The 144,179-nt window shown below is 38.1% G+C and overlaps 2 protein-coding genes across 4 annotated transcripts in view; one reads left to right on the top strand and one right to left on the bottom strand.

Moving 5' to 3' along the window:
- Positions 1 to 17,491, top strand: part of RGMB (repulsive guidance molecule BMP co-receptor b) — a 21,792-nt gene extending 4,301 nt beyond the window's left edge. The window contains exon 3 of the mRNA XM_062599311.1: positions 10,671 to 17,491. Coding sequence (XP_062455295.1) covers positions 10,671 to 11,339 — 669 coding nt within the window. The 3' untranslated portion in view covers positions 11,340 to 17,491. The remainder of the gene's footprint in view (positions 1 to 10,670) is intronic.
- An 18,260-nt stretch (positions 17,492 to 35,751) lies between these two features.
- CHD1 (chromodomain helicase DNA binding protein 1) lies at positions 35,752 to 85,981 on the bottom strand. Of its 3 annotated transcripts, XM_062599030.1 has the most exons (37): positions 85,902 to 85,981; positions 84,222 to 84,427; positions 72,139 to 72,343; positions 71,038 to 71,145; positions 69,654 to 69,721; positions 67,010 to 67,159; positions 66,429 to 66,706; positions 64,687 to 64,912; positions 63,690 to 63,790; positions 63,261 to 63,439; positions 62,658 to 62,785; positions 62,115 to 62,331; positions 61,530 to 61,619; positions 60,541 to 60,731; positions 59,253 to 59,441; positions 58,760 to 58,922; positions 56,741 to 56,893; positions 56,308 to 56,379; positions 54,371 to 54,520; positions 53,532 to 53,680; positions 53,180 to 53,276; positions 52,991 to 53,086; positions 51,871 to 52,047; positions 51,533 to 51,693; positions 50,220 to 50,261; positions 49,324 to 49,451; positions 48,761 to 48,899; positions 47,849 to 47,999; positions 46,701 to 46,823; positions 46,194 to 46,331; positions 43,752 to 44,015; positions 43,184 to 43,324; positions 40,928 to 41,106; positions 38,945 to 39,041; positions 38,662 to 38,719; positions 37,558 to 37,768; positions 35,752 to 37,335 (listed from the first exon to the last, which is right to left on the bottom strand). In XM_062599030.1, exons 2-37 carry the CDS (start codon positions 84,272 to 84,274, stop codon positions 36,972 to 36,974), a joined length of 5,436 nt encoding a protein of 1,811 aa, XP_062455014.1. In that variant the 5' UTR covers positions 84,275 to 84,427; positions 85,902 to 85,981; the 3' UTR covers positions 35,752 to 36,971. The 3 variants fall into 3 exon arrangements, with proteins under 3 accessions (XP_062455014.1, XP_062455016.1, XP_062455015.1); XM_062599032.1 differs by lacking the exon at positions 43,752 to 44,015; XM_062599031.1 differs by lacking the exon at positions 50,220 to 50,261.
- Positions 85,982 to 144,179: the final 58,198 nt, after the last annotated feature.

The raw sequence follows: 144,179 nt of genomic DNA, 5'->3' as shown, positions 1-144,179 counted from the left end.
TTGATGCTTGTATGCGTGAGAGAACACTTTTTGCTTGGGTAATAAATCAAGATATTTCGATTTACAGGAGGCCGAATGTTGGGTTGATATATCAGTGAAACCCAAAATCTCCTTGTGTTACTTGTGCTTGTGCCAAACACAGTGCCCAAATGAGCTTGGAGGGAGTATGAAATGAGGGAATGAGGCTATCCTAAATAAGCTTTGCAAAAGAGATTTGAGTCTCTTGAGAAATCTGTTCCAGTGACTTTTCTTTTTTTTTTTTTTTTTTCTCTCAAGGCTCTAAAATAAGGAATACAAGAGAAAGTTAAGTTGCATAATCTCAAAAAGTTGTTATCCTCGGTTTTGCTGAAGTCTTACGGAGTAGTCTTTGTTTCCTTGTTTCTGGTGGTACTGGAGAAAAAAGTGTGGAGAGTCATCTTGTGCACAAATTGCATGGGTGGCAAGGGTGTGATGGTAGTAGTAAATAGGTGCTTATCTTTTAACTGGCCATATTCTAAAAATGATTGACTACAGTTGCATGTTATGCAGGAGCAGGTATTTTCAAACAGATAACCAAGAGGATTTGAGGAGGTAAATGTCTGTGCGTAGTGGAGGGAAAAAATATGTTTTTAAGGGAGTACCTTTTGCCTTTATTTCTAACTCTGTTTCTAATCCCCGTGCATCTGAGGGTTTTTTGTTTGTTTTCTCTCTTCTCTTGATTGGCATTCTGGAAAAAGCAGCAATACATTTTTCACTTTTGCAATGCTGGTATTGGATTTTACGTCCCTGCAGTTGCACAAGTATAGTTAAGGGTGCAAAAGCAATTAAATGAAATAACACATAAGCTTTAAGATACTAGAAATCTCTAGCACCAGTATCTGTTAAATGCGTACAGTGCTTGTTTTCTTTCTTGGCAGGTAATCAAACTTTTGTTGTACACCTTTTTGTGGGAAAATGAAGGTTGTGTTTTGCATGCATAAGTAACTTTTCAAGATAAGTTTTAATATCTCTAATGCATCCTTTTGATTTCTTTATGGAGCAGGCTGCTATAAAAGATACGGAAAAAGCCTATTAAACTACACTGCTACTGCTGGATTGATTCATGTATTTTTTTATTTATTTTTTTTCCAAACAAGTGTTTCATCTTGGTTGTGATGTGCTGCTGGATTTGCTTATATTATTTTGGGCATAGGGTAGCTTAAGATACAGCTTAAAGAGACAACAAAAAAATAGTTACTGATTCTATCATTCTGTGATTCTATGAATTTTGGTGGTTCAGTGGTTTTCTTTATCTAGGCAGTATTTTTTCCTAACTTCTGCAAGTAAGCTATTTACCTTCTCAGTAAGAAAACTTTTCAGAACCTTATGCATCATCAGTCTTGCTGTTTTTTTATTGCAAATGTTTGAGATAGATGTTTAATTTTAACAGGAAATAATAACAAAGGTTTATGTTGAATGTGAGTTGGGGAGAAGCCAAAGCAGTATCAGATTGCTAACTATCCTGCTTAGTCCTCTCTAAAGTGGACCTAATAAAAGCAATGACCAAAATTGTGGAAGCTTTCATTTATTTTGAATGCCATTTTTTTTTAGAGGAAGTGATTTAAGGAGTTGTAGGAACAGAATATTGAATCTATATCCCACATGCAGTGATCCAACTTCTTCTGACTTCTGAAATAGCTGTTTCAAGAGGCGTATCATCACTTAGCCTTGTAGGTGGTTATTAGCTTCAAATTTATCATACCTTATGGTGTTCAGAGTGGCTTTTAAGGGAATCAGCAATGAAGGGAGCGTTCTGTGTAAAATAGAATTGTTTTCTCACTCCAAAACCCATGTGACTTGAATAATCCCAGCAGTGTGAGGGCTATCCAGCAAGTTTGTAAAGAACAAGAGAATGCCAGGAGGAGGTTTTTAACAAGAATATGAAGAATAAAGATGTAGTTTTCTGCCTTCATTACGCGTCTGGCAGGAAAGAACAGAAAGCAGGAAAACTCTTCCTTTAATTCCTTAATTGGAAAGGTATGTCCTCCTGTGGGAGATGTGTATTCATTCACAAAATGCTCTTGGCAATTTGTTTATAGGTGTTTTGCATATTTGTGATGCCGATAGTAAGGACATCTGTTTCTGCAGAGTGAACAAAGCTATTGTATATTCTGTGGTCTAGTTGAAACTTGCAACTCCACTTTCTTCTGAGCTTGTTTGATCTGTTTATGCCCCTTAGCATAGGATCCCAGGGCCTTTCAGATGGAAAATGAAGGATCACCAAGTAGCTGGGAAGCAGATTTTCAATATAAGCTTTGTGCAGGTCACTGACTTTTTTTTTTTTAATCTGATTTCTGCAACTATGGAAGTAGAGTTTCCCAATCTTTTGGGGAGCTCCTGAGGATAAATAGCTATTTCAGTGGGCTGTGGTGTGAGTAGCTAGGAAGGATATCATGTAATGCCTTAAATAAAACAGAAAAAAAAATCTTATCATGGGTTTTTATTTGGAGGGGAACAAAATCTTTGTTGTCTTCGACCAGTGTGACAGATGTTCTGGATATCTCTAGCAGAGTTAGCTGTGAGTAGCAAGTGAGACAGAGGTGCCTGCACTTCCCTATGGAGATTTGGCCTTCTTGTTTGCAGTGATCGGAAATGGACAAGGAGCTTTTCCTTTCCAGATGTTTTGTAGCAGATAGCTTGAGGGTGAGACAAGGAGAACAGATGTAGGGAGGGCGGAGGGAAAAACAAACAGGCAGTGGAAAATCCAGAGCTTTTAGTGTAGCAGGTTTACTGGGCATAAAGCTTTGAATCTGGGAATAGACTGCATTAGCAGTGTAATGAAACATTGGGTAAGTGTTCTTTTTCCCAGAGTCAAAACACTTAGGTATCTCTCTTGCAGTCTGGTTTCTATTTTTGCAAGAGGAAATCATTGGACTGAACACCCTGTACTTATTCTCCTTTAAATAATTAATATTAAAACAGTTGTCTTCCAGTTCAGTTGTGCTTCTGAGTGGGAGCAGCAGATCACTGACCACGTGTGATTAATTTTCTCATCCTTAGAGGCTTCCTGCCCGAGATAAAGATGATCTTTAGCTTATTTCTCAGAGGAGGGGCATACTACCTTTTTGCTGAAGGACTTCAGTCAAAAGCTGCATTGTTCATGAGGTGGAGTGGATAACACATCTCATTAACTTACAAAGCAATGTTTTATTTTTCTTACTGAAGAACAAGGAAGATTGCAAGCAGAAGGAGAGAATGAAGGACCTGGGGTCCTTCAGCCTGTGTAAGGTAGTGCTGTGTTTGGGCATACAGCTGGGCACAAAGTGGTTCAGCAGGTAGCTGTGAACAGTGTGAGAACATAGGTGCCAGAGCACTTTCTGTGGATCTGGGATGTTTCTAAAAGGCTCAGGCTTTCTCGTGCCTTCAAGACAGGCTATCAAAAGCTACCCAGCTGAGCCTAAACAAGATGACCTGTGGGTGACTCTGCAAACAGCTGGTTGCTGAATCTCCCTTGTGAGCAGCATTAGTGACTCCGTGTTAGAGGAGACTCAAAACTCTTCTCATGGTTAAACATGAAAGGTTTTGTCTTAGGATCTCTTCAGTATATTTCAACTTTAAAATCTACCTCTGTTGATGTATTTTATCTATTATATGTTTGGGTTTTTTTTCCCCTCATCATTTGTCATCTTGAAAAGATGAGGGTGGGAGAAATAATATGCTTTTTAAAGAACCCAGAGTGGTCAGGGACCAACTGGTACCTAAAACTTAATTGAAAGTTGTTAATTGTCTTTTGGTCATGGCCAACTGATGGCTAGTTCATAGCATGCTGAAAACAAGTAGGCTTTCTATTAGGAGTGAAACCAGGTGATACAGAAGCTCTGGAGAAGCTCTGGTTGGAAGATAGGAGGTAATGTAGTCTTGAGGCCAGCTTCTTGGGCAGAGGCTGAAGCAGAAGAAACTGTCTACCAGAAGCTCTGTTTTCTCTGCTAGTGGGGTTTCTGTGTATTGGGCAGAAAATGCAAATAAGTTCTCTTTTGGTTTTTGTGTTTGTTCTTGGAACTCAGAGTTACCTAAAATTAAGGTCTGCATTTCTCCCAGATGTGACCTCTCAGGTCTTTGGCCTCCACTATGTGTTTTTTGCTTTTAACACTTTCACAGTGATCTCCTCCTCCATAAAGAAAGCTCGTTTAATTCTGTTATAGGCAAGTTTAGAATGTGCAGAGCCGTCCTTGGTCACACCAGTGTGCTGCATTGGTTTGGTCGGACTCATAAGAACAGCAGGACACACAGCAAAAATACCACAGTTTTCCTGGGCACAGGCAATTTACTGACTTTGGTGATTTGCCAACTTCATCAATATAAAGATAAACAATCCTGTTTCCTGGTGTTCAGGACAGCGTGGCCTTGCCAGAGGTTGTTTTCTAGGACAAACTATAGCAGTTTGTCAGGTGCTGAACTGTTTTTCTTTCTCTGTTTCTGGGACTGCTGGAGAGCTGTTGCTGAAGTTTGATGTCTTGAACCCTTTGTTCAGGGAGCAGGAGAGGAGGAGAGATCATGCACACATATATCTCAGCAGTATCTGTCTTCATAGCTCTGGGGTTTCTTAGAGGCAGAAGGAAGGCGAATAAAGTGGTGGATAGAGATGGCAGGTTTTTCTTGGACGTGGAGATACGAGGTAAATGTTAATGCTGTGCACTTAAACAGGCTGTGTTTGCTTGTTACTATATATGCTTTACAAATTCACGGCAGAAGGGAAGAGCCCTTCTCCTTGAATCAGGAAAATAAAAGATGGAATATTTTAGCTACTCTTCTCATTGATTAAAGGACATTTAACTATGATCAAGTTCTGGGTAGTTTTGAAACTAATCAATAGCAAATGCTAGATGTTTCTAGAGTTATTTATAAACAATGACCTTTTTGTTCAATCACATCTGAGAAATCCTTTTCCTGAGTGATGTTGGGTTTCTTTTTGGAAGTCTTCTCATGCTGAACTCTCTCTCTCTCTTTTTTTTTTCTTTTTTTTTTTCCCCAGATTGACTTCCTTTTTACTTCTGTTCTGCATGGGATCCCCATGCCTTCCTTTCCCATTTTCTTCCTGACATAATATGGTATCATGTCAGGGTGAAAGGTGGGATGCTTCTGTAAGTGACCAGTGGGCAGAAGAGCGGTTGGTGTATTAACTTCTGTAATGCACCCAACAACTCTTTTCTGAGAACTTGGCCCCAGCAACATCACTGAGGCAGTCTCCTCTGAATTCTTTTTCCTCCAAACAGTTTTTTCCCTGCACCCCTTCCAGCATGCCTGAAAGGAGCAAAATGTCTTCCAGGCAAATGCCTCTAGTTTGCGTTCTTGAGCTGTATCTACTTTACCAAGTAGTGAGCCGCAAAAGAGTGGATGCGTGCAGTGAAACAGTTTGTGCTGAGAATTACGTATTTGCGTATAGGTATTTCAGGGGAAGAGGTCCTACTTTGGATGAGCTGTAGTGCTATCGGATGACTTGAGCGGTCATTAGCATTTGGAGCACATCTTTTGGTTTTGCTTCATACAAAAAGATTTGCTATGAGTATAAAAAGGAACTACTGTGTGTTCAGCCTTTAAGTGAGGCTGAATGAATCCACATTTTCAAACTAGTCCTTATGTTTTTCCTTTATTAAATCTCTAGTTCCACCCTTCAGCATTGCATTATTATTTAAGTGGTGTCCTCTGGATAGTACTTGTTTTTTAAGATAAACTTTTTACATGCTTTGCACCTGTTGCAGGTCTCTGGAAAGGGAAGGTATGAACATTTCAGTTAGAGATTGGGAGGTCATTTAATACCTTGTACTTTCAGCTTTCCTGTATGTATATATGAACTTAAAAGCTTTTTGATAGACTTTTAGAAATTCAGTACATGCTCTACAATTGTCTACCTATGGATGTTTTTAATAGCTGTTTCTCACAGATTACTGAAGTCATTCGCCTGGCCAGGCCCAGGCATCTTTGAAGACCAGTGGTCTAATATCATAGCTTTTTACTGCTTTTTCTTCAGTGCTTGATGAAATCGTTACTAATCCATTGGGAATATGTTTCTCTTCAAACACAATCCTTCCTCATCTTTTCCCATAGACTGAAATGACATGTAATGAAAGCATCTGAATGCTTTCTTCTGATGCCAGTATGGCATGTGCTTTAAACTGCAGACCTATACTGAAGGGAAAATATAAGCAGCAAAGCTTTTTTTCTGCTGCATCAGAGTGTCTTCTCGACAACCTGCGTGTCCCGCTGTACCTTGCTCAGATGTCTAAGGGTGTCACTAGATAGGTCCATGATGGGATCTCCTCTGTTTCCATGCTGCTCTGTCTGAGCCACAGAAATTCTCAGTGGCAAAATCTCATGCCTATAAGAAACATTGTAGGGGCTGTGTTTCGGTGTGCGTATCCACTTTCTGAGTATGTGGTTTACAGTTGTTAAATACTTGCATAAAGTTACGATCAGTGCTCCCTGCCTATCTAACTAGCTTCTCTTGTTATGTCCCTGCATGCTGACGGTAACCTCTCTGAGACAGTTGTGTGGTCTTATATGCTGAGAATAGTAATTGGGAAGGAGGGGGTGGTTCTGTGAGTTTCAGCAACGTCGTGAGTCTTCGGCGGTGTTGAGGTAGGCTCTGCATGAGCACATGGTGATGCAGGCCCCTGTCTGAAAGCACAGCCCAGTCAAAAGAAACGTAGGTGGGCCTGGGGACTATCCCGCAAAAATCAAGAGTGAAACTGGGCAAGATCAAAATCTTTCCAAATCTGATAGAAACTGTCTGTCCTTCTATGTTTTTAAAAAAATAAAAGTCAGGCTTTTCCAGCCTCGTTGCCTGTTCAGTAAGTAGTGCAGCCTTCTTGCGTGTGGTGCCGTCATGTCTCTGTTCTGACGCCTGGCCTGATTCTAGGCAGGCTTTGTCTGAACTCTCTCCTCAGGAATTGAAAATGTTTTGCATTGAAAAATGCACTCCTCGTGCTTAAGAACAGCATATTAAGTCTGTTGGGTCTTGTGGCACTTTTCAGCTATCAGTATTTGAGCATATATTTATACTGATAACAGGAATGTTAATGAAACTACTAAGAAATGTAGTTACCAATAATCTGATTAAAATTTTTGTTTTAAGAATACTATCCCACATGTACTGCAAATGTGGGAAATTCAAGGATACAAAGCTGTAAAATTAATAAGAAAATAGGAAGATAGGCACACCTACTAAATACAGCGTTGTAATTGCATTACAGCGCTCACGTAACGTAGTGTGAGGAGTCAACGTGTTGTGTTTGTTTAAGGCGTGCTAGCCAGGTGCCTTCCAGAGATGTTTGGAGGTCTTCTAGAAACATCGCTTGGGCAGCTCCAGAAGTTAGGCTTTCCATAACGCGGTCCTGGAAAGGCATTGTGCACGTGGTGGCCGTCACGCGGCCTTCATGTTCAGCACGCTCCGGGAGAATGATGTTACCAGCATCCTCCTCTCAGTAGGAATGAAAAAGTGTGGGCCAAAATTAAATATGTATATGCAGATTGAGGGGGGGAAAAAAGGTATCTTTTGGTTTTAGTAATCTTAATGTGATGGAGATTTGTATTACGTAGCCTCAATTCAGCCTTTGGAAAAGGCTTGCTTTGATCCTTCAGTCCTTTCGTCCTCATTGATGAGGCTCGATGGTGATAATTTCAAAAAAGCTCTTCCTTCCTCTGAAGGTTCAAACATTTGGATTTTTTTTCTAGGTGTAGAAAGGGTAACTGTAACTTCTAGTCTGTAAACAGTGACACATGAGCAGCTGTGTGGGGGCGTTTTTACAACCAGCCAGAGCATAGAAAGTGTTGTATGTGTGTGTACATGTATAGCACGTGGTCTTCTTGTTTGGAGTGGCATAAAGCGTTGGATAGTGAGAAAGGTTACCTTGAAAACCTTAAAAAGAGAAAGGTGGGCAGTGAAATCTGCTTTTGGGGGGCAGGTTTAGCTCAGTTGGTTAAAGCATGGTGCTGCTAATGCCAAGGTCATGGGTTCAATCCCCGTACGGGGCTATGCTGAGCGTTGGACTAGATGATCTCCAGAGGTCCCTTCCAACCTTACCATTCGATGAGTCCCTGCCTTTGTAACAAGCTCTTGTAGCAAGCCAGCAAGGGTGTTGGGCTGAGGCAGGAGCAGCCAATGAGAGGAGGACTTCACACATCTCTGGTTTTACTGGTCTGGCTTGTGGATTAGACAGGGGTGGCAGGAGAGAAAATGCAACATCCAAACTGAGTGCTTTGAGCCACAATGTTTAAATATGGGTCTGTGTCCTTAGCAAGCCTTAATGGTCTTTTTTGCTGAGTCTGTGTCGGGAGCATCCTTGCAGGAACATCCTTGCAGCCCTCGCTCCGCGTGCGGCGTTATCGCAAGCCTTGGCCAAGCGAAAGGCTCTGTCCTTCCTCGCTCTCCCTCGCGCTGCGTGCCTTCCCTCTTGCAGATGGAGGTGTGCTGGAGAGCGGCGTCTCGTGGCTGTTCTTATTGCTTCCTCTTAAATCTCGCCAGCTCCCTTGCTTAGCTGTTGCAGCAAGTGGCCGGTTCTGCGTCCCATTAAAACCACGTGTAGTGTTAACTCCGGGCTTGCTCGGGTGCTGAGCAGCCTGAGAGGGCTTCGCCTCCGCCGGCGGGTCGATGGCTGAGCCCTGGCGGAGCAGCACAAGCGTGCCGGGGGAGGCAGGAGCGCTTCGTTGCCCGAGCAGCCCGAGGCGGAGGTCCGTTTCGTCAAAACTGTGTTACGCGAAACGCAAGGCCTGGCTGGGGGAGCGAGGCCCTGGACGATACGCAGAGCGCGCGTCAGCCGAAGCTCGGGTCTGTCTCCTCTCTGGGTTGCTGGCGTTACTTTGCAAAACGTAATGATGTTAGGTGGTCTCTACAGCACGAAAGGCACTGACGTTTTGAGGAAAAATACTTGTACGCTATCTAGATTTTGGGCAAAGACCTTAAAGCTCAAGCTGTGGCCCACAGATATGAGTTTACCAGATTGCTTGACTACAGCTGGTCTCAAAGTAGCTATATAACTGATTAAAGCAAAGAAAAACCGTTGGAAAATTCCAGTCAGACAGCACCAGTGGGAACATACGGAATTAAAATAGCAAGTACTCTGTGTGCATGTGTGCACATGTAAGAGAGAGAGACTGACAGTGTGTCAACTAACCGGGACAAACCAAACATTAAAAACTAATGCAGTACTTCTTAGTGTGTGCCTGCATATTTGGAGGTGTTGTTGGGACAGGAGAAGGGAGGAAGACGTGCTAGAAGGGAAGACTCCTGTCTTTTACAGCTGGTATGGAGAGGTGAGGCTAAGGAGGGTAGAGGTTTTTTTTTTTTTGAATTGTCTGTAACCCAGCTGTTTGCTTAACCTCCAGCTCTTACTTCAAAGCGGAGGGACAAGAAACTGAAGCTGTTATGCAGAAGTGTGCTGGTTAACTGGAATTAAAACATGCGAGGTTGCCATAAATTTCAAGGAAAATGCTAATGTTAATTAAAAATGTTTTCTAACATGTTTTGGAGTACTCTGAATCTTATAGCAATGTGTTTAAATGATAGCCTGTAAATAGATTTGATGTAGTCAGTCAACGGCAAAAATAATGATTAAAATCACTATTTCTAGTGCCAAATATCCTTCAACCTTTTCAAGAATTTACTATTTCCTCCTCTCAGAGATGCTTCTTCCTTTACAGCTTCAATTTCTAATATTTATATTGTCCCTTCAATATACGTTTTATTTTTTCAGAAAGTCACTAGATACCTCAGTTTGCCAAATAGCGTAATTATCTCTTTCAAGTAAGACCAGAGGACCTACTGTTTCTATTGTGGTTTACTCAAGTAAGTGTTAAGCTTTAGAAAGCAAGTCATAATCTTAAAAGAACAGGTAATTGGTTTATGCTCCTGGTCTGTGTTGCAGGTCACTCTTCAAAGGCATGTCTTTGGGTATCTTTGTGTCGGGCTTTGTTTCTCCGTTGGCACGTTCTCTAGCAGCAGTGGACTGGAAGAGTCAAGTCTCCCAGTTCCTTGGACTAAGAGTGCCAAGAGCTGTAACCAGTTACCTGACTAGTTGTATTTCCTGGTGCTGCATCTCATCTTGCTGCCTGTTGTATTATAGCAGTGGATAGATCAGTGCTTTAACAGTACTCTAGTGCAGCTAATCTTGGCAAAATGTCTAAGAAGTGTGAAGCATTCTGACAAGGGTCAGTCATGCAGTCGCTGTCAGAGGCAAGAGGAGAATATTGGGAGTGAGGGAAACGAAATTCTGCAGTTCCTTTCTGTGCTTTCACACAGTCTCGTTCCACAGTTTTGCCGTAGCAGCCAGCTGTGTGGGAATTATTTGGCACATAAACGTCCCTGCGATTGCAGGATGCATTCCTAAGTGTTAAGAAACCATCAGACAGGAGGGAATTGTGATGCTTAATTAAATATACAGCCTTTTCCTTTCCTGACCCTGTTGCAGTTGCCACATGCTAATAGTCTTGCTTTCAGGCCAAGTTAAGAACAAATTTAATAATTGCCATCTGGTAAAATGTTGCTTTCTGAGCATGTTTGCAGACTGTTCTGTGCTTTAGGCATAAGTGGGGACAAGCATCAAGCTCTGCGCTTAGTGGGCAGTCCAGATGATCACAGCTGCAAAATGGAAAAGGGATTGAAATGCGTATTTTTTTTCTGTGCTCACTAACTACTTTTCTTTTTCCTCTCCTTCCAGATAACTATTATCTTTAAATCATACCAAGACTGTACAGATCAGAAAGTATATCAGGCAGTGACTGATGACCTACCTGCAGCCTTTGTGGATGGCACAACAAGCGGAGGTGATGGGAACACCAAGAGCCTGCGAATTGTGGAGAAAATCAGCGGCAAATACGTCGAAATGCATGCCAGGTACATGGGGACTACAGTGTATATACGCCAGCTTGGGCGTTACTTAACACTGGCCATCCGCATGCCTCAAGAGTTAGCTATGGCCTATGAGGAGAGTCAGGACCTGCAGCTGTGTGTGAATGGTTGCCCATCAAGCGAGCGTATTGATGACAGCGGCCACTTGCCACTGCCTGTGATGGGGCAATCGCTCCCCCAGGCCGGCACTGCTCATCCCCGCTCAGTGTACACACTGGAAACTGCCACCACAAAATGCCATGAGAAGATGCTGGTGAAGGACATCTATTTTTACTCATGCGTGTTTGACCTACTCACCACTGGTGATGCTAACTTCACGGCTGCTGCTCACAGTGCCTTGCAGGATGTGGAGGCATTGCACCCCAGAAAAGAGCGCTGGCACATCTTTCCCAGCAACAGAGGTGGTGGCATGAGCAAGGGTGGCGAATTGTTTGTCAGTTTTGGACTTGTGTGCTTGATTCTTGTTGAGTTTTTGTAGGATTTTTTTTGTCTATAACAAAGTTTTGAAATATATATTGTCATAATATATTGAGTAAAGATAAGTATATATGTATATACCATGTATATGAAGGGATGTTTTGTCTTGAGACGCCCACCAGACTGTACATATTCTGTTACTGTTTTCATGTATGTTGGATGTAGTATTCTTTGTATCTATTTGTTTTGCAGTTGGTGAAATGTTTTATAATGTCCCTGCATTGGGACCTGATAGAAAGCACTTTATTTTTTATATATTAAATATTTATGTGTGTATCTGAGTAATTATGTATTATACATATACACATGTACATACAATACCCAGTGCTCCCTCTAAGTATTACTTTGTTTAAAAAATTTTTTTCATCATATTGTTTTTTTTTCCCTACTCTTTCTCTTACTGTAGAGGTTAGCACCTCTCTCTTCCTACAGTCACACTGGTGATTTGTTGCATTCTCTAGTTTAAGCCGGTTAAGAATGGAATCTTATTCTGTCCCTTGAATGCGCCTTCCTTCTTTGGCGGGAACTCAAAAGACCATCTTGTATAACTCTGCTTCTGCTATGCACAGCATTTATGCTGTAGAGACTTGAAATACAAAACCACCTTTATAATCCTGACGTCTTCTAATTCCATAGCATGATTTTCAAATGAAGGAAAGTATGTACACCATCCCTCTGTGAATGCAGTGGAGTGAGACTTACGTAGCCTGTAGAAGCACTGGAGAATTGACTTCTAAAGCTATTTAAATCGTCTAGTTCTTGTAACTTTAGAAAGAGTTAGGTAACTTTCTCATATCCTCTTCAAAATACTTACTTATTGCAGCAGTTCCTACCTGGAAGGTCAGTTAAGTTATTTTGCAGCTTGGACTGGAGAAATCACATGCCTTTGTTTAGATTTTAATGCTATCTATACATTAAAGGGGAAGGTGAGCTGCCAGGCTCTGACATGCTCTTGCTGAGGGACTAGGAGAAGATTGCTTCAGTGGTCTAAAGGTTGGTTCTACCTAGTGCCTTAATGTGCAGCAAGAAATGGGAGCTTTAATACATGCTAAGATAACCTTCCTTCCCCCAGTTCCAAGATGGCCTTATTCCACCCTTAAAAGTGTTCATCTGAGACTGACTGACTGGTCTTTGATGTGTTAGGTCTGCTTTCTGAATGAGACTAAAATTGTACTTGCTTTTGTTAGACCAACTTGAGCTAGTGTTTGCTGTGGTGGAGAGACATGGAGTGTATTTTTACAAAGACTATTTTGGCTGGATTCAGGACCATTGACTGGTAAGGACAGCAGTAGTCTTTTCTCAGAAAACTAATTAATTGCCCATTTGGATGGGTAATTGCATAATATGTTGTTTTGGAAAAACATTAGAAGAAAATAGCCTGAGATGAGTTAATGTTGAAGATAGCATTTTATTCTAGGCTAGATCGTAGGTATCTCTTTAGGCAGCTTGTTCTGTCTGTGCCGTCTGATCGTGCTGTTTCAGGTGAGTTAGACTTGTGGGTTTATGCTCTGTATGGTGATGTGGTTCCTGCTGTTTCACCTGGTGTGGTGAGGAGATTTCCCCCTACTCTTCATGTGGCTGGACTTCCTCATTGGTGTACTGAATTTAAAGGTCTCATGGCTGAAAGCTGGTAGAGATGCCTAGCATTGCAGCACTGATGCACACACTTAATACATAGGCATCAATTACTAGTTAATTATTTCCTCTGTCTGTGGATCCCATGAATATATATATATATAATATGTACTTATATATATGTATACTAGTATTGAATTGTGAGCCCCTCAGATAAGTAATATTTCAGAGATGCAGTACTTCCTCTAAAAAAGTTTTCATTTTCTTGTTCCTGCTGTGGGACTTCTTGAGAAAATGTTATTTGCACATGTTCGTTCTTGAAATCTACCATAGCCAAGAGAGCTTTAGTTAATGCCAAACATGTGGATATTTTGAAGCTAGTGAATGGTCTCTGGGGAGAACTTAAGCTTGGAGGCAACGCTGGTTTTCACAGACACTCCGAATGGCTGTCTTTTAGAAGGCTGCAGATTTTATTTTCATGCTTGGAAACCCCACAATGTGTCAGTCTTTGCAAAACCTTTTAGATGTGGTTCATGAATATACCAGTAAGTATATGTTTGTGTAAAAGAGTGACTGTGCAGTGTGTAAATACTTTAAATTATTACGGTAGAAGAATAAAGTTGCCTGCCCTGCTGAGGAACGTCTGTAACGTGGTGTTAGTGACCCCTGGTGGGGTGCTGAGAAATTGGGGATGGGGGCTGCGCACCGGGTGGGCAATCCATTTATTGCATGGCCCCTATTTATTTTCTAGCCATCACTTGCTGTGTAGGAATGTGCTGAATACGATCACCATACTTCCTTGCAGATGCTTGCTTCCCTCCTCTAAACTAGCTGTGTAGTGAAATTTATGGTCAGCAGCTGCAAAGCAGGCCTCTTTCTTTATCGAGGAGACAGCGTGTGGGAAAGCAGCGGCCGGAAGCGTCCACTCCAGATCCCACTTGTACGCTCTTCCTTGCAGTGTTTGCAGAGATATTTAGAAGAGCTTAGACACAGCAGTCTGATTTTGCTGTGACTATCTTGAAAAAGGTTATGAAAATCCTGTTTTCAGGTTAGTGGGTAACTCTCAAACCGGAAGGACCTTGGGAGAGAAAATTAATTGCTGTAAAAATGAAGAGGAAATTGAGGGATTGAAAGAATAAATGGTACAGAAGAGTCTATAAATAGACTACAGAAGTTCATATAACAAAATGATCTGTTAAGCATGCATGGGAACTTTAGTATTTGAGCTGCAAGGCTAATCACATGGTATGAAGGTAAAATGAAAATGCCAGTGCTTAAAACAGGTTATATCGCACATGTACCAAGAAAGACAGACCTAATAGATACAATTTTGAATGTCTTGCTTTTTATCTACAGCTAGAATTAGGGGTGGAACAATCTGAGTGAGTGAGTGAGCAGTTGGTGCAGCGCTGAAACACTGTGGGGAAGCAAATGGCTGCAGGAAGCTAAAGGGAGCTTTCAATGATGTATGTTTAATGTGTACAGGAGGAGACATTCATTTCTGTAAGAGTTTATTTTCAGATGTGTTGATTTACCACTGCAAGCTCCGTGGAAGGCAATATAGCATGATCATTGGTGTTTTGATGCAACAACTACTAAATTATTGCTGAAGATACCTGTTGTTGGCCTTGGTCAGTCAGTGCCTTGGATGTTACTGGCTTATTCAAAAGATTATTTTAAGTCTCTTCTGTAGCATTTCTAACCAGAGTATCCTCTAACCCTGTATTAATATAGCCTGTTTGTTAAAAGCGGCTGAGGATAAGTCTCTGTGTTTATAGCTGTGGAGACGAATGACGTCCCCAGGATACAGGCAGCATGTCACTGCGCCGTGCAAAGAGCCTGGCACTCGGGCCTTCATCTTCGATGCATGTGCAGCGCCTCAGTCCTGGAAATAGTGCACGCAACGGACTGTCAAACCAATGTTGCTTTTCTCTCTCTGTCGCACTCCACTTTGGAAAAACTCGTCTGGTAGAAGGAGCTGTATAGAGCAAATGGAGCGGGGGGGAAAGGCAGCGGGGCACTACCTGAAGGTGAGGAAAAGCAGGGGCTGAACGCAACCTGCTGCTGTGCAGTGGGGTTAATTTAGGGACCTTCAATATGCAAGCACAGCAGTGCATCTTGTTTCAAACAGCTGCTATCTTGCAAGCAAATAAGTCCCCGACCATTTATGTTTGCATACATAAAAATTATGGATACTGTGCATTTGTTTCCTGGTTTTTGAGGCTATGGGAGTGGCTACTTACTTATTACACTCCTACATTAAGCAGTTTTGCAAGCTCAGTAACACCTAATGACTGCTTCATTAGGGCACACATTTAGAAAAGTCTCATTGTGGCTTGTGGGTTTCCTCTCTTTTGTCACACCTGTAGTAGCGTTTCAAATCTTGTGCTCATTTTGTTCATGTAAGTACTGCTGGGGTGTTGTACACTGAGGTTTTCATGCTTTGGGTTATTTTAATTCCCATCTGTGTCTTTCTTACTGCTAAACAGTATTTCTTTCTCTCTTTCCAAATTCTAGGCATTAAAGAATGCTTCTCTATAATTCCTAGACTTGGCTAGTAATGACTTGATTTTTTTTTTTTTTTAAAAAAAGTTATTCAGTGCTGTTTACAAGATAAACTCTCTGTGTCGTGATGTTAGTTCTCTCCATCTATACTCAAAAGAAGTGAGGGCTGTACGTGTCAATGATGTTCATTAGATTTTATCATTCTTATTAATTAGCTTGTTTTGGAAAGAAACATAGCCACAGAATAAAAACAAGTATGCAGGTAAATTTATTGTAATGCTGATGGAAAATGATTGCATCTGATCTGGTTCAGAATTATTTTAATCTGTCTGTGTTTGTAAATTATACTTCATTGAAATTAAAAGCTGTTGATTAGTAAATCAACTGTGAAAAGTAAGATTGATTACAGGGTCAGATATGTATGGGGTAAGACTCAGAAGTAACAAATAAGTATAAAAACATTGTAATGTGTAGCATATGCAGTGCCAATACTACTTATAGGAATTATTTTCATGAATACTGTAGTTTTAAAGCTTAATTTCTTTATATATACCGTAACAGTAGGAAAGTAACCCCTTAAAAATATGATGTACATACTTTAAGTTGATTTTAGTATGTACTGAAGGCTGAGATTGCAAAGGATTTTATATGCTCCGGTGTGTGAAGTGTTTAAATCCCAAACTGAGATTCATAGTACAGGATCCAGGACTGCAGGATCCCAGTCTCACTCTCCAGTGAGACTCACCACTTAATCCAGTGGTGTCCCCCAAGGAATCTTTAGTTTTGCTGCTGAGCGAAGGAAAGAGAGACTTGAGGGTGATGCCTTCACCCCAGCCAGATTCACAGGTCAGTCGTTCAGCTGCCCGGTCTATTTGCAGGGCACTTTTGGTATTCCACCTGATTACTCCGCATGCCTGGCCCAGAGGAGGGTAAGAATTACGTATAGCGCAGCAGTTTAAGCATTCTGCCCCAGCTTGGGAGAGGCGAGTTAAAATTCCTCCGCTGCCTGAGCAGAGATTTGATTTTCACATCTTGGGGAAGTGCCAAATCCCTAACAACTGGGAGGTATTCTCAAATAAATGCCATTCTGCTTTGTTAGATAGTGATAGCTTTATCTAAATTAGGTCTTAGGTGCCGTGAAAGAAGCTGGAGGCATACTTCAGATTTATTTCATCTATGTTCAGTAAACAAAACATGTAATCCCTCTCTATACTCAGTGGAGTCAGAGGCACTATTTTAGGCTGGGTGAGTTGTCTTCTGGAGGTGCCTAGTGATGACCTTAGAGAGGAAACCCAGGTATCTAACTTTTAGGTAACTAAAGTCAGATGAAGGGAATCTAGGCCCAATGGCTAGATCAAAATTTCCAAGCTAGGCTCCCCCTCAGGGACTACCTGCACTTACTGGAGACCAGCTAGCTGATCCTGGTGCTTCCCATACAGCACCACACGTATCTCCTGCTCAAGCCTGGCTGAGGTGCATCACTTGGCCTTTGAAAGCCCCACAGTGGATGCTTTCAGTGGCTTTCAAACCCAGCCTGCCTCTGAAATCATTGCAGGGGCCTGTAACATCCTCATTATAGATAGCTCAGCACCTGGCTTACAGCTATAGCTGATAAAAATCCTCTAATTTAGCATCCCTTTTGTAAGACTCCCACAGGCCTGTCTTTTCCCAGAAGTACCACCCAGCTCTTCCATACCAGTCTTGGTGGGAGAGCATGAGAATGGGCGTCAAAGATCTCTGCGAGATTTAAACACATTGCTCCTACTTTGTGTAGCCGGGGTAGCAGCTCCTGTCACAGCAGCGGTTTGTCTCTCCAACAGTTGCTCTCTCCATCAGGCTAGCCTTGTAGTGGCAAACCTTTTCGGTAATGAGGACAAGTTAAAGAAGAGTAACACACATCACTGTCTTTGCTGCCCCTGCCAGGCTGTTGGTCCTGACCTTGATGTAAGTGCCAATGAGCTACGAGAGATAGATGGTACCAGAATAAATGATTTTTTTTTCCACATTTAGCAATTGTATAAGACTTTTTATCAATCAATTATAAATTGTATTAAAAGACCATAGATAATTAAATTGTGGCTTGCAAGAATCATGCTTATGAACCTTTTTGGAAAGCCACCATTTTGTAAGTAAGTTTTCTTCTTTGTTTTGTACACATTTATAGTCACAAGTCTCACCTCTTCCTACAAATGACATGGCCTTTGGGTATGATAAAGGGATTAATAAACATTCCAGTTGGGAAACTAGATGCAGCTATGCCTTAGGTGAACAATAATTTCAGGTGCACGTACCTTTATGGCAATCACAGCCTTCTGCCCTTCCACACCTCCTTCCCACTCCCAATCATTTGGTTTCTGCACCACTCTCTGTTCGCATTACAGGGAATCTCACATCTTTGGACAAGGCCAAAGTGTCCCTCAGTGTCCGGACCTCATGGGTTTCTCAGGTTGGTCAAAAGTTTTAGGTAGCATTACTGTAAATCAAATAAAAATAAATGCTTAGTGCCATCCAGCTTTGCTCAGAGAATATTTCTTCTAGAGATTTAAATTGCCCGCAGTAAACTGGCAAGATACTGGCCTCTGGTGGGATACATGCCATAAACGTGCAATTGCTAATTATAGATAATAAGGGTTATCTGACAAGCAGGAATGAAATTTCCCGAGATAACAATTAAGGTTTCTTTTGGGGTAATTTACCCTCAGTGGGGTTCTTAGCAATTCAGTGTGCATATGGATCAGTATGTAAATAGAGTATCTATCATCTGCTTGATTTCTAGGCTCAAGGTATCAGTTGCAAATGTGCCAAAAAGTGCCTTGTGTTGGTGGCTTAGGCCCCTAGAACAACTAGGCATTTCTCAGCCTTGACTAAAGAGTACATCCCCTGCCGACCCTTTCCACCTCTGCTCCTTACCACAGAGTCAGCATTCAGTGAGTCCAGCCCATAAGGGAGGAATACAATTCTTCTGTTCTTCATTTATTTCACCCTCGCATGTAACTTTGAATATAGGGATTAGAGTATCGTGTATCAGCTTTGGCTGGAGCAGCTACCCGTGGCACGGCATCCCTGAGCCTCAGCAGAGCTCTCCCCCGTTGCCTGCCGCCTCCATCGTAGCTGCAGCAGCTTTGGTTTGAGCTCACAGAACGTGCCGTTATTGAATTTTTTAAATATATGGGATCAAAACCCTCCTAACTACTTCCTTACCCCAAATCCCTTCTCCTCCCCAGGAACTGGTGGAGCTCCTGCACTTACAGATTTTCTACCTGGACCGTTAGCAATTCACAGCAGTAAACGATAGCTTTCCGTACACTGATGATGCTTGTCCCGTTTCTGGTGAAGGGGTATAAAACATCAGACTTGAGCTCCAGCACTTGTAGTGGCAAATGAAAATGCCTGCGAGATTGAGCCCTGAAGGAGGACAGGTGGAGGAATGCGTGTTCGTGGATGTGGGCAGGAGGCAGCACTGAGCCTGCGCAGCTCTTTGAAGCCAGGGGATTGTGCGGGCGTGTGATCAGGAGCGGAAACTTAGGAAAGCAATGAATTTCAATATAGAAAATTGAGGTACTTCAGGTACTGCTGGATAGACAACAGCTGTGCAAGGGCTCTGAGGACTGCAGCATTGGCTTTAGGTGTCTAGATTCTTCAGCTGTAAAAGGCTTGTAGTCAACTATCTCTTATTTTTGCAGATAGGGCTTGATTTTGCCACTTGATATTCAATGCGTGCCATTAGCTGACTGGTAAAATTAGTTATTGGGTATTTTTGACTACATAATTTCAGAGGAATTTTATATTGATTGCAGGATTCAATTAGAACCAAAATGAAAACAATGTGAGTTCAATAGATTCTCTCTAAAATATGAAAAGTTATCACTAAAAACTTTACCATTTTGAAAGAAACAATCCAAATATTTATTTTAATAAGGTATGTAAACACATATACCTTAAATAAAGTCAGTCAAATAATGAATATCTTATAGTACTAGATGATTAATTAGACTCTGTTAAATATGAATGAGATACCACAAGCTAAATATGTTAAATCCACAGGCTAATATGAAAAACTATTTTCTTTTTCTCACATATCCATTTCACAAACTCTGAGCCAGTTTAAACCAGTGTAATCTCTTTTCTTGTCCTAAAATTAAAGCCTCAATTTAAATCATATTTTCCAGCATTTAGCTTGTTCATTTTGTTCTATGTTTCCTTATTTCCCCTACCTGCACCTCTTTCACTCATCTACTAAAGCCATCTTTTGAAAATATAAGCCAAACAACACACAGTGAAGCAAAGATATTCAAGACTGTGGTTCTGAGAGTCTAATTCTTGGTGGTATATTTAATAGCTCTGGATTATGGCACACATTAGAAGCTTGGAATATCTATATGAAACAGAGTTAAATACAGGTTGGCAACCTTCCACCTGAATTTCCTTGCTTTTGACAGTCTATTAGATCTGTACAGTATGTGCTTGGCAGTCTTCTAAAGCAATCCCCAGGCTAGCAATCAAAATCAATATATCCATAGCTCTTTTAAGCTGGCTTTTCAAACATGAGGCAAAACACTGTACATGGAAATTGAGAGAGAAGCAAATTGTTTTTCCCATGAAACAGTTAATTCACCATAATAATTGTCATTGCACAACTCCTAAATCACTACCTAAGCATGTTCCATTTCATTGCTCTTTGCAGTATATTTATTCAACTGCTTAACCATTTTCAGGATTCAGGCCCAATAATGTAATTAGCAGACACTTTTGGGGGGAAAAAAATGGAAAAATACCTTCTGAAGAGCAGCCTCTTTAGCCTCATCACACTCCCAAAGCTCCCTGGCCTGTCTTTCAGCAGTACAATGTAATCAACAGAGTGATTGAAACGGACTGTTTGGCAGCTGTCAGGTGGTCCAGGAAGAAAGGTGTTTGGTTTTCGATGCTAGAAAATAACCAGTCTGATTTTTTGCCCTGATTGCTAACTACTCTTTTGTTCCCAATAAAGGTCCACAAATTCTTCCGAGAAGTGGTGGCAAATGAGCTGTAATAAATGACTCTTCCTGATGGCATGAATCTGATTTTATTAGGTTATTACTATGTCAGGCTTGTTAATTTAATTCCTTTTGGGACTCTGCAAAACTTGCAACCATAAATAAAACTGTTTAAATTGGGATCAGGAAGAGCCAAAGGTTGTGACCTCATCTGCTGAACCACCTGAGACCCACACCTCCTATCTTCGCCTACCTGTAGGTACAATCAGACCAAAGCACCCTCCAGCGAAGTGTTGCATACTTTTCTCAGCATCCTTGACATCAGGACAGAGAGACAGAGAGCTGGCCTTCTTGGCACTTCTTCCTCTATAGAAAACATTTTGGCATAATATTCAGGTGGCAGGTGGATTTGGAAAGCTCTAGACACATGCACCTTTGTGCCAAAACAAATTCTGTCTCTGGGGTTTCCCTATAGGGAACAGACTTACCCAGGCAGAGGACAGTGACAGCAGGGAAGCTGGAAGTAGTGGTTCAGGAGGAGCCCAGATCAACAGTGATTAGGAGGGCCAACAAGAAATCACTCACGGTATGTGTTGGAAACCCCTGGTGACTAAAGTTGCAATGTTCATGATGCAGGGGAGTCCTCCCTCGTCAGCCTGGAGTTGCCCTGGCAGAAGGCTCAGCAGACACCTGCACATCAGGTACACTTGCGAGGAAAAGCATGTGCCAGTCTAGGACACAGAGAAGCCACTGCTGCACAACTGGAAAAAGGTAGCCAGAAGAAAAGCTCCTTTCTGGGAGACAACCTGACATAACAACGAACAAAAAATCTGACATATCCTTGGTGATAAAACAACAAAAGCTCTTGGTGTGTAGTGCTCTGAGACCTAATGCACATATTAATTGGTAAGAAACAAGAAGACAAAACATGGAGGAGACCAAGAAGATTGCAAAAGAGGGTTTGAAAAAGTCTTCATCATAGGAAGCTATCAGGTCAGTCAAGCATGATTTCTTTTTCATGAAGCCACACTGACTCCAGCTAATCACCTTGCCCTTAGTATATTTGGGAATGGTTTCCAGGAGAATTTGCTCCATTAACCTTCCCAGGGATTGAAGTAAGTCTGTCTGGTCTGTAGTTCTCTGGATCCTCCTCTCTGTCTTTCTTGGACATACAAATGACATTTGCTTTCTACTAGTCCTCAGGAACTTGCCTGGAGCACCACGACTTTTCAAAGAAAATTGAGAACAGCCTTGCAATGACATCAGCCGGCTCTCTCAGTGCTCATAGGTGCGTGCCATTGGGTCCAATGGACTTGTGTGAGTCCCTATTGTTTAAATGTTCCCTAATCTGATCCTCCTCCGCTAAGGGTAGGTCTTCCTTGCTCCAGACTTTCCCACTGGTCTTTGGGCCAGGGATTGCTGAAGGGAAGTCTTGCCAGTAAAGACCAGGGCAAATAAAGTATTGAGTACCTTGGCCTTTTCCACGTCCTTCCCCATTCAGCTCCCCTTCCCCATTCAGCAGTGGGCTCTCATTTTCACTAGCTTTCTTTTGCTGCTGGTACACCTGTAGAAGCCCTTCTTGCTGCCCTTCACATCTCTTGCCACCTCCAGGTAGGCTTCAGCCCATCCCTGCATGCTCATATCTGTTTCTATATTCCTCCCAGATCACCTGTCCCTGCTTCCACCTCTTGTATACTTCCTTTTTATGTTTGAGTTTTGTCAGGCTCTCCTTGATTACCCATGCAAGCCTCCTGCTACCTTTGATTGATTTCCTGACCATCATAGTGGATGAATCTTGAGCATGCTGATCCTTGAAAATCAACCGTCTTTCCTGGACTCTTCTTCTCGCCAGGGCTATATTGTATGGGATTGTTCCAGGCAGATTCCTGTACAGGTGAAAGTCTGATCTCCTGAAGTCCAGGGTTGTGATCCCACTATTTGCCTTGCTTCTGCCTTGCAGGATCCTAAATTCCACCATCTTATGGTCACTGTAGGGGCAGCCTCCATCTTCACATTTCCAAATAGTTCTTCCTTCCTTATAAGCATGAGCTCCAGCACAGCATCACCCCTTATCAGCTCCTCCATCATTTGTGTCATCAATGCACTTCAGAAACCTCCTGGATTGCTTCTGTCCTGCTATGTTATCCCTCCAGCAGAAACTGGGGTGGTTCAAGGTAACAACAGCCTACAACTGTGAAATTTCTTCCATTTGTATGAAGAAAGCCTCAACTGTGGCTTCTTAATCAGGTGGTCTATAGCAGACACCCCCAACAATGTTATGTGCATTGGTCTACCCTCTAATCCTCACCCATGAGCATTCAGCTGGCTCTCAGTTGGCTCCCATGGCAAGAGACAATTTATTTGCAAATGTAAGTTTGCATTTTAAATCCTTTTTATTATTTAGCAGGAAGGAAATCTTTCACGTTTATATCAGATCAAAATCAAAGCTTTCACTTTGCTTTCTAAAGACATACAGTATTTCAATTAGTATTTTCTCATTCCTAACCAAGAGAAGACAAGAGCATGAAATAAATCTTGTTTACTGCTAAGCTTTTTCAATGATGCAGAGAAATACCCATCATATTTCTGCTAGCTATATCTCCTAAGTAAACCACAGCATTCTTCTGAGGAGCCCAAGTTTGAATCTCCCTCTGCCAAGATATCCACCCTTAGGCAGAGCTCCATGGAGCTTACACATCCTGGATGGCTATGGGGATGCCTGATCATCAGCAGTCCTTCCATTTTCCACAGGTAGCAAAGACTTGCTGAGTGGAGGGAGGTGGGGAACCTGACAGGCCCAGAACTGCTAAGTACACATCCTATGCACCCCTGACTTCAGACCTGCAATCCTTACCTGCTCCATCCTTAAACACCACCTGTACACAGTTTCCATATGTCCTGTAAGCCCAACATCTCTTAGTTTCCCTCTGAACACATGAAAGTCTAGCTGCTCTTGGACCATTCATGTTCGCTACCTCCTGTCCTGTCCTGTGAAAGAGCGGAGCTGCCTTGGGGCTACCAATACTCCTCTCGCTCAAGCCCCAATGCAGAGGCTGCAAGGAAGCTCCAACACTCTTGATGAACTGAAGTGAAGCACAGGCTAGCAAGGCTGAGAAGCACTGCCCTAGCCTTCACGATTAGCAGATTGTTGAAAAAACTTACCTTCTTTCTCCTCTTTGTTCATTTTCATATACCTTATGGGTTGCACAACACTGCCATGATGTTCTCCAAATCCACAGTAAAAGTTTCATTTTCTTAATCCGTGAGCTGCGACATCCGCTTCAGAGGTTTTCTCCTGGATTCTATGACTCTGCCATGAGATGAGATTCTGCCAGATTTCCTGTTTCCCTGATGTCATAACGTTTCCTAGAAAAACACATTTCAAATAATAAACGAAATCAGAAATGGCTGCAATGACATCCTCTTATTTGTACAATGATGTTCTTCTAGTGGGAAAGTAATACAGGGCTTGCTTTACAGCCTAGAAAAATCTAAAATTAATTGAACTGTCTCATTCTCTGCCTTGCAGTACTGGAGCTGAGAAGACGGCTCCATTGTAGAACCCAAAGCACAGCTAACATGTATTTCACATATGAATTGAATTTGAGAGAAACACACAGATCAGAGGAAACACAAAAATCACCTGTTGAACTATCCACAAAGCTCATAACAAATGCAAAAAATCATATGACTAATCTCCAAATGATTTGCCTTTTAGTAAATAATTGAATATTCCCAATGCTTCATGGAAAAAGGAAAAGACATCCCTGTTACAACTATTCAGAGTAGCATATTCTTCAAAACCACTGACCATTACTAGCAATTTTTTAAAAAATCAGTATTTACTAATTACACGTGATTGTCTATGCAAACATTTTTCAGGCGTTTTCTTTTAATCATTTAGGCATTAAACTTCCGCGGCAATGCAGTCTTAAAATGGACACTGCTCTGAATTTTCCATTGGAAGCATTTTAGTTCATCTGTTGTCTAAGGTAACTGAAAGTGCACCTCCCTCTAGCGGCTCAGGCTAGTCCTTTAAACACTGGGGAAGAGAATGAAGATTTTCCCCTCCATCTTCTACCATATATTACTCATAACAAGATATTAAACCCTAATTATACAAATGCATCTTTATCATATCAGAAGATTTAAAAGGAAAAATAAGGGGCCAAAGAAAGGATGCACTGTTACAGAGACTAAATGATTTAAAGTCAATTTACTAAGTAAATGAAGCTTAATAAACAAAAAAGCTATTACTTCAAGCAATGCTTTCAGACTAAGAAATAGGTCAGCGGCTCACTCATACAAACACTTCCTCTTTCCACTTTCTAAAGTCATGTTAAAAGACAAAAACAATAGAGCACTTAGCCTAAGAAACGTTCTTAGAAATAATGGCGCATTTGAAAGACGTGAAGCACAGAAGGCAAGCAACTACAGCTGATGCCCTAGGGCTGTGTCTTGGTCATTATAGTAGGAGGAGAAATAATCACAAAGAAGAAACGAGGATAATCCATAAGAATCTGTCTTTTCAGACACATTCCACTTAATCAACAGGCTTGGCGGCAGAGACTTAAATTAACATCCAACATCTGTGCTTAATAAGTACGGTAAATTATGCTGTCTAACCATTTTTATTGAAACGACAGAACAAAGCAATTGTTTTTAATATAATGCAGAATACTCGGTACAAATGGTGTCCAAAGAGAATAACTCAGTAACTCATTGAAATACTTCAGCGATAAGCTGCAAACTGTGAGCTCCTAACACAGGCACCGCTGAAGCAGACCTTTGCTAATTCGTGCAGCTGCGTGGGAGACGCAGCGCGGGGAGGAGAGCTCGGGAAACAGCGTAAACAGCACCCGAGGGACAGCCATGACATCTCCACATCTGCTGTGAAGCACCAGCCTCAGGAGACCTGCCTTGGAACAGGGGGAAAAATGGGGTAAAAGCCTCTCGGGTAGCTTAGCGACCTCTCACTGCCTTCCTTTTGGGGGCAGAAAGGCTGTGTCCGCGTTAGCGTGCAGCAACGCTCTCATGGAGCCAGGGCTTACCTGAGTCAAGCGTCAGCGTGGTCCTCTGGCTGGATGCTCACTCTGGCTGGAGCACATCAGGTGCTGTCCCAGAGCGCCTCTTCCCATACAGCATCACCCGAATTAAATCTGTGCGGAGGGAGACTGCTCCAGGGCAAATCACGTTGTGGTAAGTGGAGGGAATCAGGAGACCACTTCAAAGACGCACTCCGTACCCAAACTAAGATCATGTTGTAGATAGAGGGGGTGTTTGCTAGGTATTTCACATTTTCTTAAAGTTTCTGCACCTTCTCAAAGAAAACATCTGGTACCTGTCTCAAAAGAGTCTGAGGACAGTTCAGGACTCAAATTTTTTAAGCCAACGTTATAAAAGTTTTGAGCTTCTAAAAACAGCAAGCCAGAAATGACAGCAGGTATTTCCGGACAATACGATCTGAAAAATATAACAAAACAAATCAAGGTGTTTTTTCCTTGCTAGACTTCCAAGAAAAGATTATTTCCATTAATAATACAGAATTTCCTTTGATATTTTACTAATTTGCTATTCTATTGTCCAAAATATCAGATTCCTTAGTATCTAGACTCTCCAGCTCGAGGTGGCCATGTAGGTATTACTCAGCCAAGTGTAATGATTGACTCCTGGATGCGGAGGATACTTATTCACAAATCTGCTGTTTTGGGGGGAAGGACGTTTTTTGTTTTGTTTAAAGAGTCATAACAACACATCTGTGTCTAAATTCCCTGTCTCCTCTCCAGGTTGCCAGTGGAGAACAGAAAGATCCAAAAGCTCCTGAGAAGCCTGACTGGAGGGGCAGGCCACGGGGGCCAGGAGGCTTCCGGCTGCCACGGGCAACCCCCAGCTGCGTGTTGAGCTCCTAGCAGGTGACTTCGGAGCGACTTTATACAAAAACGGCAGGAAATTAGATTTTTCAGCTGTGTCTGTAAAACAGCAGTTTTAGGGCCAGTCTCCCAAATTTGGTATCTGCCTTGCAACTAGGTTTAGCATTTGGCAAAGATCAAAAGATTTGCTGTTTTACAGATTTACTAGGTTGTTACACTCGTAAAGCAGGTGCTAGATACACTGGAGCCACCAGCCCCAGTGTCTGGTGAGACAGTAGCTAACCAATTCAAGTAACTACTTTGCACAGGCGATGCCAACTAAATAGCCCAAAGGTTGCTTACTCTGTCGTTCTGTGTAATTTTAGCAGCCAAGAATACAAGTGTATTTACGTGTGGGACACCAACAAGGCCAATAACTAGACTTGTGCTGTGTTTAGTTGTAAGATTACATTCAGCCACTCTCCATCTCTACAACAGATGGGAAGAGAGAACCAGGGGAGGTGGTGGCTGTTCTGCGTTTGTTCTCTTGCAGAAACACAGGCAGAAGTCGCACTCGTGAGGCTCGTGGCCACATCCACTAAAAAAGGTTACAACAGCAGCAATTTTGTCAGAACAGCCCTGGTGCACTGGCACTGTTAGGCTGAACTATAAAAAATTAATTCAACAAAGTGCTCCAGTTTTGAGGCATGGGGTAAAAGGGGATGAGCATTGCACTCAAGTTTCTATCCCAGAGGACTAGGACCACTTTTACCTGCTGCCCATTTCTGACATTTGCAAACTGAGGCGCAATCCAAACAGGTCTCCGTTAATATGTCTGCTTTTAACTTCCTTGTTTGGTTGCTCACAGCTACTGAGTATTTTATTTTTAAGGGAAGAGCCAACGAAGAGCCTCAGTTTAGTAATCAGAATTCCCACAGACTAACTCTTTTTCTGACAAGCGAAGGAGCCGCTCCCCATCTCCCGGCTTGCCCAGGCAGGAGTGCTGGCACAGGCAGTGTTTGCTGCTCAGCTGCAACCCAAGGTCATTCCTGTAAAGCTCAGCAGAGAGCTAGGAAAAGGAATCAGAAAGGCCAAGAGAGCTGAATCAGCCCTGATGTTTGAAAAACGATATTAAGGAATAAAGAAACACCAAATTAATTATGATGTTTGGAAGCATCAGCTGGGGATAAAGACATACAAGAAATAAAATACCCTAATTAAAATATTCTGGTGTTAAAAAACAACAGCTGTTAAGGACATTACTATTAACTGATGTGTGTCTCAGGTCCCCCAGTGTTATGCTGGAATAATATCAACTTACCTCATGAAAGAGAGGTTTTATAGTGCTTGTGATACAAAACGGAGTGCATCACAGTGCGCCCAAGAAGAAATGATTAGTTTTGTATTCTATATAGAACTTAGAGTACATCTTGTGATCGTACACTGAATAACAACAAAAGTAGTACTGAGTAACTATATACTTAGTGCTTACCATCTACTTTCTACAGTGAATGGAGTTCCCTGGGACCTAGAACTCTGTCATTACAGTTCTATCATGAGGATGGCATACAAGGGTCTGAATTAAGATTCTGCAAGCAAACTTGATTTGGGAGTGCCCTAACTTTTGAGTGATTCACATGCAAACGTGAAGTTACTGTTACGTTCATGTAAGACATTTTGAAAATATTCTGACATCTAAAAACATTCTTGCCTCAGTTTTGAATATTTACTGTGCACTGATTGAAAGCACTTCTTTTGCTAATGGTAAGCACTTAGTCCACCTGTTTATTCTGTATGTTATTACACTACAAACCCATATATTAAGCCTTTAGGTTATGAACTAAAAAAGAACTTGACTCATTGTTAATAAGCAAAATTAAAATAATAATTCCAAGGTATTTTTTTAATTATGGAAGCATTGCTTGTGGTTCTAGTAGTAAGGTCTGAGCTGAGTTTTATGCTTAAATAACATTTTGATCATCCTATTATGTATTAAGAATAAATTTTCACTAAATTACAAGAGTGGAATTGCAGATGGAATATTCAAAAGTAAATTGGATAATTTACAAGTAAATTGATGCTTTAAGATACATACTGCTTCCTTGTTTTCAAGACTGCAGTTTAAAATAACACAGACTCTTTAAACTTGACACATTCTCCCATCATCTCTTAAGCTATGGCAGAGCAACTAGTTTTGGGGGGTTTTATTTTTTTTTCCACCTGCAGTCAAGATTATGGAACTTATATAGAATTTAGAACTGAAGAAGAGCAGACTGTGATCTTTTGAGGCTATGATGTTGGATTTCACAACGGTAACATTATTTCAAGACATAAATAGTTGCAGACTGCAATAATTTGGCATACTGTCCTTTTCAGATAATTTCTTATTCGTTTGTTCTAGTAGTCTTGTCATATTCTTGTCTAAGTGTAAATATCATCCATCTTATAATGGACTCATTTAATTGAGACAGAGTGAGGAAGTTTATCAAAGATTCTATAGTAACACACTAGATAAAATGGAAATTTTTACATTAAAAACTTGACCTGAATTCGACAGAATAGTGGAGGACCCACAGTGTAAACTGTTCCATTTCAAGGGGTCTGCTAGCTATGGATATACACTTGAGCATCTCTCCCTCTTCAGTTCCTGGTTAGAGGTTGTCCCAATACAATGCCTTCAAATGGAAGAATACAGTTTTAAAGCACCAAAAACAGAGAATGCAGCACTTCAAGCATTTTTTTTCTCCATTAAAAGCTGATAATGAAATATCTCTTTCCTGAATGTATTCTCTCTTTAATGCCAAGGTTAACGAATAACTGGATCCTAACTCTTCAGATATAATTATTTGGAATTTGTAATGATTTAGGGAACACTTAGGACCTTGGGAGATAGGAGTAATGTTCCAATCTAGTTTACCTTCATATCAGGAAAAAGAGACAGGATTAAACCATATCCTTCTAGATCTTATAGTTTTCATTGATTTCCGTGAAATAGAATTAGACTATTTTGTATTGCAGGTCTTTTAAAACTGATCTCTTACTTATTCCATTCTGGAAAGATAATCTGTTCCCAGATATCATTATACCAAGAGAATCATCAGCCCCTCTCTCCCGACCCTGCCCACTCTAATTTTTACTTTAAAATGTAAAATAGGAAATTGTCATATTAACAACTTCTTTGCAAATAGTGCCAAAAAAAAAAAAAAAAAAAAAAAAAGAAAGAAAAAAAAGAAAAAAGATGGTTCTAGAAAAGAGAACTGAAAGGCATTTAAGGCCATGGATTTTTGATAATCTTCTTATGGATTCTGCATGCTACAGTAGCTGTGTGTGCAGTTCAGCGATCCACTGCATTTCATGGTTCCAAGATGCACAAGATACAGCATGTATTTAGGCTGCTGATAGGCACAGATAGTTTCACAGAATCTATTCTGAAGTATCTCGGAAACTTCTGCTGAAAGATTAAATCAAGCCTCACTCAAAAGAAAGATGGTTCAATAAGCTCCAATATACCGCAACTTCAAAGATCTCTTTGTGCCTCTGCGGTTTACAAGCAATGCCGAGGAACCTTTTGTTCACGTCAGTTCTGTACACCACAGATACAGTCAATTATCAGTGCTAGGGTTAATGCAAACCAAAAGCAGTAGCTATTTTTAAGTGAGGAGTGAGAAGATTCATTTCCAAATGTTCCAATTACTTCAGCAAACATTAAATTTATTGCAATTAAAAGTCAGCTGAGGTAGAGTACAGGAGGAATAAAAGCTGCTCTGATTCATTTCTTACATGTGATCAGTGGTATGTGATTTTCTGACATCATTTCAGGATGTTTATTTTCAGAGAAGACAGACTCAAAACTGGGCTTGTTGAAACACCTGTGACAAATAAAATATTTAACTTTAGCAAATAAATAATAATAATATTACTTCAAGCATAACGAAACACATATGTTCTTTGGGCTTCAGCCTTAGTGTATGAACTCAACCCAGATCTATATTCAAGCTGACTGGACCAGAAGTTTGTATTTTAAAAATGCAAGACTCAAAGTCCTGCTTCAGAGATTTCCGTAATTCTTCGAGTTATGTATTCTTCATCTCACTTTCAATAAAGTCCACTACGCGTACTATAACAGTAGCTGCTCTTACAGTGACCACGTTTCCATTTGAGCATTTCACCCACCACTAAACAACTTTGACAAGCTGTGGAACTGTCAGAAATAGGGCGATTGCAACATTAAGCAGCATCTACCTTAAACACTTCCAGGGGTTGTAAAGCTTAAGCTGCAGGGTAACATCTCCCCCACATTCTGGTTTAACCAGTTCTAGCGGTTTTGCCAGCTCCTTGCTAACAGCTTAAGAACAGACTTGCAGCATACCTCACCCTCTCTTGCTCACCTTCATTCCTCTACATGTTTTTTAGTCTGATTGTTATTATATTAAGCCAGTCAGATGTGGACTGTCCATTAATCACTTCCCAAGAACACATCTGGCTCCACAGAATTTCAGATATGATGTATAAATAACTTTTCCCTCCAGATGTCCCATTTTTCTCTTCTCTGCATGCTCTCTGGGTGGATTTTGGGGGAGGAGCAGCCTGCCTGGATTTCCAAAACCCTCACCAAAATGAGAAGTTGAGCTTTGATTTTACAGGGCTGCACCGGCTTTGCCAAGCGCAGCAGTCAGCCAGGAGCAAGGATGGGTGTTGGCAGGCAACAGAAGCAGCAGCACGTTCAAAAATGAAACTACAGAGCAGCTGCAGGCTACAAGTGCACTGAGTTAGAGACCTTGGAGAAAAGGAATTGAAAAGTGCAATTAAAACGGGGTTGGTAGAAAACTAGGGTAGGGCTGGGCAGACAGATTAAGTAGAGTGGTGAGGAAGAGAAGAAGTTATGAGAGAGAAGTGGAGAGAAGGTCTCTGCTCCACCTCCTCCTCACCTCTGGAGCAGGTTGACCAAAATGCTCAGCGAGGAGCTGGGAGGGGGAAGCTGTGGGGTGGAAATTTGGGCTAGGAAACTTGGCGTGTCAGTGCCAGCTTGGGCTGGGGCACTTCAGGTTGGGGCTGTAGGGGTCAGGGTTAACCCTGAGGCATCAGCTACCTCAGTCCTTAATCTGAAGGTCACTTAACCAGCACCCTAAAGAAAGAGACACTCACCAGGCTCCTCTTCCCCACAGAGCGTTGCCAGGCTCCCCATACAAAGGTACATTGCTGTCCTGTTAGCAAGACCCTCCTTTCTGTTGATGCAAACACAGTACCTCAAACTATGAGAGATCAGCTGTGCTAATTCCCGGATCCTACAATTAGTTTCACTAATTTCCTTCATTCTGGGATTAATATTTCTGGCAGGAAACCCTAAACAGAAAAATATTTCACGTGGGTTTAAGTCATTATTATGTATTTTCACTGGCTTTCATTTGTAACCTCCATACAAAAAGGTACTATGCTGTAGTGGAAGTTTGCAAATCAGTTCCAGAATAGAGCTAGTACAGCTGGATTAATTTTCTTAATAGGAATGTGCCCATTCGGTGGTTTCCCAACTAGCTCTGGCCCATGGCCCGTTCCTTGCAGACCTCTTCACCAGAGGCCCTTCAGACGTGGCCCTAGGTTGACCTGGGCAACGTGTGAATTGTTCTGGCAGCCTGTGTCCTGCCACCCTTTTTCCAAAGTGCTCCGCAGTGCTTTGCAGCCGTGTGGCTGGGAGCAAAGGATCAGTATCTTCTACATGGTCAGTCAGGTTACAGAGCACACGTGCTGCCGACACGCACATTTGGAGGGTAGGGTAAAATAGATAACGCACTGCCTGACTGCTGATGGGCCATCATACCGGCAAAGGATACTTTGTTCTTTAGTCTCACCACAGCAGAGGTCTAGCTGTACAGAAACTTGCATGGGAGGCCACATTACCTACCGTGGCCAAAGGTTGTGGGACTCTTGTTAAAGAAAGACTAAGCATTTAATCAAGGTTCAGACAGCAGCTACCTTAGATATAATTTATAGATATTAACATAGAACACTACATGGCTACATTTTTCCTTACAGCTAGAATAAAAGGAGTGCAACAAAGTGACCTTTGATTAAATAGATTGGGTTACAGTTAGGTCTCAGGTGTTGGGTAACCATAGAATTATTATTAATCACTTACCTTTCAAGTTTCTTCATAAAACCCAGATAGCATTACATACCTCAAAGGACTGTTGTTCAGCTTACTTTCTGTGACTTGGAGATTCATGGAGAGAAGCGTATTATGTAATAGAAGATGACAAATTAGAAATACAATCTTGATAATTCACAATAAATGCCTGCAGATTTTCTAATTAATTCAGTTTATGTAAATGATTTCTGAAGTAAACTGAAAAGTAGGCACTTAATCAAGACTTACCCCTTTTCTTTAAAGCAATGTCCTCCCTCCAATTTTTTCTACAGAACATATCATATAGAATATTAGCACATATCTGATATTTTAAATTTATCCTGTTCTCATAAGTGGGCATTGTATTGATACATACATTAAAAGCCTAGTGCTTTCTCAACATTAGATTGTAAAACAAAGTAAGTAGCTTCCACAATTGGTTTATGAAAAGATTCTACAAATAACAATTTTAAAAATTGTTAACTAGTGTATGTTAACTATTTCCAAACTTACCTTTTTTTTTTTTTTGAGCAGGACAATATCACTTCTTTCTTTTTTATGTAAATTAACCATCATCCTTATATGTCATTTGCCCCAGAGCAATTTTTCACTTGTTTATAACTGAAAATAATAAAGTGATAGTAAGCAATTAATAACTTACTTAGAGTCACAGTAGTGGGCAAGCGGATGCTTTTTTTAGTATTAGCCATATCCAAAGGGAACTCATTTACCGACCTCACACAACACGCTGCCACTGGGATGGCTAGATCAGAGTGTTCTCCCCTACACTCAGCCACTCTCAACTTAGTATCTCAAAAAGAACAACTGGACTACAGAGAAAAAAGAAAAGGAGGGTAAGAAATAAATCATGAACTCCAGAATCTCTTTCTTTTTCCTGCTCGTAGCAGTGTCTCACACAACCGTATTTCTCAGATAGAGCTTTCGGAGTCCTTCACACTAATAAAAGCTTCAGCATAAAGTTTTAAGAACATAGTATAACTTTCAAGCGCAACTACAATTTGTGCACTGCTTGCTGGAAGAATGAACAGAGCTGCAAGTAACAGCCTTACATGTTCTGTCCCAACAGAGTTTAGAGTAAAGCAAACTCGTCTCAGTACAGGTGGACAAATCCTAACAGGCGTCTGTTACCCACCTGAATAGTCTTGGTATAGAGGCAGCTACTCTTTGAGATTTTGACAGTGAAGATGTACATTGTCTACAGGATTTATTTCTACGAAGGTAAAAATAAGAGCACCACGCTTCACCAACAGAACACAAAAGAAGCAAGGATTCAATTAGTTTTCTATTCAAATAAAACTTGACCTGGCAGAAACTTGTAATATAATGCCCCATTAGGAAAAAAAGCTGCATAAGGATGATTCCCATTTAGTGATTTTAATCTTCCCACCTTCTCAGGTAAGGGTATGGTCCAAAAAAGCCACTGAACACTGAGAACCTAACACTAAACATGGACTAAACACTTAACAGTCCACTGGAGACAGTACTCCTCAAAAATACATCACAACTACAATACCCCATAGGGATTTTTCTTAACTCAAAAAGCTCTTCAGCAAAACAGTAAGGGCTGTAGAAGTAACAAGCAGCAGTGAGCTATAATATCTACACTCATTAGTTGGTGATGAAACAAGCTGATTAAATTCCAAAGGCATCATCCAAGCCATCGAGCCTAGGCAGGCTCCTGTGCTCTGGCAATGCACTGCCCCTGTCTCATACAGCAGTTGTACATCACTTTTTACGGGTTGACAGTTTTCTAAAGAAAAGGCCATCCTGCTGCTGTTTGCGCTTGAATCCTCTGCAAGGCCTGTACTTGAAGCACGGAGCATCCCTCAGAACGCCTCAGAGGCTGTCTGAGCACAGCTTTGACCCACACTGAAGATCAAAATGGGGAAGGTAAATAGTAGTGCTAACACAATGGCAGATGAGCTAATGGTAATCAGTCAGCAAATATACTTTTGTCCTTAAAACTCAGGGCAGCAATATTTTTTCTTTTTTTTTTTTTAATATGCCTTTTCAGATAGACCATCAAAATACTTGTTTTAAGTAGTTCTAGGGATGGCAGATTAGAAATATTTAACATAATTCAGATGGAAATCTCAATACTTCCATGTATGGTAGATGAAACAACTGAATCTATCACAAGCATGAGGTCTCTTGAAGCCACCAGATTTCTTACTTCCTAAAACATCTTGTAGACAGCAGCATTAAGATTTGAAGCAAGAGGCTGTTGTCAAACAGATGCTTCAGAGACACAGTCCTCATGGACTTTCCATTACTAAAGAGATCAAATCTGCATGCATACAAAATGAATAAATGGCTTTTTATGGAGGATATTGGATTCTCCTGCAGAATTTTATATATATATATATGTGTGTGTGTGTATATATATATATATATATATATATATCTCATAATAGTCAGCCTCATAAGCTGTGGAGACAGCAAAGCTGAAAGACTATCTTCCACCATCAAATTTCCTATTTAAGACCCAACTGAAATTAAAGGGGAAAAATTTAAACAGCTGCAATGCAGTTAAATAAAAATCAACACAATCTAAATACACTAATTGCCACAGGTCCTGACCAAAGTCACCAGATCAGCATATTCTGTCTTGCTTATGTCAGAGATGTGAGGTGCCTTTAACAAAAACGGATGCAGCCTAACCATGTCATATCATGTCACGTCCTGCTTAGCCACAATGCCATGCCAGCGTAGCTGCACTGATGGTAAAACAGACTTGGGGGACTGCTCTATTGATATGTTACCATGACGGATCTAAGACGCCAGCTCACTACCAAAAAGTAAGAACAAGACAGCCGTTAGTGATGCTCTTCTAGATTTCCACCACTGGGAGAGGAAGATGCACAGCACACATGCACCACCTCGCTAGGCACCACCAGTTAAACACTGCTTCAGCAATTAAGCGCAAAAGCAGAACAACGCAAACTCCTCCCAGTCCTGAGAATATGAAGAGCTAATAACTGAACAAGCACTAGTTAACTGAGTCCCAGCTTACACTAAATTAAGTGTACTTGACTAAATGATATTAACTTAAAATGAGCCACAACTGTGCCTACAATAAGACCTTAGCAGACAGATACTCCGTGAAAAGATTTTCCTTTGATTTTAATGCTTTTATATATACTTGATTAATTGGGGAAAAAAAAAAGTTCAACACCACAAGACAAGAGGAAAAAATGGAGCAACAGATATGGCTCCACCCACATGATGCTAGGCTAGAAGTTTATCTTCCCTGATTTTCGTGTCATGTATTAAAATTTAGTATTTACAGAATTCTAATATTTTTATACTTAAATATGAGAAAGGTACACTGTAGAAAAACATCAGCAGAAAACTACAAGAGCCCACATATCCTTTTAGTTTAAATTTAATTTGTCAGATAGAAGTTATCTATGTACAATCAGTGTGCATTGTAACAATTCTATTAATAAAGTCATTCGGATCTGCTAAAATATTAACTGGCTGCATAGCACATTTGACATTATTGCCCATGTTAAAGAGGGAAAACAAATGGATTTACAATAAATTTTGGCTGATTTGGATTCTGAAGTGTTCAGATATTGAACACTCCTTCATTAAAACCAATGCACCTGAAAAACTTTCCAGAGCACAGTTTAGCTGAATATTTCTCACCATTTCATTACAACAATCACAACACTGACAGTTTAATAGAAAAAAAAATAAACAAAAAAAAAAAAAAAACCAAAAACATGTATCTAAAGTATCCAATAAAAAAAGAGCACTAAATGGAATAAAATGTTCCCTTTCCCCATTTTTACATTCTGGACAGTGATTCCATCAAGGTATTTTATTAAAAAGTGTAAGTACACTGATTTTGTTTCATACTTGTGATAAGAAGGCCTGAGTTGGTGGGGGAAGGAACAGTCAAAATAAGCCTGAGAGGGGAAAAAGCTCATTTAATTAATTTACAATAATTTACAGCCATTTTTGTGGTTTTTTTTTGTTTTGTTTTGTTTTGTAAAAAGGCATTACAACTGATCACAAACAGGAAAAATCCTTGCTATTTTACAGGTATAGGTACAGAATTTAAATATTCAAGCTTGTGATGAAAAGCGGCAAGGTGGTCGCAGTGTACAATGTAAACAAGTAGCTTTGGAAAGTGAACAAAGTCCTTGAGAGTTCTTTTCTAAGAAAAAAGAAAACAAAATAAAACAAACTCCTCATTCCTTCCTGAAACACGATCACAGGTCAGTGTTTAAAAGTTCATTTACAAACATAATTTAAACTGTGTTCAGCCTAAAACCACTCTGACATGAAGAGTTTTATAATAAGATCCAGTCTGAATGGGGCAGTGTTGAGGTCCCTGTAAAAGTAAACATCTTCCATTTCTTAAAAAAAAGTGCCGCAACATTTGCAGCACAGTGCAGCATAAACTTTAAATACAAAAATATTTTTCTTCTGTTGGGATAATAGACCTTGCATCCTGGAAAGAAGTAACAATACTGCTACTGATAGAATATCCAGTCCATATCTTTCAAGTCATGTAAGGCAATTACTGTGTTAGTTTACTGTATATGGCTAAAAGAGGGTCCACAAAATGTCAGTCTTTGTTATGTTTTCCGGCTACTCCATGAATGTTCAGGTGTACTTTTGTGATCTGATGAGTGTTCAAATGGTGATCTGTGTCCTAAGGGAGATCTGGAACCATAAGGAGACCTCTGATCTAAAGGTGACCTTGGGCCACTACCAGAAGCTCTGTGGTCCATTTGCCAGTCTGAGTGGTATCTATAATCTCTGGAAGATTTATGATGACTGTACTCTGAAGTGGAACGGTGATCTGAATGTATCCTGTGGTCTGAATGGGAACGATGGTCTGAATGTGGCCGACTGTCTTTTAAACATCCTTCTAGGTTTGACCTGTGATCTCTGCTCCTGTGATCATCCAACTTTCTGTGTTTACTATCACTGTAGTATCTGAAAAATAAATTATTTATGTTAATGTTATTGAATCCACAATACGAATTATAATTATGCCATTTCAACAAAACTGCATTATAAAGAAATAATTTATTTGAAATTCATCGTTCCTCAGAAAAGATGCTTTGGTGCTTAGTACAATTATATTACAAAAGTAAAAAGAGAATTCTAAAAATAAGACAATTCTGAACAGATTTTACAACTGCTGAAGCAACTCACCTGCTGTCTTGTTTGTAGTGATCCCAGTCTCTATGATCTTTTCCATTGCTGAAGGCTGAATAGGGCCTTTTCCTAGAGTCACTTTTTTTATAAACATCTCCCTGATGCCTTTCTTTGTGGTGATCATGGTATTGTGATAGATGTCTATCAGAAGAATAACTGTCCCTGCTACTGTCATCATGATTTGTATTCTCTTTCAGTCTTTCCACATCTGTTTAATAAAGCAAAGGTTATAAGGAAATTTCATACTCTATATAAAACCTTTTCCTCGCCTAATTCAAACAGCATTTCTACATGTCAGATTTAAAACAATGCAAAAACGACATTACAGTTTGACAGAGACAACATCTAAATAGTTCAAAGACAAATGCACTATTCTGAGTAAACTCAAAGAAACCTAAGGAGTAAGTAGGACGGAAACAAGCTAGAAATGTGGTTGTGTAAGGCTGAAAAACTTAACTTTTCAGCCTTGCAGATCATATCCTTCTTAAATGAAGGGAAATAACGTGTCTGAAATGAACAATCAGTAGAGATCTGGCACCTTTAGTACAGTAATTTTAGACAGAGTGGTAGGAATTACCTAAGGACAGATGGCTCTAGCATGAGTATGAGTTTTAAAGGTATACCTGGTTAATGAAAGATATTTTAGGAATACCACTAAAAGCATTATATTCATTTTAAACCGATTAGAATATTCCCAAGTAACAACATAACACCGTAACACCTAAAAGCCAGTATTATAAAAACATAAGTGTTGGGCTTAAAAAGATGGTGTCAACAATAAAAGACATCCCATATAACTGATTGCTAACCATGACTTCAGTGTTCATTTTTTTTAAACTGTAGTCATATTACAACCGCTATAAACAAACACAGAATCTCCAAGTTTTGAGTAGGCCCTTCTCCCTCCCCCAAATTAAATACAAAAAGCTTTTCAGTTTTTCTTTTTTAATAATTTACTAGTAAATCCAATAAGCACCAGGTTCAGTCTGTGCTTGGTTCAACTTCATCAGTGAACTCATTAAATTAGACTCAGTCAGCATATCCCTATGATATCCATCAGTACGGGAGTTCTAAGAAACAGCTTTAAGTAACCTTTCTTACCTGGATTTCTAATTACATGTGTATTCACATTGCTGCTAATATTCTGGTCGTTGTGTTGCTAAAAGAGACAAGTATGAAAACCGTCACTGACAAAACTCAGTTACACCTGAATACTTGAAAAATATTCCCCAAAAGTGGCTAGATTACTATGAACAAAAAAAAATACACCTCAAGTAATGTATTTTTTTAATTGTTTCTGCTAATCCATTAAATTGCTACTCTAATGAAACAGTTATAGTAAAAATATTTTTTTTTATATTTAGAGAGAGCCTGGAAACGTTACCTGGGACTCTTGGCGTTTTTTGATTGCATGTTTATACAGTTTGTGCAGCTTTCTGGCATCAAATTCTGTAAACTTAGAGACAAATATCCACAAATTTCTGAGGAAGAAGAAAGAGAAGTTATAATTCTTCTGTATACTAGCTTATTCTTGTATTATGCAACAGAACATGGATTTAAGTGAAATTTCAGCAGTACTTTGGCAAATTAAAATCACCATAAGATCCACTACATAACATATTATCTAATTGCACAGCACACATTATCTAGCTGCATTTCAAACACTTGAAAAAAAAAATCCTTTAACAATTTTTTACTTTCTAAAAAGTAATCATAATGATTTCAGAGTGCAAAGAAAAGCATGTGAAGTTATAGATATAACAATTCTGTTAATAGCATGATTTGTAAAACTGCCTAGAAACACAGCTTTCAATTTGTTGTGGAAGTTTTTTGAAAGATTATTTGAAATATGACAGAAAATCCGAGTATTTACTATTCAATAATGCTTTTTCCAAACTTGAAATATCTTGCAGTATAAGACATTTAACCTATATGCCTCGTTTCCTAAAAATATTAGAGAGGATTTTTCCCTAGAGAATTCTTAAGCCTGGTTAAAACTATGGAAACCAAACAAGAAATCTAGAAGAGAATGGAAGCGGCATGGCCAAAAGTTCAACCCTAATATCTAGCATCTATGCTACAAAGGAATAAAGAAGAACAGATCAACTCTTGCCGTTGAAAAGGCAAAACCCTAAAGAAAATGGTTGCTTCTACATTCACAGATATCTGAAGTCTAGAATTGTTTTAGTCGAATTTACAGGTGGGATTTTAAAAGTGACTACAGAGTATTAGTGTTCAACTTAGTGCTTAGTTCAGAAACATTTTAAGCGTGTATATTCAAGAAGCATCAGTTTGCTCTTCTGCTGTGATGACTTAAATACTATAGCTTTGGCTTAAAGTTTTGCAAAAGCAGACACAACCAGTCTGTAAAACTTTGATAAATGTAGTATTACTACACTATATATCTTACAAATAGGTGAAATACATATTTTAATAATTTGCTTATGATATTGTAGCATTATTACAAATTACTATTATAGTAGATGTATTATGAATTTCCACTAAAAGAAATATAACATTACCAAAATGCCTGAGACATGGATCTCACTTTTATATTTCAGTTCACCCTACTCTTTTGAAGTAAAGTAAGTAAAAACAGAAGTATTCTATGCTGACAACAGTCTGCAAGGAAATTAAACAATTAACCGAGCGTTTTACAGAGAAGTTCAGAATATGTTTCCAAATATAAAGGATTTAACTGCACACTATGATAAACCAACTCAAATTATATTAGTTGAGATCATAAAAAGGGAATACTACAAGTTTATAAAATACTTTTTCTTATTTTTTTTAAGTTATCTCAGAGATGCATAAAACATTTTGAAATCTCTTTTTTCATTTTTGAAAAAACATCTGAGTACGTGTTATGGCTTTTTTTTTTAATGAAGTCTTAGCTAGTATTTGATTTAATTCTAGAGTATATTTTAAAAAGAAAGGATGCCACAACTCAAAATCATACAAATTTCAACACACAAATTTAGAATGGCCTGTTTTTAGCATGAATAAAAACCCCTTAAAGTTGAAAAAAATTGATTATTTAAGGATAAGAACCCTTTTCCACTAAACTTTAAATACTGTTTAAATACGGTTATCTTCTGTTTGCTTTTAGTTGCAAGAAGTGAGATGACTCCACCTACTGGACAAAATGCATTGCTATGCCAGTATAAAAAAGTGTATGCATTAAGTACAAAAAAGTAAAAAAAGCGAACACATTAAAAGCTGAAGCCATTTATAGGTCCTTATTTAAAACAGCAGAAAGATAAAGAAAGGGAGAATAAGGAACAAGAGCAAATTAAAAATGATTCTTTTTAACAGAAGCAGCTGTGGATTTTCCTTTTTTTGAGGAAAATATCACAGAATAACTTACTTCCTCCACTGTTTAATTTGTTCAGGATTTGTGTACTCCTTTAGACATTCAGTAATGTGATCTCCAATTTTTATTAGACATTGTCTAGTGTGTTCTAGTTGTTCCCTTTCAGAAAGGCCTTTCTCTGGTCTATCCAGCTGTTTCAATGCTGCTTTGACAGGCCTCATTCTTTCTTTACACTGTAAAATGGAAAAAAGGAATACATTTATTCAAAGAAAAAAAAAAAGAATTCTAAAACATGACCCACCCTTAGTGTGATATTTATACAGGCAAAGACAGTACTGTTGTAAGCCAAATGAAACACAAGACTTCGCTCACAGCTCTTAAAATTTAGTTTTACTACAGGTTTCCTTTGGAAAAAAGTATTTTAAATCCAGCTGGAAATTTACTCCTATATGAAAGCATTAGATTGTATGCAACAAAGATATTAAAGATTTAAGAAAGCACTAATTTAATGTAAAAGATTTTCTGAGGGAAAGAACTTATTATAACTGGATTTTGCAATCATGGTTATAATTTCAGCGTAAATATATAAGACAGGACTTTTTCTACTTTTTAAGAACTTGAAAAGCTATACAAACTCAGTGTCAAGATTAAATATGAGAGTGTTTAGTATATTTTAAATAGATATATAACAATTAAACCTGGCATTCAGCAGATGTTCAGCATTCCTTCAAGGAGCCTGAGCTCTATGCTTCTGCTATCTAGGGTAATCCTAGTTTAGATATGCCTAAATTAGCAACAACAATGATAGCAACACACACGTACCCATAGATACACTTCATACGTGTATTCTTGAATTTTCGCATTTTAATTCAAATGTATTAATGGTAAGACCAGATAATCCAGTTAGCATATTTGATATTAAAGACACTTGGAAATACTATCCAGTCATGATGGCAAGGTAAACAGATGAAATGCACACTTGCAGAAGTAGTCAAATGAGTTAGCCTCAGCAACCTACAACAATAATTTCCATTTGAAAAAATATTGAACATGCTAATTAGATTGCATCTGACCATGGTCTAATGACAAACATACATTCCAGAAGAGAAGGCCTGTCCATAAAAGGTTCAATGCACAAACCCAAACTAGAATTGCTCCATGTAAGAGGAAAAAAGCAAGTCTGTATATCCAGAATCAAAAAATATGAATGATTTTGGAGAATATTATTTACCACTTTGCCAACATCTAGGGACAACTCAGAAAAATCACTAAATCTGTTCCATTGCCAGCTGATGCCATTAAGTAATTAAAAAACTACATTACATACTGCACTAGCCACAGCTTAAAGTAGCCTTTAACCCACAATTTACAGAGTGCACTGCCTAACTTAAGTATAAAGGTGATCAGAGAAGTGTAACTGAATATGAAAATCAAGTGATTTTCAGTCACCTAGCACACACGTATCTACCTGAATGCATCATTTGAGACGTATCCTGGGAATCACAGACATGTCGCTTGTAATGTTTAGATTAAAATAAACAAACTGGCCACTGCCATAATGATGAGAAAACTACAATTTGCCTTTCACAGTCAACACCACAATAGACCCAGTAAACCTGCCTGGTAGTAACAGACAACTGTTGAAACCTGAATGATAAAACATTCACAGCAGAAAAGTAGATGCTCAAAATAACTCCTTGACACCTTTCCAAGTCCCTGAATTGACCTAAGAAAATCTGCATAGACTGAGCTTATCTACCTTTTTTTCCTCCAATATTGATTCAGCTAGTTAAATCAGCAGTACTGGTTTAACTGCTATTCTTTTAGTATCAGATAGATTACTCTGGTAAAATATTTCTAAGGGCTTTAGAATTTGTTTCTTCCTCTGTGTAACAGTGAGTCTTTAAACTTAGGGGAAAGTTAGAAACTTAATTTCTCTTGTCAGCTTACAAAGAAGGAAGAGATATTTGATAGGGCCAAACTAGAGACTCCAGTAACTACGTTAAAAGTTCATCAACTTCTGTTCTTTAAGAAGCAGTATACATGAGTTATTCTTGAGGATCAGTATTTGTATTTTAAAATTATTCAGTGCAATAAGCTGCATAAAATGCAATAAATAACAAAATAGAATTACTGGCCTGAACACAAACCTGACTTTAATATGGTATCCATAACCTTCACTGATCTGAGATTTTATTGGCAACAGATTATTTGTATTACAATGCCTAATGGCAGAACGAAGAACATTAGAAATTGTGTCTGTTTAGTATATATCAAACGCAAACACTAAGTTATCAATAAGGGCCTTACCACACTGAATGTCTTCTGGTCAAGTTCTTCAGATTCCTCCGATATAGGAACTGGTTCACTAGTTGCCGTAATATGAACTGGAGTATCCGACAATGGAACTTTTTTAGTTTTTTCTTTATTTTCAGATTTGGTTTCATTTACCTAAGAACAAAATACGAAAATTAACCCAATACACAAACTTTGTTTTGGGTTTGGAATCATTCTGTAATTAAGCAATTATGATAATTATTGCATTCTCTTCACCAATAACAAGAAAAATATCCTAACATTCAATGCTAGTATATTTTATTTTCTCTGAATGATGGAAAAAGAGAATGAAAAAGAAATAAATGAGTTTTAGGCTTCTTGCAGCCCCACTAAGCTATGTATCTTCAAAGGGTAATTCCCCATTTCATATGCCTGTCCTTGCAGTTACAAATGGTGAAAATAAAACTTTAAATTATGTAAAAGGTTTCAATGAAATGACAACTGCTCAATAAATGATCCAAAACACCTCTTCAACTCAAAACCATTCACAAAAACCTGATGGCCTTTTCTAGTGCTATATAAGATAAGTAAACCTAGTTACCTTCTCTTCCTTTACTTCTTTTTCTTTCTGTGTGGATTCTTTTACTTTGTTTTCTCTCTTTTCTTTAATATCTTTTTCTTTTAATTCTTTCTTATCCTCTTTTTCTTTTTTCTCCCTTTTCAAATCCCTCTTATTTTCCTTTTCTTTTGTCTCTCTTTTTTCTTCAGCTTCCTTCTTTATACCAATATCTGGCTCAGGCTTTTCTTCATTTTCTTTTTCTGCTTTTATTTTTTTATGTGGATGTTTCACTGAAACAATCTCATCCTGCAATACGCAAGCATATATGTCACATCAAACTGAGCTCCTACCTATACAGTTTTGTAACCATCAGATTAAAACATACTTTTTATTTGTATATAAATTCTTTAGACTTAGATTTAACACCTATCAAACAGAGCTGGATGCGCTCACTCATTTCCTTGATGTGACACAAAACAAATACTAATTTTTCATAGTTTGAAAAAAAAAAAAAAAAAAAAAAGGCAGAAGCAGACACCACAGAACTGAAGGTCCTGATTGGTCAGGACATTCAAGTGATGGTGATGATAGAAGACCTCTGTTCTAGTTAGCTTTTGTTCCAATAACCCTTTACTGATCACATGTTAAACATTCACAAGGAGCAAAGTACAAAGTTTCAACCTCTTGTCCAGGAGGAAGGGAAAAAAAAAAAAGTAGTAGTCTTAGAGATCATCTGAGAAGGGCCCATTTAATTACTTCATGGTGAACAAAACCTCTTCTGAGAGAATGACCTCACAGAGCGCCTCTACTGGCATTTATTACAGTCACTTAGGACATCTGCGATAGAAGCTCAAATTCTTTAAGATGCAGGAAAATACTCTAATAAGCAATTAAAAGGTACAAGTGGAAGAATCACCACTGTTATGAATGTATTTGAAATGCATCCTGGGAGAACATATACAGAAACCCAGCTTCCAGAAAAGCAGATGAGAGAATGCCTAACACATGAATCCCAACAAAGTATCTAGATTAGGTACCTAGCAATAAGTCCAATCAGGACTTTGGCATTTAGCGGGAACTACCAGCAAAAAAAAAAAGGGACTTAACGTGTTTCCTGACTGCTACAGCAGTTAAACAAAAGCCGTACCTGAGCTTTAAATACAGCATATTCTATTGCAATTCAGTGTCATTTCAGTTGTTAAATCCTATTTCTGGGTCTAGCTCAGTTTCCAGACGAACAATTATTTTACGTGTGTATAAGAGTATTCAAATGATGAACATTCCTTAGCAAAGATACAAAAGGAGACAGAATTCTAGGTTCTCTCCCAAAATGAAGTCAACTGACAGACTGCCAGTGCCATCTGTTTCAGGTGGAGATTAGCACCCAATGTACATTTAAGTAGACTGAAGACCTGATTTACCTAATGTTATGATTCAGCTGCCCTTACAGTTTAGTTGTATGTTCTAGACAAATTATTGCATGAAAATATTAAAAAGTCTACATTAATTTTTTTTCCTGGCTTTATGTTTTATTTTTCATAGTATAATTTAGATGTATATAGGAATGCTTTAGTTAAGATTCATGATTTTATATAAATGTATCATGATCCTTTTCCGTCTGACTCAGTTTTAAATGTATATTGGAATAAATACTTCTTCACCTTACAGAAAGGGTCAATCATTATGATGTTAACATATATTTTCAATGACTTGTAATAGTTTAAAATGGTTATGTAAAATGTTTACTTCACTTTATTTTAAACCACGAAGGAAGGATTTTAATGATATATATATTTACACCAATTTATTTCAACTGTCTTCAAAGTAATAAATTGGGTTCAGTGACCTTAATCTTTATCAAAGTTTTTCTCTTTAGTAGTTTTGCTGTGAGATGTAAAATAAACCAGAAAACCTAAAAAATCCCAACAAAAGTAGAATACACAGTCCTGAAAGAACACATCAGTATTAAAAAGTAACAATGTTAAGTGGTTTATCTGAAGAAAGCCAGCCATGATATATACAGGATCTTTCACTTGTATGCCTCAAAACATCATTTATTCATGCTGTTATTTCTCATCAAAACTTTTTTCCCTAAACCCGAAGAAAAAAGCCTACCAGAGGAATCTGTATAAGCAGTAGATTAACATACTAGCCAGAAAGTTTTATATCCAGATGTTACATTAGATTTACACTTCTAGCAGATACAATGGTGAAGTCATCAAAGAATCTTGAAATTGCACAGTGACACTAGTAATCAGACTGTAACATTATTTTATGATATAGTAATTTGGAAACCTAATCATAATGCTTCAGCTAAAAGCCTACTATTAAATTAATATTGATACTATCTTTCAAGTGACTGTGTCTATTCAGTATTAACAATAACTTCTACAAAAATATTCAAACAACAGAAGTCCTCTGCTGGAGGAATGCCATTCAGGCATTTCAACTTCACAACAGAAAAAACTGAATAGCCATCTTTACCTTGTTCTCCTCCTCATCATCATCGTCAGATTTTTCTGAGGGTGGTGGAGAGGAGTCACTTTTTACTTCTTCTTTTACTTTCATAGCCTTTAGCACTTTATTCTTCTTAGTTCTTGTCTTCCTCCTCTTTGAATTGCCCTGAATGCAATAAGTATCTTTACTATGTTAACTGACAAGCATCTTTGCACCACAGTTACAGAAAAAGATCAGTTTTTACATTAAATAAAGGGTTCCTCTTATTTATGGCCGTCAATGGCCAGCACTTTTCTCAGGAACAGAGACAGAACATACTGCAATAGTTAAAAGTACATACAAGTAAGAGAAAAAAAAAACAATATTAAACTTGCAGTTCATTTCTTGAGTTAGTCTCATGTAATATGATTAGTAACATGGAGAAAAATTGCACAAAGAATGAGCAGAAAAAGAAGGAAAAAAAGAAAAAAGAAAGAAGATCATGCCCGTAAGTATATTACTTTATCTCAGTACTGCATGTCACATTTTACTTACTGCACCAGCAAGTCTTTGTGCTTCCTTTCTGGCAAGGTCTTTATTCAGTAATTTAATGAGGTAGTCTGCACGAGTCTGTAATTGCTTGGCCTGGGGTTTCTTATCTGGATCGTCAGGTAGAATCTGAGAGGAATAATGGTATTATCAACTATGTGCAGAAATTACTAAATTTGTGAGTTACTAACCTGGAGCACTAGGAAAAGAAAAGGCTGCAAAAAAATTAAGAAAAAAAATCCACTCCAATTATACCTGGCAAACATGTCAGAATGCTTGAAAGAATGGAGAATATCTTAAACATTCTATTTTCCCCCAATCACACAAATGAAGTAGACAGTTTTGAAAATTGTCTCACAGAGTTCACCACAAACTCAAGAAACTAGCCTCAGATTTCTGTTTCCAACCTTGTAGTTTATCTAAGAAATTCTGAACTCCTGTACCACACTGCTATCCACAGATCTCTTAAGTTCTGCCTCATGTTTCTAAATGCAGAACTCATCACTACAGGATATTGCTGCAGCCAAAAATATAAACAGCTGTGTTCACAAAACAGACTAATTAATGGATGGTGAGAATAGAAATCATTATTAAATAGATTTGGACACAACCCCAGCTCCTTGAGACCCAAGCTACGGGTTGTTGGTAATATCACTACGTTTGCTTCACCCTAGTGTATCCTTACATATCTGTTACTCAATAGTGTTAAGCAGCTATTGCGTTACTTCTGGTCTGATGAGTACAGCTATTCTCAGGTTGAGAATGAAAGTCAGTTTCAAGTGAAAGTAATCAGGATTAAGCTGTGGGGCAGGTCAAACACACCAAACCACAGAATAGCCTCCTTTCCAAAAGCTCGAGAACAAAATGAACATGACTAGAGCATCTAAAACAGGGAAACAAAAGATTGGAAATATTTAGATGACAGAGGTCCAAGGACATGGAAATACAAAAAAAACATAATCAACTGTAAGAAGGCATACTTTAATACAATACAAAAGATCTACCACAAGAAGGGTACAAAGAAGTACAACTGATATATAACTTTGTGCAATTTCAGTTATCATAAAATATGCTCTTTCAGTGACTGCTCTTACTAGCATTATTACCTAAACAAAAAAAGTCCTTGATGACAGGAAATTTTGTAGATGACATACCTTCTGTGTCAAACTGAGATCAGGATCCATTTTTATCATTTCCCAGCTGCCATAGCCATATTCGTAGATGCCTATTAACAGATTGGAATCATCTTCCTTACCCCAATCTATATCAAAATGAGCTGCCTTAGTGTGGCATGGGACGACATATCTAGTGGAAGTAAGTTAGACAAGTAAGTGATCTTTACTCCAGAAACTTAGCAAGGGGGTGAGAAATGTGCTGAGTGGAAAAAGTAAGTTTTGTTACATCACTAGGAGATTGATATATTTAGAAAAATAATTCAGTTATCTACCATCAGACTTTCTTAAAATTTCTTTAGAACATTTCCTGAAATCAGTTTTGTAACTTCTTTTAAAGCAGATCACGATTAAGACACATGGAAAAATAGGTACCTGTCTACGGCCATGGAGCGAGTTGAAGTTGGCCAGCCTTGAAGAAAAGCTTAAAACATCACCCAGGTGTAACCACTAACTGAATTTGTGGATAGTTTAGGGAGTATGATGCACAGGGTGGCAAGCTGAAAAGTTTAGAGAATGAGGACTGAAACAAGTACCAACAATAATTGCCTGCTCCACTGTGACAGATACTACTTTGCCTCAGGTGGAAATAACAGATAAAGCAGCTCCTCAGTAAGCCTGATTTCTAGTCTGGAATATTAAGATTAACTGAACCCAGTCTGCAAAGAATACAGTTCAGAAACCAAAGCAGGTACTGGCTACTAAGGTGAGGGAAGAAAGAACAAGGACACAGAGCAGACTGCTTCTGCCAGTCCTTCACAGGGAATGAAGGGACACTAGTGTTGCAGTGTGTTTAGTCTGGGTTGATAAAATATATGCCAAAAAAAAAAAAAAAAAGAAAAAAAAACCCTTTAATAATTTTCTACATTACGGCTTCCTTTAGAAAACAAATACCTTTTCCTTTCTTCTGGGTCTGCAGGAATGGATTTATGCAATGGTGCCAACTCTTCTTCGTGAGAGATGACCAGCTTCGCGTTTACTTGCACTCCTGATATTCGGAATGTTGGCCCTTTAACTTTCCCAAGTCTACCTCCTTAAAATAAAAAACCAAATTATCTACCCTTTATATGTACAATACGAACAAATGTAAAGAAAACAAGAAAGATTGTTGCTGTAGCAGCACACCTTCAATTCTATCAAATGTATTTTTCTTAATCAAGCACCCCAACTAAACTTCAGATTCTCAAGGTCTTCCATATAATAATATCAGATTAATCTTAAATTTCATGGTAAAGCAAAAACATACTGCATTTTCCTATAACAACTCACACAAGAAAGGGGAGAAGAACTCTTCTTACTATAATCCCTTTTTTAATAGCCTAGCATGCTAACATTTATTACTATTATTTATATTTTTCCCTTAACACTATTGTTTTATCTTATAATCAGAGTGCAAGAATAACTCAGGTTTCTTAGTACTTTTTATTCCTCTTCCTCCCCAGCCAAGCACACCGTACCTGCTCTCTCTGGTCCAGAGTTGTCCTTTAAAGCCTTAATGCATCCATTATGTACAAGCTCTCCCAGACGCCTAAGATCCGTCTCAGATTTATCGACTAGCTCAGCATCTCTAGCTATAGCATCTAACCTGTAACAAAACAGATACGTATTTTTTACAGCTCTAAAACTCCACTACTTCACTAATTTGTGAATGACTCCTTCAAATTCTGAAACTAGAGAGATGATCACATAAGCTATCAGTCAACCACACCTGTTATACTGTGTGCGATTTTGATCAATGCAGTTAAACACAGCTATAGACAATTATACAGAAACTACAAAAGAAAAAAAAAGGAAATACTACAATTGATCCAGATATCAGAGAACAATACACCAAGAACTGTAAAGGACACTAGCTATACAACTTTGAGTTACATTACTGGGTATTGTTTAAAAAGAAAAGGAACTGTAACATGATCACGTAAGACTCTTAAGTATTTTTAAGGAAAATGAAGACAAGAAATTATTCTCAAAAAATGGAGTAATACAGAAAACTTAAAAACAAGAATTGACAATAAGAAAAATGCAAAACTGCCTTTGGCAGTTATGGTGGATAAAACTATAGGCTTTCAACACACTATCAAACAAGATAACTAGAAGATTATCACAAATACAGACTAAACAAGACAACATGTAAAGTATAAGGAAAGAGCAAGGAGTCTTGCAAAACTGAGAGGTCTGAATTACCGGCTGTCTACGTACATACAGGGAAGATACTAAATTCAATTCATGTTATGGTCAAGGCAATGGATTAGGTACAGTATTTTCTCTTCAACTTAAGTTTTCTAGGTATATTGTTCTAATTTTATGAAAACAAGGTTCCAAGTTGCTACACAACTACAATCAATAAGTTTACCTTTCAAGGGGGCCACCGAACTTCTTGTAACTCTTGATAAATCTAGTAACAGAAAATAATTTTACATTTAAATATATGCTTAACTAACCCACATTGGCTTTAAAATGGTATCAATAAATTTTTAGTACAATACTATATGGACAATGGAAAGAAAATGAGAAAGAGAGAGACTAGGGCAGCTTAATATATCAACATACCTTACATTTAAAACCGGAGTTCCATTTAGTTTAACAATTGATACAAATAAAACAATAGATGGTACAATTTATTTCAGAAATTACTTTATTATTTTCACGAGACAAAAGATTCAGCAACTAGATGTGTCTCATTGTGAAAATCAAATGTGGACTTACAGTAAATAGAGAATTCAGACATCTTATGCCTCATATAATAAAGAATATATAGCTGCGACTCAAGACAGATGATTTTAAGATCCAAGAAAACATGACATGAAAGATAAGGAATGTCACTACACTCAGAAAAGATGTGAAAGGATGGAAAGAAACTGGAAATATCCAGGATGCAGAGAGGGAATGAAATAAAAAAGGAGTTTTCCTCAACAAACAAGAATCCAAGTTACTAGTACGAGCACAAAAGTAACCTTGTCAAATGCTGCAATCCATTATGTTAGATGGAATGCAAAGGGAATAAGGATCTTGTAAAGTTGTTTCTATAATCAAAAAATTTTAAAATCTTTGAATACCGAATACTTAAAATTCCAAAAGCAAAGTGGTATTTCACAAACCCATAAAGGTAAAGCAAAAATAATTCTTCCTTCTACCAAAATATATTTTAAGTACCAAATACTGATGTGACCACCTGTACGGATTTACTAATGAAAACGGATTATTTAAGTTTTAAAAAGCATCATATCACATTCGTTCAATTACAATATCATGACTAAATCTGTTTTAAATCTAAAACAAACCAAAACCCACTCAATCTTCTGTGTATCACAAAAGATTGGGTATCTTCCGGGTATCACAACAAAGATGTTTGGGGCAGTGGGGGGTGGAAGCTCACCTTTTGGAAAACCTGTTCTTTGGAAATTACTGTCTTCAAGGGATGGACAGATTAGGAATAGTATTTTTCCAACCTAATTTTATCCCTCACCAACATGAGTTCAAATCACAGACAATATAGTCCATTATGTCAGTACCACAAACTACGTAAGTAAAACCTCAAATGCCTTGAATAAAAGTTTTCAATCAAATTTAGGAAAAATAAACTGTCTTTGTATTTACAAACTCTAAAATGATTTAAAACAATTTTGTTCTGTCCCATTAAACATGCATGTTCCTCCCCAATCTTACCGTCTAATCTCTGCATCACTAAATCCTTTAATATTTTCTCGAGGAATAGTTCGTGGTCTTCCTCGTTTTTTTGGCCTTTTTCTTTCTGAGATGGAGTCACTATCAGATCCAGAATATCTTCTGTTCCTGCTGCGTCTTCCTTCACTTCCATTAAAGCTGATCTGGAATTTCAGAGCAAGTTATTCATGCATTTTAATTATGTTCCTTTGAACCAAGTTATCTAGTCTGTCAAAAATACACGTTAAAAGAATGGGGGGAGGGAAAAAATAAAAGAAAAAGCAATGCAAAAATACAAACCAAAACAACAAAAATGAAAGTTAGTCAAAATGCAGAGATACCTGTTTTGCACAGTTTCTCATTCTTGGGAGCATATATATTTCTTCAAGTTCTTTTTGTCTTTCCTCTTCTTCTATTCTTCGCCGCTGGACTTCTGGAATGATTTCTTCCCAATTTCTTGAATTTCGTTCTGGTTCCAATTCAATGTCATCTTCATCCATATTGGAAAAGTTGGCCACCTTATTTATCAGAACAAACTCACTAAGTCAATATATAACTGTACTTAAATGGCAGTCAGCAACTAAATTTTAGGAAAACTTAGTTAATGATGGCGTATTTTTACACAGAGACACATCAATGTTGAAAATAATATGTGTGTATATATAATTTATAAATATAAAGTGCTTAATGAAACACTGTCTCTAATTAAAGCATTTATATATAATGTGTATACACACACACACACCTCACTCAACATATTTGAATATGAAGATTATAATCATTTTCTTATTTAAAAGTTGACTAATATAGAAGCACATTGAAACAACCTCCTTGATAGCTGTATGATTGCTATTTAATTTTCCTTCAAAGTAGGACTAATGGCATGTGAATGCCTAAGTTAATGTGAAACTGCCATAACAGAGCTAACCACACTTTATTAAAGGGTAAAAATCACAATGCATTGCAAATAATAATCATCAGGAAGGTGATTTAATACTCTACTGATCTAAACAACTATATGCTACTCTGCATTTTTTTATGCAAAATAAACCAATTTGGACACACTTTATAATATATCTAATTGGATAACATTTAAAATATCTAGCATTCAAGTTTACTGAATTTTTGGGGCTGAAAGCTGGTGTTTATCCACCAAAAGTATGATGTAAAAACAGCCCTTTCAAAATTCTGATCATTAAATCAAAGGCTAATACATTTGTAAATTTATACTTTTCTTTCTCTTTTAGCAAAATATATTAAGTATTTTTAAATAGTTTTTCTGAATGCAATTATTCTGTATAGGTAAAAAGGCATTTTCTGCATAAAAGACAGTGTTGACCTACTGTGGCATCTGTTTCGTAAGAACGAAGAAAAGATGGAGAGATATGCAAAAGAAAACAGTAGCATTTAAAAATGAGAAGTGTAATTATGTGAGGAGGGAGGGAGGGATCACAGCAATACCTTAAACTGTGAAAGCAGCTCATCTCCTACAGTTAATGGGCCTGGCTCATTTTCCCGTGTTTCAGCCCTCTTCAAGATTTCATCTATATCCATTTCCTGAAACAGAGTAAGTTTCTCTTTATAATAAAATAACTCACAGATATTTCTGGTTGCTACATCCATCAAGCGTAGAAGCACTGTTCCATTTACCTGGGGCTCCTGTTCTTCCCCTTCAGGTTCTTTAAAAAGTTCCTCAGCACCAAACTTCAAAATTGCTGATAACTCCTCCTTATTAAAGGGTGTTGAGCTGAAATACAGGAATTTCAGAAAAACATCTGAGAGAATTTTTTCAAATTATGATAATCACGAGTCAATCATGCTTCTACTTCACTTAAAAAGCTGTATTTAACACGTAAATAAAGATGTGCAAAGACAATACACTTTGCACTTCCCTAACTACACCTTTTTTGCCTTTTATTAGCCAGCTGAAGTATCTTGCATTTTCACTTGTTGGTCAAATATACTTAAGGGTAAATTGATATGGAAGAATATACAAATATACCTTGAAGGAGTCGAGCCTGTATGTAGCACAGTTTTCCCTGTAGTATCCATTCTCTGAATTACTAAATGATCTAACACCATCTTTTTCTTGGCTCTTTCAAGAATATCCTCTTCTACTGATCCTTTTGTGACTAGCCGATAAATATTAACCTATGTATATTAAAAACAACAACAACTCTATTTAAATGTTCTCAAATTGCAAATGAAAACAAAATTCAGATAAAATTACCAAGGTAACAAAAAAATGCCTTAAGTAATAATAGAGAAAAGTGCCAGTCTTGATTATGAACCTTCCGAATTTTATTAACTGGTTTCATTTATGAAATTACTTGTTCAATCATGTTATCATAGTCTCTGCATAACCCCCTTAAAAAACAAAAAAATAAATTCTTAGACTTTTCTTCTATAAACTGCAGAGATTAGGCATAAGCAAGGTCATAAACAAAAGTATCATATCTCTGATTTATTCTTTGATGTCTTCTGCAAGAAAGAAATCTGCAAAAAACCAAGAAATATTTCACTTTCACGTAAAGGGGATGCGCCTGAAGAAACAGTTATTTTCCAGAATGACACGATACCAAAAAACATCAGGCAAGTCCACAACTCTCCTCCCTCCCTATCCATATACACCTACAGTTGCCATACCATCTCCCATATAAGGAGATTTAAATAATTAAATAAATAACTTGGATGAGTACTATTAACAATTTTAGACATACTAAGCAAACATTAGTTATTCTTAAAATACATGAAGACTGTGACGGCCCCCAGATGCAAAACAGACAGCTACTGTGTTGAACCCTCCTTCAGGTGTGGAGCTCAAAGCTGAGATGTGCGTACCTGTTTCTTCTGTCCAATCCTATGGGCTCTAGCCTGCGCTTGCAGATCATTCTGTGGATTCCAGTCAGAATCAAATATAACTACAGTGTCAGCAGAAGCCAAGTTTATACCTAATCCTCCAGCTCTGGTAGACAGTAAAAAGCAGAAGTCCTGAAATCAAAAAATAAGAAATAGCTTTACACATACTAGTTTTTATATTCTTCAGGGAACCAATATGACACTTGTTTATACATTCCGTGAACCAGGCTACGAACTCATACGCTATCAAACAGCTGTTCCGTAGCAGAAGTTTATTTAAGGATAAAGCAAACATTGATACCAATTTCTCTTGCAAACAGTTTTTCTATAGTTTAAAGAAAGCAGCACCATAGAAGATGAGTACTAACCACTTGTGGGTAGGGGGAGTGGAGAAAGGGGGAAAACAATCAAACAAAGCACCTGCCAAAAGGACAAAACAATCTGTTGCTAAAGTCTTGTAGGTGCCAAAGTCTCTCATCAAAAATTTTTAAGGAAACTAATATAAAAACTAAATAGCCATGGCATAGAAGGGAAAACCCTTGAACATAAAAGTACCTGGTTAACTATGAGACAGGAAGCATGTGGTCTGCAGGGATCAGGGCTGTTCAATACGAAAATGGGATGAGCAATGAGGTGACAAAATTTGCAGATGATACAAGTTATTCAGGGACAACTACAAAGGACTACGAAAGGATCTTAGGAGACAGGCATAAAACAGCATACAAAATTCAAGATAAAGTGAATTGGAAGAAAGTATCCTAATTTTACATACAGAGAGAGGTAATAACAAATCATTACTGCTCAGGAACTGCTCCTTGGAATTTGTGGTACATTATTTCCATATTTCCATCTCAGTTTATTAATGTCCAAAAAGTCACGTGAAATGTTATGAATTATTGAGAAAAAAATTAGAGAATAAAACACAGGACACAATTATGTTACTGCACAATCCAAAGTTTCTATAGCCTACATTCTTGTATACTGTGTGAAGTTTGGACTCCCCCCTTCATCTCAGAAGCTGTATAGTAGAACTGGTAAGATTTCAGAAAAAGGCAATGACATCTGTACTAGAATTTAAGACTTGTGTGTTTAACAAATGTGCAGTTTAATGTTATGAAGTTAAGTCCTTCCTCCCCAACCACAGCAGAAACTTAAGCTCAGCAGTAACTGACAAATGCTATCCTTCCATTATTCCAAAAAATCCTGCCAGGGTAGGGTAGGGATCTAAGACGACCAAAGGTAAGGCATGGCTTACTCATTAGGAATACTAAATTATGTAACACAGAGAAGAAAAAAGCTATAACACAGACCTGTAAAATTACAAGCAGGTTAGAAATCAGTTCTTCACTATTCTCTTCCAGGGCAAACAAGTAAGAGTCAGACTCAATAGATGACAATAACAGAAGCCAAAGATAGTTGTGCTTCACACAAGGATACACACAACTCACTTCTGCCCACTGCCCAAGAATGCTTTTGATGCTAAAGTTCAGGACTCATGTAGAAATCACAGAATGAACTTCTACACCATAACAAAGGTATGAAGCTAAATTTTTCAGTGCTTATATAGTATTTACAATTACTTTGATGAAGAGTACTGAAAAAATATTAAAATATTGTAATTACTGATTATACTAATTAAACATCTTTTTCATAAATTGTGTTCCTAATTAACCTCAATTAACCTCGTATTAGGAAAAAAATCTAACAGTTGTAAAAATTATATTCTAGGTACTAACAAGGAAATGTCAACAGCAGAAGTGATAAATCCAATACTTTTCTCAGCCTTCAGTTTTTATATAATGTTTGCTATATTTTTTGGGATATATTCATTTTCCGAGGTAATTTCCCCAAATTTCTATTTCTTTGGAAAAAAAATAAAGTTGAGCAGACTCCTTAAAAATATACAGCTAATACCATACCTCTGATCCTTCTGCATTAAAATGATCCAGTGCTTGTTTCCTCAATTCTCCTTTTATTGATCCATCAAGTCTCTAAAGAGATTTAATATTAGAATTAAAAAGGAATTCTTACACTATATTCTAATCAGAACAACTTCAACTTCTCAGTTGCTAGAACAGCTACATGAGAAAACAAAAAACCCCAAACCCAGCAATGTAACATTTTTCACTATCTTTTCCATCAGCTCCATTTTAAAACATCATTTAGCATGCAGCAATTGCCAGGCTTCCTGTACATAAAGAGAAATTTATATAGATTTTATTTTCTTAAAAAGAAGACCAAAAAAAAAAAAAAAAAAAAAGAAAAGAAAGAAAGAAAGAAAAAGAGAGAGAGAGAGAGAGAGAAAGGGACTAGGGACAAGAGGTTCTTAGCTACTACCAGCAAAATTCTTACTTGAAAGGGAAACTGGCGATACTTCAAATACTCTGCTAGGATGTCCAGCATCCTCACCATCTGAGAGAAAATCAAAACTCGGTTGCCGCGTTCTCGTAGACGAATCAGTAGCTTGTCAAGAAGGATTAGTTTCCCGCTGCTACGTATTAAATGCTACAAAAATAATGTAAATACATATTACAGAGTAAGTCGATCTCAACACTAATACACACTGCAATTGGTTAAACATGCATTTTAGGTTTGCTTTCTTGTCTACTGGCATAAGAATGACAGAAATTCTGACATTCCTTTAAAAATATTTTAGTATGTGCACACAATACATATGCTCCCAGAACTAACACACATATTCAAGTGACCATCCTGCACTGCTATACAGATTAACTACTATGTAGCATTAACTGAACATGAAAGTTTAACCAGGATTTAGCAAGTGTCCTGATCTCGTAAAAAGGCATTATGAAAGCATTGAGTACTTTTAACAGAAGTCAACAGCAGTACCAAGCAGCGTATTTTTAGGGAAATGCATTTCGCAGAACAGCACCTTAACATTCCACCAAAGTGTTAAGGAAATACACGGAGCTGCAAATGAGAGCAGTTAAGGTGTTGGCTCAAGCTCTTTTCTGCCATATAAACAGTAACTCTGTAGTCAACAAAATACTTGAGACTAATAAAAGGGACTACTTTATTACTACTTTCTCCTCACTTCCCATCTTATGAACAGAAACAGGCACTGCTGCCTCATCCTGTAAGTATTCTTAGACGGTGAGTCTCACTCGAGTCTCTCATGCAAGCTGAAGTGAGAAGAATCTTGTTTGTGGAGTTTAATGGGCTTTAGGTAGGCTACAATGCTAAGCCTTCTCAGCTGCCCTGGGAATACCTAGAACAAAAACTCCAGTGCACATGGAATTTAATAGTGAAAACTTTAGGCCTCTAACTTGAAGAGGCTTGGGATACAATTTTGGGGAGTGAAAAACTTGGAGTTAGGCACTTTTAGTCTTTATGCCAGAAAGGAGGAGGATATTTTGTTCAGAATTAGAGCTAACAAAGCTTATTAAGATGGGCCAAGGAAGTCCCTGTTAAAAGTATGTAATTATTAGAACGAATGGTTGAACAGTTCTGAAAAGTTTAATTATAGTTCAGATAGTCACACAGTACACCAAGTTGTAAATAAAATATCCTTTTGCTTTGAGAAACACTTTAAAACATGAAATAGCTTGAAATCACAAGCTGTCACTGCATAATCCAGTATTTTTCCCCAAAGTACTTATATTATCAACTTCAAAGCTTGCAAAAAAGATTAACTTAAATATTTATGTTGGTATTAACTGCATCAAATGATACCAATTGTTTTATCTGTTGCAGTGGTTCTCAACAGTATTAGTAAAAAGATTAGTTAACCTATACAGAAAAAAAAAAAAATTCACAGACCATCCTTGGTAGTGATGCTACAGTTGTTTTCATTCATAACAGTAACAGCAAAAATCATAATAAGCTTTGGCTGTTTGTTACTTTATTTCCTTTCACTTTGGCTGGATGTAGGCATATAAAGAACAGTGCTTCATTATAAAAAAACCAATATCTTAAAAACATTCTACAAATCACTTTCAGTTATCACATGGATTGTTGCTGTACCATTACCAGTCCCATGCATTTGTATTTATATTACATTTACCTGTTTAACTACTTTTTTTTTCATTTTGCGTTTAAATAGGTCTTAAGTTTATTTTGTCTGAAAATACATAGCCTGTTTCAAACTCTTCCTTTTTATTTTGATCATTACTAAAATCATGGATATTTTATTCAGTAATGGACTATTATTCAGTTCTAATTAAGAAACAAAAAATCAATTCACTTACCTGTAAAACTCAAAATGCACATTTTGTAGAGATCTTGTTCTTCCTTAATATACTTTAATAAGCACAAATAAGTTGCCTCAACAGTATAAAATTACTACATACAAATTACAGATGTAAAACAGAACTTTTTTTTTTTTTGAATTAAAAGACAACATAGTATTACCTGTAAGGCCTCCTGTTTATTATAGAATTCATTATCATCTGGTGGTTTAATGAGGTAGCAATGGTTACAACACTTCTTGAGTTCCATCATGATGTTCAAAAAGCCTGATGTACTGCCTTTTGAGCCTTTACTCAAGGCTTTGTAATTCCTGGTTAAAATCCACCTATGATATACAATGTACAGTGTAAATAATTTCTAATCATATGTGGGATTAAGACACATGTGAGCTTTCAAAATTCAAGAGAAAAAGCAGCTCCTGACAAAAGAAACATACAAGTAGGCCACATAACAGAAATTAAATGAATAAAAATTAGACCAGTGTAATTCTTAAGCCTTTGCTTCATGGAATTTCACCGTGGTAAAATCCTGAAAGGTATTAGGTTTTTACTTTTGCCTCAAACTCAATTGCATCAGAAAAACTATTAAAATTCAGTAATTTGCAGATAAGATATATTATTTAAAAAAGCAAAGTTTAAATAATGTCATTTCTTACTTGTAATATTGTTTCTGCAATGCACTCATTTCCATCCTCAGAATTTGTTCAACCTTAGCAGGCAAAGATTTTTCTACATCTTTTTTAACTCTTCTCAGTAGAAATGGTTCAAGTTCTTTGTGAAGACTTGCATAACCAAACTCTCTCCCTTTGCCATGCTCCTCTTCAAAATCCTCCCAAGAAGAAAACCTTCAACATAAGAGAATAAGTCACTATGAGAATCACTATGAAAATAGTGATATACTGTGAATGACCTGAAGAAGTGACAGTTGCAAAGAAAAAACACAAACACACAAAGCCCATAAATACACCAAATACGCACACACACTTATGGACTTCCTCCCTACTCCCTCCATTTCATTTTCATCTCGCAGGAAATTCAAAGTACTTTCTCTATAAACAGAAGAATCAAAATTTCCAAATACTTTTGCAGAATTAGAACTGAACTACTGAATTTGAATTTCCCCAGTGGAAATTCATTTACCTTGTCTGCAAGGAAACCCTGATTGATAGATGGTTGCAGTATTTATCAAGAGCCACATGAAAAACAGTCGCATGGCTGGAAAAGTGTGTGTGAGAACAGACCACTTCATATACTTTTTGCAGCTTGTATGGAATAGCTGAAAGGTGATTACTTCCAATATGTGCTAACATATACGACTATGGACTTGTGATCAGATGAAAAATGTGCTAGGTAACAGCCTTATTGGTTGTGCTTGTAAAGTTCTGAAGAAGTCAGTGCAAAGCACAGCTCCCAAAGTAAACCTATAGTGCTTTGCATTTACAAGATATCTGATACGAACATGTGCTTACAGTTCTCATTTATCTTAGTCATAAACACAGATCAATACAACAAAAGGTCAATACAGTAAACCTATTGTACGCAAACCACATGGGCAAGCTAGTTATGTGACTGAACTACTGGGTATTCGGCATCTTGGTATAAACTTGCTTTCGTTAATGGTACTAACAGAGAAAAGAAGATATCCTCAATCCCATTCTATTTCCCCAGAGTAAATCCATCTGGTTTCCCTTTTAGACTAGGGCAAAGCATTTTTTCAGAACTCTGACCCATATATCACTCCATCTTTTTTGTGGACTGGTAAAACAGAAAAGAAGTAATAATTGCTACCAGATTTATTTATCAAGAGTAGCATGAAAGACATGTATGCCTACTTCACAAAAAATATTTAGACTATTTTATATAATCCTCCCAAGCGCTACAATATTTCACAGTAAGAAACTTAAAAATAAATAAATAAATAAAAGAGATCAAACTCTTTCTTACTTTTCTGGCATGATGAAGTGCAGCAAAGACCAAAGCTCTTTCAGAGAGTTTTGCAGAGGGGTTCCAGTAATAAGAAGACGATGGTTAGACTTAAAGTCTATTAAAGTCTTGTACAGAAGAGAATCGTCATTTTTTAAACGATGAGCTTCGTCAACTCCTATAAATGCCCAATTCAGACCACCAAGGAATGACTTAAAGAAACAGAGGTGGGAAAGGGGGAGAGAAAACGTTACACTGATGAGCATATTATGCAATTTCTGGCATTTTATAACAGGCTACAAATACCATCACTTTATTTCAACAAAATATGGACACCTATGTGTCTAGGCACCTAAATTTGCTGGATCTAACAAAAAGCTATACAAGTGCCCCAAGAAAGCATACGCTAAGTTTAAAGGTAAAAAAAGGCCAAAAAGCTGATGCATATTAATTTTCACGACAGAAAGAAATGACTATTGACTTTCTTCCCAACATGTACAAACAAACAAACAAAAAAAAAACTAAAGACGTTCTGCTCATTGGCTTTCTACAGACATTTTAATATGCTATTGGAAGGTATAAAGACAATTGTGTGTGACCATCATGGAGACTACTACACAAAGAAAAAGCATACAGGATTTCAGAGATCTCAATCACAGATACCATGGGTGGAGGGCTGTTTTGCTTTTTTAGTTCCTTGATGATGGTCTATAAAGAAGAAGAATGCTTCAAGATGGAAACTGATTACTACAGTAAGAAGCCCAAACAAAAACTGAAGAAAAAAGTGTCCTCCACTCAATAAAATAGGAAAAAGAAGGGGGGGGGGGGCTAGAAAGCCTCACCACACACACACACACAGAGAGAGAAAATCTGAAAGTGCTTAAAGAAAACTCTACTGCCCTACTTCAGAAAGCAAAGTTGTCAAACTCCCCATCTGTTTAATGATTCAGAATCCAAACATGCATAACCCTAAAGTGATTGTATCTCCCTGAAGAAATAAGAACAATTACCTTATCCTTCAGCAAGATTTCATAAGTTGTTAGAAGTATATTAAATTTTAATCGCTTGGTCTGTGGATGCATCCATTCGTGAGTTCTTATCTACAAATAGAATTAAATGAATTGTAAGCTACAGAAAAACAGTCTTATTGATCGGGATGATTTCAAGCACTACAGCAAAATGCTGTAGGGCCCAAAGATGTTTTTTAAACTTATGAAAAAATGGCAAGAAGTTTCTGTAAAACTTTTTTTTTTTTTTTTTACTTTAATGGATGAGATCACTTACCTTACTTCTTTACAAAACCAAATTAAGATCATGTTTATCTTACCTTTTATTTAAGCACCTAAATAATTCCATGGCAAAAGATAAATGATTTTCAAACGCAAATTTGCATTTTTCATCCTTTTAATTAGTTAGCAGGAAGGAAATCTTTCATATATTTATATCAGATCAAAATCTAAGCTTACACTTTGCTTTCTAAAGACACAGTGTTTCAAATCGGTATTTTCTCATTCCAAACCAAAAATACTGGAGAGAACACAAGAGCATGAAGCACTTACCACCAAACTTTTTCAATGATACAAAGAAATACTCACCATATTTCTGCTAGTTATATCTCCTAAGTAAACCACAGCATTCATCTGAGGAGCCCAAGTTTGAATCTCTCTTTGCCAAGATGTCAAAGTAGAAAGTGGCACAACCAGCAAGAAAGGTCCATACAGTTGATGTTCATGAAACAGGTAGTTCAGAAAAGAAATTGTTTGTATTGTTTTACCCAGACCCATTTCATCCGCAAGAATACAACTATTTCCTCTAAAAAAATGGGGAGTAAAATGGACAAGAAGAGAATATTATTTTTTGAGGAAAAAAAAACCACTCATACAAATTTTCAAGATTTTGCAACTGTAAATCTTTAAGTCTCTTTAGATACAGTTGGACACAATTTCAAATATCATGTAACACTTTTTAGCATACTGATTATTTTTCAAGTATGTTTAACAAAAAGCTTGCACATGTTCCTTGCATGTATACTTTAAATTATAAAACTAGTACTGATCTTTCAGAGGTTTACTTTGTTTTCTTGTAACATATGATCTTACAATTTGCGAACAGCAAAATTCATTTCAGACTATACTTACTTGCACCATGAGTGAGCAAGCCAGTTCAGTCCATTCAACTGATAATCTCTTAATTCTAAACTCTCATGCCCTCCAATATAAGATGGTTGCTTCTTTAGTGCAACAAACCTTGGCCTCTGTTTTAGAACCTGTCAAAAAGAAATTGAGCATCAGTCCTATCACCAACAGGAGTTACCAAAATGTTTTCCTCTCGAAGCAACACAGTACTAGAAATCTGTTGGGTAACCATATCTAGTTTTTATCCCTCACAGACAACTAGACTGTACAGCAACACCTGAAATTAATTTGATCGCTGATCTAAATTCCACAACAGGAATGACATTAACACATTAACAAAGGTTACCTTTAAAACTAATGAAACTAAACTCTGCCTATGAATGCAAATAAAAAAAGCAAGGAATAAACATCCACAAAAGGCTATTCTCAGTAGTGATACTCACCGTCTCTCACTGTTTCTATGTATGCACACATATATATCTCATTAATACTATTCTGAACAACACACAAAATACTATAACTTGCATGTTATTTCCAGATGCATAAAATACTTTCACACTTTTACTATGACAATTGACGACAAACCCATTGCAATCACGCACTCACCTTGCAGTCCTTAAAGGGAGTGGTCTTGGATTGATTTCTGCTAAAATACTCATCAATGCGTGTCTGAAATTTTTTAGCAATGAGAGCACCATCTTCCCAGCTGCATTCTGAATAAGGCAGACCCTGCCATTTACAATAGTAATCTGGATAACCAGCTGCTGATTTCTGATTTGAATGAGCTGCAAAAATGTATCAAAGTTATCAGATCAGTATTTTCCTTCTGTATTTTAAGAACACACTCATTTTACATGATAAGATGACTTAAACCGTTTCACAACAAAAAGAAAAGACAATTTTTTTTTATCAGAAGTTTTGTTTGGCATTAAGATGTTAGTCATATTCTAGATTTCTTAACTACAAATGCAATATACAAGCAATAACCATGTAATATTCTCAACGCTATTTTCTGTCTGCAAGTTGGTCACATACCAATTATTCTTTCCACTATTTGATATTGTTTGTGTAGATCATCTGTAAGTTCCTGCTGGCAGTTATAATATTCCACATCTTCTGGAGAAGCATTTTTCAGCCTGAAATGGGAATTTATTTACAGTACTTATTACATTATGTAGTTCTAAAGCTAAGAAAATTTGGCAACTCTAAAGCTCTGAACGTAAGCATCACAGGAATGCTTCTTAGAGAGCTTCTTTGAAGTGACTACAACTCAGAAATTCCTGTTATAGAAGTGATCCATCTGGCCTAAGTGCCTCATCACTAGTGCCTGACACACAACTTGTACTAGGCATGCATATAAATCAGAATATTCACAGTGCACAATGTACTCCACAGGATGCTTTTATGGAACAACATCAGGGATGGTTCATTCTGTAAGAATGCATCTTACAAGTAGTGGGATTTTTAGGGAATCCTAGTGTTCACAGATGACATTAAAATATTAATAAAATTGAACATTAAAAATGTTGTAGTAAGAAGTACAGATTTCTTCAGTTCTTGGCTCTCAGGCTTTCAGAGAAGTTTGAGTCAAGAAAACTAAATACTTTGCAAAATAATCTCTGCATTGACTCCTGAAGAACTCTGATCAAAATATAACTATAAAACTAGTAAGAAGTAGGACCTTCTTTTTTTTTCCCCCTTTAAAAAAAAAATTTTAAAAACATTCACCTTGTGCAAACTTCATTTATAACAGACACTAAACTTAGGAGCAGAAGCTCCTCACTTAGAAGTCTAGTTTTACATGATGTGTATGCTCACCCACTCAATGAAAAAGTTGGTATGCTCAGAATCTTACAGTATCGTAAGGTTTTAGGAAGGCCTTAATTATTTATTTATTTAAGTTTTTGTCTTCCTGTTGTATCAACACTTGAAATCATACCCTCACAAACAGGTAACAGGTCTCAGAGAAACTCATAAAACATCTATATTGTTATGAAAATATGTAACACAGAAGTAGTTATAAAATATTCACCATCGTTTTGTTTCCTGATCCTTTTTCTTATAATTGTCCAGTTTCTTCATTCCTTTAACATTTTGTTGCTTCAGTGTTTCCTCAGTTTCCCAAGTATTGTGGATGTGGGACCAGCCTTTCCATTTAATAAGATATTGTACTTCTCCTGGCTCCTTTGACTTTTCAAACCCAGCGTTCGGATCACCGTCTGCTTCAACTGCATAGATGGTGGTTGCAGCACCAGTGGCTGAGAAGGAAATCATATCATAAGCCTTAATTAAATGTGCAGTACTATAAATCAACTGAAAAGAGATGTGCTATAGAAAGCATTCAGTGATGCTTTTAAATGAATTATATCTACAGCTCTCAAGTAATTACTCTTATTTGAACAATTATGATATATGTTAACAGGCGCACAAGAAGTCAAAAGAAAAATCAAAAGTAACCAAAAACCCCCCCCTCATCTAACCTATCTCATCTTTTCTTACCAGAATTTTCTTATTATTCCTAGTTTCTCTAGTGATCCCAAGGGAATGCTCCATTAACATTACTTGCTGTCTTCCCTGCTATCTCTGTCTCATTTCCGAATGTACATTAGACATCTAACCCTATGCTTGGTCAGCCCTGAGACCTGAATAACCTGCTATTAGGGATGTTATAAATCTATTTCTTCCTAGGCATGTATTACTACATTTTTTTCCTTCTACCCTAAGGAAATTTTTAATTAAATACAGCCTGCATCCCAGTTGAAGCATACTAGCATCAGGGAACAGGCTCATTTCTGTGAGAAGGGTCAGGTAAGCAACAGGATTCAACCAGCTGCAGTGGCCAGACATGACAACAGAAAGTGGCAACAACAAAGGACAACATGAACAGCAACAGCATCTAGAGAAGCAAAATATAACAAGCCTGGTCCCAAAGGCTTTGAACACAGTGGTAACACTGTGCAGTGGAGTAAGAGACTTTAGGATAGACTAGAATTTAGGAAAGCATGGGGGAAGAAGAAAGTTGAGAAAAGATAATGGAAGCTCCGAGATGGGTCAGAAATTCTATATATTGGTTATAATTAATGGAGAAAGGTAACTCTGAAGTGCAAGGGGTCCAAATTTTCTATAGTTAGAATCCTAATTTGCAAGCTAAAACAGAGGATTGCTGGGCACTGCAACCCATTGCTGCTGGGAATATGACACCCTTACCATCATTCATAAAAAACCTTTTAGAAGTTCACATGCAAGCACCTCTCTGAAATTTTAGAGGCACTTTGTAACCATTCCACCATTTGTTTGTATTGCATTGAGAAAATTTGCACAGGAATAATTGAAACCACAGTCTCAACGCCAACACCATCCTTCAGAGTTCAGGTTACTGGCTAGCTGTCCTATCCAGTACACTTTCTCCCCTCCCAAAGTATATAATTTATATCCATCAGGTATCAGAAATTGTACAGACAGTGCTGTAACAATATAGTGTGCATTTATGCAATATAGAGCTATCTTTAACTTATCTAATTTCTTTTTGCATTACTCAGTTCTGTGAGTTCTTTGTTTTACCTTATAAGGCTTGAAAAGAGACTTTAAAAAAACAGTCTCCTTATCAGGTTGAAAAACAACAGAAGATGACTTGCAGGTAGTATTGTTTACAAACATTAAAGGTGACCTAGAGCTCAGAACAGTTGCTGAAGTTGTACCAAAACTCCCCTCAGCATCTTAAGGACACCGATTAAAATAATAATAATAATAAAAAAAATAAAAAGGAAAAAATACCTCCTTTTCGGCCAATTCGACTATCCATAAACTTCTCTATAGTCTCAAATTCATCTTCTTCAGGTTGTGGGACATCTTCTCCACAGACTTCCAGCAAGTCATCAGAATCTGTCTTAGTTTCTTCAGCTTCTTTGTAACTAACGTTGACTGTTGCCTGGCGACGAGATCCCCTCTTATCATAATCATCATCGTCGTCGTCGTCGTCATCATCATCATCCGATGAATCAAGCTGCCTCTTTTTCTGTCCTGCACTCCTTTTGCCACTTTTTGGCTTAATTCTTAAGACAATAAGATATGACAAAACAATGGGGTTTCAACATGGAAAACCAACCATCATCTTTATTTGTTTTTGAATATGAGTATTTCATGACTGTTCAGTTATGCCAGTCATAGGCCTAGTTTCTAGGCCACAGAAAAGAGGCATTCACTACAGTGCAATGGTATGACATGTTTTTTAGTTAAAAAAAATCTTCAATTTCTGTAATAAATATTTACGTTTTCATTTGCATGTATAGTAGGTACAGCGCTCTAATTACTAATCAGAAATCGCACTAGACAATCCAAAATGCAAGACTTCCTACCTGCTTGGAGGTTTCCGGCTTCTGACCTTGTTTTTTGGCTCATAGTCAGATTCACTCTCTTCACAACTGCTTTTCTCCCTATCTTCTTCTGATTCAGAATCGGAGCCAGTTCCTGATATTGACCCTGATCCAGACATTTGCCAGTCTTCACTGTACATATTGAAAGACAAAACAGTAACCCACGCTGGTTTTTGTATGAAGTATTCATCTACATGTTTGCTGCTGTAATCTCAACTTTCTTAACAGAAATAGAATTCCTCTAACTGTTATTTCAGCCTCAGGTGAAAGGACAGAAAATTATCATGAACAGATAATAAGCAAGTAAAAATACCTAATTCAACTCTCTTTGGAGCCATTATGTTTTCTATTATCAAGAGGTAGATTTAAAAAGAAAAATCCAAAACAAAAATCTGGATTTCTATACGAGTTAATGTGTAAAATAAAGACTGACATTAAAAAACCCAAGTACTTCACAACACTAACTGGAAACTAAATTCATTTACTGTAGCTTATTCACGCTCAAATCATAAAACACTGTAACATTATATTCTGGAGAATCCAGTATTCTCCAATAGCTAAGTTCCTCTTTGCCTCGTGAAGAATAGGCAACTTTGCCACAGGAACCAAGAATAATGCAGAAGCAGATCTGAGAAGCACACAGAACTGCAACAATTTGTGAGAGTCTCCGAAGAGCTCCCACTGAGTTCTCAAATCAGTATTTCACAAACAAGCAAGATACTACGAGTAAATAGCTCATGACTCTTGAGAGGCATTTCCTCCTTACTCCTGCTTAGCTGAGATCTTCTACTTTGCAATAGGAAACATGTACTCACCAATCAACAGCGTCTTGCTTCAAATCCTGAGTTTGTACATGCAGATTAGTTTGTACAGACAAATTTAAGCTTAATAGCTTTGCGACCAAAGCAGTGCAAAGGGAAGTCTGACATGGTTGCTAAATCTTTACACTATCATTTATCATTGGGTTTAAGGTTTCTCGAGCAAGGCCCTGGAAAAGCACTAATGTTCTTCAGAGGTGGATTATCACTCAGACTTCTTCATTAAGTTTCAAATCAGAAAGCCTAGAAATCAGTGCTTTGACATCCCTTCCTCCCCATTCCCCACTTAAATATGTATTGGAAGAAATTATGTTTTCATTCTTCCAAGACACATATACTGAACAATGCTATAGTACCATTTGTCTTATTAAGACTTTTTCTGCATGCAGTAAGATAAAAAAAATCCACACAACCTGCATTTATTTGGTGATACAGACAACAGATATCATCTTCTAGGGCTTGATCTCATGTCACGTTATAGAACAAGAAATCTCTGATTTGCCTATCAGATAGCAACTGCAAACATACTTGTTCAAAATAGTCAGAAAACAAAACTAAAGTACTGAATATATGAGTTTATTTGGTTAGCAGTTTAGGAATGGCTGTGAGAGCTGGGCCTCTTTAGCCTGGGGAAGAGAAGACAGAGGGGGGATCTTATCAATGTGTACAAGTATCTGAAGGGAGGGTGTCAAAGGGACGGGGACAAACTCTTTTCAGTTGTCTCGTGTGACAGGACAAGAGGCAACGGGCAAAAAATGAAGCACAGGCAGTTCCGCCTGAATGTGAGGGGGAATTTCTTCCCTGTGAGAGTGACTGAGCACTGGCACAGGTTGCCCAGAGAGGTTGTGGAGTCTCCTTCTCTGGAGATCTTCAAGGCCTGCCTGGATGCAACCCTGTCTAACAGGCTCTAGGTGACCCTGCTGAGTGGGGAGGTTGGACTAGACGATCTCCAGAGGTCCTTTCCAACCTTACCGATTCTATGATTCTACACTTAAATGTCTTTCCTGTAACAGAGTATGTAAATAGGCTTAATCAAATTCTTAAGTAACACAGGACTGCAAACAACTCTTATCCCTAGAGAAGCATCATTTTGCATAGTTAACCTTCTGCGCATGTTATCCTTTGATTAATGCTTCTCAAAGATATTATACTGGCAACTCTGCATATTGAGATGACTCATTAATTGGGAGAAAAGGTATGACAGTACAGTACAATTGCTATACACCATTCATAAAAAACACAGGTCAGAGTCTATTCTCCTTTTGTTGTCATGAGGACAAAGTATAATCCTTTTCATAAGCTTCTTGATCTACAACTTAACAACAGCTCAACTTCAATTAAGCTTCCTTGACTAGTCAAATAAAGCTAATTTACTATCAGGCATGTAATAACTTTTAAACAATTCAGAGAAAAAAATCAAAAGGGACTGGCACAACCAATGGGATTCTAACTTAAATCTGATCTGAGACAATTTGTTAAAGTAGTATCCTATTTCTTCAATGATTTTTAGGGAGGATGCTCAGCACAAAAATATGCTGCACCTAAGAATATTTTATATAAAAGTGCTGATAAATGTTTTTGAGTAACACTGCAGGTAATACAGGCTCTTTTTCTCAGAAACAAATATATGTTCCTCTGAGATTTTTTAATTGAAAAAAATTCCAAAGCATCAATCAAAACTGCAAGATAGAGACAAATTTATAAGGGAATTTAAGTATTTCAAGTGCGGAAAAATGAAGCCTGGGTAATTATGAGCATACACTACCATGACAAAATATGATAGGATATTATTTATGAAAATATCTTACTCCTTATGTTTTTTCTTCTTGGTTTCACTGGATGAGTCATCTGCAGAATCTTCGCTACTTGATGAGTCCTGTAGATGAAGAAAAGAATATACATGATTCATTATCACAAAAAAAAGAAGTATTTTTAGTACTGAAAAAATAATTCATCTCCTACTTTCACAACAGAATCATATTCTTCATGTTTTTATCTTCTTCATCCCCCTCAGTGTACCTAATGATACTGAACAAGATGAGGACTGGCGATGTTTTTGTATTTATCCATCTATGAATACACCATGTCAGAATTCTAGAAACTACCATCAAAAACCTGACTTAAAAATAATCAACGTACCTATGTAAAGTATAGTTTAAACTGTTGCAAGTTAATAAATCAAGATGAAATTCTACTTAAAACCTAACAGATATCTTCTGCCATTTCAGAGCTCTATCACCTTTCATATTCTCTCACATTTAAACATCAATTTAAGAAAAGTTTGAGAATAGTATATGTTTCTTCTCTTTCCAATCCTAAATAAGAAAAGAAATTGATGAACCCTCTTAAAACCACGTTTTCCTAAAACCAATTTCATAGAGAATTAGATCATTTTTATACTGACAAACAGCTGCCAAAAAAAAGAGTTCTTAGCAACAATTCTAAATTAACATTTTAACTATGTATGATTGAGTCCTTTGTTTTAAGGATGAACAGCTAAATCATACTAAAACAGAAGTCTGGAGCAATGAGCAAAGATTTGTGACCACAATGCTTCATTTTTGTAATGAAGGGGATATAAAATGTCTGCTTTGTAAGTAAATTTCATTTCATAGTCACTGGTGTCCTTAAGAAAATGTTCATATTGCACAAAGTCAAATTTTTTTTGGCCTATGGTTTAGATTTTAAAATATCTAACACCGAGGTATGGTTCTTAAAATACAAGATTTCTTTTGTAATAATTGTTACAAAGTTTGCAAAAATGAAGTTTTCTACTGCATACTATGCTTTTGAAAACTGCAGCTACCTTTATACAAAAAAAATAGCTGAGAAGTCTTTTAGTATTTCTAACTGTATTTATGAACACAGAAGCCAAAAACACAATGAAAGTCTATACTACATGACCCGAAAATTTTGTCCATAGATCAGATTACCTAGCTAAAAAACACTAAATAATTTAGACAGTTATAAATTTGGCACAATTCTCAGCTGAAAACATGCAACTGAAGACATTTTTGCATTTCCTCACAAGCATGTCCGTTACTTGAACATTACTTTCATAGATTAAATCAGATTTTTAACACATATTTAGAAATATAATTTGGCTCTACATGATTTTATTCCAAAATATGGGGCAATGAGACACACAGGTTCACATTTTTAAAAAATGACTTATTATGTATTATTATTCACCTCTTCTGAACCACTGTCTGATGACGCTGCCTTTTGCTGCTGTTGCTGCTGCTTCTTGAGCACTGCTGATCTCTGCACGGCAAGTATACTCGGACTGGACTTCCAAAACTGAAGCAGAATTCAGATACAAGAGTGATTTAAAAATACTGAAACTTTAATGTTTACCACATAAATCTCTTAACATGAGCAGCATTACTAGTGAAACTGATTTCAATTTTATTAATAACAAAAATTCAGCACAAAATACTGTGTGCATTAATAATATCAGCCAGCAGTTTAAAGCAGCAAGATTTCTGCAGAGCAGAACACTACATAAGAATTTCCAGCAATATTTTTACTGCAAACAACAGCTGTGCAGATCTCTCTATTACTAAAGTAAAATATTTTTAAAGTAAATTGTTAAACTGGTCCTGATAAGTCCTTTTAAGTCACTCAGTTGATATGATCTTCCAGTAATTTTGCTTTATATGGGAATAGTGAAGTACATGAACAAAAATACAAAAGACAATACAGATCTTATGGTAACTAGTATTTTACTACCTTTATTTTATACATGATCTATCATCCAAATAAAGCCAAATAAAGAGGAGAGTTCAGGTAATTTTGATTCACTGGATTTAAAGGATTTCAAAACAATATTTTTTCCTAAACTTAGCAGACCTCTACCATACAAAAAGCCAATGGTATGTCCACTTAAAATTTTTGTAACATCATTTATTGATGATATGAGGAAAATAAAGTTTGAGAGAGATAACTTTGAAAATAAAATTTTAGAAGTAACAGCATAGTGTGTGGCTTCATCTTCAGAAATAAGCAGTAAGTAAATAGGTGCTTTTGAATGATAACATTTTAGGTAGGTACTTAACTGTAAATACCTATAAATGCAAGAATTTAAGAGTACAAATACAAACACTCATCTATGAAAAACTTAACCCATAATGAAATATTATGACAGCTAAGCATGTGCATTCACTAACCCTCCCAAGTTAAGTTCTAAGTAAAAAAAGTTTTGTTACCTCATTCTCTTTATTCTTTTCTAAAATGAAAAACTGCTCTTGAAACTAACTGCACAGGTTAGTTCATTTAAATGTTTTGTTTTACCTCACATCCATCAACTTTTGGTGGCTTAGCTTGAACTTGCTTCTTCTCTCTAGACGTGTCAGACTCCGATTCTGATTGACTGCCTGACTCGGACCCAGAGTCAGAGTCACTGCTACCTGACTGGCTGCTACTTCCATCACTACTGCTTCCAGAGCTCGAACCAGATCCAGAACCTGATGCTGACCCCGAATCATCATCTGATCGACTGCAATTAGAAAATAGCAGGATATTACACAATGTCTAACATAACCAGATTAAAAAAAGGTCACAGCAGAAAGACTTTAGCTTCACCTAAAATCAGTTGTTAAGTTAGCCCAAACATTCGAGAAACATACAAATGGAGGCAATAGATTAAGTCAGTTAAGAATGAGAATTTAGAGCAAAATAATTTCAAATTATATTCACTTGAACTGCAAACATTTAAAAATCTCTGGAAAGATAATGGCAAAATCCAAAATAATAAACCCAAAAGGTGGTATCAAAATCTAGCCTATCACTGCCCACACAAATCATCTGGGTGCGAGGGGAGAGATGGCAAATTGACTATCCTCTGCCCTAAAATACACTTAATTGACACCAAAGCAAAAACACTACTCTTTCTGTTGTTGCTAACAGCAATGAAACTTGGCTAGCGTGGGGGAAAAAAAGGAAGCAGACTATAGACAGCACCTCAACTAGTCCTCTGCTTCTGTTGATTCTGAAAGAAAACAGAAAGAAACAAACTGTGGGGATGCGATGCTTTCGTGTTCTTAAGTAATTGTTCTGGACTTGGATGTAAAAATAAAAAAATAAAAATAAAAATAATAACAAAAAAACCCACAACCCTAATCCTAAATCTTTTCTTTATAAAGAGATCAACTAGCTACCATCTATGCTGTCCACTAATATCAACCTGTCAACAAATAAACTCCTTATCTTGCTGATGCCTAAAAGGCAGTATTCTAACCCCAAAACCTAAAGTACTTGTTTCCAAAGAAGGGAGGAAATGGGGCAATAACAGTAAATTCTGCCTATTCTGCAATGAAGATAAACTGCAGATTGTTAAGAGTACAAGCAGCACTGTATGTTTAACAAGTGATACTTTTAAATCCCAATAGCTGCAATAGTCTGGGTATCAAAAACATTCCTCTGAGAAATCTAATGGATTTGAACCAACAGTAACAGTGAGGGGGAAGCTGAGGCAAAACGTACTCCATATAGGAAATTTTACACAGCAGATGTTCCATTATCAGCCTAAAAAATACATATTTTCAAACATCAGAGAGAAAAATTACAATTTGCTTCTTAGCACTGATATCATTGCATCCCAAGGGCCAGTATAGAACAAATTCATGCCAAGGCAAATCATATAGCTGTCGTATTTCTGGGTGCAGACTGTGTCCTTGCTTTTCCTACACATAGGCTAAATCTTCACACATTTTTTTAACATTTCTCCTAAAAAAAAAAATCTTTCCTATAAAGTATAACACTGATAGATCAGCATTTTCAAACTATGACATTCAACGGACTTTTCAAAAAACTTGGCACTTGCACCTTCCATTTTCAAATGATTTTAAACTAATATAGGTGGCAAGAAAGGACTGAAAAAACAAGCATCTTAGCTTAGCTATCCTCTCTATCAAACTCACTGTCTCTGCTCTCTCACAAAGCTTATTTTTTCTTAAACTAGAAAATAAAATATAATGGAAAACTCATACCTTACCCAATATATTTGGAGATGCAAGCAGCTAAAAGAAAACCTCTTTGCATCAATACCACAAAGAGGGTCTACCGTCTAACAGGACTATCTATCCAAACAGAGTTGAAGCAAGTTTTTAGCAAAAGACGTATTTTTAATTATCTCTGAAGGTAACTACCTACATGACAGACAGAAAAACTTGATCACTAACATTTTTCTTGTTTTTGTTAGCCTCTCATAATAAACAGTTTTAGACCCACATCAGGCTAGACTACCAACCTGCACCATCAGTTTCTGAGATGAAGTGATGCCTTACTTATTTTTGAAATAATATTTTTAAGAAAGCAGTGACAATAAATTAAGAACATAGAACTTTCTTACTAGCTAAAACTAAGAAAGGCACCAGCATATGTAAAAAAATCTGCTTGGAATAAAGGAAGAAGAGTTATCTAAAGAGAAGAATAAAAAGGTTACTTTTCCTCTCATACGAAAATCAAAAAGGAAAGTGCATCTGCAGCATTCTAGCCATGTCTCTTAAGCAGCATCCATAATGAAAAATTCAGGTACTGAAAATTCCATCTTACTGAAGAACTACTGCAGTAATAATTTCCAATTTCTGTTCAATACAGCTACTAGCAACTTACTACACCATGTCAGTTCACCATCCCTTTCCAGAACTTGCCTTTGCAGATACAGAAATCGCTAGGATGTATACATATGTGACTTTTTCTGTTTCACTTGTGCAGTGCTGACTTCCCCAAAATTTAACAAGGAACCATTGCTGCTCAGCATCACTTGAGCAGGGCCCAGATTCACCTTGCCTCAGGATTTAACTGAGAAATCTATCTCTGAAGGCCAACCTCCCTGGTGAGAAATGCAATGTAAAGGCTACAGCTGCCTATAGCCTCATACTTCTGCTAATATGAAGAATACCAGATTTTCCTGAAGGCTTGATCATCCTCCAAGAAGCCAATCTTTTAGCTACAGTATTTATTTTAACTAAGGACGCTCATTCCTGGAAAAAAAACAGCAACCCTCACACCTCCAACACATACATTTTACCATGAACACAAAACTATTTGCATAGTAAGGGGTAAAAGTCATTTCCTTGCAAATAAAGGGGAAAGAAAAAAAGAACTTCATAATTTCACTTTAAACGCTCTGAATTTCAGCAATTTTCACATAAGCTGAAAGATGGTATAAGCAGCAATACAAACTTTCACAACTGAAATCAAGCATCTTGAAAACATAATCTTAGTCCTCAAACAATACATTTGCCTGTTGTTGAGCTATCTTCCACAAGAGTAACTTATTCTCACATTGCTATTGCTACTTTCTCCAACTTTCCCCCAGCACAGCACTCCCTCAGCAGCGCCAGAACAGTCTGTAAACGGAACAGATTCAGCTTGTAAGAACATCCTACCAACCCAAAAAGCCCGTGAAGCAATGAAGCAAGCAAGCAGGAGTAAACAGCACAGTATTTAAGACCGCTATCCTCAAACCAAAGTATAAAATGGTGCAAATCAATACAGAATTAGAAAAATTGACTAGATTCAAAGGAAAGCTTTTTTATTACTTTTGATTTTAGTACACACATTCCACACTGCATCATGAGAGACTGGAGGTCTTTTTCCAAGTGCTTAAAATTTTATACAATCTAACTCCTTTCTCTCTTTCTCCATAGAGCATTACCGACGTGACTGAAAGAGTAATACCATGCAGAATTCTTACTACAATACAGCGCCTACCAGCATCACTGTAAGTTCAGAAAGCTTGTTTGCCAGCATTTTTAAAATCTAATGGAGTTTTCGAATTTCATAGGAAAAGATATAGAAGACATACTGAAGTTTCATATAGGTTTCTAGCAGCCAGATTACATTTTCTTAGCCTGCTAAAATGAATACTGTAACATGCAACTACTACAGGGCAAAAACAATCATGACCAGCTTCAAGAAAGTTTACATGTTTTTGAGAACCTGAAAGACGAGCAACCTCTTACTCTTAACAACTTGTGTCGGTGGCATCCCAGAAGTGATTTAATTTTTCTTGAAATTAAATGTTTTTCTAAGAAAAGAGTGTATGCTTTCTAGCAATAAGCTATACATTACAAGCATTTCATCATTACAAGCTATAATTGCTAACCAAACCACAAGTGAAAGCATTTCATACTATATCAAAATTTGACTTTTAAAATAGTCCATTAAAAAAACACAAAAAATCCTGTGTGATAGCAAGAGACTATACTTGCATTAAAGGGAGGAGAATCTGCATTAAAAGGAGAATCTAAGTTCTATAATAAAGATGTTAACATATAAATTCAGAGAGTATAATATGACTACCTCACAGCTATTACTTGTCACTTCTGTTTTCCTCCTTTGCCTATAGGCTTCCTTTATTTTCCATGCATTTTTTGTGGCATACTATACAAGCAATGCCACCTCCAAAGAGCTTTAAATATTGTCTGATGTTGTCCACCTAGGATCTTTAATTTACCTAACTCTTCTCACAGTAAGCACTGCCCATTAACATAACTAATATACTCTGGTGCTGACAGCACCACCAACCTCTATAAGATTAGTCACCTGAACTGGCACTACTGATTACTGAGATTCTGGTACTATAAACCTAGTGCTAAGATGCAAGGAACTTGGTAAACTGAAATATTCCTGCATACAAGGACTCAGAATACTATTGGAATTGCCTCTGCTACCTGATGCCTAATACCGTTACGTAAATATCATCTCAGGAACAGCAGTCAGGATCCTCTGTTCTTCACATTTCCTCTTACACAACAGTTCAGGCAAAGAGCTTTATTTCTTGCTTCCTTCTCTTCCTGTACGGTCAAGAGTCAGTGCCCTTGATTTAGACACTTTAATTTGAACAGGTAAGCAAAAAGCAAAAGAGGACATCATGCTCTTCCTGTTGTGGACACCTGGGGGTACTGCAAGAGGGTTTGGGTACAACATAACCAGCCTGTGCACTCCTTCCCAAAAAGCTGCTTGAAACTGGGAGGTAGGAGGGAATCTCCACTTCTTCAGGCACCCTGCCCAAATCAGAACCTCCTTGTCCTTCCCTCACTCCTTCTGAGTGCAGTCAAGATATAAGTTCTTCACAGAAAATCCAGAGTAAAATCCTACCACCTTCTTTTCTAGAATAACCACATATACCTGACATAATCAGAGAAAGAGACAGAGCACAAGACTTCATTCTCAGTTACTGAGAACACCTGTGTTTGTCAATTTACTCTATCCCACTTTGTCACATTAAAGACGCTTTGCTCTGGAACCTGTGCAGGACCCTTTACTCTGGTACTGCATTGCCATCCTCCTCTTCCCACCATCTCTATCCTGTGATCCAATTGGCTTCTTTCCCTCTCCCTTCTTCATTGAGGGTTTCCAAGAAAAGCCCAAACACTAACATAAATTTTAAACATTACCAAGACCATAGGAACTCTGGATAGAAAACAACAGGACACAAGTTAAGCTACAGAACAGAGGTGCTGTTAACATGAAGTATACAGAAAGAAAATATTCAGCATTTGCTTACACTAAAGAGCATCCATGCTCTTTTAGGCACTTCATTTTGTTACTCCAAACAGAATTATTGCTCTCTTTCGAAAATGAGTCATATTAGCCTACTTCCCATGCTCCAAAAAAAAGTGTATTAAAAAAAGGTAAAATTAAACCAGCATTATGTGATAAAAGGTATTTTTGAATAACAAACCACACATTACCTACACTGTACTTTGTTCAACTGAAAAGAACCTAAACAAAGACAGGCACGCATGAGATGAGACAGCACAAAACAGTTACAGGAGCATCACAGAACTATAGATAAAAAGCGAGAGTGATGGATAAAGCAATGATGATGACATTTTCAGTCCTGTTGGAGCAAGACTATTTCTCTGGCATGGAAACAAACCACTGCAGTGATGACAAGGTTAGTTAACAACGCTATCTTCCAGTAGCAGGCACACAGCAGTACACACTAAGAATGAATAGCATGTTCTCTGAATGAGACTTCTGCATAAAAAAGTATAGCTTCATGTATGTTAGTAAATCAAAGTTAAGGTGATAGAATGTATCTTCCAGGATATTTAGCAAAGCAGTCTCTCACATCCCTTGTCTTTGAACCAAGTAGTTGCATTTGTACAGCAGCCTACGTCAAATCTGATTTGGTATTGAAGTCTGACACAGCTAAGAAGTTTGTCTATATTGCATTTTATAAACACTGCTTTTGGGCACTCTCAATATATTTAAGAGCAATTCAAGAGAGATCTCTGAATGTAGTATTTATTTTCAAACTGTTCTGCAAGAGAAACAAGATAGTTTGATAAAAGTACCGAAAGAAGTAATTTTTGAGTTTGTTTATACCTGTTGATATTTCAAACCCCAACAAATAACTGTAGAATAAAATCAGAGCATGCTTTGGGGAGATGACAGAGATATACTTGAAAAACATCACTGAGAGTGAATCAGATGAAAAGCCTTTATTCTGTCACAGAGTCACTAATTCTTTTCAACAGTTTTTTGTTGAACTTTGCTAGCTTATCTCTCAAAACAAGGTCTCCCTGATAGCAACATACAATGAGGAACAGTTACCTGATTTATGCAAGGCACCAGGCACAGAAACTCTAAGATGGAAAGCTACACAAGCTATGCTGCAAGAGCACTGCTACAGCATTTTGATTCCTGTATAAGGTCTAGGGTGATAATGGAGTGAGAGAGGACAATTTATCTTTGCTGGTTTAGAGTACATTCATTACGTTAAGCTGCCTTAAAAATCTTCCGTTTTAAAAATGGCAGGAAACAAATATCAATTCAAGTGGAAGTTCAACTTACACACACACACAAAAAAAAAAAAAAAAAAAAAAAAAGGAAAGAAAAAAGAGAGGCCTGCAAGGTCTTTGAAAAGCATCTGATGCGACAGTGAACTGCTATTTTAACAAACCAGATGCCCAGGGAAGGGATGCATTTACATATGAAAAGCTCCTCCTAGAATAAGCAGAAGCATCAAATGCCAAGCTCTATAAAACTGCAAGTTCACAGGTAGTTTTCTTTAGGGAAAGGCAAGTGTTTTCCAGTTTTGTTTTCTAAGAAATCTGAAGTACTTAATCTGATCAGCTATGTTAAAAAAAAAAAAAAAAAGTTATCCTATTCTTCACCACAGGTATAAAGCAAAGGGGACAAGGACTATAAAGTTCAGGCTCTCGAGAAGTGTTTTTCCTGCCCTCAGCTATTACAAAGCATAAATTCAATTCCATTTGTGGGACACAGGCTGACAACTGGAAGGACAGTAAACGATACATTGTATTTCCAGGACTGCAGATTTATCTGCTGTTAGTACTATAAACTTCCTCCATAGCAAACATATTAAAATTGAACTGATCATCTAACTTTCACAACCCTGTGAACCACACTGTAGAAGTCGTTACCCGAGAGCCACAAGTCATGTATCTTAGAGGGTGAAGGAAGCTGGGAATATCTCACAGGCAGGAGGTATCAGTAGCTCCTGAGGGGTCTACTACTCTTGTGCAATGTGACCATGCTTAGATGTGCAGCTGGTTTCAGCAGCAACAAAACTATGTCTGTATCACAAATACCTTCTAGACCACCAGCAAACAAAAGTATTAGATAAACTCCACCCCCGCACAACCTTCCCACAAACACACTTGAGGAGCTGCATCTGGCTAGATCTGGAGGTATATGCTAGCTGCATGGTAGTATCTTGACTCTTAAAAATTTTACCTTAAGGAATGAAAAGCCAGCATTAACTAAAAATTTGAGACTCTTGAAAGAGTGGAATACAATCCACATCCTGTGAAACAAGTATCTGCCAGCTCAGTTAGAGTGGACAAAGATTAGGATCTGGATAAAGTCAGCAGGATTCCTATAACCAAACTAAAAGCCATATGCAGAATGAAAGATGTACTGTGAATTGAGAATTTCTTCTTTAAATAGGTAAGGCCAAAATACTAGCCCAAAATACTTTTTGATACATATCTTAGAGAGTTCAGACAGAAAAAAGGGAAAGGATTTTTTAAATTTAGAACAAGACAGTGCATCAAACTTCAGTATGCTTAATTCCATAATATTCTTATGGATTTTACAAGTCTGCACTAACAAATGTACACTTCTCTATTTTCTTTTTTGCTCTCCTCCTTCCCTCTGTGTTTCTCTCTCTCTACACACACTTTTATATCACCTATGAAGCATCTACCAAAAAGAAACCAGTAGACAGGAACACTTCTGCAAGCATGCTTGGGGATCCTTTGTTTTAACTCCCACTTAATTTCTTGATAGCAGGAATCTAGAACAGCTGCTTTCAAATTATCTTTTTATCCATAGAAGGTATGACTTCATACAGCAAATTCAAGCCTGCTGACAAAGAACTAGCTTTATTTAACCATCTTTTGTGGTCCACAGACTATTAAAGTGATTTAAATTCACAGAAAGTACAGTCTTTCATTAACATCAGCTTCTAAGCGTGTAAAGAATAGTAAGGGTCTTTGGTGTAAGAAGCCACTTTCTGGTTACTGGGGGGGGGGGGGGGGGGAAGAAAAAAAGGAGTGCAACGCACCTTCCCAGGTAAGCTATCCTGAGCACAGCCCTTTCTAACTACAGAGAAGGGAGGCCTGCTAAAGTGCTCCATGTCTTCTTCTACAGGAAACAAAGAAAGAGCACAAAGATGGGAAAAACATTTCTATTCAATTGGCACCAGTGTTTCACTTCTGCATTCCCTGCTCTACCTGGAACTCATGCTCATTAAGCTTTATGGGCTCATTAAGCTTCTGTATTATTAGCTAACTGGTATGTATTTTACTCCTGTTCAAGTTTGCAACAAAATGTGTTCAAGAACACCACACAAAAACGCTTTGCTTAACTTTCAATAGCAGTCAGCCTCTCAGACCTTTGCTATAAAGTTTGTGTGCTCACACTTGCTTGCTATCTAGATGTATCTGTGATATTTCACCTACAGCTACTGAAAAAAATTTCAGATTTCAAGTAAATAAAAAGCTGGACAGTACACTCCATGACAATTATTACATAGAAATTGGAGCATCAGGCAGCAGTATTACATGATAGCATTTATGTCAGCCTATAATCTTCATCATATTTGGCATTAGCAGAGATTTATAGCTTCAGGTTGCTAATGTAGCCAAGGAAAATCCAAATAGTGAGACAACAAGTTATTCAATGGTGAAAGCACAAGAGGTTCATTTTTCCATTTGTGGCGAAACAGAAGTTCAGGCATAGCACCTGCATCGAGGAATATTTTTCCAGTCATCCATCAGCCAGGTGATTAGACTCACTGGTGGAAAGGAGCATGACAAATTGTCCATTTCTTTTCCACACGCTTCAGAAATGCATCCTCTTCACAGCCAGTCACAGGGAACAGAGAACAGCTATAACACTTTACTACAATGCTGGTCAGTGTATAACGTCTAAGGCTTCTGATCAGTCCCTTCTCCAATCCTCCTATTGCTGAGGAGAATAATTCCTTTCACTTCCAACCTACAGACTTTCCACAGCTTCTGCAAATCATGGTAAGAGTTTCTTTATAACAATATAAAGCAGTATTGATTAGGCTGTTTATTTCTGTAACTCCAGCCCTGACCTGCAGCATCTCTTAACTTTTCAAAGTAAGGTGGTAGTTCCATTAGATCAGGCTATATTTAATTGTGATCAGGACTATCACCTGACAGTGACAGCCCTGGAAGTTTACATAGTGGGAAAAATGGCCTTACTATATTTGTAAAGTCTCATATTTGTAAAACAACTTACTTTTCAACGGTTTGTCATCTCTATCACTAACGGTATCAGCAATGCTGCTACTTAGATTTGCTGCTGTATCATCTCTGCTCCTTCTCCCTCTATTTTTGAAAGTCTAATTTTCTCTGTGGTTTCTTTCCAGCAGCAATTCTCAACTGCTTTCTCAACTTGTTTTGCTTCTCTCATTCAGAATGGAACGAGATCACTAAAGCCTTGTAATGATACTTTGCTATCAATAGTAACTATTTTGTTACTGATTTCTATTTCCATTCTGCAGAGTTCACATTTCCAGATCATTTGAAGTCTAAATGCAATTTCACTTTCCAAGTTAAGTATTTGCCTGCAGTCACAGCTGGCTTAGTGAATTCCTGTCCTAGTGAAAATCATTTCAACTTCTGGAGAACTTCATTTTTTTTTTTTTTTTTAAAAAAAAAAAGCCGACACCACCACAAAACAATACAAACCCAAATGCCCTCTCCAAAAAACAAAAAGACCCCTTCCCCCCAACCTAAACAACAGGCAAGATACACTCAGATACACCTTAAGCAAACTCATTAGTGATAGTTATTTTAATAATGGAAATAGGTTAGACAGAAAGGGTTCAGTTCTTTAAAATGTGAAGCTTTCCTCTTCCATTTATAAAATAGAGCTTCCTGATAGCAAAAGGGCAAACATGCAAATAGACTTTCCAGGACACGCCTGTTAATCTGGCTGCAAGGCTGATGACTGACACAAGTTCAGGGGAAAAAATGTTTAAAACTTTTTGAAACTTTTTAAAGGCTTAAAGTGTGCTCAGCATCACACTGAAGATGCAGAACAAAAGCCACACTTCACAATCAATTACCAAGCTTTAAGTACTTAACATCTTCCTGATACCTACTTTTAATGAAAACCCTGGGAAACTTTTCATGTTTAGCTGTTCTGGTCTTATTAATTGCTACAGCTTTTAAATAACTTTGATATACCAGTATCTCGGAGCAGTCATAGTTTGAAACAAGTAGGTGGCTTCACCCCCACACACACCCCCCTAAATGCAAAGTCATCAGAGTTGTCTCTGACAAGTTAATGCTAGCTGGAGGTCTGAGTTATAACTCTCAGAGTTCAGAAAACTAGCCTCGTTCATATCATTTTATTTTGTTCATGCTTCTCTACTCAGTTGACAAGGTTTGTTTTGTTTGTGTTTCTCTATGAGTAACCAGGAATATATGCCACTTATTGGAAGAATTCCCAAATTTGTTTGTTAACTAGACAAGTACCATCTTCACTGAAAATAAAAGTTTTCAAAAAGAAATTATGTATTAGAACTTTCAAATTATTCAAAAGATTCAAAGTTTACTGACTTTCTAGCATACTCTTACTTATAACAGGAAGCTTGAAATAAAAATGCACAAGGTTATTAGAGCTTTTGGTTTTAGTACTGAGATTTCCTAGTGATTTGCACCAAATGTCACCTAAACACTTCTCTTCCCACCCCCTTTCCCAACCTATCATCCACTAGCTACATGATCAGCTAGCCAATGTGTTTTTATTGCATTTCTTCACTTGGGGCAATAATTTAGATTCTCTCCTCTATCCAACCTGCAGTTTTCATAAAGCCTCAGAACTCAAAACTCAGTTTTCTTTATGACCTCTGACTGGAATGAACTGGTTCAACAGGCCATGATCAAAAAGAGGAGTGAAAGACGGGTAGACTGACAGCATGATCACAACCACCTATTAGAATTTTGTCTAAAACTGCTTTTTTTTTTTTTTTTAAACGTGCAAGTCTGCCTTGCCTTCTTAGATCTGAAGCATTCATCATATTCCTAGTTTTAAAAACATGAACTGCCTAGTGTAGTAAAGACTTGTTGAACTTAGCGATGTTTTAGAATAAGAATTTTCACAATTTCAGTATAATTCCAATTTACAATTCCCTATAATTTCATTATCCTCATCTTACAGGAGAAAGTTTTAAACTGGAGTATCTCCTTGGTTGGAAGAGCCTGAACACCAGCATCCAAAGGTCTGCTCATTTTTACATTAGAGTGCTGAATTATTATTATTTTTTTTAATTAGAAAACAGCTGGAAAACTGTACCTTCACTTTGGAAAACAAAGTCAGTACTCTTTCAGTTATACTGCTTTAACAGCTCAAGAAAGAAGGAAGCCTCATGAAGTATTACATATTAGAAACTAGATTTAACAGCCCACAATTCCTGCTTTAGAGATGGTCTAGTTAGGGGCTTACACAGCCCATATTATAGGGTGACTGGTTTACCTCGTATTTTGTGGACACACACACAAAAAAAACCCATTTTTTTTTCATTCCAGTGCAATCTGTTTCAGCTTTTGACATTTCAACTATTTCCTCAAAGTGTAATGCCATTGTGGTAGATGCTGATGCAGTTCTAATACTATTTAAATTTTATTAAGGTATATACATGATTATGGTTACTATGTGAAGCAAACTGAATGTAACAAGCAGACTAAACATCTGTAATAAAGTATGGCTGATCCTCCTAACCACAGCCTGCTTGCTAACCAGAAAGTTTTGGTACAAAGTTAAAATGCAGATGTTCTGCATGTAAAATGTTCTAATAAACACAATATAGGAAAATACAAAGCCAAGGAGGACTGAAATGATGAAGTGCTTACCTTGACTCTCCACTACTGTTTCTTACACTTTCTTCATCACTGTGCCCATTCATTGTAAATATTTAGAAGTTTAAAAGATAAATAAGAGTCCACTCAGATTACAATGTGGATGTCAAGAATTTGCTTCCTGGTACTCTTTGCGTTTTCCAGGTGATGTGTTTGCTCAGTTGTTCTCTGCAGGTATTCACGATTTCTCCCAAAACTACCTAAAATAGTAAAAGAAAACATTGGCACAACTTGTAGTATTTGATGGTTGCAGCCAAAAGACACTGAAAGCAACCTGTCTTGTCACACTAACACTGAAAGAAGGTATCTATCCCATTTGACATTTTCTTTTTAATTAAAGAATAGCTTTTGGTGTTATCTGCCCATACTTGATTGTCTTATCATTCTCTTGTCCAAAAAGCCCCTTTTTGTTATCTATGAAAAAAAAATCTTTATAAAAGAAGAGATCTTTTTTACTAACCATACTGAAGAGTTAGAGAACTAAATGAAATACATGATATGCACAAAAGGAAAGACCTGCTAAGCTTTTTGCCCAGCTGCTGTCAGGTGCCAAAATACAGTTCATTATGCTCCTTTCTGCCACTTCTCATTGAAGGTGCTGTACAGGTGACCATTTCTGCAGAACCACTAGCTGCAGGCTGCATGGCAGCCCACAGTCCAGCTTCAGAAATGCATTTAGGGGCTAGGAGAACGATCTGTGGTATGTCTACACTATATCTGGTGGCATGACTTTTGCCATAGTACTGTCCTAGGGACAGCCCGAGCTAAGTTTTAAAAGGAAACAGCCTTTGCAGGTGCATAGGTATGAATTAAGAATATTAATACTCTACTAAAATTTGAACAATAAAAAACATTTCATGCACAAAACACACATATCAGAAGCACTTCCAGAGGCAGAGGTTTTCATCCAGCTGGGGGCAGGAAGCCCGTCCCATTTCAGAGAAGCTGTTCAACCAAGCCAAGCCGTTTGGAGGAAAGTTGGCGATTTCCTCTGCGAGCACCTTAAATCCGACCGCTGCAGTATCGGCGGCGCGGGGCGAAAGTTTGGGCTCCGCGTCGGCGCGCTGCAAGCGCAGCCTCGCTGCTGACCGGCCCAGCGCAGCGCCGCTCCCGGGCGCCGCGCGAGCGAGCGAGCGGCGCCCGGCCCGCAGCTGCCCGCCGGCGGCGGCGCTGCCCCGCCGCGGCCTCCGGGCCCCTCCGGCCAGCGAACAAAGGCGCTGACGGAGCCAGCGGCAGGAGCAGCCCCGCAACGCGCCCGGGCCGCGCCCGGGCCCCCGCCGCCCGCGGGGCCTCCCGCGCCCGCGCTGCCCTGCGCGCCCCCGCGGCCTGCGCCGTGGCGGCGGCGCCGCTGCCCTGGCGCCCGCCATGACCGCCGGAGAGCGAGGGCCGCGCTCCCGCTCCCGGCCGGCTCGCCACGGGCTCCCCCCGCAGGAGCCAGCGAGCGCGGCGCGACCCCGGCTGCCCGCCCCGCTGCTCCCGCCCTCGCTCCCTCCCTCCCTCCCTCCGCGGACAACAGGGAGCGGGTCCCGCGCCGCGCATCCGCCCCCCCGGCCTCCCCGCCGGCCCCGCTCCGCTCCGCTGGCCGCCCCCGCCCCCACCCGCCCTCGAAAGCGGCGGCCACCGCGCAGCTCCGGACCGGCGAGCGGGAGCGCAGCCATGGCGGCCTCTGCCTACCTGCCTGCGCCGGCCCGGCCCGGCCTCCGCGGGGCCGCCGCGGCCCGAGGCGGCGCTGCGCCCCGCGGGGAGGCCCGTGCCGCAGCCCGGGCTCGGGCGCTGCTCCCGCGGCCGCGGGGCCTGGGCCGCGCTGCGCCGCGCCGCTCCGCCGGCTCCTGGCGGCCCCGCGCGGCCGGCTCGCCCGCGGCCCTCGCCCGCTCGAACAATGGGGCCCCGCAGCGGGCAGGGAGGGGCGCGGGGAACCGGGTGGGCGCTGCGCCGCTCCGCCGCCGCCGCTTAAGTCCTGCCGACCGCCGCCATCACGCTGCCGCCGCCGCCGCTCCGCTCAGCCCCCTCCCCCGCCGCCGCCCCTCCCCCTCCCGCGGTCGGATGGAAACCCCGGGCGTGATGTCAGCGCCGCGCGCTGGGACGGAGCGGAGCGGGGCGGGGCGGGGCCGCGCCGCGCCGCGGGAAGGGCCGCGGGCGGGGAGGGGGGAAGGGAGCGCGGAGCGGCGGCCGCTTCCGCGCCGCGGCGGGCCGGGCCGGGCCGGGCCGAGGGCAGCAGGCGCCCAGCGCAGGGAAGGGGCCGCGGCTGCGCCGGCTGCCGCTGCGGCTCCGGCTCCCACTGGAGGCGCGGCGGGGCCGGGCGGGCGCCATGACCCCGAGCGGCGGCGGCGTCGCTGCCAGCCTCGGGCGTCGCGTTCCCGCTCTGCGGCTGTGCGTGTTCTTTTCTCTCTCTCTCTCTCTCTCTTTTTTGGCTCGTTTGGGGGTTTTCTGTGTAAAATCCGAGCCCGGTAACAAGCACGAGCGCGCTTCTCGGGCTGCGCCGGCGGTTGCGAGCGGCGCCTCCAGGGCGGCGGGGGCGCCGCTGGAAGGGCGCGGGCCTCCATGAGGGAGGCATCCCGGCGGGAGGCGCCTCTGCCTCCCGGCCCTCTTCCTCCTCGCGGCTGACTGTAGGAGCTGCAGGGTGGTTAGCGAGCCACTCGTGCAAGGTCGCTCAAGTTCATTAGAAAGAGAAAAAAAAATAATAAAACTATGCAGATCACGTTGCTGGTGGACCCTACCTGCTCCCGGCGCAGCCAGGGAAAGCGGCGGCTGCGCAACGCCCCGCGCGTGCCGGCCGGAGGAGGCGATTCACCTGCAGCTGCCACCCCAGGGGCGCAGGCTGCGCCCCACGGCGCTAGGGAGCCTCGCGGGGAGCCTGCTGCCGCCGGCGCAGCAGCGGGCCCGGCGGCTCCCTCCGCTGCTGCAGGGGCGACGGGGGCTGGTGCGGGGATGCAGCGAGCTGGCCGGGGCAGGCAGAGTCCTGCTGCGCGTGTCTTCACGCGACGGGGCTACGGAAACAGCCAGAAACTCTCGGCTGGGGCCGCGCTTCGAGAGCCCCGCGCCAGGGCCGCGTTTGGTTGTGTGGAGGCCTCCCCGCCAGCGGCCGACCCCAAGGCGCCGCTGGCACCGCAGCAGCACGCCACAAATCTCAGGGGAAGAGGGAATAACTCCTTTCCCCCAGAGTTAAAAAAAAAGAAAGAAAAAGCATCAGGAAGTGTTCAGGCAAGAAAACGGCTTCAGAGTCTACAAAAAGCTGTATTAGACCATCTTCCCTGAAAATGCATTTAAGTTTACCCAAGTCAGTTCAAGGGAGGCTCCTTCATGGTGACAGACAAGGGTGCCACCGGATCAACGCATCAAGGTTAAACTCCAGAATGTCGTGAGGAAAATAGTCATTTTAAATTAAGGTAATTGATACTGAAACACTCTGCCAGCGATGCAGTAACTTTGCCTTGAGTTGCTGCCGTTCAAAAATTAATGCTCTAATTGACAGTTTTCAGATCCTTGCTTAGATTTACTATACAATAATTCACACCCTGATAGAAGGCTTATAATTAATATATTTGCCAATTTTAAGGAAAGAAACACTAGAAAGCCTTCATTTAGAAGCTGCAGGCCTAGTGCAGAAATTGTAGAATAAAGCTGCTGCCTGCATCAAGCAGGAGGTGAGAGCAAGTTGAAAAGGAGTCTAAAACATATCAGGTATTAGGTGTATGGCTGATGAGGCTTATCTAGGCAAATAGCTTGAATTATTTGGATGAATACTTGAGCAACAAAAAGTTTTCCTTAAAGTTGGTTACAAAACTCCTATAGATCAAGATATATATATATATTACATAATTACTTAATACCAGTTACATAACTTACCCCTTCAATATCAATACCATCCACAGAATTAGTAAAGCCTTCCAAAATTCAACCACATCCAAATACAAATAAAAGGAAATAAATTTATCCTCCCTTTCTGTTTACAGACTCTCTTACAAAACAAACTGTTTCACTTTTTCTAGTTCAGAGATGTATCAGAAATGCTGAGGGAAGAAAGGAGGAAGGAGAACTAAACGAAAACTAAATAAATTCCAGCAATTCCAGGTGCATAGCCATAGAATGCACCCAGTTCACGTTAACCATCCTAAAAACTAAATGTCAACAAAGTGGCCAGATGTTAGTCAAATTCCTCTATTTTTGCTATCCAACTTCCTCTCTAAGTTCCTAATTATTCACAGAGATACAATGTCTTTTTCGTCCTTCCCTTTTTTTTTTTTTATTTCCCCTCCTTCCCCCCTGCTTTGTAAGAAATCATATACAGATAATATTTTATCCTACTATCAAAGATCTTTCCAGGCTGCTGCTTAGTCATGTACATTAGTTCGTTCTGATACACATTGAACTTGAATCTGTGGTAAAATCAACAGCAGTAATAAAATCCTGTTGATGAGTGACAGACAAGTACTATTGTCGTGAGGCCAGTAAGTTAGTTTAAACATACAGGAATTAACAAAAATATCTGCTCCTTCAGACAAAAAAAATCAAAGGGAGAAGTAAAGTTTTCCATCCTGTGTGACCCCTACTACTATGTCTTTTCTATGGTTAAAGTTACTGTGGCTCAATTCCCATATTTAAATATCATTGATCACATGCAACTGCAGTTTCCTCTGCAAGTTAGGTCTGCAAATCTGCAAATGTTTTAATATGTGCACAGTTTCCTGGTATCTGAATATTTAGGTCCTTTGCTTTGTTAGGAAGGATATATTCTGTGAGATTTTCTATATAGTAAGAAAGTGTGACTGTACACCCACTGTGTTTATCAAGTATATTTGTAATAGCTTATTTTAGCTACCAAAGGTAACAATAGCTATGAAAATGTGACAGTTGAGCACTGGCATAAATCAATAATCTGAGTGTGTGCTAGAGAATTTCACTAGCAGTACTGTTGAGGTTATGAAATCACCTGTTGTGGCATATGCTTCTTTTTGCAGATGCACATTCATCCTCTTTACTACTGCATCCAGCCCAGTATATCAAAGGTCCTTGGAGAGCTGCTCTGTGGTTGCCAGAACACTGTGGAACTCATGGTGCCATTTAGATTAATTCAGCAATAGCACAGGTACTTGCACCTGCTACAAATACCGCTTTGCCAGGAAGATATTTACATGTAATCTTTACCCTAATCTGCTGCTATAACTTGCTATTAATGGTCTTTTCTGCTGAGACTATCAACAGTGATTGTTTCCACATCCAAACTACTAAGTTTAACCTATCTTCTTTCCAATGAGGATCAAGAGGCAACATCTTTAGCTTGTTTATAAAGTTTAATGATTGACTTAGAGAGATGTGTTTCTACTTCCTATTTGTAGTAAAGATGCTAACCTGTGTTCACTAGAAGAAACTGCTTCCTGAACACAGCACTTAAAAGTACTAGCCACAGTTTGTAAACCAGGAGATACTCTGTAGGCCATAAGTCTTCTAAACATGTCTCTAAGATCAGTTTTTCCAGGAAGTATGTGCATGTATCCTTTCATTTGCATTAAAAAAATGAAGGTGCTTCACATTTGCTAACCTCATCTGGAATCATTGCTAGTACTAGGCAAGCTTAAGATTTAAGCAGAATAAACCCTGTTTCAGTGGACTTGAAGTTAAACTCCTTATCCCAAATTGGGAAGAAGTTTACATTTTGTGTTGTATTTTACTTAATAATCTTCACATCACCTTTCCATCACCTAGATACTTTTGGTAGAGTTTTTCAGCTTTCTGTAGCTTGCCATTGAGTTCACAAAATCACATACCTGCACCCCTTCTCAGCACTCAACAATCTCTTGCTTAAGCAACCTGTTTCATTATAAGGGTTGTTTTCCTTTTAAAAGATATTTGAAAACCTGCTAGCTGGCCCTCCTCAAGGTCAAGCTGCCTTGGAAACCCCCATTATGGTTCCATAATGGCTTAAAGAAATTGGAGTCAGAGCTGGTATGATCCCATCCTCTCTTCTGCCTTTGCTAGCCAAAAACCAGCCCTGTCTGGAAGTGATTGTGTTCTGGCCACTTTAACTTTCTGGACTAGATCACCAAACACTTGTACATACAATGATCCTTGTGCAGTAAGATGGTAGTGGTAATCTTGATTTAGAATGATTTGAAATTACCACAAAACAGTATCTGGCAGTCTCGTTCCACATTCCTTAAAGAGATGGTACTCTCTTTTTTTTCCTCAGAATGTGTTTGTATTTCATCTTTAACCCACTGCTTCTTGCCTTGATGGCATAGTAACGTATGTGTGACTTTCCTACTTTACCAGTGTTTCACAACGTGAGTAGTATTCTCTTTTATTATAAATAGCTTTTAGTCTCTGTCAAGAGACAAATACATGAAATACATAATATTTTAAGGGAAGTTAGACTAAGGTATCTGTTACCACAGAAAGGCTATCACCTTTGGGAACATGCTTTCTTTTTTCTCTGCCTTCTGAAACTGGTGTTTTTATTACAGGTTTCTGTCATCTAAGTGTGCTTCTGGGAAGTGGATCAGAATATCTCTTGTGCCTAAGGTGCTACTGATTTAAAGAAAAACAAACAAAAGACACTCCCCCTCAAAAACCAGTCCCCTACCACCACCCCTCTGACTGTTCTTGAGTCGGCTTTGTGCTTGTAAACAAAATACGCATTCCACTAGACATAGTCTAGTGTCCGAGATAGGTGCACAGTTACGCATTTAACACAGTTATGCGTTTAACACAGTCCATTTTAAAGTCCAGATATTCAGGTTGTTTATCTTAACATCTCATTCTGACTAGTGGTGATTCACGTTTGTCACAGTATATTTAGATTAAAGAAAACCTTTTTCCCTTGCTCCATTTTTAACATCTAGAAGCTCTTCTGGGCAAAGAAGCTTTTTCTTCTTAAAGTAGCGAAGCCTTAAATACTGAATGAAGCAGCCTTTTTGAAGCAGGAAATACACAGTAAATATCCTTACCATTTAACCAGGCACTAAACCACATATTAATTTCATCTTTTCTTACCTTCTTTTGTCAACAACCTGCTCACCCACCTAGTACTTCTGTTTCTTTCATTTTACTCTTCAATTAATTTAACATTCAAGAAATGTGTTTCCTGAAAAGCTCGAAGACCGCACCATACTGGGTATAACACAACAAAGATTTTTTTTTCTTCTTCAGTAGAGCTAACATGTAGCACGCATAGCTTTACTTGCTTTCTTTGCACTCTCATTGTATCCCTGCCTTCCATTTCATTTTGCCTTCTCTCTCCTACATCTAAAATGTTTAATGAGGAAACAGTAGGTAACAAAGGCAATTTACATAGGTAAAGCCATCATTATTTTGTCACCTAAATACTACATCTTTCTTGCTTTCTCTTTCCCTCCTCCGACGTCTGTTATTTACCACACCCCAAACCCCTTCTCGCTTACCTCCCCTCCCCATTTGGGCCCCATCAACCAGCCAGCTGCACAATGCTGAGGATTAGGGAGATTAAGATTGGCAGAAAGCAAAGATGACAAAAATCTTTGCTTCTCTAGAAACTGCTATAGGATCTGTTAAAGCATAGACAGTAAGAGCAAGGAGGCAACGAATAAACTAGAATTGTGCCATTTCTGTTTCAAAAAGTAAAAAAAAAGAAAGTTCAGTTCATGTTTATAGGAAAAAAAAATTAGTAATAAACTTCTTACCTGTTTAGCTTGTGGACTTCTTTTGTTACAAATCAGTTTACATATGCTACTTGCTTAGGTCTTGTCTTCACATGGGATTGATCAGAAGTAATTATTTCTAAATAGTTTCAAGTGTAGATAATTATGTCACAGTAAAATACAAGTTTTTGTTAAGTTTGAATATCCTTATTCTGGAAATATTGCAAACACAGGCAGATCTGTTAAACACAAGCATGGAAACAGGCAAAAAGGAAGAAACTATCCATGCAAGGATGATAGTGGCAATTAAATAATTTGGTTAAGTTTGGCCAACTAAGCACTGTTTTTTTTTAATAATTTATTTATAAACCTGTTAAATTATTTGTACAAGCTCTTACGAAGTACATACATACCTTGGTTTAATGTAAATGATTGTTGGCAAGCTAAAATGAAATAGACCAGCTTCAACTGGTACAAGCGTATACATAAATTTACTTTAATTAACTTCAAAGGTTTAATTAAATTGAATACTAAAACTGAGAATGGAGCAATTATGATTCAAGGCTGTCCAGAAACTTGATACAGAGTACAATAAACTAAACCCTTTTCACATATTATTGCCTTGTCCGGAGAGTATCCGTACGTGACTGGAACATCTGAACAGCCACACTGGATCAGTACATTGGCTGAACGTTTTGCTGAATAGATCAAAAAGCAATTAAAACGTTGGCATTTAAGTAGTTATAATGAGGCTTCAAAGTTAACATCCATCAGGACAGCTGAGAGAAGTTCATGCTTCTCTTTCTCCTGCTGTTTTTGGTCTGCCTCTAAATTACTCTTGGCTTATTGGGAGCATTAATTCTCTCTAAAAGCAGCTGTAGGGTGTAGACCTAGCCTTGCCTGCTTTATAAGCATGGTATCCCTGTTAGCATAAGCTTCTCAATGTTTAGCTAGGGAAAGCATAAACTGAGATTGAAGTAAGTCCTTTGTTTCTCTCTTAGGTGATAACCCTTAGTATTTTGAATATAAAAATGCACAACTATTGCCTACAGAAACTACAGTAGATTGTTTTAGACTATGTTCTAGAGTAGGGGGAAAACAAATTCCTGAAGACCTACTTGATCACTGTAAGAACTTAGGTGGCTAAGGATAAAAATGTTAAGTTCAGCAACTAGAGCTAAAGAAAAAGCTTATAGCAACCATCTTAAAAGCAGTAAGCAGCTTTTGTGCACGTATATATTAGAAAAGGTAATTTTAAACACTATTATTTTCTCCTTGAGATTTTTTCTGGTTTAATTAAATCTTAACACTTCTATTGCCTTTTATTTTTTTTTCCTTTCAAGTCAGACTGATCCTGTACATAGCAATTCTTTCCTAGAATATTTAAAGTAAATTAAAAAACTCTTCTCTTTAGGAGAAGGTAAGATTAGTATATATCCTATTTTAGAATTTTTGTTCATTTGGTTCTGTTTTGAGATATGGTAATGAAAGAAATAGATTGTTTTCCTTTACTTGCCTTTGATGTCTTTATTCTATGATGATATTGTCAGTCTTTATTTTCTTACAGTTTTGCTCTGTCTGGAAAAGCAAAGATACTTTCTGATATGAATAGAATGTGGAAGGCTTCTGTTCTATTTTGAATTTACTTATTTTTGTCCTCTTCCCACTTTGTTTTCTAGAATCATGGATTATTCTGCTCCTGAAGCAGTAATTACAGCTATTACTGTAACTGGTAGAAGTTGTAGCCTTAGTCCATGTTTCTACTAGGAACCTGCTAGTTTAATGTTTTTGACTTTCATATGTGTAAAGTTAAGAGGCTAGACGTACCAAGAGAAAGTTTTTTTGCCATTTTAATTTGGGAATGCAATAAAACCTTGTTTCTCCATGTTTCTGGTGCTAGAAAGTGGTAGCTGCTCTAACAATAATTTCTATTAAGTTCTGGTTTACAATTATGTAAAATTCATATGAATATTGAATTAGTCAACAAGATAAGTTAAAGGAAACTTTTAAAAGCCAAAATAAATACTGTAAATGCCTAACTGAAATGGACACATCCCTGTAAAGATGTTATGTTTAAGCCTGTACTTAAGCTAGTATGTGTTTTGATGAACTCTGATGTTGGAGCTAAATGCAATAATTCCTGATACTAGATAAGTTGATAACATTACTGAAGCTTTTATAAGTAGACCAACATATCCTTAATATATTAACCCTCACTTAGAGGCTCTGGTATTATTTACTTTCTAAGAGTTTAACTTTTTTTGAAGTGAATATAATCACAAAGAACTGATTTTAAGTCTTCTAAATTTGCTTTCTAGTTCGTAGTTGAAAAATAGCTTAAATTCAAAATCAACAAATGAGTTATTGACATATCTAAGCTTTAGCCTAGATTAAAGGAATCTAGAGAAGCTGAAGAGGAGTGGGGAGCAAGAGTTGGACAAATAAAACTAACTTCTTAATATTGTACGTCTCAGTCTTTTACTGAGGCCACTCTATTTACATGTGGTAATAATCATGGTAAGCTGTGCAGAAATGTCTCATTTGTGGCTGTACAAATGGTTAACAGTGTAACTGTGTTTCTTGGCACTGTATACCAGAGCAGTTCTAATGTGGGTGTCAAACCATTGCTGAGCAGCAGCTTCAGCTGTATGTCTCTACTTGCAATCCTTCTTTTAGGACAGGTAGTCCCTTCTTGAAAAGTTTAGTGAAGGCTTGAATTATCTAGAGAGTTATCCAGTGGGTTCAGTCAGTAATAGTATCTAAGAGAAGATACGGTTTGTTTTGATTTTTTTTTCACCTAAATTTGCAAATTGGTACCTTATTTCAGAACAGCAATTTGATTTTAAACTCATACTATCTTTGAATGCAGTAAAACCAGAACTGCCTATTAAAAGGTGTGCTTGGCAGGGAGAGAGAACAGACACAACCATAACCATACCAGCTATATAGATATCTTTCTTTTGTTTACAGGGTGAGATTAGTTAGCTCTGTAGCAGGTTCAGGTTGTAAAACTTAGAAGGAAAAGAAATAATTGTTCTGGAAACAACTAAGAAGACCTTTCTTCCTGCAAACTTGTATTGCAAATTCCTATATATCACCATCTCAGTCTCTGTTATGTTCCCTATGACTCTCACCACTCTTCAACATTTCAGGTTCCTTTTCATATCCATTAAATACTGTCTGCACAAAAAGCTTCATTTGCTGTGTCATAAGTGAGGAAAGAAGGCTGATTTGACTTTGCCAGATATCAGCTGAGCAAAAACTACAACACTTTTTCTAAAGGAACATTCATTTAGGCCTCTTCTTACAACTATGGGCTTCATATTTTTAGAATCCCTGCCCTTTTGGTAGATTTGGTTGAACTTGTGAACCAGTTTCAAAAGTTATTATGGAAGAAGATGGGGAGTGGAAAAAGTAAATACAGGCAGTGCAGATATACCTTTTTCCTTAGGAAGCTCCAGTAGGAGAACAATACCAGTAACGGACAGGAAAAACTTTTCAAAGACTGTCTTCTGTCTGCTTGTGAAACAAGCTTCATAAAATTCAGGTTTAAAGTTACTTAAAACACTTATTGAACAATCCCAAACTGTCAACACCTAAATACAGACTTAAGTCATCATAAATGTGTTGTAGAGAGTTATTAGAGGATTTCTGGTATGCATACCCTGAAGGAGGAGATCTAATGCTAGTATCAGACTGGTCTTGTTCATCTGGCCACTTTCTCACTTTTTGTGTTTATGTGCTGTTGTTTTATGAACCTGTGGTCTTTCCTGATCACTCCTCCCAAGTTCAGCTGGTTGACCTGCTTGGTGAAGTGTTGGACAGATGCATCTGGCAAGCAGCGTTCTACAGCAAAAGGCCCAGAACTGGGCAGCTGTCTGGGCACGTGCACCTTTGCTTGAAAAATCCCTACCAGAAGGCATTTTCTGAGTGGTGAGCCCTTCTCTGTTGTAATTCAATGTTTCTGGGAGTATACTGCTTATCTGATAAGCATTATGTGATCTAATTCAGAAGATGCTTATTCCTTGTGATCTGTCACTGGAGTCTCAGGTTTTGTAATTCATTTGAAATTAAGTATAAAATACCATAACATATGCTGTCCTACACACCTTGTAATAAGTCTAAGGCAATACATGATTTCAATTGCTCTACTGCATACTGGAATAATACTTTTTTTTTTCTTTTTTTTTTCCAGAGGCATAACAGTGATGTGAGTTTTTGACTGATTATAATGGTTATCTAGAGTAGCATATAATGATTTGTTAAAACTGATGGGTAGGAGTAGCCTTTGGATCTTCATAGCTGATTGGATCTACACAATCAGCTGCATTTGTGGAAGTTTGTAGTGTAAACTCTGGCAGGCTGGGGTATGAGTAGAGGAGGCTTGTGACTGAAATAGTTGTGCAAACAAAAGCTCCAGGTGTAAATATAGATACTAACAATACCACACTGTTGTTAGTGTAGACTATTTCCTTAGGAAGGAGGTAGATACAAGAAGCTCTTCTGACAAAAATGTGGTTTTCTTCGTTTAAATTGCCTTCTCAGACTAGAAATGTTTTCTGAAAATGGAGTATACTGATTGGTGGAACTTTCCTGTTAGCTTTAACTAGCTTTAATTAGCTTATTAGTTGGCACAAGAATGTTTGTAAATGTGGGCTAGAAGGGAGGAAACATATTCTAATTGCTATAACTATACTATTTTAAAAAAATTATTGCAGATTGCAATTCACAAGCCTTCTCAAAAGGCCTTTGGTTATTGTAGCTTACTTTATTTAGGTTTAATCTATAACACTGAAGGACTGGAAGAGTTCTAAGCCTTTGTTCTTGTGTTCTTCCTCCCAGTCCTACCAGTACAATTGGTAGATCTACTACTGGTTATACAAAAGAGTAGTCACACCCCTTTAGGTGTAAATGAGATCACAGTAAATAACTGAGTGTTTTTGGTATTTAAATCTTCAGAGAAGACTAGACTGCCAAGGTAGTGATAAAGCACTGTAATGTGAATATATGAATATGTAGAAATCCAGCTCAAAGCTAAGGATTGCTACAGACGTTAGTACTGAGGGAAAAATAGAACAAAGGATTGGAAGGACTTGGAAGGATTTGGGTGTCTGAGCTGCTTCTTCCAGTTACAAAAAGGAGTCTCCATCGTAACCATTTAGCATGCCAAATGTGTAGAGGTCTGTTGAAAAGATCTACGGTATATTGCTGTGACAGTAACAATTAGAGTTTGACCCATAACTTACTTTTTGAGCTAGACTGTAGTGAAAAGTAATGATTTTTTTGAATCTGAGAAGAGTCGCAACACATGAAAAATTGTACTTATTTATATTCATTCCTTCAAAGTATTTGTACAGACAGCAAAAAAATTAATCCTCAAAATATTCCTGGGAGGTAGTATTATCCACAGGTTACAATAAGGAAAAGAAGGCACAATGTAGTTGTACAGTAAATGTGAGTTCACAGAGTGATACAACAGAAGAAAGGAAAAAAGCCTATAAAAACTTAATCTGCAGGGACTTCACAGCAAGACAATGAAGACATAACAATACCTCCCTCTGACTGCGTATGTTTTCTCGAGATACATTAGTAGTACATCAACAATGTAGCTAGTAATTGTAAAAGGGTCAGTGGGACTTCCTGAAGATTTTGAGGCTAGACAGTTCATTAATACAGTGAAGTGTAGGTCTTGATCTTGGGCTCTTACCTGTAAGACAGGATTAAAATTCTTTCTGAACCTATTGATACCAGACTTTTATTCTTGCACCAGGAAAAAAAAATGATAATGGGAATTATGACTGTAGTGACCAGAGCTTATCTGCCTTCACTAAATAGCGGTTGTCTTGTGTTTGGATGTAAATGGCAGTTCCAGGATACCACGCTTGTTGTCTTTACTTTCTGTCACTTTATGCTGGGGGTATGGCATCAGAGTGGAAGGTGAGTGGTCTAGAGCACAGTCATGTAGGTATATTAGTGGAACAGGTTAGAGTTCTTCATTTTTCACTTGAATGGTACATGGGGAAACAGCTGGGTGAGTGGTATGATTCTCATGATAATATTCGGAGAGCCAAAGATAGATGAGGAGTATTTTCCCTTAGAACTCTTTTGAAATAGGATAGGTAGAATAGGGAACCTGAAGCATTTGTTACAGGACACAAATTTGACTCCCAATCTAGTGAATCTAATAAAGATTCACTGTATACTTTGTGAAGATCTGGAGAAAGTTGTTCAAGATTGGCAATGCTTCCCTCAGCTTAGTCACTGTTAGGCTTGTATACTATGTAGTACCAGTTTAACATTCACAGCAAAATAAACATTAAGCCTAAATGTACATGTACCACTAACAACTTTTAAATAAATTCTTTCCATTACAGACTCATTGTGAATCCATTGCCTTTTTAGCAGGAAGAAACACCTGAAATATGTAGCTAGCAGTGTGTGAACTTAGGAGAGAAAGAGAATTAACCAGAAAACCTACAGAAAGGGAAGATTAAATAACTTAGCCCGCTGGATACCGTTTGATACCCCATGGTCCAGTCAAAAGAAATAGAAAGAGAGGATTTGCATCATATCAAGCCATATGTGAGAGCAGGAGCAGAAAAGATGGTTCTGTGAACTCATGCCAGCTGTAAACTGTAGAGGTTAATTAGAAGCTGGAGTGGCTATTTGTATTATGAATTCTAACCTTTTTTAACTTCTAGGTTATTTGGAATTTATGAACTTAAGTAAATGAATTCTTTTATCCCATAACTTGTCTATCAATGAAACTGAATCCTTCAGTCTCACTCTTCATTTTCTTCATGGTGCCAGCTTCTACTAAGGTATTGAATTGCTTTGCAGTAATCAGAATTCCAGTATCTCCAAAAGTTACGGACTGTAAACTGGCTGAAGCTGTGTAGGCAGTCTGAGAGCTAGTACTCCAGAAGTTAGAGCAAGAAGTTTTTCCTGGTGGTAGACATGAACTGAATATGTAGTCAAGTAATAGTGGCACCCCTGCACCTCAAAGGGAGTAATACTTGTGCTGTGATTGGATAATCCTTCCAAGCACAGCTCAGGAGACCAGTCAGGACTGATCTTTGTCACATGGAAGGCCACAAATTGTGTGTGCACCAAGTTGTGGGTTATGCAACTGATTTAGCAATTATCACTTCCTTTTGATGGTCACAACGAAGTCATTTGCTGAGACGCTTCTCCATTTCCTGAGGAAGCCTTATTAATTTGCTAATAGTGTGGCAAGACTTTGCAAGGGATTTCTTGACTAGAAATAACAACTGTTAATTGTATCGTAGGAAACTAGGCTCTTGATATATTTTATGCTAGAGCATGAAAAAATTCAAAAGGACCTGTGTAGAACCTGCAAGCAGAAGGTATGAGGGACTGGCTGTGAACACAAGCTGCAGAAGGAGGCTAGGAGTAGCTGGCCCCTCAAAGACCACTTTATCCTTCTTTGATCCTTCCTTGAGACATGTAAGATGTGGAAAGAACTGGCAAAAGGTGTTCAGCCTGTTTCAAACCTGCAGAAGGCTGGCTGTTTGAAGTTCAAAGCATTCTTGCGTAATGGAGGCAGCAGAGAACTTCATGAAATTTTACATGTTCATCTAAGTTTGGACTTGTGCTTGCTTTGCATGATATTCAAGATCAGAACATGGTGAAATATGTTTTGGGGAGGTGGGAGTCAGATCCTGGATTTCTCAAATTATGCATGCAAAAGTTTTTGGGCATTTGTGTCTGTACTACAGCATGCCAGTTGCAAACTGGAAATAAAAGCATTGCTATACCTCAGATTTCATAAAGTTTAGCAAATTATTATGTAACAAGAGGTTGCGATAATATGAGTTATAGAGCAACCTCAGAAATTAATAGGTTTATATTCAGGGGAGGAGTGGATTTGCCCATTCTGTCAGTTTGGATGTAGTACATCCAACGTTGTGGATACCAAATGTTCCTCTGCAAACTGGGTGAAGCAGCAGTGTTGTGCCATTTCAGCATGTGATTATGTTTGTCATTATCTTGGCCCTTAACAGTTTAAAGAAACTGACACTCAAAACTTAGAAAGTGTCAGATTTAAGTAGAAACAGACTGTCTAAATCCAATCTTTTAGTTTTTTTATGTATTTGTATTTGTATTTCCCAACCCTACTGCAAAAATACACCTATAATTTCAGGAAATTTCATAATTTCATTCTTTCAGAGATGTTTTTAAATAGTGAAAAGTACTTTGACACTGAAGTAACTGTCAATGTCCCTATTTTTTTCATTGAAAACATAGGGAATAATGTTTTGTGAAACATACAAAGTGTCTTCATTTAATAAAAAGAAAAATCCACTCCTTTCATGTTAATCCATTAGTGTTTAATTCCTCTGATCTTTAGCTGCTTTTATATTATACTTATAAAGTGTCATGATTTTATAGTTGTAATAGTGGTGATAAATGTAAATTCACATTAAATGGCATATCTTACTTCAAGTGTTCACTTGTGCTGCTTTGAAAGGTTTTTGTGATAGGAGATACTTTAGTACATGAGGAATTCTACCACATCTTTCTATCCACATGAAATTTAAATAGGGGAAATCTGCTGTCTGCTTTCTCCATGTTATATTTCAGAAGAGTTTAGGAAAAAAAAAAGGTTTATAATGGATTATAAAATTTGAAGTAGATGTAGCAGAAGTATTAAGCTTTAATTGAAGTAAAGGAAGGAATGTCTGAGATCAGAGAAAAATGGCAATTTCTCTCATAGAAGTCCTGGTAATATAAGTTAAATATTGCTCTTAAGTTTAGTCTTTGGCAGTATATACCAAACAAAATAATATTTAGTCAATACTAAATATCACGATTGTGTAGAAAAAGAATGAATGCTACCTTCAGTTTATTTTAATTTCATGTAGTATACTGAGCAATTTAACAAATCCTCTAAAATATATCCTGACATTTTTATAGTATTAAGAAAGTGCAAGAAAAGGTCGACATTAAGCTCCAAAAATAGTTTAAACACATGTTTTTGTGTGTACGTATGTATACATGCATACATGTTCAAATGAAGAAAAGTATGTACTTATTCTATATATTATTAAATCTTTTTGCTGAGCTCCAAAGATAAATGTTAAGACTCTTGGGGAGGACAGACTGCCTCAAGATAAAGAGAAGTATTTGTATTTGTCTTGCTTTGGTACACTCTGTTGCTTTGAAAGTTTCTAAGTTACATTTATGAAAGTGGGAGGATAAACAATGATTTGTGAATTGCCTGAGATTGCACAGGTGTCTGAGGCAGATGTGGGAACTAAGCAAAAGTTGCTTGGATATAAGAGTAGAGATAGATTATGCTGCTTAGGTGGGATGAGATATTCCATGACAGATAGCAAAGATTTACCTTCAAAATGGTGTAATTAAGGATTTTTTTTTTATATCAACTTTTAAACTCAAATATTTTAAGCTACTTTTTTTTTTTTTTTTAACTTGATGCATCACAGTAATGTGAGAGAAAAGTCAAACCTAAAAGTGCTTTTTACAACTGGTCCCTCCAAAACAAGAATTATCATGTTGGAAAGTGAAGATACTGTTTTTTAATGAGCAAATCAAATAATTGGGACAGCTTATCACAAATGGTTATTTAAAAATAAATGTCTTGTGATCATTCTTCCTCCAAGTAAGGATTCTTAATTGTTGCATGGTTCATTTTTTTTATTCTATGTGTTAATATTTGTGTTTTCTCTCTCTCTGATTCAGAAGTGGGATTTGTACATACAATTTTGTCTTGTCTTGTGTGGGTGAACTATTACAATGCTAGAACTGTCTTCTCATAGATATTTTCTTCTAAGATTTTTTTTCATCATCCACTCACTTTTAGCTTCACTTTAGGATAAAGAATAAAATTCCAAAGGCTATTTTTTTCTGAAGAAACAGAATTCTTGTTTTCCAGTGAGTCAGAATCTTCATATGACGTGAAAAAGGAGATATGGACAATAGCAGGGTTGTATTTGCTATGTAACAAAAACTGCAGCCATCCAAGAACAGTTAAAGGCTTGAGGAGGAACAGTATGAAGTAACTTGGGCAAATTGAAAACTGCAAGATTTAAGCTCTCTGATGGGAGTGAATTCTCTTAAAAGAGCAGAAATGATCAGTTTTACTGCTTGGAGGATCGTGTCAAAGAACTGAATAGTTTTTCTCTGACATGTTAAGAAATGCTGTACTATCACTTTGAATCTTAGCGCTCCTATGTAAGAATGAAACAGGCTGTCCCCTAAGTTACTGTGTGATCATGACTTTCTAAACTTTCATTTCCAATTTTAATAGCATTCAGGTAGATGGATTAAACAGTCTCCTATGCTGTCTTGTCTTTTTGGTTTTTTTTGGTACTATAAATTATTCTAAGTTTTGTATTATCTTCTTACTCATTCTTAAGAGTAAGACAAGTTTATGATGGAGGCTAAAATTAGCCAATATTAAAAAAAAAAAAAATCTGTACAGCAGTTCCAAACTGGGAAGCTTTAGGTAGATTAATTTATCTTCATTTAGTGATTCTTGGTTACTGTGAGCTATTGCACAAAAGTCTGTGTTCAATGCATTCTAGCACTTCTGTGTGCAAGTTGAAATGCAAGTCATTATATATAGTGTCAAATTTTAATTCTTTGAATGAGTAACTTTTTAAAGAGAACTCAAACATGTTTAATATAGTAGATTTTCTTTATTAGGTAGTCTTCCTCCTTATTTCTTAAAGTAACCTGTTCCTCATGGAATGAGTTTCCAAGTAGCATTTTCACTGTAAAGAGTTTTCCCCATGTTCCCTCTTATCAAATATGCAAATACTGAGTTTGATTCTACAGAGTGCTATGAAGGTGTATGAATTTTGTCTAGAAAAACGCTGTGCATTATAAGGTATATTAAAATCAGGTATATTAAATAAGGTATATTTTCCTGAATTTTACTAGTGGTTCTAAATCAGTGCTTAAAATAGGGAATTTGTTTCTTTTTATTTGTCTTGGATAGGTAATGCATTAACTCAAAAACTAGATGACCTTCCTCCTTTTTAGAAGGATAAACTCTACAGACAGTTGAGAAATATTGGGTAGCATAGTAACTAAAGTAAAAATCAAGACTATCATCCAACATTTTTTTCATTGTTCATCTGGTACAGTGAGGCAGATACCAGGAAGTGACAGAAGAAAAAAGGAAAAAATGAACACTGGAAAAGAAAAAAAGTAATATTAATACAATTTTAAATAAATGCATATATCTTCATGTTAGTCACCTAATCATTGAGGATATTATAGTAGAGTGTTTTTTTTAATGAGTGTTTTACTATCATGGTTCCCTGCAGAGCATCATCACACTTTTTCCTCTGCTCAAGGAGGAGCTCTGATCAATATATCCTACCTAAGCAGGGTAGATTCCTGATGACAGGAAAGAACACTAAACATTTAAATACAGGTGACATTAAGAGCAAGATTTAAATTGCTGTTAGTCTTCTATAGATGATCTCATAATGTAGTTCATGTTTTTTAAAAAAGTCTGGCAGTAAAAGGAATTTTCATTATAATATTTTGAAACATAATTTGTTACATAAATCTGTATCAAAGCCAAGTTATAGAATTCTATTTGAAGCACTTATCATTCTATTTGAATGTAAGATGTATGTTTAGTTTCTGCCATCATAAATTCAAAAACTGTTAACGGATACCTAAGAGGAAATGGGATCAAATATTGGTAACTCAAGCCAGGAAACCTTAGAGCAAGTGTGTTCTGGCCTAATTAAAACAAGCTCAAATTCTATTCAGCTTAAAATTCTTGTTTTGCTGCTGTAATTAAAATACAAAAGCCTCTTGCAGCTTATCACTTCAACAATAATAAAATGAGTATTAAGAGATAAAATAATAAATATGATTCTGGAAGACTGAGGATCTTGTAAATATAAAGTCAGTTATCAAAAATTGTCTAAGCACAATGTTGGAGCCTATCTGTATCTTATTTGAGGAAAAAAAATTTAATGTGTTTAAATCCGAGACTAAAACAGAACAGATGCAGTTTTAACAGATGGTAAAGCAAGGTCAGATTCTGCAAGAAATTTAGTGTTTACCTGGTACTGGCATCTGTAAAGCTAGTGCTGTATTAGTGATACTTCATTTGCTAGTTACTATTTGCTAGCTAATTATATCTTAAATAACTTTTTCCACAGATGCAGAACCTTTTCTATAGACACTCTCTTGGATAGAATGAAAGATGGGATAAACTGCTTTTCTGAATCATCCATTTTTCCCTTCCAAGAAAATGTGAAGAGGCTGCATATTTATGATCTAGAAGATGTATTAATTCTCCCCACTCTCCCTCCCTTCCTCTGTACCATAATCCATTCATGCTGCCTGAGAATTCAGTCACTCTTTACTCTCTGCCACTTGAGTTGATGAGATTCTGTTGCCTTTGATAAACTATATATATCCCGAAGAGTTAGAAGGAGAGAAAAAGAATCTGAGTAGTAAGGCATTTCTACTAAGATATTTGGATGAAAGCTAATGGGTTTCACTCCATTAGAAATCTTGTATTAAATATCAGCCTATACAGAAATGGATGTCATTTTAATCGCAAAACAAAATGATGCTATAAAAATAAAAGCTTGTTAGAAAAAATCCTAAGATCTCTTTGCAGATCCCTTTGCAATTTTAGTATGTGAGGATTGCAACCTTTCGAACGCATTTAATAATGCAGTGTTTATTGGACGTTAACAACTTGATTGTTTTAAAACCTCATTCTTGATAACCAGCAACTTCTCATGTACCTATGTGAAAATCAGCTTATTAAGTAGACCAGTATTCCCTGTGGAGCAGGTGCAAGTTGCAGGAAAGAGACAAGCTTTGCTGGCTGTTTTAAAATTGCTGCATATACTGTCTATATTACTTTAGAAAGTTAACTGCGTCTTCACTAGGCTTGGCTGAACCCGTCCAAACAGTCTCTTGACCTGTGAATTGATCTCTTCTGTTCCATAGCTTGCATTTGTGTCTGTTAATTTCCTATATATAGATTTATGGTTGATAGAACCAGCCACTCTGTCCAAGCCCCGACTTGTGAATGTCTTACTGCAGATTCCAGGGAAAAAGAAAGCAACTGTATTTCCTGCTCTCATCCAGGGAAGTCTGTTACTTGAGAGGAAACCTCCTCTGTGTGTGTTTCAGCATTCATGAAACATCTCCAGTCCCAGTAAGATTAATGCAAGGCGAGGACTGGAAATGAGGTAAAAATAACTGGGAGTTTGATAGCTGTGTTGAGAGAGAGAATTTATAAACAGCAACCAATATGGTTTATTTAAAGAGAAAGTTAAGATTGGTTATGGCCTATGTATACTCAAGGAAAAGATCTCTGATAATAGAGTACTCTTAAATCACTTTAAGTGTTTTAAGATCCGTATTTTGGAGGCTGTGAAGCTAGCCATTCAGTCTAGAAATAGAGTAGCTTTTCAACTGCAATTGGACCAGGGTATAAGAAGATGACATAAAGATTCCTAGTAACAAAGTAGCAATAGCTGTGCAACATGTCTGTCTTGAAAATGTCCTAGTCCCAGTCATTATAAAGCTGATGCAGAAACTGTTGGTTTTACTTTTGGTATCTGGCATAAATTCCCAGCTTATATTCTCGGAATGGTTCCTTACTGTTATTAAATACCTATGATTCAGTATTTTTGTACCTCCAAAGTAGATCAGTTTCTGTACGACTTAACTATTTTTGGGTGTCGGAGTTTGACTCTAAAGGATTATCTAACTCACTTTGCTAACTGGAAATTTCATAGTTAAGTCCTTTCTGCTCTCTATCCCTTTCTTCTTTGTTGCTTCTCAGAAAGGGTTTTTCTGATGGCTACAGATACGTTGCCTTCCTTTGTTAAGTCTTGATGAGCTGATTGCTATTCTCCATTTTGGACATAGTTACAAATTATTAATTCTATTTTCTGCTATATGTTGGTGTGTTTAAATTTTTCTCCTCTCTTTCTCTCCTCTCTCTCTCAACCTTCTTTGGAGCAGGCAGTGTATGCAGAAACAATAGAGTCTATCTGTAGTGATATGAATATGGATTCTTGCAGAATGGGAGGATAAAGTACCCTGCCTCTATGTGGGTGTTACACTATTATTCTCTGTGCTAATTTTATATTTGATTATATCAGAATAAAAAAAAATGTGTCTGGTTTATGAAATTAAGAAGTATCTGCAAACAGAGCAAGTGTTGGATTCACATATGACAGTAATCCCTTGTTATTGCTCCCATTTACTTGACTCACAAAAATGTTAATGTGGCAACACAGCTGTGTGCACATTTTTTTCAAATGACCCCTTAGGAGAAAGGAATATTGATATTTACCATTCTTCCCAGATAAAGATCTGGACTTCTTAAGATTAATACATAATGCTAAGTTAAACAGTTTTGGTGTCAATGGCACAGTGGAATCATAATATAATATCTATAGTCACCTTGATTTGCATTTCCTTGTGGGTGTTTAAACTCAGTAATAACTTAAAACTAAAACAGGAATTTCTTTATCACTAAAAATACTACATAGAAGTTGAAATATTTAAACTACAAATTATTGTTTTAAAATTAGTAAGTTAGCCTCTAAGCTTTATTAGGTTATGATTATGTAGAAAAAGCTCATTTGAAGGACTGCGAAAATCACAGAATGGATCACTCTTTTGTTAATAGAAAATTCTGTTAATTTTCGATTTTGTTAATCTGAAAATTCTGAAATTTACTGCCACCTTTTCTTATATGGCCGAACACTTCAGAAGTACAGAAGGCTAATTGCTGATCTCCAGTACTGCTTTACTCAAAGCAGTTATTAACTAATGCTAAGTGTAAGTGAAGCATACATGTCTATTTATATACATTTTCTAGAATAGCAGATACTATTATGAGAAGAGCTACTTCAGCGTCAACCAGTTGCTTTCATAATGACAGAACAGCACAGGTTAAAGTGATGTGCTGTTTTCTATCTTGGCAAGTGGTCTGTGGGCACATAATGCTTTAAAGAACAGCTTTCCCCTTGCTGGTGTTCATCACTGAACACATGCCCTTGAAACATATACAAATCTAGTTATTAGTTCTGATATTACTAATTCTGAAGCATCAGTGACTTGGACCTATCAGGAAATAGGAACTCTGCAAGATCTATAGACTGAGTAGGTGAGCTAGTGGTAAGGCATGCCTCCTGTCCTGAACCGGAGAACACGTGAGGAGACGAGCACAAGCAGATATAAGTTAAGTCTAGGCACAGTGTTTAGCATACAGTATATATTTATCCACAGGGGGTATTTTTGGATGAGAAAAAATAACTTGATTATTACGAAGCAACTTATTAGACAGTCTTAATATCTTTGCTGCTTAGTTGCTACTTCCTATTTTCTGTGTTTCTGAGTTTTATTAGATCTCTAAAGTGCTTTCAAGCACAGTTCAGTTATGCAAAGCAAGTTGCAGGTTCTCTACGCTTCACTGAGATGACTTCCTTTGACATTATCTCCAGCTGCATTGTACTTATACTGAGATTTGTGCAGTAGGAGGGTTAGTGACAGAGGAGACCACAATGCTTTTGTGCCTTGGAGATATCCTAGACAAGAGAACTGTAGAAACAAAGGGATGGTTAGAAAGTGCTCTTAGTTCTGCTAGCATAGTAGAAGGGCTAGAATGACAGTCACAAACCCTTGGAGCAGAGGGGCTGGAATTGGCACTAGTAATTACTAATTATGCAAGACATTGATTAAGGATTTGAAATGGAACGTTGTGCGGGTTTAAAAATTGAACTTATTTTACATACTAAAGCTAATATGCATCTGTATTTTAATACTATGACTAGAATTTGGGCCACTTTTTAATCTGCCCTTATTTCCTGTATGAATTAATCTGTAGGAAATTTGTATTTATTTTCTTACATCCAATTTGTTTTCAGTATCTCTTGAAACCAGGTGAAGCTCTTACCATTTTTTTCTTGAATATGTGAATGTAATTTCAAATATGTGAAAGTAGGTTCAAAGCATTAGTGCAATGCAATCTAGCCAGCAAGGTCTGCTTTCAGCTTTTGAGGAACTCTATTGACTTCATTTAAATTACCTTAAATACTACTGTACTTTTGATCTGCTGCACTAGCAAATCTGAGAGTTGTTTTCCCCTCTCAAAAAGCAATTACTTTTCCTCCTCCTCCTCCCCCTGTCACCCCTCCAAAGTCATTTAGGGGGAAAAAATGGCTTAGAAATATAGGAGTCTAGTAAGGAACATGTTAATTGATGGAACACAGCATGGTAACCTTGCTTCTCTGGCAGAAGCCAAGAAGGACGTGTTACTTTCAAGATTAACCAGCTCTCAGGCTGAGAAACGGATTCTGTTCCTGCCCCGTGCTTATTTTGTGTGGTAAATCATCTAAAGAAGCAGCAATATGCAATGGTATATACTTCATGGCTGATCTGAGCTGTTTGTCCTGAATTAATCATAGCTAATGGGCAAAACCAAATAGGAAACCAAAACACAAAGTAATCTAAGTAACAAATTAACTCTCTTGTATCAAATATATTCTTTTTTTTGGGGAGGGAGAAGAGGATGATATAGGTGAGAGTTAATTTTGTTTTCAGTGATTTAAAGGTTTTAGCTTTCTCAAGTTACTTTTAAAAATAAACAAAAAGCCCAGAAACCACCACCCCGGCCAGTTCCTTTCTTGTATGTGTGAAATCTCTTGCCAAACAGAAGTCAAATTTAGTATTGCAACCTCACTGAGATTATTGTATATCTGTAAGAAAAAATATTGGGAATTTCTTAACACTATCAAAAATGATGGGAGATCAGTATTTTTCAACCTAAAGGTACACTTGCACATTCTCCCTGTTTCACTCAAGATGAGTACAGTGTAATTAGTTTATGTACATGTACTTATCTTAGATAATTAAAAAGAAATCAAGTATAATGTATTACATCATTATCTTACCTGTATTAAGCTAGATGTGATTCTATGGATTCTTATGCACTTGCTTAGTGAATACTGTCTCTGAGTTGCTATAAAAAGGGCAACCCTGCGAATTTGTGCTAATATTGGAGCATGGCTGGTCCTGTGCTAAGTTCTCATCTGCTCTGAGGTCCTTTCCAAAATCATCTCCATTGACAGGAATGCAAAGAGGAAGGACTTGCTGTGAAACGAGGAAGGGCGTATCCTATATAATGAATTGTTGTACTGTTCCTCACAACCTCTCCTTCCCCATTGCTACTCTCTCTGTCTTTGCTTCTCAGAGAAATCCGGAGTCTCAGATGTGCCTAGTTCAATACCATGTATTAGCAATGCACTGTAAAATTGGCATGTGTTCTGGGTTATCCTCTGCCACTGAAAACAGTGACACTGAGACTTGTTCTGAGCACGGGCTACTGCATGAGATGATCAGATACAAAGCAACTTCCTCATTACTACTAGGATGCAAATACATTACCTGTTGCTATAAAGCAAGGCTTTAAGTTCAGATGCTTAAATTCCTGTAAACTTGCAGCAGCAGGACTAAAACAGTTCAAGTTATCTCCTTAACTTCCCCTCTTTCCCTCTAATAGTAGGTTTTGTTTTTCCTGGATTGGCATGTTTACGTTCATGACAGTAACTACTAACATAGGAAAACAAAAACAAACAAACAAACAAAAAAACTTCGGAAGTATTGGGGCTTAAAAATACATACTTACAGATTTTGGCTCCCTCTACTGGGGAAAAATACATTAACGTTCAATTCCCGATTTGGAGCGCACATCGAGATCTGCTGTATGTGCTGTAGCAGCCCGATCTGCTGTGCTGGGGGGGCAGTGCAGAATCTTGCTGACGCCAGCTTCTGTACTGGATGGGCCTTCATAAGCTGTGGGGACATCTCTTTCTAGTTATTTCTTGTGGGGATTTATTTAATTATTAGTACTTTTTAAAAAATTTCTGTACAAGTACGTAGTATCAAAGGCTACCTTTAAGCACCTGATGGCATTTTTGTTGTTGTTGTGTTTTAGCAGCTGCTTCTGCTGTGTTGAAGTGCTTGAGTCTAGCAAAACTATCACAAGAATGGGGGGGGGGGGGGAGAGGAAGGGAATGAGGAGGAGTGGCGGGGAGGAGTGCGGCAGGAGGGAAGGCAGTGCTGGGGTTTTTGTTTGAGAACTAGGAACAGAAGATGTACACCCAGGGTGCTTTCCTAGCCAGGACAGTAGTTTTAAGAGAAAGATAAAACCAAGTGAAAGCAAAAATCAAGGAATATAGCAAAAGATCATGTCTAAAGATAACAATAACCCTGACAGTGGAACAAGGTGAAGAGTACTGTTGTCGAGTCTTCAGCGATCTTCTGTTGAAGAGATCTCAAACTATGCAGTTAGTTAACTGTTTCTCCTAGTTAACACTGCTTTACTTAACATAATTATAACAACCTTTCAAAACCCTTTCTATTAGTTTGTCAAAATGGCAGAGGCACAAGAAGGTAGAGTTTGTTTTGATAAAGTATGAAAGAAATACACTTGATCAAGATATTTTAGGTGCATCTTCTCTCTCTCTCTCTCTCTCTCTCTGGTAGTTATAATAAAAGGCCTGAAAAATGTAGTTTCATTTCCAATTATCTGCACAGATGGAAAGAAAAAAGACTGTTCTTTTTTTCTTTTCCCTGGATCCAACTGATTCAGAACTTAAAGGAACCTTTTAAAGCTTGAGATAAAATGATTTTGCTTATTTTTTAAAATGCAATGATTGATCATCTCTAATATGTCTTTAAATCGTATTCAAGAACATACAGAGTAATAAACAGAAGAAGTGAGGAAAAAGATCTTTTAAAATGCATTGCTTTCTTGATTCTTCCTTTTTGTTTCTGTTTAGCTATGTCTCTAAAATCTAGTCTCCTTAATTTCCTGGAAAATGACTCTAAGGCGTATTGCAATTCCAATCATTGATCACTAATAGGGTATGAAAATTATTTTCCTGGATAGGTGTCCAGGTTTTTCTTTAATTATGAAGCTGTGGGAATTTGTGCGTATTATTTTCAAACTACCCCTTAATTTGTCTTCCTTTGTAAAATACATACTTCAGAGTGCAATAAACTAGCATGAGTAGGATCACTTAAACATCAAAAGGGGGAAAGTGGAAGGAAGTAAATACTGGTATCAAATATTCTTCTTTCTTAGTGCTTTTCTCAAAATGGAAGGCAAAGCAGAAGAGCAAAAAATGACAACTATCTCTAGATTTGTCTAAAGACAAAAAATAGCAGAGAACAAGGTTTCCTGATGCTCTCTGCTTGTCAGCTTGTTTGCAGCGGATGGTTGTTAATAACAGAGAGGCCCAAGAGCACTGTTTATTCCTTCATTAGAGGGTTGAGTTTATAGCTCTTTGGTTCATCTTGTCTTTTCAGCATTGAAGAGTATCTGCACACTAGTGAACATGAGCTGAAGGAATAGGAATTAATTAAGGTATTACACTCTATTTAACTCTTTCTAGAGACCAAGGGGAAGAATGCCAACAGCCATTTTTGTAAGACATGTCAGCAGTGTGGCTGCTGCTTCACTGATTGAAGGAAGAATAAAAAATTACTGCTAATCATAATATAAAAAACTTGCAGTGTGTGATCTGGCTAACTACACTGCAGTGATTCATTTCCCTCCATTAAAGCCATCAAAGGTATTATTTGAGCACTGTGTTATAGAAGTTCAGAAACTTGTGTCACAGAGAAACTGAGAACATCATAGTAGAACTACACAGTGGTTTGACTGTACCTTTAACTATACAATGTGTAGCCGCGAGAGGAACTGCAGATTCCAGCCTACTAAGATTTAGTCTATTGATGACTTCACTTTCTTAAATATTTTGGGGGAAACTCTTTAGAAATGGTCCAAAGAGCATGTTTTGAAAGCCACTGATGCTTTGTTTTGTGTTTGCTTTTTTTTTTCCATCCTTCTCCCTACAATCCAAACCTAACTGCATGTATTTGAGCTATGACTTTTTTTTTTTAAAAAAAAATCTGTTCGTATTCATGTGTCTTAAATTTAAAAAGAACAGTTTTGATGTCAGTGGTATAATGGAGAGGAGGGAATTAGTTCCAGTGTTTCCTAAGCAGAATTTGGAGCTCATGTTTACTTTAACTTCCATACTGAGATACTAATATTTCTTCACACCTTCCAAGAAGTGTCATGAAAAATGTGAACTACTTGCCATTTTAAAATAGTCTTTAATACATATATTAATAGATGATCAGATATCATCTATTTTTCAATTATTCCATCTAGTTATCTGAACTTCAAAATTGAGAATGACCAAATCTTCTTCTTCTTTTTTACTATAAACTTGTGTCATCAATTTTCATTTGTTTTAATTGTCTTAGTGTGCTACCTAAGAAGAATAGATCCAAATTGTATCATGGTGAATGTGGAATAAATCCTATTAAGGAAGCAGCCCCACATATAGGACATATAAATGTGAATCTGATCAACAGGGAAATATAGGGAAAGTTTTTAGATGAAAGAATGGAGTGAATTTGCTTGTGGTAAAGTTCTCTGACCTTTTATTGAACTAAAACTTTACGCAGAAAGCAGAGGTTATATTTCTTGGATCTCAAAATACAAAAAGATCAGTGGAGTGTACCTCTCTAATTACAGAGGAAAAATATCTGATTGTCTTTTAAAGTTTCTGTTTAAAAAAATGTACTACAAGCTAGTGAATTTTATTGGAACACAATTTCTTTTTGTTTACTGCTATTATTATAATGCTAGATGTAAAATGGATTTATTTCTCATTTTTAATTTCTCGTCTCTGATAAGTTGGGAAGCTGACAACGGACCTAGTGTGTATAGCCAGTTCTGGGGTAGCTGCTACATTGTATTAGTCAGTCATGACCTGTAAACCTGTGAGTGCTTGCAGCTGTGTTTTATTTGTGGTGGTGTGTGGCCTTTTATTTATTTATTTATTTTTTTCACAAAGTTAGTGGGCTACCTCAGAGAATTTGAGGAATTGAGTAACAGTTGTCAGTGAAATATATATTTAACAGCTAAGAAATGATCCTGCAAAACACACATACTCGTTTCAAAATCTCTCTCACATGCACTCAGACTCCCAACTACCCATAGGCAGACCCTCAGTTTAGAATTTGGTTTTATAGCCAGCGTTTAGAAACAACAGCAACAGAACAAACAACCTCCTGCACCAACTGATCTTAATCTCTCCTTCTCAGAATGGCGGTGGTCTCCCTGCCCCAGCTAATTTACGAATGAGTAAATTACTGGATTAAACATCAGTATAAACCTATGGTTTCAATGATTCATATCAATTTAATGTTTTATTCTCTTCAAACCTTGGAAAACTCCAAGGGAAGCATAGGATCTTTAAATACTTTTCAGGCTTTGGTTTATGATTCATTTTTGGTTGCTCTTCAAGCAGTAACAAATTCTTCAGTCCTCCAACAAAAGTAATTATAAACAAAATGACTTTTTACAGACTAGGAAGTGATCTCTGTTCTCTTTTGTTAGAGTAGGTTTTGGCAACACTAACTGTGGCTTATTTGCCTATTTAGACCACTATCTTGCAGTGCTTGTAGGACTAATGAGTGGTTCCTACACTGTTATCCTAGTTTTTCCAATTGATATTTACAATAGAAAGTTATAATACAGTTCTTTAAGTGTGTTGCATTTCATTTTAGAATATAATGCTTCAGGGTCCTATATATATATATATATATATATATGTATATATAAAAATATATCCGATGACTTTATGCTCCAAGTGGTCTTTAATGGACCATTGCAGAAATAAATAAATTGAAATATACTGTGATTTGCACAAATGTATATTGTGATATTAGCTTACATAAACTAAATGAGAAATGTTATAAATTTAGTTCATTATTCACTTCATAATTTAACTAGAACTTCAGAAGCTTTTATGACTTAATTATTTCTCCAAGAATTTTTTTGCAGGTGGACTCCTTTTTGTAGTAGTCCTCCCCCCTCCCCCCCCAAAGCTGCAAGGAAAAAGACAAATGTTTTTATTTAAAATGTTTAGCAATATAATAGGTTAAAATAAAAATCGAAACTTCAATGTTTAGTCCTTTACTGAGAGTGGCATCTGTCCAAAGATGAGTTTTCTCAGTTTGTAGTTGAAGCTTAATCCTTCTTTAAGGTTTACAGTATATCCTTTGGCTTTTAGAGAGGTTAATGCTTTTGGGGGTGGTGGTGGGGTGTGTGGTGGTGCCTCCCCAAGTGAGAGGTGTGGACAGGTAGTCTGGAGTTCTGTCTTTATGGGGCGTGAGCAGTAAGTGCTAAATGGGTTTGTTTAGCTATTCGTTCTGACACAAGTTTTCCTTTTAGGTAGAGTTAGAAAGATAGCTGTTCTTCTGAGATAATGAGGTACAAGAAATATTTGTTTTCTTTACTTGTGTTTTGTTTTTTCTGGAGAGGTGAGGGAGAGAACTAGTTTGCTTTGTTTTTGCTTTTTTTCCTGAAAACTTTAAAGTACTGCAATATTTTGTTTTGTGCTCAAGCTATGTAAATTAACCTTCTGTCATGAGATAACTGGCCTGGTGGATGAGGGGAGAGTAGCGGTTTGTTGTTTATCCTCATTTTAGCAAGGCTTTTGATGCAGTCTCCCGTAACATCCACAGAGACTGATAAAGTACAGACTGGGTAAGTGGACAGAGGGGTGGACTGAAAACTGGTTTAACTGCCATGGGTTGTGATCAGTGACACAAGGTCTAGCTAGAGGCAAGTCACGAGTGGTGTCCCCCCAGAGTTTGATACTGGGGCCAGTAATGTTTAACAATTTAATGACCTAGGTGATGGGTCAGAGTTTGCAGATGACACAAAACCAAGATGAATAGTTGATACACCCAAACCTCCAACAGTTGTGCTGCCATTCAGAGGGACCTCGACAGGCTGGAGAACGGGGCTAATAGGAACCTCAGGAAGCTCAGCAGAGGGAAGTGCAAAAATCCTGCACCTGGGAAGGTGCGCATTTTTAAAAGACTGGAATACTTAGTTTACCTATATTCAGTTATCTGAATTAACTCAATACCTGGCATTAAAAAAAAAATCACTTTTATAGTGCCTCAGTATTGATCTAGGATTTTGGCACGAGCAAATCCTCTTACAGGCAGAACAGTTAGTGAGGACAATTGCTTCAGAAACTTAATGTACTACTTGTAATGGTAGTTTATTAAGCAAACAACTATATGATCACTTTTGACATTAACTTTCTCATATTAAGAAGGAGAGAAAACTGAAGGAAGGCACTTCCTCTTAAATGTTTTAATTTGATGGAAAACTTGGATTTGCTGAAAAACAATGGTAGGGAAAATCTATGACCAGCCCAAGACATGTAATACTGAAAGATTGACAATGAATGCTGTTATTGCTATTTAGCTACAGTCTGTGCCCATTTTGTAACTTGTTATCGTTTGTTTCACCCCAGCCTGGCCTGTGTGTCTTACCAGCTCTTTGGAGCAAAATGTGTGTGGTGCTTATTTTTTTTAGCTCATTTTGTGAAATGTTCAGGCACTAAATCTTCAATAAATGAAGACGCGCCAAGAGACATTACAGCCTAATCTTGTGACGTATAAGAACATTGGAAGTATCACTTAAATGTTTTAATGCAGATTTTACAGTTACATTACAGTGGAATTGTTGAAGTAGTGTTGGAATTGTAGCATAATGCACAAATGAACTGCCACATTGTGCTCACCTTGCTTGGTGACTTTCTCTAATGTGCGTGTCTTAGCGTTTCTAGAAGTGTAACTTGGGCTGTACCTCCAGGAGCTCCTTTCTTCTTAATTATGCTTAAAGCAAGTGCTTGAAGTCTGTGACTATTATATGCTATGTAGAGGCAGTAATTGCTCTGACATACTTGATGCAGAAGTGTGCGATGAATGCGAGTAATCAACAGGCATGATCTGGCATTTGTAGCAGCGATGTAAACGAGAGACTCTGCTCTCTTGGTTTCTTCAGAGTGACAGTAATAGGTTTTCTTGTTGTATGAATAGGAATGAATTCAGTACAAGGAAATGAATTTTGTAGGAAATATAAGATAGTCCAGTTGAAAACTTGCCTAAGAAGAGTATCACTTCATACTAGCTGTTCAGCATATAGTGGATGTGGAACTATAGAGTATATAATAGTGATGGGACTGTAGTGAATAACAGAAGATAGTTGCAAACAAAAATCAGGTTTGAGTTCTTCTTCACAGAATTCAGTGACTATAAACATGCAACATGAGATACTTATTCTGGCAGGTGAGGTTTTCACAATGTATAGGAATCAAGAGATGATGAAATCTTGGTGTGTGTCATACTGAAGTTAGACCGTTAATCATTCTATGAGCACTACTGTATATTTTAAACTGATTGTCCTATTCTGACGTACTTCATGTGGGGCTCTCATAGTTATTTTTAATAATTACTTTAACAGACTTCTAAAAAGTAACTTGCCCAAGAGTCCAAAATCATTGTCTGCCAAAAATTATGGAAGTGAAAATCAATTTTTCTTGAGTTCCCTGAACTTCATGGTGCATCTGTTTCCTCCATACTAGAGGACTAAAACTGTCTCAAGGAAACTAAAAGTAGAGTTTGAGAAAACTACCAAATACAGCACAGCTCAATAAAATTAGCATGTGTTAGCAAGGCAGAGTAACCAAAAATAGAATACTTGTGCACCAGTGTAGTGATAATTTTAGTGCTTCTAGGTCTGCCTCACATCTTATTGGCCACTGTGCACTCTACATATCCCTTCATTCAGAAAATGGATCCTAGTTAATATTAACAACTGCTGTTTATAAGAATTAGAGAATCACATTGAATTTTTTTTATAATGGCCCCAATTAAATATTGACTAGATAAATTTAGCAGCTCTGAATAGCTACTGACTTGACCCTCACAGGGGAAGTATCCTCCCTGTAATTATTCACAATAAAAGAAAATACAAATACTGTAATTATAAATTCTAGTAATTTTTGAGATAGTTTTTCCCCCAAAATCTCTAAAACAAAACTGAGTATTTCTAACTTATGTCCTGTGTCAGCTGGAATAGACAGGGGACATGCAGCAAGTCCTGATCCTACCTGTCAGCCAATGCGAGGGTGGAATTTTAGACAAGCTTATTTTCTTTTCCCAGGCACTATTAAAAGATGGGAAGAGATATAAAGCTGAAAATTTTGATGCAAAGGAATTTAAACCCCTGAAATTTCATTGGAATCAAATATGATTAAATCAAAGGTGCTTTAGTGGAAGCAGGGAAAGACATATAGTTGAAATTAAGAGCTGCTGTCCTTTGTTTTAAGGACTGCTTTGAGTCAGACAGATACTGTAAATAGTTTGGGGCATGATTGACTCATGTAGGGAGGTAAATCAATTTCTTAATCCACATGCTGCAGGAAGTTTACAGCTCATCCTGTGAATAAACGTCATTGGCCTTGTCACTTCAATAGCTTGTTGTCAAATCTGGTGCTCTTGTACTGTGCAGACAGCCTTCCCGAGCCCTCCAGGTCTGTCTGGAGTATCCCCTTCCTTTAGGGCTTGGCTTTGCCATCTCCCCTCTCTGCAGGTGGAATCGTGATTACCTGCTTGTAGGCCAGGTCCTGACATCCAGTCCCCTGTGATCTGTGAGGATTCCCTCTCGGGGGCTGGCTTGCTTTCCTGGAGTTTACATTCTTGAGGAGCAGTTAGAGCAGTTGCCAGCGATGAGACAGCCTTCTCCAAGTCAAGGCTGGGCTGCCGCAACTGACTTTCCTTTTTGACTTTTCGTATACATGTTGTCATCTGGTTAGCTCTTTGCGTTCGCAGAACAGCTCTAGCCAGACATCTGGAAGTATGGTGCTATGAAATTAGTCTCCCTAGTGCTTTACAGGAGTACTGTTTTCTCCTCTCTTGTGCTTCATTATGACCTATAAGGGTAGACTGATGAATTCATACAGACAAAAATTTTGGAATCCACTGTGATTAAGTTAATCTCTCACTAAGTTGTGAGTATAAATTCATGAAATTTTGAGTTGGAAGAAAACAGCTACTATTTATTTCAGGAATCTATTACCATATTCTGTTTTCAATTAAAGCTGTATTTTAGCAACCCAATAATTTAAAAGAAAGAAAGCCATTTTGTTTTCTGTATCATTTCCATTGCATACTAATACTTAGCAGCATTTGTTTATAATGCACATAATTTATAAAATATAGTTGTAAACATGAACACTGTCATAAAAAGGTATAACAACATTACTGTATGTTTGGCATTTTATGTAGTTATTTCTTTGGCAAATGCATGAATGCTCTTATTAGAATATTACATTGAATTAATTAATTCAAATATAATATGTACTTAAAATTAAATGAACACGTCAATGAAAAAAATCTTCCTGAACCCAGGTCTCCTCTCTTTCCAAGAGAGAAGCACCCCCTTTACTTGAACTGAAATACCGTCTCTTAAGAAAAGTGAAAACTTTAATATTTTAGAACCTTAAAGTGATGTATATGATGTGATTTCTGCCTCTTCCCAGTGAATGGTACAACTGACTTTGTAATTTAGAATTCTAATTACTCCTTGCAGGGAGACACTGAAAGAGCTGGGATTTCTCAGCTTCTAGAAGAGAACTGGGGAGATGTAATCATAGCTTACAAAAACAGGAAGACAGTGAAGAGGAGAATACAAACTCTTCCTCCTCCTTCCCCCCCCCCCCCCCCCCAAAAAAAAAAAAAAAAAAAAAAACACCCTACAGTGGTAGAATTAGGGGCATTCTCTGAAACTGGTAGGAAATGTTAACTGGTTGGAAAATAAACAAAAAACAACTATGAGTTTAAATCTTTTTTTTCCCCTCACTTATTCAAAATTGGTAGTAGACTTCTGCTGCAGAAGGTTCTAAAGGCAGATGGCATCAGTAGATTCAAAAGGGATTAGAAAATTCACAGGGGGCTGCTTTATTAGAGGTGGATTCAAAAAATGTTTTTTTTTCCCTAAAAATGTGTTGTCAGCATGAAATAGACTATCATTTACATTAGCTGTATGAAGTAGACAGGCATGCAAAACTTGGAAATCAGTGTAATAGGACTTAATGGAGTTTCAGGAGAAATGGAATTAACTATGTATAAACAGAAGGAAAATAAGCTGTAATACAGGAATAAGCTATTGTTGTCCATCCCACTATCTTGGCTTAGCTCATTCTGTACTACTTAGGCAGACTTTAAAAATTTAATGCGTCTGCACTATGATGGTATTTCAATATAAAACTGGCAGAGTAAATTTATTAGTATTTCTGATAGTTTCTGTCTTCTTGGGTTAATATTTAAAGAAAATATACAGTTAGATGTTTTTGGAAAACTTCCTTAGGTATTTGCTAAAGCGTGATTACTGGTTTTTTTTGCTACCTTCTCCTGAATAATCTGACCCTTAATCTTTTTGTGGTTTGGTTCTCCATCTCTAAATCACAGCAGTTGCCTATGTTTGCAGTGGTACATTTGGGAAGGCCATCTTATGGTATGGAATCATCATGAGTTTGAGATACAGATTGTCAGGCTGTAGTTGCAGCACAAAAACTAAGAATTTGCTATCTCCTTTATCAAGTTGCCTATAGCATTTAGATGTAAACATAATGACCGTTAAGAATGGTATGTTTTTCTGAGCAATTATAAATGATGATTTTTTTTTTCAGCAAGAGTGTGTAAATAATTGCAACTGTTTTATACTGATTACACAAATAATGCAGATGATCTTAGTGTTGCCAGTATTTTGCAAATGCAGCCCAAAGAGACAGGAGAGAAGCATAAGCATTTAAAGACAGTATAACAGTCACTAAAAGTGTGCCAGAAAGGCTGGAGGAATGCTGGTTGTAGATTCACTCGTCATTCTGTTGAATTGGTTTCTGCATGAGACGATAATAATCTGCCTAATATCCCACATGTGGCAAGATTTTATTCTATTTTTTTTCCTTTTATATGCCTGTCTGCATCACATACAACACCTTTGAGAGATGGATATTATCCTACTCTTTCATAGAAAGCAGCAGAAACCAGACCATCAAGTAACTCCTTCAAAGGCAAAGGAGGAGGCCTCATCAGAACCAGGTTTATTTATTACTTGTGAGTTACTGATTCTTTTATTTGATGTAGTCAAGTAGACTTCTAGGGGTCCTTGTTACTGTGGAAACAGGGGCTGCTGACTTATCCGCTCTCTCCAGATAAGATTATTTGTGCTGCCAAGGTAGGTTGTCATTACTTTGTGAATCAGTATGGGGCGGGGGGAAGAAGGGAAAAGCACATATCTGCAGCAGCAGTGAAGCAAGTAGGTGCAGCAAAGAAATACCACAGCTATTTTATGAGCAATCCTGGCACAGTAGCGTAGGAGAACCTAAAACTTATGTCCCTGATCACAAAGACACAGAAAGGAGAAGTTAATGTGGGCTATGTAACATCTCATCAGGCGATGCTTACAAGCATCTCCTTCTCAAACTGTTTTATTTTTAATAATACAACAGCAACCTATGGCAAATATAAATGCTATCTTCACCCTTCTTTTTCATGTTTTAATGCCTTTAGACATTTTTTCATAACAAAATTAGGAATACAGCTAGGAATAAAAACTATTGTTGTTTAGGAAGAGGTCTGTGAACTAGAACTGAGAAACAGATTGTTTTAAACCACTGCAGCAAGATTCACAAGAGCTTGCTATTAGCATCCTCAGAGCCTGTTAAAAGACAGTTATAGAAACCCTTCAGATCAGTAGGAATTATGTTAGGTGCATATGTAACTTGAGTGGATAAACTTGTGAGCTTATCTCCTCAGTGCTTGCATTCAGAGACCTCCTGCAGTTGTTCAGTTTTGTGGTACTTTAACTGTATTGAGCTCTCTTACTTATTATATCTTCAAAGGTGGCATTAAAATTATCAAATAGGTTTGTATCCTGCTCTCATCTCATTCTTCCTTCCTTCCTTCCCCTTTCTTCCTGCCCTTCTCTCCTGCCCCCCTCCGAAAAGCACCCCCCCAATATGTTAATTTTGGAGTCTAGTTAATGGTGACTGTAAGTGAAATCTAGTACTTTGATTTAAAATACTGCTTGAAGAATCTGAAGTTTTTTCTGAATTACTGTGTGATAGAGCAATGATACCCTTTGTTTGAAAAAATAACTCCTTGTCATTTTGGTCAGTAGGTGGCATTTGAGTTCATGTATAGAGCTCACAAAGCTTCAGGAAACTTTATTTTTAAATATTCTTTTTATTGTGCTCTGAAAGCCTGTTAGATTTGCTTAATAAATTCATATGCAACATTAATACAATTTTTATGACTGTACTAATAGGATCACAGGGCATACCAATTTACACTTTTCAATTGTAGTTTATATTTCTGGAAAAAAAATAATCTGTTTGGAGGCAGGTAATAGGTTACACAAATCAATTTTATAATTTTTGGTTTAATTTTCTAAGAGTTACAGAATGCATAAAGCAAAAGTATAAACTATAACTCTTAATATGCATTTGATTAAGACTCAATTTTTATAGTCTGGTAAAATTGGTGTAAAAAATGAAATTCTATACACACTTTAATAGCCTGCAGTAGTATGCTAAAATATTTTTTTTTTAAAAAAAACTTTAGTCCAACACTTATTCCTGAGCTTTAAACATGCATAACTTTATGAGTAAGGTGTTGCTTCCAGGTCCTTCCAGGTGGTTCAGTTTGGAAATTGCATTCTGAGGTGTTAAAATGGTGATTCAAATTTAATTCTGATGTGTGCCCAGAAGAAATACATTAGCCTGGGTGCATGGTCACCATTGGATTATTCACTGAAAAACCAAAAGCTTTCTAAAGATTTGGCTGATATGCTAGATGCTGTTTTAATTAAAAACAACAACAGAAACAAACTTAACTATTGAAGTGGAAGGCTGTACAAGGCTGCAGAGGGTTTTGGGGTGGAGTTGGGAATTATGTCAACCTCCCTATATGTCTCCTTATTTTGAGTTTGAAATAACAGGTGAATATACCTGCAGAGTTGAACATAATAGCCGGTACATTTGCCCAGTACCTAGAATGCAGTATAATTCTGCCCCTTTTTGTATTCTGCTCCATTTTCTTTGTCAGAAAGTTCTTAGTGTTTTAGTAACATGGTCTACCCTTTCATCCTGCTTCTGAGGGGCTATAGCTAAGTATTGGTGTCTGATTGTCGAAGGGAAAGCTGACAGACTGAAACACAGATTAAATGACTCTGAAAAGTAAGGGAGTCAGGTGTGCAAACAAGTTTAGAACGCTGATCAAAACATCCTTTTTTGCCTTCATAATAAGGATATCTATTCTTAAACATGATCTAAACTTAGGATTAACCACATCTTAATTACTACATCTCTCTACTTCTAGCTGTGTTTCCATTCATGGAGCTCTAAGTGCAAGGATGGCTCCCTAGTGATGCTCCTATGTTTAGCTCTTGGATTTCCTTATGACATATTTTCATATACATATTTACACTTGTGTATATAAGGTGTTTGGATAAAACCCCTATATCCTGTCTGCATTGAGATTTGTTTGTTGTCTGACTGCTCTCGCTGTGCTCAAGCTCCTATAGAGATGCTTACCTGTTTTTGGTCACCCTGATGGTTTGTTTCCCTGAGTTTTGGGCTGCTGCTTCACCTGACTTTAATTACGTGTTACTGGTATCCCAGTTTAGTTTAGAACATCCCTGGGCTTTGACAATTGTACTGTTCTAAGCTATGGGTGGTGATTTATTTCAGCTTGAAGTGAAATAAATTTCACAAACTTCTGTTTTCCATGTCATGCTTTTAACAAGTTGTGTTGTTCTGCTGCTATCAGCAGAACGCCACATCTGCTGCTGCCGCTGTGCTTGGGCTGGGAAGCTTGGCCAGCTGCCTTCTCTGCTGCCTGTGGTTGAGCCACCTCCGCTGGCAGCTCTGTCCCTGCACACTGAGTCCTGTGAATCTTTGGCTATTGATTAGCTTTATTGTAGCTAACGTAGCTTTGGTTGTATTATCTCCTCAAAATAGTTATCTTCATCTGAGGCAGCAGTATTGACAAGTATAGATGCCCCTAATTAGATTTTCCTTCGGGTCCATCATAGCATGTGTTTTGTCCTTAGTTTTTTTCCAGCATTTTATCAAAGTCAAGTGTACTGTGTGTTTTGTTTGTTTGTTTTTTTTTTTTTTTTTTTTTTTGGGGGGGGGGGGGAGGGGGGTCAGAATATGGGTTCTCTCTCTCTCCCCCCCCCGCCTTGAATCATAACTGAGATCCTCAGGACACACTTTGTTTTTTGAGACTTAGTGGTACTGATAGGTTGCAAAAGTGGGACTGGAAAGCCAAACAGACCAATAATGATGGTTTTATATTGTAACTGTCCTCTGGGAGAAGGGAGGATTCCAAATTGCTTAAAAAGTACACCTTCAGGCAGTATATTTCTCCTTTTAATTTAGATTTCATCTGCTTTTTCAAAGAGGTGGCAGGTGGAGGGAACCCCCCTCCAAAATTCAGTCAAATCACTGAGAAAAAGAACTTGGGCTTGGAATTTCACACTTGGAGGTAGATTTGGAGACCTAAGAACTACAGTTCAGGAGTTATAAGAAGCCCTTTAGGAAGCTGAAATAGTAACAAACATACAAAAAGAACTGACCCTCTGCTTTCCTCTGTCATCAGAAAAATTCTGTGCAGTAGTCAGCAGATGTCCTCAGTTCCACGCTGCACCGGGCATATCATGTGCCAGCAAACCTCGTAAGCTTGCTGTAATCCTGGGACAGACTCCTGGGTTGGTGTTAGCTCTTTCAGCCAAATGATTGCAATTGACTGAACTGCCTTCTGGCTTGGGCTAGCAGAGGATACTTTCTGATTTCAAAGAAATGTGGTGATATTTATCCTAAAACATTAGTCAGCTATGTCAAAAGGGTCGACAGTCAAACGGGGAAATGTGACATGCGGCTGTAGGAAACATGGAAGGGAAAAGTAAAAATAGGTTTTTCTTACTGCATTGTATTCCTATATACACTTTTACTTAAATGCAGTCTAGATTAAGGTTTTAAGAGTATTTCAAAATGGGCAAAGCTATAGCACCAGTTGAGATCAGAGGTGATAATTCAGCAAGTAGGATCTTGAAGTAGTTAATCTTGTTACAGCATCACTGATTAACTGTGCAAAAATCACTATTTTGGACACCAAAACAGTAAATAATCATTTTTAAGCTTTTAAAGTAGTCTTAGTTTGCCAGGCTTTTGAACTTTGGTCATCCCTTCTTCAGGGACTGCAAGGACTACAGAGGAGGTTGAAAAAATCTAAAAATATTGTTTCAGGAACTGGCATGCACTGAAATATTTGATCTGCCAGCACAAGAGTGGATTGTGGCTCTACGCAGGGGGAGTTTGGCATGTTAAGTCGTGTAAATGGAGACTTCATCACTATGTCTACCCAGCAAGATCCTTCACTGCTACATCCTACTATCTGTAATAAAAAATAATTAAAAAACGCTATAAGGAGCCATATACATACACTTCATACAACAGTGTGATATGTAACATAGATATGAGTTTGGCTGCTGTTTCTGAGAAAAATCCTAATATGTGAAAAGTGAATTTAGTATCTCCAGGATTTAGTATACATCTAAGCCTGCACTCAGTCTCTGAAAAGTGAACGTGACAAGCTCTACCAATTCTAAAGCAGAATTAAAAACACCAACCTTTGAAATCCTGAAAAAAATGGAGATTTCAGTAGAATTTCTGTTTATTCATAAGTAGCACTTGCAACACATCACACTTACATGCTCTCAGAGCTTGGATCTTCCTCTGTGCATCTGTGAGGTTCTTTACTAACTTTAACTTCATTGAGATAAGAAACAGTAGAAAGGTGGCATCAAGGGAATATTTCCACATGGATATTTTTTCCTTATTTTTTTTTTTAACATTCAGGGTTGAATGTCATCTTCAATAGGTCATGCACAATGGGAGGTGGAGAGGAATGTAATGATTTGGTTTGAGATTGACTTCTAGGAAAGATGTGCACGTTCAGTTAAATATATTCATTAAATAATAATGTGATAGTATTAGCAATAGAGGTGAAGCCATTGTGCAACATAAAGCAATGGGTAGCTTCTTGAGAAAAATGAGTGTCAACTAGAAAAAACTTACGTTCCTTCTAAACACAAGTCTATTCTATATCTCTTCAGGAAATCATTATTTTACCTTTCATTATCTTGGTACAAGGATTTTTTTTCTTATCAATAAAGATAAAAGCTATATATGCTGTATAAATACAGAAAAATAGTTAAAGCCTGCATCCTAATTCTATTCTTACTGCATATGGGTTAGTGTTGAAGGCTCTGGTAAAACTGCCTATAGGTAACTGTAACTGCAGTAGAGGGAAATTGTGGCGATGAGGAATACAAGTTTTAAGACCGTTTCATTCTGAATCAATTGTTGTTCAAGAAGGCATGGGGAAATGATGAGTCAGGTTTCTTGAATCCCAGAGTGTTACAGTCTTAGTTGCTAACTAAGAGAAGGTAGGTAGTGTAATAAATCTGTGGCCTGCTCAGACTTATGGATGATATCGAATCAACAGAACTTTGATTAAAAAAAAATCAGGTGCTTCTGTTTCAGAAGGGCACACTGTTATATGTGGTGTATATAGCAATGTCAGATTTGCAAAGAGCGCTTGAAAGAAAATATATTCTGTAATGTCTTCAGTGTGTTAGAATTTTTTAAAAATCGATGCTCTTTAAATTGGTGTTCGTTTACCACAGTATGTTATTCTTTGGAAACATTTGAAGGGTGGTGATTTTTTTTAATGGTAGAGATGCTTTCAGATTTTTTTTTTAACAATTATAATAGATAAGTGTCTTGTTTTAAAGTGAGTTTGTGTAGCGACCATGCTAAATTTTTATACATTTATGTGAGCTATTGAGCCCCAACATAATTTTTTAGCTTGCTTGGAAAAGCAGTTTATTTTTCATCTAAGAACTGTTTTCCCTTTGGAAATGGAATTAGGGTCTTGTTGTCATGGCAACAGAATTTAGTACTTGTTTCCCACAACTTGTTTCCCACAACAATTTTCTAGGTTACTACATTCCCAGTGCTTATCAGTGTTTTATCCATTGAGTGAGCTTGGTGGTGGCTGACACCTAGAATAAACTTCAGAACAGGGACCTATGATTTCTCTGAGGAGATGGGCAGCTTTCCATTTTCTGCATATCAAGGTTTTAAAGCTTTTCTTCAAACATTTAACATTTAGGAATTATAGATGTATATTAAAACATATGTGCTGTGTTTTTTATTTGTAATCAAAAACAAGTAGAAATCAACTCTTCCTCTGTGGATTTTAGGTAAAAGAATAAATGGTGTTTATTTAAATAGAGAATAACTATGGAGAATGGAAGGGATGACTGCTGTATACAAATAAATGAGGTAGATGTGGATGTTGTCTACCTTGACTTCAGTATGGCTTTCAATGCTGTTTCCCATAACGTCCTCCTAGGCAAGCTCAGGAAGTGTAAGTTAGATGAGCAGATGGTGAGGTGGCTGGAGAACTGGCTGAATGGCAGAGCCCAGAGGCTTGTGATCATTGACACAAAGTCCAGTTGGAGGCCTGTATATAGCAGCGTCCCCCAGTGGTCAGTACTGGTTCAACTTATTCATTAGTGACCTAGGTGAAGGGACAGAGTGCTTCCTCAGCAAGTTTGCTGATGATGCCAGACTGGGAGCAGTAGCTGATGTACCCAAGGACTGTGGTGTCATTCAGAGGGACCTTGACTGGCTGGAAAGATGGGCAGAGGGGAACTTCGTGAAGTTGAACAAAGGCAAGTACAGTGTCCTGCACCTAGGGAGGAATAACGCCATGTGCTAGTACAGGCTAATGGTTGACCTGCTGGAGAGCAGCTGTGTTGAGAAGGACCTGAGAGAACTGGTGGACAATAAGTTGACCATGGTCCAGCAATGTGCTCTTGTGGCCAGGAAGGCCAATGGTATCTTGGGGTGCACTAGGAAGATCATTGTCAGCAGGCTGAGGTAGGTGATCCTTTTGCTCTACTCAGTCCTAATAAGGGTGCATCTAGAGCAGGGTGCCCAATTCTGGGCTCCCCAGCATGAGAGAGACATGGAATTACTGGAAAGAGTCTGGTGAAGGGCTATGAAGATGATTAAGGGCCTGGAGCATCTCCTGTGAGGAAAGCCTGAGAGAGCTGGGACTCTTCAGCATGGAGAAGACAGAGGGGGATCTTATGTGTGTAAGTATCTGAAGGGAGGGTGTAGAGAGAATGAGGCTAGGCTCTTTTCAGTGGTACTCAGTGACAGGATGAGAGGTAGCGGACACAGACTGAAACACAGGAAGCTCTGAACATGAGGAAAAACATTCTTGCTGTGAGGATGACAGAGCACTGGAACAGATTGCCCAGAGAGGTGGTGGAGTCTCCTTCTCTGGAGATATTCAAGGCCCGCCTGGATGTGATCCTGGGTAATGCGCTCTAGGTGACCCTGCCTGAGCAGGGAGGCTGGAGTGGATAATCTCTATAGTCCCTTCCAATCTCTACCATTCTGTGAAATACTTAGTCCAAACATCTTATTTCCAATTTGTATACAGCACTTTATGAATGCTCAGAAATCAGTGGAATTTTAAATTCTGTACTGAATGGAAGGTAGAGGGAAGCCAAATCAATAGATACGATGCAAGGAAATATTGTTAGCAGCAAAAGCAAGAGGGGGAAGGAGTGAAAAGGTGAGAGGAGAAAAACCCTCAAATTGTGAAATATTAGCTACCAAAATGTATTCTGTAGCCTCAGAAAGCTGTTTGTCCCTGCACTGCTCCCACAATTCCAGAAGCAAGGCCTCCGTCTAATGGTGTGCAGAGGTGTGAGACTGTGACTGTCTTATGTAATGAGTCTGCACCACATTAGCAGAATGCTACATGCTTCAGCTTGCTCAGAGGTGGTCTAATCAATAAGTTTTTACCAAAGAAAAGTAGTCAAGGCCAACAGGTCTGTGCTGCAAAACCTATCCCCAAGGATGGAATTAATACTAGTTATGGAGAGATGCCTATCTCTCTTAAACCTATCTCCTGGCTATGCTTAAGTCAGTAAGAGTTATACTGTGCTTTAAATCGGATATTAAATTTAATTTTCATGTAGTCTCTTTCTGATGAAGATTCTACTTGATTGTATTTTTTGTGTATTCTGAAATAAGATCTGCATATTGAAGCACTAGCTTTGTTCTGATACATAAGAAAACATTATTTTTGTAACATTTGACAAATATAAGCACACGTCACAGGCTGTTTCTTGTAGGATGTCTTTTTTCAGTGAAAATCTTTTTTTCTAGCCCTCAACCCATTTAAACTCCATCTGTTATCAGACTCGTACAGACCAGAAAGTAATGTTTCCAAATTCTACACACTGAATTCTTTCATACTGTGTAAAGGATTTTTTGAATTGCCCATGCATGACATGCATTAAAAAAGCTTACACTTTTAATTACAGTGGTGTAATAACTTAAAAATTACCTTTAGATTTCTTCTGTTTGTTTTTTCTTTTTGTTTTGCATCTAACAATGCTTTAACTTTAAAATCCTGTCTACGTTATAGGCTTTTCCTTGCCTGATTTTGTTGTTGTTGTTTCATGCAGCACTTTAATTAATAGAGATAAGTGCCAGGATACTGAGTAATGATGCTATATAAATGTCCAAAAATGATAATTAAAAGATCTTTTTTCAAACACTTTACAATTTGTGTAATTTTAAAATCCTCTTATGTTTGATTACTCCTAACCTATCTATGTATCTTCTAATAAAATTATGCTTATGCCATTCAGTGTATTTGGAAACTACTGCTTCTCATCTCTTCCTTTAAGTCTAACAGTACCTCTAGTGCACCAGATGTTCCAGGTATCCAGACCTTTGGGCTATTTGTTATTTGAGAGAAGCAGCACAACATACACATCTATCTTTTGATACACTGCTTTAAATATTGTTGCCATCAGATGGATGCAGTAGTGTTCTTAATCGTTTTTCCCTCCCTCTCCCCAACCTCCAGTAGAAGAATAAAATAAAATGTGTTAGTTGGCTAAGAATGAACACAGCAAAAAGGGAAATATTTGTTTTCCTGTAGATCAATGCACTGATCTGACTTTCATGGCTACACAGCTCTATTGCTGGTGCAAAAAAGGGGTGAGGAGAAAGAAATGTCCAACATGGCTTTGCTGGAAAGATGGTTATGACATATTTTTAGAGATCCTAGACTCCTACTTGAGCTGGAAAGTATAGTCAGTGTTTAGTGTTGATGTGTATGAACTAATTCTAATCTTGTTGAGTACTACTGTCAGATTAGCCACAGTTACCTACGCTTTATGCATGCTAACCTGGAGTGTTTATTAAGGGGAATTGTTGTACATGACTTCCAAGCATTTCTTGGCTTGCTTTATCTTTGGTGTACCAGATTTTTAAGTTAACCAATGATGGTTTCATGCTAACCTGCAATGTGTCAGGAATGAAAGCTATTTTTTAACAGTGCCCAAAATGTTGTGTATCACACCTCTGTGAGGACCAACATAAACTGGAAATCAGAAAGGAAATAGGAAGTTTTGACAGAAATGCTCAAGGAATGATCAAATGCTTTAGAGGGCAATGCAGTGTACTCTGGGAGAAAGTAGGAAGAAGGGTACTGATCCAGGCCTGTTTCTCTCCATCAATCCTCTTCCAGCAGTGGCCATATGAAACCACTTATGGAACCACTTACTACCTCGGCAAAAAGCTACTTTGCTGTACTGTAGACCTTCCTCCTTTCATTTGCTTTGAATTGAACCCTCAGTTGTCTCTGCTGAGTATACGCTACTGTTCTATAGACTTCCATCATTTTGTCCTGAAATTCTCTCTCTCCCAGGCCGAAGAGTCCTAGCCTGCTTAGGCATTTCTGATATGTAACCAATCTCTGTTGCCCTCCTATGAACCTTATCGAGTTTTAATACATCCTTGTTAAGATGAGGGGAGAACTGCACATAGTATTTGAAGTTCAGAAGAAAAATGAATTTATACTGCAGTATTAAGGTATTCTCTGCTTTGTTCTCTATCCTTCTCTAGTACTTCCTAATGCTTGGCTTGCTTTTTGACTGCCACTGAGCACTGAGCTGGTGATTTCATGGAACCATCTGCCACAGCTCTAAGATTTTACTCCTGAATAGGAAAGGTCATATTAGAGCTAAGATTTTAAATGTAAAGCTAAATGTTATTTTCCGTGTTTGTTAACTCTAAATTTAACTACACTGAATTTCATCTGCTATTTTAGTGAAAAATCTCTGCCTTATGTGCTGCTTCTGCAGTTCAGCAGCCTGTCCTCCCTTGTAGTACCCTGAATAGCTTGATACCATTAGTGAACTTTTCACCTGACTGCCATTTATCCTCTTTTTTCAAGTCGTTTATGAATAAGTTGAAAACTCTAGGTTCAAGGATAGACCCCTGCTGGTGACTGAAAGAAGTGTTTTAACTTTGCTGAAGATTCTTATTTTAAAATGGTTTACTTTTAAAATGTTCTTGTCTGAATGGACCTTGTTTCTGCAGAAGTAGTAAACAAAGGAGAACTCTCTGGAAGTTTTTGTGGGTTTTGCTTTTCTTGTTTATTTTTTTGTTTTACCTCCTATATGGCTTGTGCTGTAGTGACAGGATTACAACACTGTCTAAATTTTAAACCTTAGCCATGGTGCAGTTCTAATTGTGATATTAAGTCTAACATCCAATATTTTCACAGATTCAAAGTTTTGTGCTGTGTGTTACATGCTCAACTAGACTGATTACTAGAATATATAGTTTCAAAAGCAAAACCCTTGGCCAACTTAGGAAGATCAGGGCCTTGCACCTGTCTCTCCTTGTGTCTATAGCCCAAAAAAAGAGTGCCTCTATTTCATGTGGAAGGTTACGGTGATGCTGTCACATAACGGGGCTGTAGCAGGGGAAAGACTGTATTACCATACTCCAGCTGCTGGCAGCAGAGATGCACGGGCCTGTGGCCTGTTGTCTGACTCTGGTTGTTGGCACTTAGACCTCAGAGCACGTACATGTACACACAATAGTCTCTTCTCCTAGGAAAATTGTCAGAATTAGAGATTAATGAAAAGACGGGACAGATGGTGCTGATGATGTGCAGGGCATGGCCAGAAAAATGTACTGACAGCAACCTGTTTACACATGGCTGATCCCTTTTATCCTTTTATCCCTGTTTTCCTCACACTTGCACCTTCCTCCACCACCTTGATCCTTCCTTTTCCCTCTGCTTTTGGTTCTTCGCCTAAACATCCCATGATAAGTTTTGAGTTAACTCCAAATGCTCTTCCAAATGTTCTTCCCCTGCATCCTGCAATGTGTCCCTCCCACCCCCAAAGCTCAGGAATCCTACACAGTCTGCAAGGTGCTCTGGAGAGTTTCTCTATTGATGCATCTTGATGGGTTTTGCTGCTGGTCTGTGAGGTTAACTGCTATTCTGTGGTGTGGTGGGGGTAGCTGGGTCCAGGCACTGTGCAGCTTGCCCCACCTGCCACTGTTGTTCTCTACCCATTTCTCTGTGATACAAGCCTTGTATCCCATAACCTGATGCTTTGGAGGTCATCTGGTCCCAACCTTCTGCTCAAAGCATGTGTGCTCTGTAAGGTTGATCCTGCTGCTCAGGACCTTGTCCAGTCAAGCTTTGAAAGTGTCTGGGATGAATAGTCCACAACCTCTCTGGACACTTCTTCACTGTGAAGATGGTCAAACACTCCAAGGATTTCTTTACTGATGAAAAATAATTTTTTTACAATTCCTCTTCCCACTTAACAGATGGTCAGTTTGAAGAAGGAAGAGTTCTTAGAGGTTTGTCTGAAGAGGATTTTATTACTTAGACTCCTTTATCCTTCAGCAGTTCTTCAGTTCTTGAGCTGTTTAGCAACTCCTAAATGCCTCTCCTCCCTCCCCCCCACCCCCCCGAGTTTTTTATTCTGGGAGAACACTAACTGATCTCTGCAAAGGCCATTTGCTTCCTTGTACTGGAAAAACAAGTGAAACCAAAGCTGCTAACAGGGAGCAGAGAGAAGGGCAAGGCAGAGCACAAACTGAATTTGGAAATGAAGATTGAAATAGCAACTATGAGCATCTAAAGAGGATGACCTTTATCAGAAAAAATAAGTAGGGGAAAAAATGTGTGCCTGTTTCTTCTTATTATTTTGTTTTGCTTATATATATATATATATATATATATAAAATAAAAAAATATATTTAGTTATATATAGAACAAATATTTTCAATGTGTATAGTAAGGAGGAAGGGGAATAATTGGTCTTAGAAATAAGATTGGATAATAGGGAAAAGAAAAAGAAACAGTACCAGTGTGGAGGATCTTTGCATGTGTCTCTACTGATATACATCAGAAAGCCCAAAACATTTTTTTGAAGGAGCTGGCAGTGGTGTGTTGTTGTTATTTTCTGTGATAAAGTTATAACTTTCTTTGAGCCTCTTTCAATTCATAACACTTATTGTGATTCAACAGACTTTTGGTATATCCTATTTAGCCATACAGAGGGGATTTACTGTTGATTGACAGCACAGACCTGCATACAGTAAACTTCTCTCTCACTCTCTTGGTCTATAGTGGAACTCTTTCCAGTTGGCTTCTTGACACTTATGCAAATGTTCACAATTTAAAAAACATGATTTAGATACTGGCATGAGGACATATTAATGCTGTGTGTGTGTGAAGCAGCATGCCTTCTGCTGTTCATCATATGATTCCTCTTGAGACTTGGAGTAAAAGGAAGATGAAAGGTTAAATAGGAAGAGGTGAACATTTCTTGGGTTTCCAGTATGTGAATTTGATGGTTGAAAGCTCTATGTAGCCAAAGGGCATAGACAGCAATGGGGAGGCCCTGTTAGGCAGTAGCAGCAGTGCCTATAGCTTCAATTTAGTGATGCTGCTGCTGGTCAATACAAGCTGTTAATTTGTAGCATACAGAAAAAGAGAAAGCTCCAAGAGACATCTTTCTAGTTCTGATGGTGCTGACAACAAAATTCCATAGCATTTCCATTTTAATGAAAATCTTTCCTTTCATATTGCAAGTCTGCCTTTTTGCTGAAAAATAACCTTGAAATACTGATGATTAACTTGTATTCATTTTAAGTAGTGAAAAGAACCTCATTCCTATATATTAATAGGATCAAGTTAAGACTTACTTATAAGACTTTCCTCAGGCTTGTACAGTAAAATGATTGATTCATATATAAGATGTCTCCTTTATATTTTAAGTGATGTGAAAGATGGATATATATTTGAAACTTAATTTGAAAAGGTTCATGGCTGAAACTAAAGTCTTCCTGTTAGCTTTTGCTTTTTTGATTCTTGTTACTGTATGTCGGAGCATCTAATTTTTTGGAATTAACCTGAATTTCCCTTTTCCTTCCTTCCTTCTGACAGCAAATAATGCATACTTAATGTCTCAATGTTCCCGGTCAATATAGGTCAACACATACCTAGTGTTTCAGATGTCTACATTTAACTGGTTATAATTCTCAAGTTTTTCAATCATTTCTTAAAAAAAAAAAAAAAAAAAAGGGGGGGGGGAACCCCCACCTTTGTCAGTGGCTCCTCAAGTGACTTCTGTTGACATCTGTAGGGGATGCCCTTTCTTTTAAATAGCATGATAGCTCCTGCTTTCTCCCCACAACTATTGGTATTTCTAGTTTGTGATTCAGAAAGCAGAGCTATGTTGGAAAATTGATTGTTAATGACCATTTTTCACTAATCAAAATTTGGGACACAATTTGTGAATGGTATTACTGAATTAGAAGGGCCACTGTCAGTGCCACTTCAGTGATCTATAGTTGGTCTTGCACAGGTCTATTACCACTTGCTTGTGTTTTGAGAGCTGGTGTAGATACAACTTACTCCTCTTGTTTTCTTGGTTTATCTTAAGCTCGAACAACTTTCTGAAATAGAGAATACTTATCCTCCCTCGCCCACTCCCCTTCTCCTACATGTTTAGTTTTAGACTGTCTATATAATGATTTTTGTACTAATATCAGGGAAGAGCCCTTTTTCTAGAGTGGACCTCTACAGCTAAATAGCAAAATGAAACGTGTTTCTTGTTCCATAGAGCTTAGTCTCCGCTCATTTCTGAAATCTCTTGGAGGTGAAAGAGGACTGGAGGTAGAGCAATGCTATTTCTTTTAGCAGGGAACTGAAGGACAAGGAAATCAAATGATTTGTCTAAAATCACAGAGAAAATAGCTGAGATAGGGAACTAAACTCTGGCTTTCCAGTCTGTAGTTAAGCACTCCAGCTGCTGACCTATCCTTTCTCTTGCAGTCATTTCAGCAAAGTCTAATTAGTAATTTTCTCATTAATCCAATTCTCCAACTGTTAATAGGTAAAACAATTTAGGTATCTAGTATCTTGTTTTTTAAATTTAGACTACGAACCCTTTGGGGGAGGGAGATTCTCTTTGGTTGGGAAGGCTTATCACTCCATAGCGTAATTACTGAATAAAAAATCCACTTAATTAGAATAAAGTGGACAACTTGAAATGTAAATAGCACTTGTTATCTTTTGTATTTCTCTTTGGGGGACCAGAAAGAAAAATTTATGAACATCTAAACTATAGAAAGTACTTTAAAGATATCTAATACAATTGAAAGTAAAAATCAACACGATACTTTCAAAACCTTGATGTGAAAAACTAAAAACTTCAGTACAAAGAAATTCAGTATTTCAGTAGAGCTTTGGATAATCATACAAAACTAACTTTTAAATCTCCTGAAGGCTGCCTGTTGCTGCTATATGCCTTAGTCATGAATATACATATATTTAAAAGCAGCCTGTGTACCTCTTCTGCAAATCTCTGAGCAGCATTTACTTTTTCAGTTCATCAGTGGATAGTAAAGTATATTTGAAGGCATACTGTGTGTGGTCCTGCTTTTTACTGAACTGGCAAGGACTAAGTTTATCATTAGCTTTATCAATGATGGGGAGTTCTGCGTATAGCTCTACTAGAATCCTGTTTAGCCTTTTACGCAGCATGGACTGCTGAGTGACTTTCTGCGCAAGTATACTTTACCAAGGTTTTGTTTCACCAGGGTATTTAAACAGATCATTAAAGTCAGCTGAATCAGATCCAAATATTTATTCTCATGGCATAAATATTTTGTGCTAACAGTATGAATCAAGGACTGTAGAACTGTATCTGACAGGAATTTTTAATTCATGGAGTTTTTCTAAAATTTTCTTTCAGCAGTGGACAAACACTAGTTAATGCATTTTCTGAATTTTTATCCCTCACGTATACTTAGAATTACTAATTTTACACAATAATGCTTTTATTGTTCAATATTTTAGTTGCTTTTAATTTGCTCATGTGAGATATGCTGGTTAATGCATTTTTAAAAAGTAATCAGTTGACTATGTAGTGCCAAGGACACCTCAGACTTAAATCTGTAATTGTTGTGTTTACTGTAATCCCTCAGAACACTTTGGAGTCTCCATGGTTCTACTGATCAGTGATTTCCCCAGTGATATTTTTACCTTTAATTTGTACTAGATACTGATAAGATATTACATACCAGTCTGCAACCGACTGTGCTTGGGTGGATTGCTTTTCCCTCTGAGATATCCTCCAAAGTCAATAAAGTTCTGTCTCTATGTCCATGTGGAATCAATTCAAAGACTGTGGCCTAAAAGTTTAAAGCTACAGGCAAAAAATAATCCTGTCAAATCATTCTGATGCTTAAGAATGATATCAGATCTTTGAAAATAATACAAGTAAAAGGCCCTAAGCCAGGGGGGGGAAAATCACCAAGGCTATAAAAGTAGACCATTTATATATGAGCACAACTTCATTTTTGAAATCTGTAAGACTGAAATGTTCTTTATTCCCACCTATACTTAAACTCACATTTTATATTTTGTCTGCATTTTAACATTTCAGCTCTGAAAACCTCGTGCTAGAAATGCTCTTTATATTTAAAAAGAAAAATAAATCGATTGCACATTCTCTTGCCTTTATTCTACAGGCAAAAGACATGTAAAAAGATAATAAAATGTCTCACAAGCTTGAAACTGCAATGTAGCAAAGACTAAAAATGTTTCACAGGTGACAAGTTTGTTGTTTTCCAGCAGTACAGAATATAGGTCACAATCCCTTAAAGGTTAGAGTTCTGTTTTTTGGGGAAAAACAGTCCTAGAAATCAGAAGTTTTTGCCCTTTGAATTTGGAAACTTTATCTAATGATGACTTCCAGTGGCAAATGCTAGTGAAGTTTGACTTTGCACTGTGATTCATTTATTTCTCTGGAAATCTTGGACTTCCGCAAAGTTGTATTTCCCGGCATCAGTTTAGTAATTTGAAAAGACTCCTTTCTCCAGTGCCAGTCCATTCAGTAGAGGAATCAGAGTTGCGTAAGGGAAGAGGCAGTGCTCTGCATTACACTTGCATTATTTTGTTGCAGGAATTTGAAATTACGTGGTGTGAACACCTGCACAAAGAGGTAGATTTCACAGCTGAGATAAGTAAATACAGCTGAGATATTGGTTCCTTCCTCTGTTTGGGCCCAGTGTTCTTGCGTGGTGTAGGGCAGGATAAGCGGGATACTTGCAACCCATTTCTCAGAACCGACAGTAACTGTGTCCCTCATCTGCTGAGGCACCCACGCTTCAGCTTAGCTCCGATTTGCTAAGTGTTGAATATTTGGCTGCTACTGAGATGGGTAAAGAGATACACTCTGATTATAAAGCCATTAAGTGACTTGCAATGCTCAGTACTCTGGCATAGAAGCTCCCAAGCACTTTAAATCTGGGACTCCATGTTAAACTCTGATCTTCATTTTTCTTTGCCTCAGCTTATCATAAAATGGAGACAATAAAACCCATTTTAGCACTCAGATGTATTGAAAGTTGATTTGGATTACATCTGGATGTAGCAGCAACAATTCTGCGGTTTCCCTTGTGGGCTTTTCTTCCTTTGGAGCTTCTGTAAAAATATCAGCTTGGAGCATGCATGATGAAATAGATCATAAAAGATAGATAAATAGAAACCTTTAAATAGATTAACTGTTACAGAGCTCAAGATACCGGTAGCTTGCTTGTAAATGTCAGTAATGCATTTGTCTCATGTCTAGTAACTGTTTATAGTATTTTCCCTCTTTTTGTAAACATAACGGTATATCTATTAATCCTTTAACTGTTCAGAAATAAATTGTTTTTGTTTAACATAAGACCTGCATTACTGAATGCTGGTAGTGATATATGTTGCTCCTCAATAGCATCCTTTTGTTGATGAGTGCCTACCTGAAATACTTTAAATATATGTCCTTTTTTTTTTTTTTTTTTTGCTGGCTCTACATACACAACTAAATAAGAACTTATATACATATATGCATGCCTTGATCCTATGAGAGTTTCTGCACAGTGTGCCATCACTGCATGATACTCAAGGATTCCTTTAAAAATACTTCAGGATTCCTTTAAAAAAGATATATTTTTTAAAATACATATTTGCTATCTGAACTGATCTGTATTTTCTTATCGATCCTTCCTTTATCACTAGCTCTGCATTGTACTCTTGCATTGCAGTTCTCCTACAGTCTTTTAAAAGCTCAATCAAAATCCTCTTCAAATCTTTCAGGTCTTTTCCATATAATGAAAAAAATGGGGGAAAAAAAAATAAAAGCACATGAAATCTTTGGTGACTAACCTTTAAACTAAACTCATTTTGAAAAGACTTCTTTTAGTCTGGCCTGACCTTATGTGGGTTTTGTGACAGATGAAAATTGAATCCTGATAGCAGAATAGTGCAAGAAAGTGCATGGTTCTCCCCTGGATAAATATTAAGAATATGTTAGGGCTATTACAGTTGAAGAAATGATGAATGAGGAGAGATGTCTTTATGGTTGATGAATGGGAATTCAGAAGCTACTGCTTATCAGAATTTTGGGGTCATCAAAAAAAAAAATTTAGGCTGGAAGGGTCCTAAGGAGGTCTCTAGTCCAAGCCTCTCTTCAAAGCTGGATCAGCTCTGAGCTCAGACTAGGTTACTGAGAGCTTTGACTGGTCAGGTCTTGTGAATCTCTGAAGATGGAGAGAAATGGCACCACCTGTCTGGGAAACCAATGATGCTATGAGACTGTCCTCATGGGGAAATTTTTTTGTCTTTTTATCCCTTTGGAGCCTCTCTTGTTTCAGGTTATGTATATTGACTCTCATTTTGCACTATGCACTGCTGTGAAAAGCCTGGCTCTTTCCTCTTGCAAATCAACTTGTAGCTGCTGGCAGGCTGCTATTATGCCGCAGCTATCTGGGATATGCCCCAAAGTCACCCCTTCTCGAGGCTAACAAGCCTAGCTCTGTCTTTCCTTGGGGGAAAGTTCTCCAGCCCCTTGACAGTCCTAAAGGCCTTCCCCTGTAGTGTCATCCACAAACTTGATAAGCCTGCGCTACATCACCTCCTCCAGGTCATTGGTAAAGATACGAAACAGGACAGGTCCAAGGATAGATCCGTGCAGTAGTCCACTTGGTACTGACCTTCGGCTAGAGTACAAGCCGTTAAGCATAATTATCTGAGTAGTTACACATCTAGTTGTCCACCTATTGAGGCTGTAATGTTTGACTTCCATATAGGAATGATGTCGAAGATGGTGTCAGACTTTGCTAAAATTGAGGTAAATGATGTAGCTATATGTTGTTCTCTCCTCATCTACAAGTTCAGTTGCTTTATCATGTAAGGTAATCAGGTTGGTCAGGCATAATTTACTCCTGGTAGATCTATGCTGATTTCTCCCTGTCAGTCTCCTTCATGTGCTCAGTATTGCTCTTATTAAAACCCTGATATCAAGATTTCAGTTTTTGATTATTAAAAAAAAAGTATAGCATTTAATTTGGGGGTGAAAGCACAGCAACATCAATTTCACTCAAGACCAAAAAGATCAATTAAATCCTAAGTCTTATTTGCTATTATTGGCTTCAAAAATAGTGTGTCTCTAGGTTATAGTCTGACTCATGACTAATGTTTGTTTTTGTGATTGATGCTTTGAATGTTTTATGTAATTTAAGAAGCTTGTGTTTTCCAATGCAAAGAAAGGTAGTTCTTGTATCATATTTCCAACTGCTTTATTTTTAACATTATTTTTTGGCTTGAGTCAAATACAAGAATTAAATGATTGGCACCTCCATGAGGTGGCTCTGTCTAGTTCTGAAGTCACAAAGTGGACATTGCCTTCCAGCTGTCCCTGCAAACAACCAGGTGGTCCTATATATAAAGAGTATCAAATCAAAACAAAGTGGTGTTTTTATGTCTTACTGTCTGCTGAATGCATCTCAGCATGATCTCAGATGTTTCTCCTATTTTTATTTTCATTTAGACTTTGAATATTCTGAAACATTGCATTTTAATATGGAAAGAAATACTTGTTTTCTTTGGGTTCTCATAATCACATCTCCAGTGGAAACAATGGACTCTACATGATTTTTATATAATTATGTTAGCTACCTATATGAAATATTCATACTTTATGGAGAAACTTATAAAATTTATAGATCAGTGAGATTTGTGAATTCTCTTAAAGGTATCCCCAGTCTTGCCTTCTCATTGCTAACATATAGAAGGCCTTCACTTTTTATTCTGGTGTTATTTTTTTAAATGGCTTACATGCAAGGTGTTCTATAGCAAAACATAATGTTGACAAGAACTTGTTCTGTAGCACATTTCATGCTAAATTTTTTTCTTGTGCTCTTTAAGTATGCTTTGTGAATTTTAGCTAGAATATTAAAAACTAACAATCACAAAACTGTCAGCTCTGATTTTTCTTTTATGAGCAATCCACCTTTCATGCAGCACAGGGAACAAGACAGGTTTTAAGGTATCCTCTTGTCTTCTTGGGCCTTTGGGCTGAGTCTGGTTTGTGCAAAACTTGGGAAAGCATCTGATAGTTCTGCTGTGCTTTGACTATGATTCATTGTGCCCATCAGAGAGTAAGGGGACAATGGGCATGAGCTCTGTCTGTCTGTCTTGGTACCTGCTGCGCTTCAGGTTGAGAGAAAGGCGAAGTAATGTCACTACAGACTTGAAACCCGTGGGGAATTCCCTTGCAAAAGATGAATGATGAATGAATAGCATGGTCCTGTGTAGCAATAAAACCCCAGTTGTGATGGTTCTGAGGGTTGGACTGGCTTCATGTGGCTTTTTAGGAAGAAAAAGAAATAGATATGAATTTTGTACGTTCTTCTCACAAATCTGGTCTTTGTATAGTCACATAGAGGACAGATCTCTTCACAGTGATGTAGGAGAGATGGTTCTGTGCAACTTTGATCATTTACCTTATAGCAGTGTTCTTTTTAAAAAAAACAAAACAAAACAAAAACAGTTTAACTTCCTTCCTTCAGCCTCAACTGAGAATTTAGGTGTCAGTGGTATCGTTCTTGGTGTTTTGGTAAATAGCTTTTGTTCTTTAGAGAAAAGAACGTATAAAGTCTTCATACAGGCCCCTGAGTATTTGGTAGCATGGCTTTCGCTGAGCCCTCAAGATGTAAACTTTTTAGTCTACTTTCTTAGGACATATATAGTAGTATTCCACTTCTCAGTAATTCTTATGTCTATTAGCTCTCTTTTGCAGTAAGTTTGGAATGCACCTAATAGGCTTTTCTAAGACTATTTATCATTGGTAGTCCTTCAAGCTGAACTGAATGTTAAGAAGTGTGATTACTGAGGGCAATAAATGCAGCCATGTGCTGGAAGTACTCTCAAAATATCTGAAAGAGTTGAATGATTTCAGGTTTAATTGAAAATTCAGAAAGCATTGCGGGCTCACTGAAAGATGATTAATTTTCAGCTGGGTGAAATTGTGGGTATACCGCAGGCAATTCCTTAGAAAACAAGACAAAGTTCTTGACAGAGTTGCTTTGTATTTTGTAGCTTATTCAAACTTGAAAGTTGAAGCAAATCATAGAGGATAAATCCACGTGAGAAATATTTATAGGCATTCTGCCAAACAAAATGAAGTTTTGCAAAGATGCTGCTGTAGTTACCCGTTCTTCAGCTGTAACAGTTGTCTCTTGCTTTGTGTATCTAGCCATGAAACCAAGTCAGTGGAAGATTGTGGTTAAAAAATGGATTTAGAAATAACATGTCAGGATGTATCAGCTGGTTTACATGTTATCACTCATTCCTCTTCTAACTGATGCACTGCATTAATGCATCAAAAGGAGTCAGCAATAGATGCTTTTAGCATGGACTGTAATACAGTAGGGAGACTTCTGAAGACAGTTTGAGATGGGCTGGAATACGTGGCTTTTGCATGGGCAACAAGTGTTGTAACTTTTGAATGGAGAACCTGGAACTGAAGAGTTATTGCAAATATAAATCTAGGAACAACAATATAACAAAACAGGCTTTTTTTACAGGAGTAGGAGAAGAAGCAGAGACAGGTACCATGTTTTGCCCCAAACTGCTGAATGCTCTAACAGTGAAGATGGAAATAAAATGCAGGGCTCCAAAGCCTATTAAGTAATTCATCATGGTGCCAATCTGACATTGTCATGAGAGGCAGTGATGCTTAGTATTATACTTAATGTTTGTTGGTCAGTGGAAAGAATGGCAAAATGCTTAGATTCAATCCTATTTCCTTGCTGTTGTTTTCCTACTTCTTAACATTGTTCTAGACTTACTTTTCATCTGACACACACTTTCTCTCTAAAAGGAGAGTAGAATCATAGAATCAGTAAGGTTGGAAGGGACCTCTGGAGATCATCTAGTCCAACCCCCCTGCTCAGCAGGGTCACCTAGAGCATGTTAGACAGGGTTGCATCTAGGTGGGCCTTGAAGATCTCTAGAGAAGGAGACTCCACAACCGCTCTGGGCAACCTGTGCCAGTGCTCCGTCACTCTCACAGGGAAGAAATTCCCCCTCGCGGTCAGGCGGAACTGCCTGTGCTTCAGTTTCTGCCCATTGCCTCTAGTCCTGTCACACGGGACAACTCAAAAGAGTTTGTCCCTGTCCCCCTGACACCCTCCCTTCAGGTACTTGTACGCATTGATAAGGTCCCCCCCTCAGTCTGCTCCTCCCCAGGCTCAAGAGGCCCAGCTCTCGCAGCCGTTCCTCAGGGCAGGTGCTCCAGCCCTCTGATCATCCTCGTAGCCCTACGCTGGACTCTCTCCAGTAGCTCCAGGTCTCTCTTGTACTGGGGAGCCCACAGCTGGACACAGTACTTGAGATGAGGCCTCCCCAGGGCTGAGTAGAGGGGCAGGATCACCTCCCTTGACCTGCTGGCAACACTCTTCCTAATGCACCCCAGGAGACCATTGGCCTTCCTGGCCACAAGGGCACATTCCTGGCTCATGGTCAACTTGTCATCCACCAGCACTCCCAGGTCCTTCTCTGCAGAGCTGCTCTCCAGAAGGTCAGCCCCCAGCTTGTGCTGGTGCCTAGGGTTATTTTTCCCTAGGTGCAGGACTCCGCCCTTGCCGTTGTTGAACTTCATGAGGTTCCTCTCTGCGCAGCTCTCCAGCCTGTCCAGGTCTCTCTGAATGGCAGCACAGCCCTCTGGTGTCTCAGCCACTCCTCCCAGCTTGGTATCATCCGTAAACTTGCTGAGGAGGCACTCTGTCCTGTCATCCAGGTCACTGATGAGTAAGTTGAACAGGATGGGACCCAGTACTGAGCCCTGGGGAACGCCACTAGCCACAGGCCTCCAGCTAGGCTCTGTACCACTGATGATGACCCTCTGAGTTCTGCCTTTCAGCCAGTTTTCAATCCACCTCACTGTCCACTCATCTAACCCACGCTTCCAGAGCTTCTCTAGGACGGTGTTATGGGAGACAGTGTCAAAAGCCTTGCTGAAGTCAAGGTAGACAATGTCCACTGCTCTGCTCTCATCTACCCAACCAGTCATTCCATCACAGAAGGCTATCAGGTTGGTTAAGCAGGATTTCTCGTTGGTGAATCCATGCTGGCTACTCCTGATCACCTTCTTTTCCTCTGTATGTCTGGAGGTAACATCCAGGATGAGCTGTTCCATCACTTTTCCAGGGATGGAGGTGAGGCTGACCGGCCTATAGTTGCCTGGGTCCTCCTTCTTGCCCTTTTTGAAGACTGGAATTACATTGGCTTTCTTCCAGTCCTCAGGCTCCAGTTCTCCAGGACCTTTCAAAGATGATGGAGAGCGGCCTGGCAACAACATCCGCCAGCTCCCTCAGTACCCGTTGGTGCATCCCATCTGGGTCCATGGATTTGTGGATGTCTAGCCTACCCAGAAGGTCTCTAATCCTATCCTCCTCAACCAAAGGAAAGTCTTCCCTTCTCTGGACTTTCTCCCTCACATCCAGGCTGCAGGATTCCTTGGGCTGCCCTTAACAGTGAAGACTGAAGCAAAGGCGGCATTCAGTAATTCTGCCTTCTCTCTATCCCTTGTCACCAAGGTCCTGCCCCATTCAGTAGTGCACCCACATTTTCCCTAGTCCTCTTGTTGCTGATGCATTTGAAGAAGCCCTTCCTGTTGTCCTTGACATCCCTTGCCAGACTCAATTCCAACTGGGCCTTAGCCTTCCTCGCTGCATCTCCACATACTCTGGCTGCATTCCTATAATTCTCCCAAGTAGCCTGTCCCCTCTTCCACGTTCTGTGTATTTTCTTCTTCTGTCCGAATTTGGCCAAGAGCTCCTTGCTCACCCATGCAGGTCTCCTGCCCTTTTGCTACACTTACTCGTAGGGATGCACCGCTCTTGAGCTTGGAGGTAATTACTTTGTAACTTTTCATAACTGACTAGTTAACTCTATTTGGTCAAATAATAGTTTTTCTAAGATTACTAATGGAAATTTTCATGGGTCCTTGAGAAGGGTGTTAAGAGACTTAGAGGATTGATTGCTGCGTCACTGCTTACATCTTCTCTCAAAAGATTGCTTGAACTGCAGTTGTAAACTTTTGCTGTAACACTCTGCCTTAACCTAAGAAGGTCCTTCGTTCCTCTGACAGTAGAGGTCAGAACACAAACCTCTATTATTGCTTTATAATAGCTTTTGATTGAGATATGACGAAAAGTATTGTTTAGTCCAGCCTAACAACTCAAGTTGCATTTCAGATGCCTTGAAATCTTGCTTGAAGTACATGGATGATTCAGTTGGCACCTGGTGTACTTCAGCTTTCCTTTTTTGTCTGGTTTATTGAATTGGACCATTGCAGCAACAAAGTTTGCTGAAATTGTTGGTCGCTGACGAGCCTTTATGTTAGTGGTTAAGTATCAGTCTGCTAATGAAAGCAGGCATGTCTTAGGCTGCAGCATTTTGTCATTTGGTTGTTCAGGATACCATTTTTTCTCCTACTTCTCAAAGTAAACTGCCACAATTGACTCCCAAAAAACAAAACAAGCAACCTGGCATCTGAAGCCCAAATTAGCAGTAGTATATGCTAGGTAGG

This window comes from Rhea pennata, chromosome Z (assembly GCF_028389875.1).
Source record: "Rhea pennata isolate bPtePen1 chromosome Z, bPtePen1.pri, whole genome shotgun sequence".
In the NCBI taxonomy this organism is placed as follows: domain Eukaryota; kingdom Metazoa; phylum Chordata; class Aves; order Rheiformes; family Rheidae; genus Rhea; species Rhea pennata.
The sequence above is the reverse complement of the archived record's forward strand: the minus strand, read 5'-3'. Positions and strand labels throughout refer to the sequence as shown.

Excerpts from the sequence above, each read along its gene's own strand:
- CHD1 (XM_062599030.1), bottom strand. The coding sequence starts at position 84,274 with ATGAATGGGCACAGTGATGAAGAAAGTGTAAGAAACAGTAGTGGAGAG. Across the intron at positions 54,521-56,307 it reads TTAATGCAGAAGGATCAGAG|GACTTCTGCTTTTTACTGTC; the intron begins GTATGGTATTAG and ends TTTTGATTTCAG. Across the intron at positions 43,325-43,751 it reads AAGAAGTAAAGGAAGAGAAG|GTAAATGAAACCAAATCTGA; the intron begins GTAACTAGGTTT and ends TTTTGTTCTTAG.